A 144,179-nucleotide genomic window follows, 5' to 3' on the forward strand; every position below is an offset into this window, starting at 1 on the left:
CTAACCCTATCCTACCCTAACCCTAACCCTATACCTAACCCTAACCCTAACCCTAAAACCCTAACCTAACCCTAACCCTAACCCTAACCCTAACCCTAACCCTAACCCTAACCCTAACCCTAACCCTACCCTAACCCTAAAACCCTAACCCTAACCCTAACCCTAACCCTAACCCTAACCCTAACCCTAAACCCTAACCCTAACCTAACCCTAAAACCCTAACCCTAAAACCCTAACCCTAACCCTAATAAACCCTACCCTAACCCTAACCCTAACCCTAACCCTAACCCTAACCCTAACCCTAACCCTACAACCCTAACCCTAAAACCCTAACCCTAACCCTAACCCTAACCCTACCCTAACCCTAACCCTAACCCTAACCTAACCCTAACCCTAACCCTAACCCTAACCCTAACCCTAACCCTAACCCTAACCCTAACCCTAACCCTAAAACCCTAACCCTAAACCCTAACCCTAACCCTAACCCTAACCCTAACCCTAACCCTAACCCTAACCCTAACCCTAACCCTAACCCTAACCCTAACCCTAACCCTAACCCTAACCCTAACCCTAAAACCCTAACCCTAACCCTAACCCTAACCCTAACCCCTAACCCTAACCCCAACCCTAACCCTAACCCTAACCCTAACCCTAACCCTAACCCTAACCCTAACCCTAACCCTAACCCTAACCCTAACCCTAACCCTAACCCTAAAACCCTAACCCTAAAACCCTAACCCTAACCCTAACCCTAACCCCAACCCTAACCCTAACCCTAACCCTAACCCTAACCCTAACCCTAACCCCAACCCCCAACCCCAACCCTAACCCTAACCCAAACCCTAACCCTAACCCTACCCTAACCCTAACCCTAACCCCAACCCCAACCCCAACCCCAACCCCAACCCTAACCCTAACCCTAACCCTAACCCTAACCCTAACCCTAAACCCTAAACCCTAACCCTAACCCTAACCCTAACCCTAACCCTAACCCTAACCCTAACCCCACCCGACCCTGACCCTGACCCTGACCCTGACCCTGACCCTGACCCTGACCCTGACCCTAAACCCTAACCCTAAACCCTAAACCCTGACCCTGACCCTGACCCTGACCCTGACCCTTAACCCTGACCCTGACCCTGACCCAGACCCTGACCCTGACCCTGACCCTAACCAAGCCTAAGCCTAACTATACTCCATGGCTCTCACCTTCAACCGCAGTAGTATAGGTTGTCGAGGCACACAGATCATGAGATCTGATGGTTGAGACCAGCCTGGACAACATGATTCACCCCCGTCTAGACTGAAAAAAAAAAAAATTAGCTAGACATGTTGTCACTTACCTGTAATCCTAGCTCCTCAGAAGACTGAGGAAGGGGAATTGCTGGAACCTGAAAGGAGAAAGTTTTTAGTGAGGTTAGATTGCTTCACGGCGCTTCAACCTGGGCAGCAGAGCAAGACTGCATCTCAATAAAGGAAGAAAGAAATAATCAAACAAACAGACGGACCCAAAGAGGGAGACCGAGGACCTTAACTGCAGACAATTCTTTATTGTTACCCTGTGGCTATAAATCTTATGAGATGCCTGTCGTCCCAGACGTTCTGTTTATGGATGTCCTAGCTGACGGTTTTGTATTTACATGGTCAGGACAATGAGTGCTTCTGCTTGATTCCCAGACTCTCCAAAATTCCCGTGGAGCCACACGACCTCCTGTCTTGGCACTTCAGGATTACGATGCTCTTTCCTGAGAGGATTTGTTTGGTAGACCGTGACCTCGATTCCTGCCTCTAAGCCTAAGGCTAGCTGCTGAGAACAGCAGCCACCACCGTTTTTGGTACTACAACAGTGCTTTTTATAGTGCACTCATCGGTGGATGCTGTCATCACAACCTGGCCGTTTGGATGTTCGACTGATGCTTTATGCCGCAGAGTCCCTGCGACTCACCGACCCGTGCCGGAACTCACTGGAGCTCAGATGTGTAGCGCTACCTTGTTTCTCTATGACTGGGAGTGCAAACATGGTTGATGTGTTTATTTCCCATTTTTTACTTTTGGAGGTTTTGTTTTGTGAGACGAGCTCTCACTCTGTCATGCAGCCGGGAGTGAAGTCCTGGCTCACTGCAGCCTTGAGCTCCCGGCTTCGAGCCATCTCGCCTCAGCCTCACAAAGTGCTGGGAATACAACTGTGGCCTACTTTTGAGCTTTGAGTTATTTATGTATTATACAGATGAGTCTCTGGAGATGATTTCTTGGTCTGATAGGTGGTTTGTAAACATATTTCCTGATCTGTAGCTTATCTTTTCATCCTCCGAATTGAGTCTTTCACAGAGCAAACATGTGGTCTCCCTTGCAGATACTCGGCCCCCATAGCGGGAAAGCAGACACACACAGTACATAAATCAACATGTGGATGTGTCCATTGAGTAAGTGTCCGTTTGTGGTAAAGAGATCCTAGACAGATCAGTGCTGAGAGGTTATTTCATTCAGCAATCGTTGACGTGGGGATCATCTCTAATCTCATGCTTACTTTCTGTTACTCCACTGTCTTCTGTTACTGCCGGTGGGAAAGCAATTGTCAACATGTTCTTGCTTCTTTCCACCCTCCTCGGTAGCTTTTAGGACCTTTCCTTTGTCGTTTCTGCAACTGTGTTGAATGGGTCTAGGTACGGATGGATTTATTGTCTTGGGGATTGTGCCTCCTGACTCAAAGGATCCTGGGTCCTCTCTGTTTTTATTTTGGAATTTTTTTTTAAACAGACTCTCACTCTGTCACCAGGCTGGAGTGCGGTGGCAAGATCTTGGCTCGCTGCCACCTCCACCTTCTGGGTTCAAGCGTTTCTCCTGCCTCAGCCTTCTGAGTAGCTGGGATTAAAAGCACACACAACCGCTCCTGGCTGATTTTTGTATTTTTAGTAGAGATGGGTTTTCACCATGTTGGCCACATTGGTCTCAAACTCCTGACCTTAGGTGGTCCGCTCATCTTAGCCTCCCAAGTGCTGGGATTACATGGATGAGCCGCCACACCTGGCCTGTCATTTCTTTGAGACGAGTTGGATCATCTCATTTCATCCTCCCTTTGTTATATTTTCCGATTAAGTTTTAAATGTCTACGGATGGCAGCCACGAATTCTGGCATCTGTAGCCCTTGGAAGTCCACTCCTCTTGTTGATACTGACATTTATGCCCTTTTCATGGGGCTCTGGCTGTGGCGATTGTATGCGGTGCTGGCTGAAGGATCTCAAGGTAGCTAGTGTCAGAACTCAATTAGAGGTCCGCCCTGGTAGTGGAGACGAATCCCCACACGTTTGTTCATAGAAGTCATCTTCTGTGTGGATGATGATTTTTGAAGTAGGAGAGCAGAGGAAAAACGGGGGCTGAGCATTTTCCCTAAACGATAGTGGACATTCAAATCCCTCGTGAGGCTGGGCGTGGTGGCTCACGCCTGTCATCCGGCACTTTGGGAGGCCGAGGGAGGTTGATCGCCAGAGGTCAGAAATTCATGACCGGCCTGGACTACTTAGAAAAACATCATCTCTACAAAAATACCTGCCGGTATTTTTGGGAGGCTGAGGGAGGAGTATTGCTTGAATCTGGGAGGTGAAAGTTGCGGTGAGGTGAGATTGTGCCACTGCGCTCCAGCCTGGGTAGATCATAAATAAGACATATAATTGACTCACAGTTCTACAGGCTGTACAAGCACAGCTCCGGCATCTGCTTGCCTTCTGGTGAGGCCTTGGGAAGCTACGATCGTGGCAGAAATGGGAGTGTGTGCAGAGAGAGAGAGGAGAGGCAAGGCTCTTTATAAACAAACTGCTCTCAGTTGAACAAATAGAGCAAGAACTCACACTTCACCAAACGCAGGATGCTAAACCATCCATGAGGGATGTACACCCTCTAACAATAGTGAGATTTGGAGGAGACACACATCCAGGCTGTATCGGGCCTTAAATGATTTGTTTTGACCCTTAGCCCGCCAGATGGGACACTTTACCGCACTGTGGAGGAGGGTCAGGGACACGAAGCTGCAGGCACAGAGGTGGATATAGGTGGCTGCCAGAGTGCAGGCAGGCTGGAGCTCCCGGGTGCCACAGGAGTCCTGCACACAAAGGCTAAGGAATGGTGCAGGCTCCATCTGAAATCAGAACCCCCCAGTCACTGTCTCTAGCCTAGGCCTCTGCTCCATGCCAATCCCCAGGGTAGATTGGGGAAAGAGCTTGCTGTGCTCCAGGCCACAGGCTCACACTCACCACCCGGAAGCAGTTCCCCAAGCTGGATGCGGGGTCCTGGAAGAAGGCCCGGTGGGCGGGGCTCTTTCCTGGGCAGGTCGGCTCAGGCTTCTCGGTGGCCCTGCAGTCACCATCCACCTGGTGGGACAGACGCAAGACTCATGCATGCAGCTGAACCATGTGGCTCCCCCACATACATTGGCCTTAGCGGGAGACTCCACCCAACCATGGGTCTGCAAAGACCGCTGCAGAGCCGGCAGGCCACCTGCCGCTCCTGGGACTCTGCAGCGAGCGGCCCTCGAGACACTCAGCCGGAGGGAAGAAAAGCAGGTGCACCTGCTCACCTGCCAGGCCGGGCTGAGCTCCTCCAGGCTGTGAGCCACAGAGCCATCTGGCAACATCAGATCAGTGCCTGCTTCGTTGCCGCTGGTGTCCAGAAGGCCAGCGGATATGCCTGTGGGGAGGAGGAAAGATGAGGTGATCCTGAGAGCCCCTGATCCTCCCCCAGGGGTCCTGGATGAGAGATGAGCCTCAGGCACACGAAGGATTGGTAAAATCCCTCCACCCCAGACTCCCAGAGCTCTGGCCCCAAACCCTCATCAGAAGAAGGAGACAAAGCACAGAGACTGAGGACAGCATGTGTCCCCCCATCCCCTCTCCACATCGTCAGCACGAGTGGCCAGAATCCAGGCCTGCCCTTTGTGTTCTTTGGCAGAGGGACCACAGAAAGTCCAACTCCACCTTGGAGCCATATATCCAAGGGATGCGGGAAGAAAGCCTGGGCCTTGGTGCCAGCCTCTCAACCACAGTGGCTGCCTACAGCTCGGGGACCTGTTGCACTGGAAGCTGAGAATGGTGCATCCCGAACAGGATTTTGATGGTGGGCCAACTCTGCCAGGGCCCAGATTAACCGTGGTGCCACAGGTGCACAGTCAGGCTGCAGAGGCCGGTGACCACGTCACAGGACATGGAGACCCCGTCCTCACTGGCCGGCTCAATCCTGGGGACCTCCCTCCTTTTCATGGCAAAAGGCAGCCGGAGGTCTGGACGGCTATCCCGTGGCATGGAGGAGTTGTACAGCCTGTAGGCCTGTGGAACGGAGGAAGTGGGCAGGAGGGATGACCGACAGCCAGGGGACAAGCTTGAAAGTGCCATCCCCCAGGCAACCTGCCACAGGCATAGGTCTCCAGGGGAAGCTCGGGTCTCTCCTCCTCACCTAAAGGCTGGAGTAGATGAGGGTCATATGGTTCAGCTCCAAGGTCAGGGCCATGAGCCCCAAGCCTGTCCGACTCAGCATCCGTGAGAATGTGATGTGAGCAAAGTCTTGGGCCAGGAGGATGCTGCTGCACTGGACGCTGAGGTCCCACACCCGGCCGTCAAAAGTCACCACGTGCTGGGCCCCGGCAACCAGGGCGTGGTCTGGGGAGAAGCAGCCACAAAGGCACGCTGAGTGGAGCCAGCTCCATCCACCGCAGTGGGAGCACGATGCCTGCTGGGTACCCCGATGCCTAGAGCCTTGGCTTAGCCTGCCCTGAGGCCAGGAGTCCCCCTCCCCTGGTGCGGCGGCCAGAGGCCCAGTGATCCCCCACCAGCTTCAGGATGACGTGAGCTGAATGGCTATGGCCCGATTCGGCCCTAACAAGGAATGGAGTCCCCAGACCCGCTACAAAACTGCTGTGCTAAGTAACAAAGCCTGGCTCAGAGGCCACATAGTCATCCTTCTGTTTACATCGGATGTCCAGAGCAGGCACAGCCATGGACATAGCAGGCAGACTGGTAGCTTTTAAAAACAATTGTGGTAAGGCATGCACAACTCTGAATAAACTGGAAGCCACTCAATCGTGCACTTAAAATTCACACATCGGCCGGGCACGGTGGTGCTAAGCCATCCCAGCACTTTGCGAGGCTGAGGAAGGAGGATCACTTGAACCCAGGAGGTCAAGGGTGCGGGGAGCCGAAAGCGCACCGCTGCACTCCAACCATGACAACAGAGTGAGACCTAGTCTCAAAAAAAAAAATTATACAAGTCATCCATTTAATCTCAAGGAAGCTGCTCAGGTGGGGAAAAAACATTGACTGTTTAAGTGGATGGCCAACGGCTCCCTCAAACATGACACTGGTGTCCTGCAGACCAACCCTGTTCAGGGTAGGGAAGAGATGGCCTGTGAAGGAACAGGTCTGACCAGTCCAGCCAGTGTAGCCCCTGAGCTGTGCCTTGGGGGTGTTCGTGCCCATGGTGGGAAAGCACCATCCGTCGTGCACAGCCAGACACCTGTTGGCCAGGGCCAGCATCCCAAAGGAGGCGCTACCAGCCCCGTGATCAGCTGTCAGAACTGAGGGGCACAGAGAAGCCCATGGTCACATGCATAGGACTTCAAGACCAGGCTGTTTTTTTTTTTTTTTTTTTTTTTACAAGATCAGCGTGCTGCTTAGACCTGACTACACCCACGCTTCTAGGGAGCCGTAGACTTCCATGTGAGTCGCACACAGATAAACCGCTACTTGCCAAGCCTGGGTAAGGTGGCTCCCACACGGACATGAGGGGCTCCCTCGTGCATTAAGAACCGTACATGCTCCTTACCCACGTGAGTGAGCCATGTGGTTACCTGCATTTCACAGTAAAGGAAGCTGAGTCCACGGATGTTAGCAGACTCACCTGAGCCACAGGCAAGCTTCTCGGGAGCCCAGAGCTCATCGTCCCAGCACCGCCCTTGGCTGCACTGCTGGGCCAGGTCATATAATCTGGAGAAAAGCAGGATGTGCAGCCTCAGCCCTAGTTCCATAGGACCTTGGGAAGTCCAATAGGCTCTGGGCCTAGCACGGTAATGCCACAGGCCTCTGCAGGCTTCCCTGTGCCCCCACAGTCCCTCCCCATGCATGGCCCTGCTGTTGTGCCCACGGGGTGGGGGGCTCCCAGGGAGTAGGGTGGCACAGCCCGGGGCAGGACTCATTCCTCCAAAGACCATGCAGCAGGCGGCATCTGAGCCGGTAGAACTCGGATGGCATGTTGGCCCTGGACAGCTGTCGGAGTGGCCACGGCAGCTTCTCCTCCATCAGGTAGCCAGTCCCCCACACCACATCGCCCCCAGGCAGCAGCGGCATCACCACCACTGAGTAGTTCCTAGAGGGAACCCGCAGGACAAGCTGCTGAGCCGTGCTTTCTTTGGCTGCAGAGGGGGAGCTCACAGGTCTGCAGGAAGAGCTATACCATGGAGAGAATTGGGGTGCATCTTGGGGAGGGCTGTCCTTGTTCTAGAAAATCCCATAATGAGCTGGAGGAGCACAGAGGCTGGCATGACAGCGGAGGTGGTGGGTGACGCCGGGACAGAAACAAGCTGCCTTATTTTGATGACACAGATATCTTATGTCATGTCTGATCTGCCCCCTGGGTCTTGGGCAGCATGGGGACTCTGTGTGTGGATGCAAAAAATAGGAGCTGGAAGGTGTAGGAAATTGTTTTGTTTTTTTGAGACAGAATCTCATTCTGTTTCCCAAGCTCGAGTATAGTGGTACGATCTCGATTCCCAGCTACCTCTGCCTCCTGGATTTAAGTGATTCTCCTTTCTCAGCCTCCAGAGTAGCTGGAACTACATGCGCTCACTGCCATGCCTGGCTGATTTTTAAATTTTTAGTAGAGTCAGTGTTTCCCCATGTTGGCTACGCTGGTCTCGAACTCCCGACCTCAAGTGATCTGCCCAAAGTGCTGAGATTACAGGCATAAGCCAGTGTGCCTGACCGACAGGTCTAGGCAATTTCTACAGTTGAGGGGAAGACTGGAACTTTCTCAATATGTAGAGTAGGGTCAAGCCTGTGAGATATGAATGATCGGGGAGATCTGGGCTCATGTGGGGTTGGAGTGAGAAGAGAAATATTGCACGCTCTGTTGTTGATGGGCCACTGAGGGGGACGGGCAGGTGGACTCGCTTACCTTTTAGGGAGCCCAGAGGCCCTGCAGCTGGGGGCCGGAAGCAGCTTCGACACCCTCACTGCCATTTAAATCCATTTTTTGGTATCCCCACGAGATTCCACTCACCGGGTAGGCAAATAACCAGGCAGGTGATTGTTCAACCAAGCCAAAGCCCCGCCCTGGGAGCTCTTCCCTTCCTCAGCCTACATTCTGACCGCAAGGCGGCAGGAGCGGGAACTTGTATTACGTGGAGCCTTTTCCCCATGATGTGGGTCCGGTCCCTATTCTACAGCTGGGGAAACTGAGGCACACAGAGCCGATGCAGAGACATCCCAGGAAGAGGCAGAACCAGAATCCAGATGCTCTGCAAGGCCACCGGCATGGAAGAAGGGGCGGCCCCATTGCCTGTAGCCCGGTTCCTGGTGGGCATCATGGCTGTGAGGGAAAAGGATATTTGGTCCCCAGGCCCCTGCTCTAGACTGGGTTCCCCATTTCTATCCACCACCCCCGTGTTCTCAACACAGGGACAAAAGGGGCCTTTTGAAGTGAATGGGTGATCACATCCTTCGTAGGTCAGTGCAGAAGCCAGAGTCCTCCTCTCATCCCCTAGCCTTGGAACCTCCCAGTCGCATCAGCCCCACCACCTTGCTATTCAAACAGGACAGGCACGGTGGCTCATGCCCGTAATCCCTGCACAGAGTCTCTGGAGCCCAGGATTCTAAGACGAGCCTGGAAAATACAGTGAAATCCCATCTCTACTAAAGATACAAAAATTAGCCGGGTAAGGTGGTGAATGCTTGTAATCCCAGCAACTTGGCAGGCTGAGGCAGGACAATCACTTGAATTTGAGAGAGGTTGCAGTGAGCTGAGATCACACCATGGCACTCCAGCCTGGGTGACGGAGAATGAGACTCCATCTCAAAAACAAACAGGACAAGCACATCCCTCTCCCAGTCCTCTGTGCAGTGGAGCCCCCACCTGGAGCTCTCTTTCCACACTGGCCCTGTGGCTCTTGCTTGAACTGTACTTTCTCCTCAAAGCTGGCCATGGCCACACCATAGGATCCCCAGCTCACCGTCTCACCAATGTTCCATCTCAAGCATTTGCCACCTAAGGTATGGCTCAGTGGTGGTAAACGATGAGCGGTGGGCCACACCCAGCCTGTAGCCGGCTTCTGCACAGCCTGCAAGAAAGAAGGGCTTTTATGTGTTTAAAAGATTACGTAACAGGTCGGGAGTAATGGCTCATGCCTGTAATTCCAACACTTTAGAAGGCCGAATGGGTTACATAACTGAAGGTCAGGAGTTTGAGACCAGCCTGGAGTGGCAAAACCCTGTCTACTAAAAACGCAAAAAATTAGCCAGGTGCAGTAGTGCACACACCTGTAGTCCCAGCAACCCGGAGGGCTGAGGCAGGAGAATCACTTGAACATAGGAGGCAGAGGTTGCAATGAGCTGAGATTACACAACTGAGACAGAGCAAGACTCCATTTAAAAAAAAAAGATGATTACAAAGCAAAAGCAAGGAAATGTGACAGAGCAGAATGGCCTGCTTAAGAGGTGATTCTCGGGCTTTCTGCAGGGAGCTGTGCATACTCTGCTGTAGATGATTTCTTGGGCTTCGTGTCTGTCTCTGAGTAAAACTGAGCTTCCTGAAGGCAGGGGTCATCTTTGCCCACTGCACTCTTCCGCAGCAGCTCCTAAAATCCTGCCTGCACTGGGACTGTGCTCACGAGGTCTCTCTGGAGTGAGGAAGAAATCCCAGTTTCCTCTCCTGTGCAATAAGGAGTGAAGAAGCCTCTGTGTAGGGCAGTCAAAGTAGTCAGTGAGTCAGAGCGTGTTGAAGGGTTCAGCAATGCAACTGATACGTGGCAGGAACGCTGGATGCGACACCCCAAACCCAGTGTTACCTGGCTGTGAGGCCATACAGGTCCAGCAGGGCTTTGCAGAGCCTCTTCAGTGCCCATGAGAACGTGGCCTCAGCCCAGGAAAGCATCTGGTGGGCCACCTGGAAAGGGAGGGGACAGTGAGAGCTGTCTCGGTCATCCTCAACTGCCAGCCACATCTCATCCTTGCTCTCACTCACCAGCTCCAGAGTGCCTTTCATGGCCCCCAGGGTCAACCTGATAGGCCTGGGACCCTGGTTGCCTGGCATCCCGGGCACCCAGGCCTGTAGCCACCACATGGCCTCCTCTGCCCACTCCCTCCACACCTCCTCCAGGGGCCGCAGCATCACTTCCAGGTAGGAGTCCTTCAGTGTGGCCAGGGGCCCTGCAACTGGCGGCCAACACCCACCATGAGGCCTCTGGGCAGCTCAGAGGCCCAGCCCAGGCCTCAAAGAGATAGGGCCTCTTCCTGGGATTAAGATGATGGCGGGAGTGGAGGAAAAGGAATAGAGCAGCAGGCACTGGAGATTGCGAGTGAGTTGTCACAGCAGACCCGAGCTGCCTCTGCATGACCTGCTCATAGCTTGTCTGGGAACTTGGACTGGGGGAGGGTTCCCACCAATCCTAGGAGTGATACAAGGTGCTCTGCATCTGAACTGTTTGTACAAACGTGGCTTATTCGAGACCCCTGCTTGCCTCCTAGGAGTCTGACACTGTGCTCTGAGCCAAGCAGCACCTGCCAATTAGGCAGCCACACCAAACACCCTGGGTGACATAGTGCTGGGACAGACAAGTGCGTCCCATGTGAAGGCACAGGGACTGGGAAATGATAGTAGGTGTTGGCCGTGGTGCACTCTAGACTCCACCCCGGCCCCCTTCCCTGTGCCAACACTCCTGCCTCCTCTCACTGTAGTCAATGACAGCTGTGAACAGCATAGTGTGCAGAGTCCTGAGCACTTTTTCAAATTCACTGCCCTGTGGGTGGCCATGGGACTCTGGCACAGCAGAGAGGCTATGGAGGTGACATTCAACAGCCAGCCAGAGGGACGCCAACCCTGACATTGGTCAAGGTCTTAGCCCCAGATGGTGGAGAGGTCAGAAGTTCCTAGTCCTGCCAGGAGGGCAGTTGGAACCAGGCAGCCGCCACTATGACTGCCTAATTTTGGTATTTTATTAGAGGTAGGCTTTCACCATGTTGGCCAGTCTGGTCTTGAATTCCTGACCTCGTGATCCGCCTGCCTCAGCCTCACAAAGTGCTGGAATTACAAGCGTGAGCCACTGTGACTGGCTTTTTTGTAAACTTATTATTTGTTTATTTTAGAGATAAGATCTCACTCTGTTGCCCAGGCTGGAGTACGGTGGCACATTCTTGACTCATTGCAACCTCTGCCTCCAGGGCTGAAGCAATCCTACATGAATAGACATAAGACTGAAGCTGAAGTGCCAGCCCTGGATTCATTCCTATATGGCTATGCTATTGGAAGCAAGTTCATCTCTGGGGATGAGCTCAGGGTACTCAGATCGCCACTTGCCAGACTCAGGTACTCTCTCTGGACATCCCACCTGGCCGGGGCACCAGCCTTGTGACTGAAAGCCAGGATCTGTGTGCAGTGGAGTGTGCGGCCCGGCCCAAGCCTGTAGGCGCTGTCTGAGCCGCTCTCTGTCTGCAGCCTCTGGCCAGTGCTGCACTGGTGCGCTGGCTGCTTTGCCTGAGCTGTGAGGATCGATCAAAGAACCCCTACCCTCCTCTGCCAGGCAGCCCTCCACCAGGGCTCCAAGAGGAGGAGGCCCAAGCCCAGCCTGGCCTCTGCCGTGTTCTCCCAGCCCTGTGGTCTGCTTCGCCCATCACTCCATCAAAACCTGTCCGTGGGGAGGTCTTAAGAGATGAATGAATGTCCCCTAAACAGACACACTTTTTTTTCTTTTTTTCCTAATGAGAAGCTACTAAGTCCTACTCAGAGCCCACAAAATGACTGATGGAAAATCCTGTGGTGACAGCGTATTTTAGCTCACAGAGCCACAGCCACAGGAACCGGGGAAGGCCCTGCCACCTCCACCTTCCCCGCAGCCAGGCATGCAGTGCCTTACCCGGGAGGCCATACGGGATACTCAGGGATTCGGTCCGCAGCCAGCCCCGCTGCTGCAGCAGGCCAAGGGCAAGCAGCCCTGACAGTCCTGACACGAACAGCTTGGCATCCACGGCAGCCACTCATCATCCAGCCTCCTTCCTTTCCATCGGTGCTGCAGGGATAGAGAGCAGGCAAATGAAAGGGTCAGCCCCCAGGGACCGACACCCCCAGCCCCAGGCAAAAAAAGGACTCGGGAATACCCCAGGGTCCTTGGGATTGGGGGATCCTTGAAGAGTCAACACCTGGGCCCTGCACAACAGCCCACAGACAGGCCTGATCGTGGCTCCCTGCAGCCTTGACCTCCAAGACTCAATCGATCCTTTCACCTCAGCCTCCCAAGTAGCTGGTACTACAGACATGTGCCACCACCTTGGCTAACTTTGTGTGTGTGTGTGCACGTGCATATATATATATACACATCATTTTTTTTTTCTGTAGAAACAGGGGTCTCAGTATGTTTCCCAGGCTGGTCTTGAACTCCTGGGCTCAAGCAATTCTCTTGCCTTGGCTTCCCAAAGTTCTGGGATTATAGGTGTGGGACACTGTGCTTGGCCCAAGGATAAAGTAGAATGAGGCCGGGCAGAGTGACTCATTCCTGTAATTCCAGCACTTTGGAAGGCCAAGGCAGACAGATTTCCTGAGGTCAGGAGTTTCAGACCAGCCAGGCCGACATAGTAAAACACCGCCTCAACAAAAATACAAATAAATAAATAAATAACAAAGTATGGCAGGAGGCACCTGTAATCCCAGCTACTTGGGAGGCTGAGGCAGGAGAACCGCTTGAACCCAGGAGGCAGAGGCTGCGGTGAGCCAAGATTGCACCATTGCATCCAGTCCGAGCAACACTGTGAGATTCTGTATAAAAAAAAAAAAAAAAAAAAAAGAAGTAGAATGAAACAAAATCAAATAGGACAGATGACAAAAGAATTAACTACACATCATGGGTCGTTAAATAAATTTCACTTTCTGAAGCTTCTGCGTCTGCAACACTGAAGGTCATCCAGAACAGACAGGTGGAAATGGGCCAGCTGTTATGACTCCCAAACACCCACATGAGGTGGTCAACAGCCACCGCTCCAAGTGCCCCCAGCCCAAGCTCCTGTCCTTACCTTAGAATCTTTCAGAAAACATAAGCGGCACACCCTGGTGTCACCGCCCTGGCTCTGGCACAGTGCCAGCATCTGCTAAGCCTGTGTGTGTGTGTTTTAAATGCCTCGTGTATTTTAGGCCAATGTTTTACATATGTTTCTTATTGTGGGTGAGAATAAGAACAACCCAAAATCTGCTATTTTATGGTTTCTGGGGACAGCCGGAGGTTGTGGGAAGTTCTGGGGGCTCACACTGAGCCTGAGTCTGTCCTTAGATGGGATGTTGATATTGAGAAACTGAAGTGATGAAGATCATCAGGAGGCATTTGGCCCACACCCTAGCCTGGTCACGGAGGAGACAGGACACAGGGAGTTGCATCTCCTACCTGTCACATGGGCCTGCTCACTCAGCAGATGGCTCAGTGATGTGGAGAGGCCAGCTTGCTGCCCACCTGCTGTGTGAGGTTCCCTGTAAAGATGACAGGGCTGCCCCCATCACCAGTTTCATCTCCAGCTGTGCCTAAAACCACTCAGCCTTGCCGACCATGGGTGGCAGCAGGTCTCTCTAGCCCTGAAAAGGCCTTGGTGTCATCTGAAATGACAGGCTTGGACAGAAAGCCCAGCCATGATTACACAAGCTGGGACCAGAGAGAGGGCAGGAGATAGCCAAGCTAATGGCTTTCTATGCCGATTCTTCCGCAATTTTTAATTTTTCTTGAGACGGAGTCTCACTCTGTCACCCAGGCTGGAATGCAGTGGCAGGATCCAGGTACATTGCAATTTTCGCCACCCGGGTTCAAATAATTCTCCTGCATCAGCCTTTCAAGTAGCTGGGATGACAGACGCACACCACAGTGCCCAGCTAATTTTTGTATTTTTAGTAGAGATGGGGTTTTACCGTGTTGGCGAGGCTGATCTCAAACTCCTGATCCCAAGTGATCCGCCCACCTTGGCCACCCAAAGTGCTGAGATTACAGGTGTGAACCACTATGCCCGGGCCTTCCCCAATTTTTTAAACTCCGGATTTCTCAAAATTAGAAACCTGTGTTATAAACACAGAGGACTCCTCTTCTCTCCTTGACAACCCCCTCATTGGATCCATCAGGAACTCAGTCGACCGTCGCTATGGAATGTGACTAGAGTCAACCTCATCTGCCACCTATGCTGCACACCAGCTCCAGCCCTGGTTATTGAACCTGTCTGACTGCAACATCCTCCTGGCTCTTCCAGCTCCCATCCCGCCACTGGCAACGGATCTCCACTTGCAGACCAGACACGTCCGATGATGGCATATAGCGTTTTTTACTGTACGATCCAAAGTCCTTGAGGCCTGCAAAGCCAGAATTTTGTTGGCCACTGGTGCAGACATTGGCAGGCGGGCCACAGGATCAGCTCACTACACTCTAAGCCTCCACATGGGAGATCCTCTAGAAAAGCCACGAGCAACTACAAATACCGCGTTTGATGGCCCTGCCAACCTGCAGACACACCTCACACACCCCTCTGATAGCCACTAGCTAGTCAGTTCACCCAAAAGATGTCAAAACAATACTAGCTATTATCAGACCGTCACTACTTAATGCTGTATTTCCCTGATCCCCACCGACGTATGTGCAGATGTGTGTGGACGAATGTGTATGCATCTGTGTACGGATTTATCTGTACATGGATGTGTGTAGATGTGTATGTATACAGCTATACCAAAATACACAGATAGGTGTGTATGAATGTGTGGATATGGATTGTGTGTACAGTGATGTGTACATGAAGGTGTCTATATGTAGACATGTGTATGAATGTGTGGGTGTACAGACGTGTGTGGATGTAAAGACATGTATATATATGGATGTGTGTATATGAATGTATGTGTACAGATATGTCTACATGTGGATGTAGATGCTTGCAGCTCTTCCTGCTGACAGGCACCTCCTAGCGCTGGCTTTCTCCAGTATGTATCAGAAGCTGTGCAGTGGTGTCAGAGCCTCCTCAGGGTGCGGGTGAACTGGGTGAGCACAGAATTTCTCTCCCAAACCATGACGTTTTGCAGTTAAAGACTGCACAAATGCGTCACAAATGCGTCAGGTCAGCAGGCATAAACTGGGTCTCTGCAGGCAACCCAGGACACAACCCCCACACACCAGGGTAGGGGGTGCCAAACAGAAAGCTTCCAACATCAACCTTTACTCCCACAAACTCTAAGGTTGAACACGAGCCTCGAAACCCTGGGCCCAGGGATTCGAGGTTGAACCCAAGCTCTGGCACTTTGTATTCATGAGCTCATCTGCCTCTGTTTCCTCATCTTAAATGGGGTTACAAAGAGGACTTGAAGAACAGACTTCCTCTCTGCTGGAACAGGATCCAGAAAGTTGGAGTGCTGGCTGTTACTGTAATTTTGATGAGTCTGGGGCAGATGGAAGTAGAATTTCTCCAAAGGCAAATAAAGATTTCGAGGCTTCAGGCAGCTCTACAGAGAGTGGCAGGAAGGTCTCAGGGGAGGTACGGGCAATCTGTGCTTGCATATGTAGCAGATAACAAGACGTTCAAGGTCCCCTTGGAGTTCTGGAAATGAGGCAGAGGTCTCAGCCATCAGACAGGTGGGGCTGTAGGAGGACGACGGCTCTCCCCTGACATGAGTCTTCACCCAGGCTGATGGCACAGGTGGAAGTGGAGAGAGTATTTATGCAGCAAGACATCCAGCTCGGCTTCAGATGCTATACTCCAGGCCCCAGAGAAGACACTGAAAACTGAGGCAGAATCGGTGATCCTATGCTGAACGTGCCCAGTGGTCATGCCTGGCGAGATCAAGTCTAAAGCTGCTATTTGTACCTGGCTGGAGTGCGGCGGCACGATCTCGACTCACTGCAACATCCGCTTTCCGGATTCAAACAATTCGCATGCCTCAGCCTCCTGAGAAGCTGGGCCTACAGGCGTGCACCACCACGCTCATGTAAGTTTTGTATTTTTGGTAGAGGCAGGGTTTCACCTTCCTGGCCAGCCTGGGCCCAAATTCCTGACTTCATGTGATCCTTCCGCCTTGCCTCACAACATTCGTACATTTCTGAAGTCACTGATCTGCCTGAAAAGGGGATAGAAGTTTTAAATCTCCCCGGGATGGAGGAGGCAGACACAAAATTTCAACACAAGGACAAGAGCTTCAAGTGACTAAGTTCTATCCAGGTACCTTTTGGTAAGATCTCTTGAAAAGCACCTACATAGATGAAAACGACCCTGAACAATATAGTAAGACCCATCTCCACTAAAAAGAAAATAAAAATATAGAAAGGCATGGGGGCACAGGTTTTAGTCTCTGCTACTTGGGAGGCTGAGGAAAGAGGATCGCTTGGGCCCAGGGGTTCAAGGCTGCAGTGAATTAGAATTATGCCATTAAATAGAAGACCTTGTAAAAGAAAGAGAAAAGTGGGGGAGAGAAAAAAGAGGAGGATGAGAGGGGGAAAGGGAAGAAAAAAAGTAGGAAGAGGGAATAGTGAGAGGGAAAGAAAGAAAAGAAAAGAAAAAAAAAGAAAGAAAATGGAAAAGAAATGAGAAAAACATATAAACATTCTGGCCAGGGAATTCCACTGTTAAAAATGTACTCTGTGAGAGAATGGTGTTCTCGACAGAATAATTTTAACAGGAAACCTGGGAAAAACTCAAGAGCACTTCATTATGAAACTAGCTGAATACATTCCATTCCATGGTCATTTGCACTACACGGGAGATGCTGATTTTATTAGGTACATATATTAACTCCACGTGCTGATTGTGTGCATAGATCATCTCGGAAAAGAATCACCAAAGGAACCGTAACAGCGGTTCGCTTCGAGGAGGGGTGGGAGAGCGGCTTTAAGGCTGCACCAACACCAACCGATAGAACTTTTTGCAATAAACACCATATTTCCGGGCCATCTGCAGCTGTGGAGTACTTGAAATGTGGCCCACGCAGCCAAAGAACCAAATCTTTCATTTTCTTAAATGTTAATTTATTTAGATTTTTTTTTTTTTTTGAGATGGAGTCTCGCTCCGTTGCCCAGGCTGAAGTAAAGTTGCATGATCTTGGCTAACCGCAACCTCTGTCCCCCAGGTTCAAGCACCTCTTTTGCCTCAGCTTCCAAAGTAGATAGGGTTATATGGGCTCACCGCCGCATCCGGTTGCTTTTTGTGTTTTTAGTATACATGTGGTTTCACCATGTTGGTCAGGCTGCTCTCAAACTCCTGACCTCAGGTGAGCCACCCGACTCGGCCTCCTAAAATGCTGGGATTACAGGCATGAGCCACCGTATCCAGCCTCACGTAGATCTCATAAACACATATGCCATGAGCTGCCATATGGGAGACTCGGTTCTATACTCTTTCATAGTTTTTGAACTTTGAATAATTTAAATGCATGGCCTATTTTTTTTAGTTGTAGCACTTAATAGAATAGTATTTAGATTGTATTAATCTAAATAAAATCTACCATAGAATTTACATTGTACCAGTGAATGCTGATGTATAAAAAAATTGCCAAAGTGTGTGTGTGTGTTCATGTGCACGTTTATATGTATGTATATTTCACTTTTTTTGAGTTAGTCTCGCTCTGCCACCAAGTCTGGAGTGCGGGAGTATGAACCTGGCTCGCTGCAACCTCTGCCTCTAGGGTTCAAGCGGTTCTCCTACCTAAGCTTCCCGAGTAACTGGGATTACAGGTACACACCACCACATCCAGCTCATTTTTGTATTTTTAGTAGAGAAGGCGTTACACCATGTGGGCCAGGCTGGTCTTGAACTCCTGATCTCAAGAGATCCACCTGCCTTGGCCTCCCAAAGTACTGAGGATTACAGGCATGAGCCAGTATGCACAGATAAAAAGGTGTGTTTTTTGAGAAAAATGAACAACGTACCAACAAAAAATTGGGAACAGCTGGGGCTGGTGGCTCATTCCTATAATCCTAGCTCTTTGGGAGGCTGAGGTGGGAAGATCGCTGGAGTCCAGGAGGTTAAGGCTGCGGTGACCTATGATTGCACCACTGCCCTCCAGCATGAGTATTGAAGCAAGACCCTGCCTCAAGAAAAACTAAAATTTTAAAAAACCAAAACCTAAGCATGACAATTGGGTTATCAGGCTATTTTATGATATGTGCCATTCTCAAAACTTTTTGCGGTATCATCACATCACTCATCCGACACGAAAAAATAAAAAATAAAACCCAGAAACTCAAACTAAAAATATTTACAAATCCATAGTGTTATGCGTTGTGCTCTGTCTCCCTGAAAGACGCTGAAGCCCTATGCCGCAGGGTCTGTGGATGCGACCTTATTTGGAAATAGCCTCTTCACATGTAATCGAGCTAAGCTGAGGTAATGAGGGTGAATCCTAATCCAGTGTGCCTGGTGTCCTTATAAAAAGGGGATGTGTGGACAAAGACACCTACAAAGGGAAGACAGTTTCAAGACAGAGACAGAAGACCACCTGCAAGCCAAGGAACTCTGGAGGCTCTGAGAATCCATGAGCGAGACCTGGGACGGACCTCCATCACAGCCTTCAGAGAAAAAACAAACAAACAATAAAAAATCCCTTGATTTCAGACTCCTGGTCTCCAGAACTGTGAGAATAAGTCTCTGTGGTTGAAGCCACACAGTTTAGGGTACTTTGTTAAGGCAGTGCTGGGAAATGAATGCAGAGTTCTTGGGGCACGCATCCACACTTCTGAAGGAAATGTGGCACATGCAATGCTTGAACTTACAATTCATACCTTTCTCTACTCTGAATTCTTTTTTTGAGAGGCAGGGTCTCACTCTGTCACCCAGGCTGGAGTGCAGTGGCACAAGCATGGCTCACTGCAACCTCCAGTTCCTGGGCTGCAGCAATCCTCTTGCCTCAGCCTCCTGAGTAGCTGAGACTATGGGCACATGCCACTGTGCCCAATTTTTAAAAAATGTTTTGTAGAGATGGGGTCATGCTATGTTGCCCGGGTTTACCTGGAACTCCTAGCCTCAAGTGATCTTTCCATCTTGGCCTCCAAAATTCTGGGATTATAGGTTTGTAACTGGCTTGCCTTTAAAAACAAAAACAAAAACAAAACCAGAATCTTCCTATATTGCCCAGGCTGGAGTCCAGGGACATGATCTTGGCTCACTGCAACCTCGACCTCCTGGGTTCAAGCAATTCTTTTGCCTCAGCCTCCAGAGTAAGTCAGCTTATAGGCTCCTACCACCACACCTAGCTAATTAATGTATTTATATTACAGGCGAGGTTTCACCTGTGGGCCAGGCTTGTCTCGAACTGCTGACTTCAGGTGATCCGCCCACTTCAGCCTCCCAAAATGCTATGATTGTGGCTCACTGCAACCTCCGCTCCTTGGTTCAAGCAATGCTCCTGCCTCAGCCTCCCAAGTAGCTGGGATGACAGGTTCTTGCAGCATGCCAGTTTTTGTACCTTTAGCAGAGACGGTGTTTCACCATGTTGGCCAGGCTGGTCTTGAACCCCCGACATCAGGTGATCTGACTGCTTCAGCCTCCCAAAATGATAGGATAACAGGCATGTGCCACTGTGCCCGGCCCACTTCTGTTATTATTACAGTGTAATATATAATGAAATATTTACACAACTCACCGTAACGTAAAATTAGTGGGAGCCCTGAGCTTGTTTCCCTAAAACTAGAGCATCCCTTCTGAAGTTGACGGGAGACATTGACAGATAAACAGGCATTGGATTCTCATAAGGAGCACGCAGTCCAGCTCCCTCGCATGTGCTGCTTACGGTAGGGTTTGCATTCCTATGAGACGCTAACAACGCCACCGATCTGACAGAAGGTGGAGCTCAGGTGGTGATGCCAGAAATAAGGAGCGGCTGTGAACACAGATAAAGCCTCCCTAGCCCGTTCGCTGCTCACCTGCTGTGCTGCCTGCCCAGTTCCCAACAGGTGAGATGGGCACGGTGGCTCGCACCTGTAATCCCAGCACATTGGGAGACTGAGGCACGTGGATCACCTGAGGTTGGGAGTTCGAGACCAACCTGACCAACATAGAGACACCCTGTCTCTACTAGAAATACAAAAATTAGCCTGGCATGGTGGCTCATACCTGTAATCACAGCTACTTGGGAGTCTGAGGCAGGAAAATGGCTTGAATCTGGGAGACAGAGGTTGCAGAGAGTCAAGATCATGCCATTGCATTCCAGCCTGGGCAACAAGAGCAAAACTCCCTGTCAAATTAAAAAAAAAAAAAAAAGCCCGGGTGCAATGGCTCACACTTGCAATCCCAGCACTTTGGGAGAATGAGGAGGGCGAATCACCTGAAGTAAGGCGTTTGGGACCAGCCTGGCCAACATGGTGAAACCCTGTCTCTACTAAAAATACAAAAATTAGCCAGGTGTGGTGGTACCTGAGCCTCGGAGATGGAGGTTACTTGAACCTCGGAGATGGAGGTTACATTTACCTGAGATAGCACCGCTGCACAGACTGAGACTCTGTCTCAAAAAGAAAGAGAGAAAAAAAAAGAAAAACAAAAACAGGCTACTGGTACAGATCCGTGGCCAGGAGGGTTGGGGACCCAAGCTGTAGACAATATGTAATGATCAAATCGGGGTAACTGAGACAGTCATCACCTCAAATATTTATCTTTTGTTTTGGGAACAAGAAAAGTCTTCTCTTCTAGCTATCTAGAAATATTCAAATAAATTCTCATTCACTGTAATTTCCCTTGTGCACTATTGATTACTGGAACATATTCCTTCTATCTAGGCCTTCTGGTCTTTCATTCATTCTTTTTAAAATTATTTTCATTTATTTCTGAGACAGTCTCTCTCTCTCTGCCAGGCTACAGTGCAGTGACATGGTCTGGACTCAATGTAACCTTCACCTCCTGGGTACAGGCAATTCTCCTGTCTCGGCCTCCTAAATAGCTGGGATTACAGGCGTGCATCAGTATTCCTAGCTAACTTTTTTTATTTTTAGTAGAGATGGGGTTTCACCATATTGTCCAGGCAGGTCTCGAATCCCTGACCTCAAGCAATCCACCCACCTCGGTCTCCCAAAGTGCTAGGATTACAGGCGTGAGCCACAGCACCCGGCCATTTATTCATTCTTACATTCATTCATTCTATGAATAACTACTGCCTGGTTATCATATACCTGACAGGGTTCCGGGCTCTGGGCAAACAGCAATGAGCAAAACAAAGTTGCTGCTCTCTTAATGGATCCATCATTCTAATGAGGGGGAAAGAGACAGGCGATCCATAAACAAACCATTAACACAGACAGCTCATCAGGTGGAGAGTGCTATGAAGAATAAAAACTAAAGCAGGTATGGCCAGGTGCGGTGGCTCCCATCTGTAATCCCAGCACTTTGGGAGGCTGAGGAGGATGGATCCCTTGAGGTTAGGAGTTCAAGACCATCCTGGCCAACATGGTGAAATGCCAACTCTACTAAAGGTACAAAAAAGAAAATTACCTAGGCATGGTAGCAACTGCCTGTAATCCTAGCTATTCAGGAGGGTGAGGTGGGAGGATTGTTTGAACTTGGGAGGTGGAGGTTGCAGTGAGCCGACATTGCCTCACTGCACTCCAGCCTGGGGAACAGAGCAAGATTCTGTCTTCAAAAATAAAAAAGTAAAGAGAAATCGGGTGCAGGTTAGAGTGCACTAGCACAAGCAGGGGTGCTCAGATGCTGGTGAAGGTGGTCAGGAAAGGCCTCTCTATGAAGGTGATAGACATGAGGGCTGAGCCTGGGGACTCCTGAAGAGAGCAGCATGGGAGGGCCCTAGGTATTGGTCCCATTTGTGATCCTTTTGTTTTGTTTTGTTTGGTTTTTGACACAAAGTCTTGCTCCGTCACCCAGGCTGGAGTGAAGTGGCACAATCTGGGGACACTGCAACCTCCACCAACTGGGTTCAAGGCACCTCAGCCTCCCAAAGAGCTCGGATGGCAGGCATAAGTCACTGTGCCTTGCCTATGCATCATGTTTAAATTCTTCTGAAAGCTGTGCTTTAGGAAGAGTGTTCTGACAGCAATCAGAAATAAATGACAGAACGGCAGAACAAGAATCACGTCAGTGACAGGGTGGCTATGGACATTTGTTGGCCAGCAGCAAGAAAGCCACTCATACCCTGGATTCTACCTCTGCAGCCTGTCTGCACCTGAACTCTCCTCCCCACGTCAATGGAAGCCTGGAACTCTCAGAAGAGCAGACCTCAACGGCCGCTGTCATCTTCACCAGAATGATGGAATTAATTCATTCACACAGAAGATAGCAGAAACCCGGTGAGAACAGGATCCAGAATGTGTGGGTTTTGATGGACAGGGTGGTAGGATCAGGGAGGCTCCACCTACATCACCTCCTGAGCCCCACACTCCTTCCCCAGTCCTGCTCACCATAGAGACTAGAGTGACATGACCAGAAATGTAGACGCTTGGAAAGACACCAGCGACATAAAGAAGAGGAGGCCAGAGGTCCACAAGGTACGCAGATCCTGGCCTCGGATGCCCAGGACTCTGTCCAGAATGGCTCCCTCCCAGCCATGGAACTTGATGGTCCTCGAGTTCCTGAGGATAGAGCTGGTGAGTCGGGCCCACAAGTCCTTCTGCCTTGTTTGCTCTCCTGGGATTGGAGGGAAGAGAGAGATGAAGACATAGTTGGTCCGGAATTCTCCCCTGCACCCTGAAAGTCACTGTGCAGCAAATCCCGCTGATCCTTCCTACTGCGTCCCAAAGCTGTCTGCCTCTCCGCATCTCTGACCCTCAGTCCTGATCCATCCACCATCATCCTGTGCCTGGATTCCTGCAGGAGCTGACCCAGGACCACTGCCACAGAAAGGAGGCTTCTGGTGCCCAGAGAACAGAGGCTGCCCCTGAGCCCACCTGGGTATGGCACCATCAGGAAGGCTACCTGGAGGTGGGTAATGCCTGAGCTACATCTTTCTTCCTTTTACATTTTTGGTGGAGTTGTGGGGTCTCACTCTGTTGCCCAGGCTGGCCTCAAGCTCTTGGGCTCAAGTGACCCTCTGCCCCTGGCCTCCTAAAGTACTGGGATTACAACCTGAGCTACATGTTAAATGGACAGGAGGTGGGTGCTGGGCAGGCAGAGGATGAGGGGATGGAGCCGGGAAGAGGGATTGAAGGCTCTGAGACAGGGGACAGCAAACACCTAGGCAGAGGGAGCAGCATGACTGAGAGGACACTAGGTGTGGCCAGAGGAGTACATGCGCGGCGTCACTTGGCACTTTAGGGTCAGGCAGGAGTTCGGGGTCTGTGCTTAACCAGGGAGGGGCATCATCAGAAGGCAGCTGCCTGGAGAAGGTATTTTGTTATTTCTTGAGATGGAGTCTTGCTTTGTTACCAGCCTGGAGTGCAGTGGCGCGATCTTGGCTCACTGTAATCTCTGCCTCCTGGGTTCGAGTGATTCTCCTGCCTGACATTCTGGAGTAGCTAAGATTATAGGTGCCTGCCACGATGCTCAGCTAATCTTTGTATTTTTAAGAGGGATGGCATTTTGCCATGTTGACCAGTCTGGTTTAGAACTCCTGAACTCAGGTGATCCACCTGTTTCGAACTCCCAAAGTGCTGGGATTAGAGGCATGAGTCACTGTGCCCGGAGGACGCCATGCAGGAGGCTGGCCAAATGACAGATAATTGGAACAACTGGGCCTAGAGAGAAAATAAGTTCCTTCCCTTTATCCCCCTTCCCTCCCTCCCTCCCACCCTCCCACCTTTCTTTTCTTCCCTACTCCTTTCTTCTGCTCTCCTGCCTTGCTTTCTGCCCTCTTTTTTCACCTCCCTCCTCCCTTTCTTCCTGGCCTCCATCATTCCTTCTCTTCCTCTTTCAACTCTTTCCTTCCCTCCATCTGTCCTCCCCTTTCCTATCTTTCCTTCCCTCCCTCCTTTTCACTCCTCCCCTCCCTCCTTTCTCCCCATCCCTCCCTTCTTCCCTTCCTCTTTCCTACCCTTCTCCCCTCCCTCCCTTCTTCCATAGTTCTCAAACACTGGTCCAGCACCTTCTACATGCCGAGCACTAACTAGATACTGAATCTGACACAAAGATTGTGCTGTGCTGCCGTGGAGCTTCTAGTCTAAGGAGAGCAAGGCCATCGGCCCCTGCCAGGTGCTTCTTGAAGGGCCCTTTAGGAAGTGGGAAGTGCTGGGGAACAGCAAAAATGAACCCAAAACAGGCCAAGGAAGAGAGATGCTGAAAGGAGAGGGATGGGCGGGGTGTGTCCTTGCTGAACGATGGTGAGGAAGGTGGACCTGACTGCAGGGGGTGCTGGAGGGGACAAGGGTCTTCTGGAGTGAGGGTGGTCCAGGCGGAGAGCAGCTAAAGCAGATGCCTGGAGAGATGTGTGAACATCAGTCAGGTGTGAGGATGGGGTAGGTGGGAAAGGGAGGGAGACGGGTGGAAGGTGAGGCTGGAGTCAATGAGGCAGCTCAGGGAGGGCCAGGTGGGCCACTGCGGGGCCTTTGGCTCAGACTGAGGAAAATGGGGCAGCTGTGTGTCTGAGCAGAGAAGGGTGTGATAAATTCAGCTCACACAGGTCTCCTGTGGCTGGAAGTGAAGAGAGGCTGGGGCGGAAGTAAGGAGTGAGCCAGGGCCTTGCTGCTGGATGCATTTTTCAGATGACGTCAAGCAAATCTGCTGACTGATGGGGTGCAGGAGAAAAAGGCATTGATCTGACCCGGGGCCTGGGGTCTGAACACTGGAGGGAAGAGCCGCCGTCCAATGCGATGGGGAAGGAGAGGGGCAGGTCTGCACAATCGGCAGGTCTGCACAATCGGCAACTCGCAGAGACAAGAACAAAGCCAGACCCGCTGGATCCCACTCAGCTCTGCCCTCCCCATCGCCCACACCAGGGTCTGTGTCTTCCTCCCTACTTCCTGCCTGGTCCATCTTTTCCCCCAAAAGCCGAACCTGAAAGTGATTCCTCTTCTTGCTGAAGGAACAACTCAGAGGCAGGTGGCTCAGGAAGACAGCGATGGTAGAGGGACCCAGGAGCTAGGCACGGAGGGGACAGAACCTCAGGAGATCCCGGGGAGCCCAGCTGCCAGAGGCGTGTGAACCACAGCAGCTCCATCTTGAATAGGAGATGCGTAAAAGGAGGCTGAGACCTACTGGGTTTCATTTCCAGGCAGTGAAGGCATTCTGAGTCACAGGATGACACAGGAGGGCAGCACAGGATATAGGTCACAGAGACCTTGTCAGTAAAACAGGCTGCAGTAAAGAAGCCAGTCCAAGACCCACCAAAACCAAGATGATGACCAGAGTGACCTCTGTTCATCCTCACTCCTACATTTGCCACCAGCGCCATGACAGTTTAAAAATGCCATGGCAACATCAGAAAGTTTCCCTATAAGATCTATAAAAGGGGAGTCATGAATAAAAAGGAGTCTAGCCCTCATTTAGCATGTCAGCAAGAAATGACCCTAAAGATGGGCACCAGCGCCCTCTGGGCTGCTCTATGGAGTAGCTATTTCATCTTCATCTTCTTAAAAAACTTGCTTTTTAAGGAAAGAATAAACTTACACTGTGGCTCACATTTGTAATCCCAGCACTTTGGGAGGCTGAGGCAGGTGGATCACCTGGGGTCAAGAGTTCTAGATCAGCCTGGCCAACATGGTGAAATGCTATCTCTACTAGAAATATAAAAATTAGCCAGGTGTGGTGACATGCACCTGTGATCCCAGTTACTCAGGAGGCTGAAGCAGGAAAATCTCTCGAACCCGGGAGGCGTAGGTCGTACTGAGCCAAGATCACACCGCTACTCTCTATCTAGCCTGGGCAACAAAGACTCCATCTCAAAACCAAACCAAAACAAAACAACAAAAAAAGCAAAAAAACAGACAATTGTGCTTTCACTCTACAGACTCATGCTGAATTGCTTCTTACACGAGATCCGAGGACCCTCCCTTGTGGTCTGGATCGGGTCCCCTTTTCTGTAACACAGCTGCAGATCCTGAAGAGGGTCAGACTTGGATCCTAAGATGTGGAGTCAAGGAATGTCATAAGGACAGCCACCGGGTCCCAGGGATCTGGGCTCATGGGGGTCTGCTGGGTCAGGAGGCGCGTGCTGAAGATGGAGTCCATCAATGTCAGGGAGGGGAACCACCCACTTACACGATGGGGAGAGAGTCATATTCAAGAAAGAACATGCACACACACGAGTGGGACTGGGAGCTGTTCCTGGCCACAACAGTGAAGTTGAGACCTCTGGAATCAGGACCGGGTTCAAATCCTGACTCTGAGGATTGTGAGGGTGGCTTTGGGGCAAGTCCCCTCCCTAACGTGCAGTTCCCTTGTCAGCAAAATGGGAAAGAGTTGCCCTCATTTTGCATGTTTGCTTATTACGTTTAAGTATCTTTCTAATCTTTTTACCCTCACGAGGGTTGTAAGACTTAGCAAATCATCATACAGATGCCCAGTTACCTTTGAAGACAAAAAGTAAATAAAGTTTTAGTTTAAGTCTTGTGCATTATTTGAGACATACACTGAGAGTTTGAAACTCTCACTTAACTGGATGTCCTGTGTTTTCTCTGGCAACCCTGCTCCCTACCAACGTGGTGCTTTTGGGATACATATCCCCCTGCCTCTCAGCTTTGGTTTCTATATCTGGAAAATGTGGAAGTGGGAGGTAGAATAAATGATTTTTATGTTGCTCTGACTTTCTGAGAGTCCTTCCTAGGTTACTTGAACCCATTCTCTCACCAAGCCCCACCCCAACTCCAGTCTGCGTGCCTCAATTTCCCATCTCAGTCCTTAGGAACACTCTTTTTTTTGGAGATGGAGTCTCACTCTGTTACCCAGGCTGGAGTGCAGAGTCACGAACTTGGCTCCCTGCAACCTCTGCTTCCCAACCGATTCTGCTGTCTCAGCCTCCTGAGTAGCTAGGATGACAGGTGTGCATCACTATGCCTGGCTAATTTTTGTATTTTTAAAACAGACAGGGTTTCACCATGTTTTCAGGCTGGACTCGAACTCCTGGACTCAAGTGATCTATTCACCTCAGCCTCCCTAAGTGCTGGGATTACAGGTTTGACCCACCCCACTCAGCTCAAAGAAAGTAGAACACCATTTTCTAATGTCGGGTCAGTTTGTTTCATTTATACGGCAATGGCGTCACCTGGTGGCTTCATGGAGGAGTGCCCTGAGGGTAAACCTCCCACAGCAGGGGTTGGCAAAACACTCAAAGGAATCTGACAGAAGATGACCACCTCTCTCTGGGGAAAAATGGTTCATAAAACTGTAGCAACCTCAGTATCCACCCCTCCTTCACCAGGATCTCATGGTGATGTTAGGAACTGTCTACCAAGAGGCAGGAAAAGGGCACAGGGAAAGTGACACGGTGCATTATCTGCGGATATCTCGGTCTTCTTTGATTTTTTTTTTTAAAGAGGAGTCTTGCTCTGTCCCTCAGGCTGGAGTGCAGTGGTGAAATCTCGTCTAACAGCAATTTACACCTCCGGTTCAAGCAATTCTCCTGCCTCAGCCTCCTTAGTAGCTTGGATCACAGGCACACGCAACCATGCCCAGTTCATTTTTGTATTTTTAGCAGAGACAAGATTTCGCCGTGTTAGCCAGGCTGATCTTGAACTCCTGACCTCAAGTGATCTGTCCAGCTCAGCCTCCCAAAGTGCTGGGATTACAGACATGCACCCCCATGCCTGGTTTTCTCACTTTATTTATTTTTTATTTTTTAGATGGAGTCTCACTCTGTCACCCAGGATGGAGTATGATGGTGTGGTCTCGACTCACTGCAACCTCCACCTCCCAGGATTCTCAGCCCATAGTCTCTCGAGTAGCTGGACTACAGGCATATGCCACCACGCCTGGCTAATTTATGTATTTTTAGTAGAGATGGGATTTCACTATGTTGGTCCTGATGGCCTCGAACTCCTGACCTCCAGTGATCCTTTCACCTAGGTTTCCTAAAGTGCTGGGATTACAGGCATGAACCACCATGTCTGGCTGTGGGTTTTCTTGAAAACCCACATGATTCCTTATCATGTTTAACAGAATTGTGCCCCAGCCCTGGACTTCCCTCAATTCATCCTCCTTTGAATAGTGAACCTCTCAAATGCTGTAACAAACATGGAAGAGCCACTGGCAGGGTGGGCTGGTTGGTGGCAGGGGGCCTGGGGTCCCAGCAGTTGGCATCCCCTTTCCCAGGATGTACACATGGCCTCATATACCAGGTCCTTTTATCTCCTAGGTCAGCTGGTCAACACCGTCTGGGTAAAAAAAGGAGACCAGATCTTGTTTTCATCCACATTTGAAGCCAATGTCACCACCCACGACATTGCTGTCAGTGCGTGCCCAAGCCCCCGGTAGCTTAGAAAAATTAAGACCTGGTTTATTAACCATACACCTACCAGACCCAACCCAGCCAAAACATGAAATCGACTGGGCTCAGTGACCCACATCTGTAATTCTAGCACTTGGGGAGGCCAAGGCGGGTGGATGTCCTGAGGTCAGGAGTTTCAGACCAGCCTGGCCAACATGGTGAAACCCCATCTCAACTAAAAATATAAAAATGAGCCTAGGGTAGTGGTGCACACCTGTAATCGCAGCTACTCGGGAGGCTCAGGTTGGAGAATCACTTCAATACAGGAGGTGAAGGTTGTAGTGAGCCGAGATTGAACCATTGCATTCCAGCCTGGGCAGAGCGTGAGACTCCATCTCAAAAAACAACAATAACAACAACAGAAACACAAAATCAAACAACGCCTTTTTTTTTTAGAGAGAGAGAGCGACTTCCTGTGTTGTCCAGGCTACAGTGCAGTGGTACAATCATAGCTCACTGCAGCCTCTTATTCCCATGCTCAAGCAATCCTATCACCTAAGCCTCCTGAGTAGTTGGGATTACAGGTGCATGCCACCGTGCTCAACTAATATTTGTGTGTGTGTGGAGATGGGACCTCACCATGTTGGCCAGGCTGTCCTCAAATTTTGGGCATCAAGGGACCCTCGCTTCTCAGCCTTCCAAAGTGCTGGAATTACAGGCATGAGCCTCTGATCCTGGACAAAACCTAATTACACATTCATGAATGACCAAGGGCATGATGGCTCATGTCTGTAATCCCTTTACTTTGGGGAGGATGAGAGGATATCTTGAGGTAAGGAGTTTGAGACTGGCCAGGCCAATAGGATGAAACCCCATCTCTACTGAAAGAATACAAGGCCGGGAGTGGTGGCTAACACCTGTAATCCTATGACTTTGGGAGGCGGAGGTAGGCAAATCATTATGTCAGGAGTTCGAGACCAGCGTGGTCAACATGGTGAAACCCTCTCTACAAAAAATACAAAAATTAGCTGGGCGTGGTGGTGCGCCTCTGTAATCCTAGGTACTCAGGAGGCTGAGGCAGGAGAAATGCTTGATCCCAGAAGGTGGAGGTTGCAGTAAGCTGAGATCACACCAATTTATTCCAGACTGAGGGACAGAGCAAGAATCTATCTCAGAAAAAAAAATTAGCCAGGCATGGTTGCATGTTCCTGTGATCTCAAGCTACTCTGAAGGCTGAGGTGGGAGGATTTCTTGAACCAGGGAGAATGAGGCTGCAGTGAGCTGAGGTCATGCCACTGCACTCCAGCCTGGGCGACAGAGCGAGACCCTGTTTCAATAAATCAATAAATAAAATAAAAATTTATTGTCTCCCAATTGGGAGGCCGGAAGTGTAGTTGGGTGTCTGCAGGCCAGGCTCTCTCTGGAGGCTCTGGGACAGCAGGCATCCCTTGACTTATAGTGGCCATTGTCCTTCTATGCATGTCTGTTTCTGTGTGAAAATTTATTTTTGGGCAGGCACAGTGGCTCACACTTATAATCCCAGCACTTTGGGAGGCCGAGACAGGATTGCTTGAGCCTAGAAATTCAAGTTTAGCCTGGGAAACATAGTGAGATACCATCTCTACAGAAAATACAGAAAATTAGCTGGGCATGGTGGAACACACCTGTAGTCCCAGCTACTCAGGAAGCTGAGGTGGAAGGATCATTTGAACCCAGGAGATTGATGCTGCATTGAGCTATGATCACATCACTACACTCAAGCCTGGGTAACAGAACAAGACTGTCTCAAAAAAAATATTTTACTCTTTCTTTTTCTTTTACTGGCAACAAATTTCCCTTTTAGTAAGGACACCAGTTATATGGGATCAGGGCCCCACCATCATGACCCATTTTAACTTGATAACCTCTGTAAAGACCCAGTCTCCAGATAAGATCATGCCTGTAATCCCAGCACTTTGGAAGGCTGAGGTGGGAGGATCACTTGAGGCCAAGAATTCAAGACCAGCCCGGGCAACACAGTGAAACTTCACCTCTACAAAAAAATAAAAAAAAATAGCTTGGTGTAGGGGTGTGTACCTGTAGTCCCAGCTCCTTGGGAGGCAGGAGCACAGAGTGAGCCCAGGAGGTCGAGGATGCAGGCATCTGTGATTGTGCCACTGCCCACCAGCTGGGCAATAGCAAGACCTAGTCTGTCTCAAGAGAAAAAAAAAAGTTTGCTGATCCAATGTGGGGTAATTTTTTATAACTTTAACTCTGTATTTTTTCATATTGCTTAGCTTTTCTACATGAACTCTGTGATTATAACAAGAAAATAGCAGTCACATTACATTTTTTTGTTTTTTGAGATGGCGCTCTGATCTTGTTTCCCAGGCGGGAGTGCAGTGGCATGATCTTTGTTCATTGCAACCTCCGCCTCCTGGGTTGGGCGATTCTCCTGCCTCAGCCTCCTGAGTAGATGGAACTACAGGCACATGCCACCCTGCCTTGCTCATTTTTGTATTTTTAGTAGAGAGGAGAATTCACCGTGTTGGTCAGGCTGGTCTCGAACTCCTGGCTTCAAGTGATCTTCCCACCTCAGCCTCTCAAATTGCTGGAATTGCAGGCATCAGTCACTGCATCCGGCCATTCTTATCTTTTTGTCAACAGAAATGACCAGCATTTCAATTTCTGTTTGTCTTGTTTTTCTTAAATGAAAACAAACTAGCAGTTATAATTGGGAGGACAATTTGCATTATGGGAATCTGGGAGTCATGCCAATTTCTGTAATCAAAGTTGGTAAAAAAAAAAACTGGGGTTATGCGATGGGGTGGTGGCACACGCCCATAATCCCAGCACTTTGGGGGACTGGCGTGGGTGGATCACCTGAGATCAGGAGTTTGAAACCAGCCTGGCTAACATGGTGAAAGCCCGTCTCTATGAAAAAAAAAATACAAAAATTAGTCAGGCCTAGTGGTGGGTGCCTGTAATCTCAGTTACTCGTGAGACTGAGCAGGAAAATAACTTGAGCCTTGGAGGGGGAGTGAGACTCTGTCTCAAAAAAAAAAGAAAAGAAAAGGAAAGAAAATTCATCCTGGAATGTAAGGCTGGTTCACCATACACAAGTCTATAAACATAATTCTCCACATAAACAGAACCAAACACAAAAACCACAGGATTATCTCCATAGATGCAGAGAAGGCAAAACTCTCAATAAACTAGGTATTGACAGAACTTATCTCAAAATAATAAAAGCTATTTATGACAAACCCACAGCCAGTATCACAATGAATAGGCAAAAACTGGAAGCATTCCCTTTGAAATCTGGCACTAGACAAGGATGTCCTCTCTCATCACTCCTATTCAATATAGTACTGGAAGTTCTACCCAGAGCAATTAGGCAAGAAAAAAAAAATAAACCGTATTCAAATAGGAAAGGAGGAAGTCAAATTTTCTCTCTTTGCAGACGACATGATTGTATATCTAGAAGACCCCATCGTCTCAGCCCACAATCTCCTGAAACTGATAAGCAACTTCAGCAAAGTCTCAGGATAAAAAATTAATGCACAAAAATCACAAGCATTCCTATACACCAATAACAGACTTAAAGAGAGCCAAATCAAGAATGAACTGCCATTCACAATTGCTACCAAGAGAATAAAATGCCTAGGAATAAAAGTAACAAGGAATTTAAAGACCTCTTCAAGGAGACCTACAAACCACTGCTCAACAAAATAAGAGAGGACACAAACAGATTGAGAAATATTCCATGGTATTCCTTAGGAAGATTTGGTATCATGAAAATGGCCATACTGCCCAAAGTAATCTATAGATTCAACACTATCCCTATCAAGCCACCAAGGGCCTTCTTCGCAGAACAGGAAAAAAACCACCTTAAACTTCATATGGAACCAAAAGAAAGCCCACATAGCCAAGTCAAATCTAGGCAAAAAGAACAAAGCTGGAGGCATCACACTACCTGACTTCAAACTATACTACAAGCCTACAGTAATCAAAAGAGCATGGTACCGGTACCATAACAGAGATATAGACCAATGGAACAGAACAGAGGCCTCAGAGGCAAGGCCACACATCTACAACCATCTGATCTTTGACAAACCTCACAAAAATAACCAATGGGAAATGGATTCCCTGTTTAATGAATGGTGTTGAGAAGACTGGCTAGTCCCGTGCAGAAAGCAGAAACTAGACCTCTTCCTGACACCTTACACTGAAATTAACACCAGATGGATTAAAGACTTAAACATAAGACCTAACACCATAAAAATCCTAGAAGAAACCCAACACAAAACCATTTAGGATATAGGCATAGGCAAGGACTTCATGACTAAAACACCAAAAGCATTGGCAACAAAGGACAAAATAGACAAATGGGACCTAATCAAACTCCACAGCAAAAGAAACCATCATTAGGGTGAACTGGCAACCAACAGAATGGGAAAAAATTTTTGTAATCTACCCATCTGATAAAGGGCTAATAACCAGAATCTTCAAAGAACTAAAACAGATTTACAAGAAAGAAACAAACAAGCCCATTCAAAAGTGAGTGAAAGATATGAACAGACACTTTACAAAAGAAGACATACATGAGGCCAACAAACATATGAAAAATCTTCATCATCATTGGTCATTAGAGAAATGCAAATCAAAACTACATTGAGACACCATCTCATGTCAATTAGAATGGCAATCATTAAAAAACCTGGAGACAACAGATTCTGGAGAAAATGTGGAGAAATAGAAACACTTTTACACTGTTGGTGGGAGTGCAAATTAGTTCAACCATTGTGGAAGACTGGCGATTCCTTAAGGACCGAGAAATAGAAATTCAATTTGACCCAGCAATTCCATCACTGGGTACATATCCAAAGGATTATAAGTCGTTCTACTATAAGGACACATGCACACGAATGTTAATTTTTGCACTCTTTACAATAATGAAGTCTTGGAAACAACCCAAATGCCCATCTATGGTAGACTGGACAGGGAAATTGTGGCACATATACAACATGGAATACTATGCAGGCATAAAAAAGATGTTTGTAGGGACATGGATGAACCTGGAAACCATCATTCTTACCAAACTGACACAAGAACAGAAAATCAAACCCTTCATGTTCTTACTTATAGGTGGGTGTTGAACAATGAGAACACATGGGCACAGGGAGGGAAACATGATACCCTGGGGTATGTGGTGGGAAACTAGTGGAGGGACAGCATGGGGTGGGGAGTTGGGGAGGGATAACATAGGGAGAAATGCCAGATATAGGTGATGGGGAGGAAGGCAGCAAACCACATTGCCACGTATGTACCTATGCAACAATATTGCATGTTCTTCACATGTACCCCAAAACCTAAAATGCAATTATATATATATATGCACATACAAACATATATATGTACATATATATATAAATGTATATGGAAAGTTGCCTCTCCACCTCTTTCTCCCAGACCAAAAAAAAAAAAAAAAAAAAACCAGAAAGAAAAGAAAAAGAAAAATTGGGGTTATTAATCAGTTGGTAAGGAGTAATGGTCTTGTTCACAAACTTCAGATCCTTATTTTGAAGGCTAGAAAGCACTCTAGTTAGTAAAATAATAACAGTAATGACAACAGCCAAAAGGGAAGAGTATTTAAAATGCAGGAGGTGCTTGTCTAGGCTCATTTGTGGGTAACATTATTTAGCCTTGAGCATCACCTTAGGAGAGCATCCTCATATGATTCCTATCTGACAGGTGGGAAAACTGAGGCACAGAGACCTACGCTGTCTGTCCGGACTCAAAGTAGTATTAAGTTGTGGCGCAGGTGTCACCTGACATTGTCTTGTGCACTATGCCTATCTATTATTCTTATTTTTGAGACAGAGTTTCCTTCTTCTTGTCCATGCTGGCGTGCAATCTCAGCTCACTGCAACTTCTGCTTCCCAGGTTGAAGCAGTTCCCCTGACTCAGCCTCCCAAGTAGCTGGGATTACAGGCACGCACCACCATGTTTGCCTAATTTTGTATTTTTAGTAGAAATAGGGTTTCTGCATGTTGGTCAGGCTGCTCTTGAACTACTGACCTCAGGTGATCCATTCACCTCGGCCTCCCAAAGTGCTGAGATTACAGGCATGAGCCACCACACCGGGTTTTGTTTTTGAGATGGAGTCTTGCTCTGTCTTCCAGGCTGGAGTGCAGTGGGATGATCTCGGCACACTACAACCTCCACCTCCTGGGTTCAAGCAATTCTCCTGCCTCAGCTTCCTGAGTAGCTGAGATTGTAGGCACGTGCCACCACGCTGGGCTGATTTTTGTAGTTTTAGTGGAGTCAGGGTTTCACCATGTCGGCCAGGCTGGTCTTGAACTTCTGACCTCAGGTGATTCACCCACCTCGGCCTCCCAAAGTGCTGGGATCACAGGCATGAGCCACCTCACCTGGCCACTATGCCTATCTCATTGTATTCCTAAAAAAAGAGGAAAAAGAAATAATTGTATTTCTATCCTCACAGTAACTCCATGAAGGAGATAGTATCATTTACCTTTTACAAATGCGAAAACAAAAGCTCCAGCTTTGTTTCACTTTGAAACACAAGCTTGAGTGCAATGGCATGATCTTGGCTCACTACAGTCTTGACCTCCGGGACTCCAGTGATCCTCCCGCTTTATCCCCCTGAGTAGCTGGGACTACAGGGGGACACAGCCACACCTGGAAAATTTTTTGAAGTTTTTTTGTAGAGATGGGGTCTTGCTATGTTGCCCAGGCTGCTCTCAAACTCCTGGGCTCAAGCAATCCTCCCACATCAACCTCCCAAAATGCTGGGATTACAGGTGTGGTCGCTCCAGCTTTTTTTCCCCCAAGTCCACATGAAGTTGTTAGTGGCTGAGTCAAAAGAGTCCCGGGGTCTGCTGACTCCTACTTCAGTGTTTTTTCATCTAGACTGTAGCCACAGTAATTTCTGGAAATATTCTAACAGTGGACTGTGATGGATTATTTGGGTGTGTAGCACAAACAGAGGAACATCTCTTAGGAGACTGAACCCTGATGTTCTGATGGGGCCAGCATGTATTCTGTAAAAACGTTCCATAGCTCCCATCCATGACCAGTGAATAAGAATTAGGTACTAGGCATGGTGGCTCACGCCTGGAATCCCAGGACTTTGGGAGGCTGAGGTGGGTGGATTACTAGGTCAGTTCAAGAACAGCCTGGCCAGTATGATGAAACACCATCTTTACTATAAATAAAAAAATTAGCTGGCCGTGGTGGTGGGTGTCTGTAATTCCAGCTACTCAGGAGGCTGAGGCGGCAGAATCGCTTGAACCCAGGAGGTGGAGATTGCAGTGAGCTGAGATTGCGCCACTAAACTCCAGTCTGGGTGACAAAACAACACTCGGTCTAAAAAAAGAAAATGCTGGGCATTGGCCAGGTGCGGTGCGGTGGAACACATCTGTAATCCCAGCACTTGGAGAGGCTGTGGCAGGCAGATCACTTGAGGTCAGGAGTTCCAGACCAGCCTGCCCGACATGGTGAAATCCCATCCCTACTAAAAATATGAAAATTAGCTGGGTGTGGTGACAGGTGCCTACAATTCCACCTACTCAGAATGCTGAGGCAGAATTGCATTAACCTAAAAGGCGCAGCCTGCAATGAGCTGAGATCCCACCACTGTACTCCAGCCTGGGCGACAGAGCGGGACTTCATCTCAAAAAAGAAAAAAAGGTGGGTGTGGAGGTGTGTGGTCTCAGCTACTCATGAGACTGAGGTGTGCGGATCGCTTGAGCCCAGGAATTTGAGGCTTCAGTGAGCTATGGTGGAGTCACTGCACTCCAGCCTGGGTGACTAAATGAGACCCCTATTTTAAAAATTTAAAATAATTTAAAAAATGAACAAAATAAGAGAGACAATAAGATAGTATTCATCATCACTAAGAGATCAATCATATCACCCACTGAATCTTCCCAACATAATCAAACTCTAATCTAATGGGGTGACCATGAATGCAGCTGCAAATATGCCACAAATACAAAAGACAGAGAATGGGTTCACCTTCACCAAGGAAATCCAGACTTTGAGAAAGACCCAACAATGTGGAGTCTTCCAAAATTCATAGAAAGGAAAAGGGATAGGCCAGGCAAGGTGGCTCAGGCCTGTAATCCCAGCACATTGGGAGGCCAAGGTGGGCACATCACAAGGTCAGGAGTTTGAGACCAGCCTGACCAACATGGAGAAACCCCATCTCTACCAAAAATACAAAAATTAGCCAGGTGTGGTAGCACATGCCTGTGATTCCAGGTATTCAGGAGGCTGAAGCAAGAGAATCACTTGAACCCGGAAGTCGGAGGTTGCAGTGTGCTGAGATTTTGCCATTGCACTCTGGCCTGGGTGACAGAGCAAGACTCTCTTTCAAAAAGAAAAAAAGGGAAAAGGGATAGAGAAAAAACTTGTAGATTGCATATTTTTTTAAATTTTAGTTTTTGCTGGGCACTGTTCACACCTGTGATCACAATCATTGTACTTTGAGAGACTGAAGTGGGCAGATCACCTGAGGTCAGGAGTTTGAGGACAGCCAAGCTAACATGGTGAAACCCTGGCTCTATTAAAAGTATAAAAATTAGCTGGGCATGGTCCCATGTGCCTGTAATCTCAGCTACTCAAGAGGATAAGGCAGAAGAATGGCTTGAACCCAGGAGGTGAAGGTTGCCATGAGCTGAGATCACACCACTGCACTGCAGCCTGGCTGGAGTTAAAAAAAAAATTTAGGTTTTGTAGAGACAGGAGTCTCCCTGTGTTGTCCAGTTCAGTCTCAAACCTCTGAATTTAAATGATCCTATCACATCAGGATTACAGGTGTGAGCACTCACCCAGCTAACAAACTTGGAAATTGAAAGAGGCTTAAAAGACATAACAATGCTGGGAAACAATTATGGGTTGGAGATGCATACTAGGGCTGCTCTACTCTAAAGAAACAGAAAGAGGCCAGGTGTTACACCTGTAACACCAAACACTTTGGGAGGCCGAGAAGGGAGGATCGCTTGTGCCCAGGAGTTTGGGATCAGCCTGGCAACATAGTAAGACCCTGTCTCTACAGAAAAAAAAAAGTTTTTTTTTATTAGCCGGGAATGGTGATGCACACCTATAGTCCTGGCTACTCAGGAGGCTGAGGGGAGATGATCACTTGAGCCCAAGAGGTCAAGGCTGCAGTGAGCCATGTTTATACCACTGCACTCCAGCCTGGGTAACTGAGCAAGAACCTTCCTCAAAAAAAAAAAGAGAGAGAGGAACAGAAATCAGCAATTACTGTGAATGTCAGCATTGGGGAATACTTCTGGAGAGAAGGGAGGGGCTGGCATTGTGCCCATCTCCAGCCCTTTCTGGAAGTAGAGTCTAGTAGGGAAGACAGCAACACGAGCGGAGATTCAGGCTGCAGCACCAGGAAGTTCCCTTCCACTTTCCTGCCTTCTTGCCCTTTCCTTTGTGGAACGGGAGCACGATTTTTTTTCTTCTTTGCCTTTCTACCTAGAGTTTCTGACAGAAGAATTTATATACCGGATATATAGCATCAACATGAACAGCCAGCTGGAATTGACGTCTTTGTTGATACCCCAGTCAGGCATATCCCTGATTCCTCTGCTAAGTACATCTGGATGTTGCTACTGTCCAGGATTCTCAGCCACATGCTTGGTGCCCACTCCCAGATTCTGAAAATTTCCTGACATTACCCCCAAAAGGAGGGACACTCACTCACAATTCTGCGTAGAAATCGTCTCGATGTGTCCTTTTTTTTTTTTTTTTTGAGACAGAGTCACTCTGTTGATCAGACTTCAGTCCAATGGTGTGACCTCAGCTCACTGCAACCTCCGTCTCCCAGGCTCAAGCAGTTCTCCTACCTCAGCCTCCCAAGTAACTGGAGTTACAGGCACCTGCAACCATGCCTGGCTAATTTTGTGTTTTGAACGGAGTTGGGGTTTCACCATATTGGTCAGGCTGGTCTTGAATTCCTGGTCTTAAGTGATCCGCTCACCTAGGCCTCCTAAAATGCTGAAATTACAGGCATGAGCCATCATGTCTGGCAATTTCTGTGTCACCCCCCTAGGCCAGCCTCTGCATGTTTGGGTTTGATGAGGCTGTGGCTGTCCAGCTGGCTGCCTCTCATCTTTAGTTTCGTGTCTCCTCGATACTTCTCACCTGCCCATGAATTCATTTTCTTTTCTTTCTTTTGTTTTTTTCTTGAGATGGAGGTTTGCTCTGCCACCAGGCTGGAGGGAAGTGGCATAATCTCAGCTCACTGCAACCTCTGCCTTCCATGTTTGAGCAGTTTTTTTGCCTCCGCCTCCCAAGTAGCTCGGACTACAGACATGTGCAACCATGCATGGCTAATTTTTGTATTTGTAGTAAGATAGGGTTTCCTCATGTTGGGCAGGCTGGTCTCAAACTCCTGACCTCTGATGATCCACCCACTTCGACCTCCCTAAGTGCTGGGATTACAGGCATAAGCCACAGTGCTTGGCCTCAGTTTTTAAACTCAGCCTGAATGGGCTTCTCTTGCTAGCAGCTAAGAGCTCTGACCCTTAAAGCCTTCTCCCACCCAGAAGGAAGTGTTTGGATGTTTCTGGATCTAAAATCCAAGGGTTTAAGCCTACCAGTAGTTGCAAGTGCAGATGGTCACACAATTTTTTGATTTTACAGTGGCACAAAAACGATCACATTAAGTAGAAACTGTCCTTCCAGTACTGATACAACCTTTCTGGTTTTTACTGTTAGTATAGTATTCAATAAACTGCATGAGGGCCAAGTGCAGTGGCTCATGCCCTTAATCCCAGAAACCAACCGAGCCCCCTTTGACCTAACAGAAGGTGAATCAGAGCTAGTTTCAGGCTTTAATATTGAATATGCCGCAGGCTCATTTGCCCTATTCTTTATAGCAGAATACATAAATATTATCATAATAAATGCCCTAACCACCACCATCTTCCTAGCAACATCATTCAACATAACCATATCAGAAACATACACAATCAACTTTATAACTAAAACCCTCCTATTAACCACCCTATTCCTATGAATTCGAACAGCATATCCTCGATTCCACTATGATCAACTAATATACCTCCTATGAAAAAATTTCTCACCTCTTACACTAGCACTATGCATATGATATATTTCAATGTTCATCTTAATATCTGGCATCCCACCACAAACATAAGAAATATGTCTGACAAAAGAGTTACTTTGGTAGAGTAAATTATAGAGGTTTAAAGCCTCTTATTTCTAGGATTTTAGGAATTGAACCCATACCTGAGAACTCAAAACTCTCCGTGCTACCTATTACACCATATCCTAAACAGTAAGGTCAGCTAAATAAGCTATCGGGTCCATACCCTGAAAATGTTGGTTAAATCCTTCCCGTACTAATATCAACCCCCTAGCCCACCTCATTATTTCCTTATCCATCCTAACAGGAACCACAATTACAATTCTAAGCTCACACTGATTTCTAGCCTGAATAGGCCTAGAACTGAATAGATTAGCCATCGTACCAATTTTAGCCAAAAACACAAACCCCCGATCCACAGAAGCTTCTACTAAATGCTTCCTAATCCAAGCAACAGCATCAATAATTCTCCTAATAACCATTTTCCTTAATAACTTAACCTCCGGAAAATGAACAATCAACCCACCCCATAACCAAATTTTATCCACAATAATACTGATTGCCCTAGTAATAAAAACAGGAATAGCCCCCCTCCACTTCTGACTTCCAGAAGTAACCCAAGGAATCCCCAATTCCAGCCATAATTGTTCTCACATGACAAACACTTGCCCCCTTGTCAATCATATTTAAAATCTTCTCATCAATAAATATGAACATTATCCTAATGATCTCAATCCTATCAATTATGGTTGGCAACTATGAAAAATTCTAGCCTACTCCTCAATCACCCACATGGGATGAATAATAGCAGTGCTATACTACAACCCAAGCATCACCATTCTAAACCTTATTATTTATATCTTCCTAACAATCTCCACATTCATAATTTTTTACCTAAACTCAAACGTAACAACCCTATCACCATCGCACACTTGAAATAAACTAACATGAATAATACCCATAATTCCACTAATAATAATATCCTTAGGAGATTTACCCCCACTAACAGGCTTCTCCCCTAAATGAGCTATTATACAAGAACTTACAAAAAACAATAACCTAATTATCCCACTCACAATAGCCATATTAACACTAATAAACCTCTACTTCTATATACGCCTAACATACTCCATCTCAATAACAATATTCCCCACATCCAACAACACAAAAATTAACTGACAACTAAAACACATAAAACCAATGCCACTCCTACCCCCACTCATAACTTTTTCCACATTACTACTACCTTTAACCCCACTAATACTTATAAACTAGAAATTTAGGTTAATAAGACCAAGAGCCTTCAAAGCTCTTAGTAAGCAAACTTTACTTAATTTCTGCACCATTATAAGGACTGCAAAACTTTATTCTGCATCAACTGAACGCAAATCAATTACTTTAATTAAGCTAAGCCCTTCCTAGATTGATGGGACTCTAACCCACAAAAATTTAGTTAACAGCTAAATAACCTAATCAACTGGCTTCAATCTACTTCTCCCGCTGTCAGGGAAAAAAAGGCGGGAGAAGCCCCGGCAGAGTTGAAGCTGCTTCTTTGAATTTGCAATTCAATATGATATATCACCTCGGGGCTGGTAAAAAGAGGGGTTACTCCTCTGTCTTTAGATTTACAGTCTAATGCTTACTCAGCTATTTTACCCCTAACTATGTTCATAAATCGCTGATTATTTTCAACCAATCACAAAGACATCGGAACTCTATACTTATTATTTGGTGCATGAGCAGGAGCAGTAGGAACAGCCCTAAGACTCCTAATCCGAGCAGAATTAGGCCAACCGGGAAGCCTAATAGAAGATGATCACATCTACTATGTTATTGTAACGTCTCACGCATTTATTATAATTTTCTTCCTAGTAATACCAATCATAATTGGAGGCTTTGGGAACTGACTTGTCCCTTTAATAATTGGTGCTCTCAACATAGCATTTCCCCGAATAAACAACATGAGCTTCTGACTTCTACTCCCTTCACTCCTTCTCCTACTCGCATCCTCTAACCTAGAAGCTGGTGCCGGAACTGGCTGAACAGTTTACCCACCCTTAGCAGGTAACATATCACACCCAGGAGCTTCTGTAGACCTAACTATTTTTTCGTTGCATTTAGCAGGTGTCTCCTCCATTCTAGCGGCTATTAACTTTATTACAACAATTATCAACATAAAACCCCCAGCCATGACCCAATATCAAACCCCCCTATTCGTATGATCTGTCCTAATTACAGCGGTCCTTCTTCTACTTTCCCTTCCAGTCCTAGCTGCCGGAATTACTATATTACTAACTGATCGTAATCTCAATACTACTTTCTTCGACCCTGCTGGTGGCGGAGATCCCATTCTATATCAACATCTATTCTGATTTTTTGGTCACCCTGAAGTGTATATTCTCATTCTACCAGGTTTTGGAATAATTTCACACATTGTAACATATTATTCCAATAAAAAATAACCATTTGGCTACATGGGTATGGTCTGAGCTATAATATCCATTGGCTTCCTGGGATTTACTGTATGGGCCCACCATATGTTCACAGTAGGAATAGATGTAGACACTCGCGCATATTTCACATCAGCTACTGTAATCATCGCAATCCCCACCGGAGTAAAAGTATTTAGCTGACTAGCTACACTACACGGTGGTAATATTAAATGATCCCCCGCAATACTATGGGCCTTGGACTTTATTTTTCTTTTCACCGTGGGCGGATTGACAGGAATTGCATTAGCCAACTCATCATTAGACATTGTATTACACGACACATACTATGTAGTAGCACACTTTCATTACGTATTATCTATGGGAGCAGTATTTGCTATTATGGGAGGCTTTATTCACTGATTTCCACTGTTTTCAGGCTACACACTTGACCAAACCTATGCTAAAGTTCATTTTACTATTATGTTTGTAGGAGTAAATCTAACCTTTTTTCCGCAGCACTTCCTTGGCCTATCCGGAATACCTCGACGATACTCAGACTATCCAGATGCATATACCACATGAAACATTGTCTCATCTGTGGGATCTTTCATCTCACTAACAGCAGTTATTCTTATAATTTTCATAATTTGAGAAGCATTCTCCTCAAAGCGAAAAGTTTCTACCATCGAACAACTATCTACCAATCTAGAATGACTATATGGCTGCCCTCCCCCCAGGGAGGCTGAGGTGGGAGGATGGCTAAAACCCAGGAGTTTGAGGCCAGCCTGGGAACATACTGACATCCTCTCTTTATAAAAAAGATAAAAATTAGCCACGTGCAATTGTTTACACTTGTAGTCCCATCTACTTGGGAGGCTGTGGCAGGAGGGGTCACTTGAGCCCAAGAAATTGAGGCTGCAGTGAGCTATAATCAAGCCACTTCAGCCTGGGTAACAGAGCAGAACCTCGTCTCTGACAAAAAAAAAAATGTAGGCCGGGCATGGTGGCTTACGCCTGTAATCCCAACACTTTGGGAGGCTGAGGTGGGTGAATCACGACGAGGTCAGGAATTCGAGACCAGCATGAGAAACACGGTGAAACCCCGTCTCTACTAAAAATACAAAAATTAGCTGGGTGTGGTGTCATGCGCCTATAATCCCAACTCCGGAGGCTGAGGCAGGAAAATTGCTTAGTACCTGGGAGGCAGAAGTAGCAGTGAGCCGAGATTGCGCTATTGTACTCTATCCTGGGAGACAGAGCAAGACTCGGTCTCAAAATAAATAAATACATACATACATACATACATAAAAATTAAAAAGTAGGTAAACTATTGCTTCATGAGGACAGCATTCTATTTGGGATGTTGAGAAAGTTTAGAAACAGATGGTGGCACTGGTTCCACAATACTGTGAATCTACCAAATGCCATTGAATTGTACATTTAAGCGTGGGTACATTAATCCAAGTTTATTACCTATTTCTATAAACATTCATGAAGGCTGGACCCCTGAAATGTCAAAGTCATGATCCAAGGTGGGGAAGGGTGAGTGGGTTTTTTTAAAAGTAGTACCCTCCTTTTACTACTGCTTGCTTGTTCTCTACCCAAAGTCGGCTGGGCTAACCTCCAATACTTGGTAGGGTAGGTGTATCACATGCATTTGCGGGCCGGGTATGGTGGCTCACACATGTAATCCCTGCACTTTGGGAGGCTGAGGTGGGCAGATTGCCTAAGCTCAGGAGTTCAAGAGCAGGCTGGGCAACATGGTGAAATCCTGTCTCTACTGAAAATACAAAAAGTAGCTGGGTGTGATAGCGTGCTTGTAGTCCCAGCTACCTAGTAGGCTGAGGCAGGAGAATCACTTGATCCCGGGAGGCAGAGGTTGCAGGCAGTGAGCCAAGATGGGATCACTGTACTGCAGCCAGGGAAAGGGAGCCAGACTCCACCTTCAAAAATAAAAATAAATAGGCCAGGTACAGTGGTTCATGCCTGTAATCCCAGCACTGGAACCTGATAGGCAGAGGTTGCAGTGAGCCAAGATTGCATCACTGCACTCAAGCCAGGATGACAGTGTGAGACTGTCTCAAAAAATAAATAAATGCATTTGCAACTTAGTATATTTTTACTTTTTTCCCCCACATAGAGATAGAATCTCTCTATGTTGCCCAGGCTAGTCTTGAACTCCTGGGATCAAGCAATCTTGCAGATGTGAGCTATGGACTTGGCTGCTATTACAAATTTATGACAGATTTATGGGGACATGACACCATCATGAGTTAAGGAGCATCTGTATTTATGCTGAAAATGAGGGTGGCTTGTGTGAGAATATGGGGGAGTGTCACAAAACACAACGGGACCAGGGCCTCCAGGGGGACACCACAGGCTAACTCTGGCTCAAACCCAGGGCTCCCTCCTTTGTGTCTCCTGCTGCAGGACAGACCCCAGGCTCACAGCTCTGCAAATCCATGCTGTCTGCACTGCAGGACTTTGAATCCAGGGCTGGGGGTTGGGGGTGATGTTGGAGCATGAGCAGGAGCAGGGAAGGGAGGACACATCAGGGGTTGCACCTGCAGCCATATTTGCAGAGCAAATTCCTTTTCTTTTTTCTTTTTGAAACACACTTTTGCTCTTGTGGCCAGGCTGGAGTGCAATGGCATGATCTCGGCTCACTGCGACCTCAGCGTCCCATATTCAAGAGATTGTCCTGCATCACCCTCCTGAGTATCCAGGATTACAGGCATGCACTAGCATGCCTGGCTAATTTTGTATTTTTAGTAGAGATGGGGTTTCACCATGTTGGCCAGCTTGTCTCAAACTCCTGACCTCAAATGGTCCACCGGCCTTAGCCTCCCAAACTGCTGGAATTACAGGCTTTAGCCACCGCACCTGGCCCTGGTTGCCCTGTCCTGTCTCCTGGCTCTGTACAGCCTCAGCTTCTCTTCCCCTGACCCCTAGCAGATAGAGAGCAACCTCCACTCTGTGGGGTTCTAGGCCACTTTCTATGAGAGCGGTTACAAGTTACATGGGAACACCAAGTACAATCTGGTGAACTATGTCCACACCAAACCTTGCTGCATGTCCCCTGAGGGCCCTCTCTTCCTTCTTTCCTTACCAGCATAAAAAGCTGAGGAATTTATAGACAACACAGCCCCCAGCCCTGCCCTGTGGTGAGAAGATATTCAGGCAGCCATCACCTACACACCAGACTTCACTGAAGTGTCACACGGGAACAGCGTGGTGTGAGCTGGTAATCACAGCACTTTGGGAGGCTGAGGCGGGTGGATCACAAGGTCAAGAGTTTGAGACCCACATGACCAACATGGAGAAACCCGTCTCTACTAAAAATACAAAAATTAGCAGACCGTGGTGGCCTCCTACTCAGTAGGCTGAGGAAGGAGAATCACTTGGACCCTGGAGGCAGAGGTTGCAGTGAGCTGAGATTGTACCACTGCACTCCAGCCTGGGTGATAGAGTAAGATCCTGTCTCAATAAATAAATAAAAAAATAAATAAAGTATCACACGGGAGATTCCCACATGGAGTGACAGCGAGGAGCCTAACCCAGCCTGGGGCAGAGCTATAGATCTGAGTTAGCTGGGTAAACTGAGGCATAAGGAATTAGTAGGGGCAATTTCCACAGGGCAGGGACCTGATCAGCTGCAAGTCAGCAACAGTAAACTTCTTTGACCAGGCTCATCGCATCCAGATGAGTGAGGAAAACAATCACTTCTCACTGTGGGTCCCCAGAACTCCAGGAGCAAGGGAGTGGGAGAAATCATACTGGGGCCATTGTTTCTGTAAGCTCCCAGAGGCCTTTCACAGACAGTTGAATTAGAACGGAGCAGGGCTTGGCTGAGCGCAGTGGCTCACGCCTGGAATCACAGCACTTTGGGAGGCCTAGGTGGGTGGATCGCCTAGGGTCAGAAGTTGGATACCAGCCTGGCCAACAGGGCAAAACCCCAGCTCTACTAAAAATGCAAAAATTAGCCAGGTGTGGTAGCACTCACCTGTAGTCCCAGCTACTCAGGCCGATGAGGCAGGAGAATCTCTTGAACCTGAGAGGTGGAGGTTGCAGTGAGCCAAGATTGCATCACTGCATTCCAGACTGGGTGACAGAGCAAGACACCATCTCAAAAAAAAAAAGTTGGGGCAGGGGACAGAGTGGGGCTAAGTGGCTTCCAGGTTTACCTCTCCTCCAACACCCCATCTCTCCCACAGTCTTGAGTTGGGGGATGCCCATGGTGTTCCATATGTGCACTTGGTATTTCCTCTCCTGAACCCACAGGATATTTACCTAAAACAGAAGCAGCACTGAGGCAGGACTGACCCAACTTCACTTCCAGGTATGCTGTCTCCTGGACAGAGGCAAGGACTGGGCTGCCTACGGGGAGTCCCTTAGCAGGAACAGAGAGAAGCAGGGTTGAGATCATAACCCCAGGTGAAGAACAGTAAAACAGGATGATTAAAACACTTCACAACAGCCAGGGGAGGTAGCTCACACCTGCAATCCCAGCACTCTGGGAGGCCGAGGTGGGCGGGTCACCTGAGGCAAGGAGTTCGAGACCAGTCTGGCCAATATTGTGAAACCCTGTCTCTACTAAAAATACAAAAATGAGCCAGGTGTGGTGGCAGATGCCTGTAATCTCAGCTACTCAGGAGGCTGAGACATGAGAATGGCTTGAACCTGGGAGGAGGTTGCAGTGAGGCCAGATCATGCCACTGCACTCCAGCCTGGGTGACACAGTGAGACTCCATCTCAACAACAACAACAACAACAAAACACTTTATGAATGGTGGTCCCTCAAAACACATCCACACAGCATTACCATTGGCTCTAACAAAGCCATTGCCATCCATCCCAAAAGAATAGAAAGCAGAAACTTCGAGAGGGATTTCCACACCTGTGCTTACAGCAGCACAATTCACAAAAGTCAAAAGACAAAATCAACCAACGGGTCCACCATCAGATGAAAAGATAAACACAGTGTGATCCATCTGCTAAGCAGAATATGACTCAGACTTAAGAAGGAAGGGAGGCCAGGTGAGGTGGCTCAAACCTATAATCCCAGCACTCTAGGAAGCCACGGTGGGTGGAGACTCTGTCTCAACAAAATAAATACATCCAAATAAAGAGAAATAACAAAGAAAGTGAGAATATATCGTGAATGACTCTAATAAGTGAGGACTGAAAGCGTTCTCAGCTGCTGATAGCATTACTTCCAACCAGTTCAGTTTTGTTCCTTTTCCCAGCTGGGAAGACCTGCACTTGTCCCCCGGGACTGACCTTTCTTTACACCAGGCCAGTGATGGCAGACTGCAGCCTTATCTGCAGCACCTTAAGCTGGTACGTGTTCTGCTGCTCAAACAGCATCTGCAGGCAGGTAGAGAGGAACATCAGCATTGCGATGAGGTAGCCCTTCCAGGCCGGAGACTTGGGATCACCAATAAACTCCAGAAAAAGGCTTGCAGGAGAAGGAGGGAGAAGATACAGCTGGTGAGAGTAGGTGCCCATGTGTGTTGCCTTTGCCCAAACCAGGCCAGGTGTGGAGGATCAGTCGGCGTGGTTGACTTTTTCGCAATCGTGATCTCAGTTATTTCCCCCACTGTCCATGCTTCTTTTCAATCTTACTGCAGCTCCTCAAGATCAACAGATGGTGTTTTTCTCTCCCCTTGTTATGAGGTAAATTGTGTCCTCACAAAATTTGTATGTTGAAGCCCCAACCCCCGGTACCTCTGAATGTGACTGTGTTTGGAAATAGGGCCTTTAAAAAGGCAATAAAGTTAAAATGAGGTCATTAGGCTGGGTCTTCACCCATTCTGGACTCCTGATAAGAGGAGAAAATGGAGACACACAGGGAAACACCTGGGTGGTTACAGAGAAAAGACCATATGAGGACACAGGGAGAAAGTGGCCAACTGCACACCAGAGGCAGAAGCCTCAGATGGAACCAACTTGCAGATACCTGATCTGGAACTCACAGCCACCAGAAACAAGAGGAAAATACATTTCTGTTGTTGAAGCTACTCAGTCTGTGATACTCTGTTATGGCAGCTGAGCAGACACAACTTGGACCCGGGCTGGCCACAAAACCACCTTTGACCAAGAGTAGAGTGGAGGTAAAGCTATGCCAGCTGTGAGCCTCAAGAGAAAATGTAGCTTTTGGCCTATTGCTTAGAACCCTCCCTACTAGCCACATGAACATGTCTGAGCTAGCTTCAGACACAACTACACGCACATGAGAAAACCCAGCCAAGAAAAGAAGGCCCACCCAGCTGAGCCCAGTCCACGTTACTGACCCACATTACTATAAACTAAATAAATGAATGCTTATAAATTTAAGCCACTCATTTAGGGGCATTTTACAACAAAAGCTAATTTATACAGTCAGGTAAGAGCTTGCTTATTTGCCCCTGTGGGGGACAGTCACTTTCTCATTAATCATTTTCCTTTTTCAGTATCCTTCCCACCCACCCTCCAGTGTCCCGAGCACCAGGTCTATAGGCAGAGGCATGAGAGATGAAGCCCCCGGACTCTGAATGGATGCCATTAAGAGACCACAAGCCTTAGCGAGATCCTGAAGTCTGGACTCACCTAAGCAGCTTGGGGACAGTGAGCCTGAAGACATCACTGATGAAGAGGCTGTGGGTCCCATGAGGAAGGTAGAATGAAACACTTGCCAGATAACCCTCAGCAGGGGGCCCCACTGCCTCCCTTTTTGCCGCAGGAATGGCTCAGTCTCCGTAGCCTCCATGCCACTGCCTCTTTTCATTTTAAACACCATTGCCTTGGTGTGCCTTACAGGAAGGGAGAGGCTGCCTCTGGGTCCCGTTTTATACTCTCAGCCGCCAGCAGCAGCAGGGCCAGGCACTAAAAGCTTGTTTTCCTAACAATGGGCGTGGCTGGGTGTGGATCCAGCGTGGCTCCCTCACCTGTGCCTCCTTATCACCTTGAGTACCCATTTAAGAGGCAGTCACAGGAGTTGTGGGGGAAGGGCAGGAGGGCAGCCCTGAGGACTCTTAGATGGCCATGGAAAAGCACACACGTTGAGCACCTACTACGTACCAGACACTCCCCAGTCATCCTAAGACCGCCGGCAAGCCAGATGTTGTTCCCATTTCACAGATGAGAAAACTGAAGCTCTGAGAAGCCAACTTGTCCAAGGGCACACAGCTGAGAAGTAAAAGCTGGGATTCAATTCCATCTCTCCACCTCCAGAGCTCATGCACTTTTCTTTCCTTTTTTTTTTTTTGAGACAAAGTATCACTCTGCTACCCAGGCTGCAGTGCAGTGGTGAGATCTCAGCTTACTGCAACCTCTACTTCCTGGATTCAAGTGATTCTTCCACCCCAGCCTCCTGAGTAGTTGGGATTACAGGCAATGTAATCCCACAAATGTCACCACACCCAGCTAATTTTTGTATGTTTAAGAGATGGGTTTCACCATGTTGGCCAGGCTGGTTTTGAAATCCTACCTTAGGTTATCCACCAGCCTCAGCCTCCCAAAGTGCCAAAATTATAGGCCTGAGCCACTGCTCCCAGCATCCCATGTATATTTCATTCTATCATGTCAACCTGGAGGAAGAACAGCACCCCCTCTTCCAAATTCACAACCAACCAGCCCTTAGGTGGTTTTGTGGCCTGATCTGGTGTTTGGTTTGGCATCTATGGAGGGTTGTGGCTCAGCTCTGTTACTGAGTGGGCATGGCCTGCTGCTCACAGGTATTTTAGCATTTGCATCTCAAAGCCAAGAAGATGCCCCTTCCATGCAGAGAGAATCCCTGAACACCCTTCCTGTGTGACCCCACCATTTCATTCGTTGCCTTCACAGCCTTGCCCACAGCACCAACCCTCTCATTGTCTTGTTAGAACCCCAGGGGGGTAGACTTAGCCTGAGATTTTTACCAAGATATCCATAGTATCGAGTCCAGTTTATGCACACAGTAGAAGCTCAAAAAATACTTGTCAAAAGAATGGGAAAAGCAGACTGAGTGATATGTGTAAAAGAGCCTAAGAAGAGTGCCCAGCACATACTGTTATAAACATTTATAGAAGGAAGGATGGAGCCTGGCTGGGTGGACAGAACTTGGCTTTGGAGCCAAAAGACTATTGTCCAGTGCCTACTGTGTCTCCTCCCCTCTGAGCCTTAGTATTTCAATCTGTAAAATGGGGTTAGGGATGAGTTGAATGAGAAGTTTTTTTTTTGGCTGGAGATTTTACTCAGTTCTGTTCTGTTTGCCTGAAAAGTGACTGTGTTCAGCCTGCAGGCTCCATAGCAGGCATTTCCCTCTTGTGGAGGTCTCATCTTTGATCAAGGAAGAGGTCTAGATTGCTGTCTGATGTCTGGTCTCTGGACTGAAGGCTATTTAGTGCAGGACTCAAAAGTGACTGTGGGGAAAGGCAGGGGGTACACATGAGTGGCATGGGCAAGGTGTCAGTTGGGGGATACAAAAGGGAGCGATGGAGGCCAGGTGTGGTGGCTAACACCTGTAATCCCAGCACTTTGGGAGGTCGAGGTGGGCAGATGACCTTAGGTCAGGATTTCTAGGCCAGCCTGATAACCTGAGCAACACAGAGAAACCCAGCCTCTAATAAAAAATACAAAAATCAGCTAGATCTCATGGCAGGCGCTTGTGGTCCCAGCTACTTGGGAGACTAATGAAGGAGAATCATTTGAACATGGGATGTGGAGCTTGCAATGAGGCAAGATGGTGACACTGCACTCCAGCCAGGGTGACAGAAGCAGAGAGAAGGAGGGAGGGAGGGAGGGAGGGAAGGAAGGAGGAGAGGAAGGAAGGAGGTGGGGAAGGAGGAAGGAAGAAAGAAAAAAGAAAAAGAAACAGAAAGAGAAAGCAAGAAAGACAGGAAGGAAGGAAGATAAGAGAGAAAGAAAGAAAGGAAGAGAGAAAGAGAAAGAAAGGAAGAGAGAGAAAAAAGAGGAAGGAAGGAAAGAGGAGGCCAAGAAGAGAGAAAGGGAAGGAGGGAAGGAAGATCATAGAGGAAAGAATAAGATACATGCACGCATATGCTCATTGCAGCATAAATCCCAATAACAAAGACATGAAACCAACTTAAATGCCCATCAATTCTAGACTAATGAAGAAAATGTGGTACATATACACCACAAAATATGATGGAGCCATAAAACAGGTCATGTCCTGTTTTATGTTTTATTTATAAATGAGGTCATGTCCTTTGCAGCAACATGGATGAAGGTAAAAGCCATTATCTTATATAAACTAACAGAGGAACAGAAAACCACATACTAAATGTTCTCACAAGTAAAAGCTCAACATTGAGTACACATGGACACAACAGACACTGGGACTTATTTGAGGATGGAGGGAAGGATGATGGTCAGGACTTAAAAACTACCTATCAGGTACATGGCCTACCACATAAGTGACTAAATAATCTGTGCACAAATCACCAGTGACACCTATATAGTAAACCTGCATAGGTACCTCTGAACCTAAAATAAAAGTTTAAAAAAAAACTGGTAAACTAAATCAAAAGAAAGCATAAGTAAAGAAAAATGTGAGATAAAAACAAAAAAACAATAGATATAATAAATACTTTGGTACCTTAAAAGAAAAGGAATAGACAAATTACTAAGAAGGGAAATAAGCATAAAAGCAAATAAAAGACAAGAAAAAAGTATAAGTTAACTCTATGAGGGACTATTTTGCATAACTCTGTGCAAATACATTTGAAATCTGCATATATTACTATCCAATACAACTTCTAAATCATAAAAATGTCCTACATCTGCACTGTTCAATATGTAGCCACTAGCTACGAGTGTTGAGTGAATACTTGTACACTTAAATGTGACTCATGTGACAGAGAAACTAATTTTTTTCGAATTATTAATTTATTTAATTTTGAATTATAATTTCATTATACTTAGTTTAAATTTGAATGGTCTCATGAAGCTAGTGGCTATTGTATCAGAAAGCATAGAAGATGAAATTTTCTTAAGACAGTGTTATTTACCAGAGTTAAATCCAAAGTGTATTTATTTAAAAAAAAAAAAAAGCTTAAAGAGATCAACTCTATAAAGAAAAAAAGTTATTAAGGATCTCATTCTCTCCCTCTAACACACACACACACACACGTGTTATGAGGAAAAGGAAAGCTCTTCTTTATAACACAGAACAGGACTTTGACAAACTACTACTCATGGGCCAAATGCTTCTGCAGACCATTTTCCTGCAGTCCATGAGGTAATAATTTTTACACAGCTAAAGAAGAACTAGAATAAGTAACAGAGACCATATGTGGCCCGCAAAGCCTAAAATACTTAGAATGTGGCTCTTTACTGGAAAAATTTAGTGGCCCCTGAGCTAGAAAAATGCCTGAATTTTAAAATCACTGTTTTGCAAATACCACCAAGGTAATATGAGATTCTTTCATGAAATTACTCCTAACACTATACACTAACATATTGTTAGGAAAAGGACATTCATTTATCTCTATTATCCATCTAATGTTTATTAAATAAGGAATTTAAAATGAAGAGATGAATCTTAGCTTCACAAATATTGAGATAAAATGGCATTATAAACTTCTCGATGGAATGCAATGGGAAACATAATATTTGCCTAAACATTTTGTCTAATCCAGAAGAACAGTTAGATGAATCCAGTTTGAGAAATAGTCTATGAGACAATTAGTCTGCACTCTTCAAAAATGTCAAGGTTGCAAAAGATGAGGGAAATGGTGGAGGGGAAGCAATATTCAAGACTGATGAAAATAAGAAACATGATAAAAATTCCAATATAAGATCCCTGACTAATATAAAGAATATTTAAGAGCAAGTGGAGACATTTAAATTTAGACTGCATACTACATAATATTAATTATCTGTAGCAAATGTCTTGTTATTGTAGTAATATAAAAGAATGTGCTAACTTTTGGGAAAACTGCCTTAAGTATTCTTGTACAATCTTGATGTCTGAAAATTGCTTTCAGGCAGTTCAGAGCTACACAAAATGTGAGCGTGTACATGTATATGTACGTGTGTGTAAGAGAGAGAAAATGAGTGTGTATGTGAAGAGGAAAAGAGACATAGAGACACACAAAGCCAATCCCAGAAAATGTTAATTTGTGAATCTAAATAAAGGGCACATGTGTCTTTACTGTACTTCTTTTTCAACTTTTCTGTTTGAAGTTAAAAGTTGGAAGAATTTTTTAAAGCCACTTGTTTATTCAGGGTGAACATGATCTTCAAATTTCTTGCTAGATGCTGGTTTCCTGTAGTTGTTAATATTTTTGTGCCACCTGATTGCCTTATGACAAAACAAACTTAGCTATGAAAAAAACTGTGCAGCCAAAAAGCCAAACAATTGCTTCACTGAATAGAAAATAAACTATGTAGTTTATTGCAGGTAATATTGTTATAAACTGTTATTCTCCTAGTACAATATAACCAATTATTACCTTGTAATGTTAGTCAGCATCTACTAATAGGGAGAGACCAACAGGCAGTATTTTTACACAACTACACGAGACCACTTCCTTATAGCCTAAAAAACAATATGGCAAACATAATAGAAGGTACCAGAGGTTTTTTTTTATGATTTACAGGAGAGAAATCACACTACCTTCTACTAGATGATTAACTATTCTGGGAAACATATTTGGGTTTATAGTTATAATAGACAAGAATACAAGGTGCATAAGCAACGCTGTCACCTTTCATTATTACAATCTTGCCAATCAGAAGGGAAGCAAAAAATGTCACAAGTGGATAGGGGCATTGGCCTAAGAGAAAGAAGACCAGAGTTATGGCTTCAGCTCTGCTTCCAAATAGCCCCAATATTTTGTGATAAATCACTTCCCTTCTCTGAGTTTTAGTTTCCTCATCTGTCAAATGTGGCAGCTGAACTGAATTAAGATTGCTGGATCTGCAAGATCAAGGTCCATTTATTCTTCAAGGACTGGGAGACAAGATGGCAATTTAGAACAATTTCATAAGAAATAAAAATTTAATGTGATGTGAATATTATTCATTAGAATTCAACATAGCTAAAAATTAGCATCAGCTTCAGGGAGTCACTCCCTTCTAAGACCTAGGGACTAGACTCAGTGGGGAAAGACACTTCACCAGAGGCCCGGAACGTTTTGGATGAAGAATGGCCACAAGAGGAAGGATAGAAATTACACTGGGCCAAGAAGATTTCCATTGACTCCTTGTGTGATAAAACATTTTTTTTCAAAACACAAAAATCTTTATATTTTTGCTGGATTATACTATTTAAATGAATTCTAGAAAGAAGTAATATTTGGCAGCCAGGTAGCAACAGAAATAGAAAAGTCTCCCAGAACTAGGAGAGGAAACTCTGAGGAAGTAAATCCAGAAATACCCCAAAACTATGAAATTGGGGTGTATCGAGCAACCCTTCATTAAACTCCATCTTAGAATAATACTGCATTCTGTATTTCACATGGGACTTTGCCAACAAGGATATTTTGCTTAACAAACAAATAAAAATGTGGCTATATAAATCTGCATTCCTATCAACAGGTTACAAGTGTTTCCTTTTCTCTACACCCTCACCACTACTTATCTCTTGACTTTTTCACAACAAGCATCTCATCAGATGTTAGTGGATAAATCATTGTGGTTTTGATTTGTATTTCCCTGTTGACTAGTGATGTTGAGCACATTTTCAGGTACTTGTTGGCCATTTTTATGTCTTCTCTGGAGATAAGTCTGTTCAGGTCCTTTACCTATTTTTTAATCAGGTTATTATTTATTTTGCTATTAGGGTTGTTTGAATTTCTTACATATTTTAGATATTAAAATTTTAAGAGAGACTATGTTTGGTAAATCTATTCTCTCAGTATTTAAGTTGTCTTTTCAGCCTCTTTACCATTGTTTCATGATAAAAACAGTGCCGAGACAGGGATAAATCCAACTTGGTCATTACGTGTAATTTTGTTGATGTTTCTTGAGTACATTTTGCTGGTGTTCTAGTGATGATTTTTTCATCTATGTTCATCTTAGGTAGTGGTCTGTAGTTTTCTTATTGTGTCTGACTTTGACACAGGAATGATGCTGGCCTCAAAATGGGTTTGACTGTATTCTCTCTAGTTCTAAACTTTAGAAAACTTTAAGAAGAATTTGAGATATGTTCCATCAATATCTAGTTTACTGTGCATTTTTAACATGAAGGGATGTTAAATTTTATCAAAGGCTTTTACTGCATGTATTGAGATAATCATATGTGGGAGGTCTGAATGGCCAGGTATGTACCACTTTAACATTCTACTATTTTATCTAACACCTGCAAAAGAGGCTGGCAAGAGGAGCCTAGCTGAGTGACTGGGAGGAAGAGAAAATGGTGTGGTGAACAGCCCATTCTTCTTTGTCAGGTTGGCAAAAGAAGCCAATAAATTTTTCCCATAAGAGATGCTAAAAGGAGTTATTCAGGCTGAAATGAAAGAATACCAGCATGAACTCAAGATATAAGAGGAAATAAAGAAGACTGGTAAAAGTAACTTTATATACAAGCCACTCTTATTGTACTTTTTACTTGTACTTTTTTCCCTATATGATTTAAAGGGAAAGTGCGTAAAACAATCATTATAAATCTATGGTAATGAGTTCCCAATATAGAATGACATAATATGTGACAATAACAATATAAAGGGTAGGAAAGGAGATGGATAGAAGCAGAATGTTTCTATGCTATTGAAACTAAGTTGGTTATAAATTGGGTTACTGTTAAAGCTAGATAGTTACAAGTTTAAGACATTAAGTGTAATTTCCCAGAAAACCACTAAGAAAATAACTTTAAACAATACAAAATGAAAAACTGGCAAACTATAAAAAAATCAACAGAATACCAAAAAATGGTGGCGGTAATAGAGAAATTGAAGAACAACAACAACAACAACAAACCTACGGAAAACAAAATTAAATGACAGAAGTAAGTCTTTTCTTATCAGTAATTATTTTCAACGTAACTGGATCAAACCCTGCTACTCATAAGACAGAAATTGGCAGAATAAACAAAAAAAGATCCATCTACATACTGTTCACAAGAGAGTCATTGTAAATACAAAAACACAAAAAGTTTGCATAAAAACAATGGACAAATATATTTCATGCAAATGGCATCCAAAACAGAGCTGGGTGGCTATATTGCTATCATACAAAATAGATTTCAAGTCAAAAATTTTACGAGTGAAATAAAGATGAACACACACACACACACACACACACGTAATGGAGTCTTGCTCTGACACCCAGGCTGCAGTGCAGTGGTTCCATCTTGGCTCACTGGAACCTGTGCCTTCCGGGTTCAAGAAATTTTCCTGCCTAACCTCCCAAGTAGCTGGGACTACAGGTACATGCCACCACGCTGAGCTAATTTTTATATTTTTAGTAGAGACAGGGTTTCACCATATTGGTCAGGCTGGTCTTGAACTGACCTTGTGATCCACCCAAATCAGAGTCCCAAAGTGCTGGGATCATAGGCCTGAGCCACCACACCTGGCCAAAGACATTATATATTGATAAAAGTTGCCCTACATCAAGAAAACATACAAATTATATACCCATCTAATGACAACACTCCCAAAACATGTGAAACTAAAATTAACAGAATTGAAGGCATAGTTTAACAATAATATCTGGAGACTTAATTACTCCATTTTCAATAGTGAATAGAATAACCAGACAGAAGATTAATAGACCAATTGTATCTAATAATTAACACAACAGACCAATTTTATCTAATACTCAGAAAGCACTTCACTCAACAGTAGCAGATTATACAATTTTCTCAAATGCATTTGGAACATTCTTTGAGATAGATCATATGTTAAGTTCACAAAACATCTTAATAAATTTAAAAATATTGAAATCATAATTCTTTTCTGACTACTCTGCAATGTAACTACCATCAATAACAGAAGAAAAAGTTGTGAAAAACTCACAAATATGTGAAAAATTTTCTAAAAATTATGGTCTTAAACAACATTAGATCAGAAAAAGTAATCACAATAGCAACAAGAAATAAATTAAGGTAAAAACAAACCATAAACCACCAAAGCCTACTCTAGAAGAAGTAGGAAATATAAATAGAACTAAAAGAAACACAGAGGTTTAATCAGTGACCTAAAACCTCCTAATGAAGAAAAACCCAAAATCAGAAGGATTCATTGGTGAAGGTGCCAAACAATTAAAGAAAAATTAACACCAGTCCTCAAACTTTTTCAAAAAGAGAAGAGGAGGAAACATGTCCTACCTCCTTCTGTGAATATAGCACTATCCTAATATAGACAAAGACCCAACAAGAAAAGGAAAACTATAGACCACTATTCCTTATCAATATAGATGCAAAAGTCCTCACAATAGTATCAATAAACTTAATTCAGAATACTGAAAGCATTGTACACTATGACCAATTGAGATTTTTTCCCAATAACAAAAGAAGGGTTCAACATATGAAATCAGTCAGTTTAATAAACTACCTAATAGAATAAAAGAAAAGCCTACATGATCATCTCAATTGATACAGAAAAAGCACTTAACAAACTTTAACACTCCTTCATGATAAAATTAATCAATATACTAGGAATATAAGAAAACTTTCTCAACATGCTGTGGCCATGTGAAAAACTCACAACTTTCATACTCAGTGGTGAAAGACTGAAAACCTTTCTCCTAAGATCAAGAGCAAGACAAGGATGCCCATTTTCACTATTCTATTTAACGTAATACTTAAAGTTGTAGTCAGAGCAAATATGCAGGAAAGAGAAATAAAAATATCCAGATTGGAAAAGAAGTCAATCTTATAAGTCAAAAACTATAAAGAATATATATACACACACAAAGCTGTCAATACCAATAAATGAGCTCATAAAATTTCAAGATATTAAATCATTGCATAACTGGTTTATTTGGATTCCTACATACAATCAAGTGAAAGAAGATTAAGAGAACAGTTGTGTTTACAGTAACATAAAAAAAATAAAATACTTAGGAATAAATTTAACAAAGGAGTCACAAGACTTGTATACTGAAAACTATAAACCATTGTTGAAAGATATTTAAAAAGGCCTAAATAACTGGGAAACCTGATTCATTAGTCAGAATCATATATCTGATTTTGTTCATATATCTGAAAAGAAGTTAATATCTTACAGCTTAATAATGTGAAGATGAAAATATTACTCAAATAATTGGCAGATTTAATGCAATCCTTATCTAAATTCCAACAGCATCCTTCACAGAAATAAAGAAAACCATTCTAAAATTTATATAGAATTTCAAGGGATCCTGAATGGGTAAAACAATTTTGTAATAGATCAAATTTGGAGGTCTCAAATTTCTGATTTCAAAACTAAATATAAAGCTATAATTTAAATAAGCAATGGGATATTGGCATAGGGATAGACCTATAAACCAATGGAATAGAATTGAGACCCCAGAAAGAAATTCTCAAATCCATGGCCTATTGATTCATAACAATGATGCTAAGGTCCTACAGAACCGTCTTTTCAAAAAATGGTGCCGAGACAACTGGATTTTAACATGCAAGAAAATAAAGTGGGACGCTTACCTTATACCATACACAGATATTAATTCAATATGGACCAGAGACCTTTATTTGAGACCACACATTATAAACTCAGAACAAAACTGAGGCAAATCTTCATGGCCACCGATTTAGCAATATTTTTTAAATATGATATTATAATCACGGGCAACAACAAAAGATAAATTTCATCAAAATTAAAAATTTTTGTCTATGAAAAGATACTCTAAATATAGTGAAGTACAATCTACACAATGAGAGAAAATAATTGCATATTATGTATCTAAGGGGTTAATATTCAAAACACATATGAACACCTATAACACAACGAATACAAAAAAAAGGTTGCAAAGGGCAAATAACTTGATACAAATGGCAAATGAGTGCATTGAAGGCTCCTCAAAATCTTTAGTCATTAGGGCAATGAAAATACAAACCACAGTAAGTATCACTTCACACCAACTAGCATGGCTCTAATCAAAAACAAAGAAATAACTAGTGTTGATGAGGATATGGAGAACTTGATACTGCTGGTAGGAATGCAAAATAGTGTGGCCACTGTGGAAGACAATTTGCCGGTTTCTAAAATTGCTAAATATAGAATTACTACATAAGCCAATAATCCACTCCTTGATACATACCCAACAAAATTATAAACAAGCACTCAAGTAGTTACTTGCATGCCAGTGTTCCTAATGGCATTATTCACAATAGCCGAAAGTAGAAATATCACATGTCCATCAACAGGTAAATCGATAAACAAAATACACTATATATGAAGTATTTTCAGCCATCAAAAAAAATTAAGTTCTGACATATGCAACAATATGGATGAACCCTGAAAACTGTATGCCAATGATATTTTGGTTTTGTAATTAAACAAGAGATTTCTTCCTCTCTCCCCAAAAAAGTCCTCTTTCAGTTTCTACAAACTTCCTCCTTCCCACCCCTATCCATCCACCCAGAGGAATTTTTATGTGTTCCCACCCAAGCAGATTAGAAGCCTTTGTCTTTTAATTTGAGGCCTGGGATGGAAATTAGAGGTCCAATGTCAAGAAAGAGAGGTGTCCCAGAGCCCTGTTCCATCTGAGCCTCCCACACCCCTAGACTCACTTTACCCCTTAACACACTTCCCTTCCGGTTTACCATCTAAAAGAAAGAATAAACTTATTTCTCTTATTCACCAATAATTTATATAAACCAAAGATTACAAACAAGGGTGTCCTTAGCAACCTGATCTCATTCTCTTCAAATACCAATTGCTCTCCACTAAAGGGATTATCTTTTCAGACATCAATTCACTTGGAAATCTCATTTAAAACAGAAAAGTTAAGGTATTCAAAGGTTTGCTGTGGGCAAAACATTTGCAGGAATGCATGGGGCTGAAGGTCAAAGGCAAAGAAAACAAGGCATAAGTTATTTTGCCCTCATTTCATTTGTCCTTGTACGCCCATGGTCAGTGATTAGTAAGGTCACCTGGCAGTGACAAACATCTGCTTTTGATGGCTTTTTTTTTTTTTTTTTTTTGGAGACAGAGTCTTGTTCTGTAGCCCAGGCAGAAGTGCAGTGGCACAATCTCAGCTCACTGCAATCTCCATCTCGTGGGTTCAAGAGATTTTCCTGCTTCAGCCTCCTGAGTAGCTGGGATTAGAGACACCCATCACCATGCCTGGCTAATTTGTGTGTTTTTAGTTAAGGCGGGGTTTCACCATTTGTCCAAACTGGTCTCAAACTCTCACAAGAGAAATGCCATGTGATCTGCCCACCTCAACCTCCCAAAGTGCTGGGATTGCAGGCGTGAGCCACCTCACCCAGCCAGGTTGATTTTCTCCAATGGAAGTCACAAAACAGGTATAATCCAAAAATCACAGATATATCAAAAATTTTAAAACAGTGTTGGAGTCCAGGGGCAATGACTCATGAATATAATCCCAACACCTTGGGAGGCCAAGGCAGGAGAATCACTCGAGACCAAAAGTTTGAGACCATCCTGTCCAACACAGCGAGACCTCTTATCTATAAAACATTTTTAAATGATACTGGAAAATGCTAACTTGGGTAGGGACAGTTTCAATGCATCATTGCCTGGCCTTCTGGGTTTTGCTCTGAACCTCGTGACAGATGATTAAGTCATGTGTCCAAGCTCAGGGACTTCCTGTTGGACACAGATGATCCTCCCTGGAGCACCCTGCTCCAATCCCCCTCCCTTCAACTTGTCCCAGTGTATTATTTTCAGCCCAGACCAGGACAAGCCCCACTCATGCGTCAGCCATGCCCAGGCCAGCAGCCTAGAAAAAAATCCCCATCAACCCCCACAAAGGGCAGGGTGACTCAGTTCACCCACATGGTTCAGGCCAGCTGCATGCCTTGCACTCTTTCCAGACCTGGCCCAGTGTACAAACTTCACAACCAGGGCCCCGTGCTCAGAAGGGTCCCTAATGCTTGCTTGAAGGCTCTGCTGCTTGAATCATTTTTCTTTTTTTCTGAGAATAGTCTTGCACTGTCACCTAGGCTGGAGTGCAATGGTGTGATCTGAGCTCACTCCAATCTCCACCTCCCGGGTTCAAGCAATTCTCCTGCCTCAGCCTCCCAAGCAGCTGGGATTACAGGCACCCACCACCATCCCAGCTAAGTTTTGTATTTTTAGTAGAGACAGGGTTTCACCGTGTTGGCCAGGCTAGTCTCGAACTCCTGACCTTGTGATCTGCCTGCCTTGGCCTCCCAAAGTGCTGGGATTACAAGCGTGGGCCACTGCACCCAGCCCACCTTCATCTTAATTTCTGAAAATTATTGATTTTCATTTTGTACTGATCCCTGCAAATTAAGTAGCAGTTCCTACTTCAGAGCCATCTTGGATTGCTGGAGCAGGCCAGGATTTAAAGAAGCTGGCCAGGCACAGAGCCCCTACAACAGGGAGACCTTTCCCTTGCTCTAAAGTAACCCTCTAAGAGCCATTTCCTAATGGAGTCTGAAAGAGCCTGGTGACCTGCTCTCAACTATTTTAATCACTGGCTATCCCCTCTTCAAGAGCAGGTGCATTTCACATAAGTGCATAATTAATACTAACAAAAGGGGCTGTGCCCATGGGCTGGGGTCCTGTCAAGGGCATTCTGTGTTTGGAGTCCCTGGGAGGCACAGGACCCAGATCTGTCCTTAGAGTATGACAACAGATCACTCTTCAGTGCCCTGTCCTGAGCAAAACAAGACCTAGCAACCCTTTCGGTCAATGCTGAAGCGTCTCCCAGGCATGAGCAATGGTGGAATTTACAGGATGGTTGGCAGCACTTGGCAGTGGGCCAGCTATGCCTCAGTGGCTCTGGCGGTTCAAACCCACAACTCAGCCAACTCACCCTGGACTCCAATCAGCCTGGCTAACTGGGAACAGCTACTCCCAGCTGGACTCAGGCATCTGAGAGAAACTTCCTTTCCCACGAAGCCTCTTTCACAGTTTCAGGAAGGAAATGGAAACAGTAAGGGGAAACCCCAAACCCATGTAACTCTAATAGCATTACCTCTTGGTCCATGGGGGTAGGGGGAGCATGCTTTCTATGTTGAATTTCATCCTGACGCCAGCCTGGTGGGGGTAGGAGCAATACCATTTGCTCCATCTCACAAACAACATTGCATCAGCCCCCGCAAGACACAAAGCCAGAAACTGAGACTGGCTAGCAAAACCAGGACTGGAAATGACTGGGGCTTTCTGACTTGGGAGCCTTAGGGCAGGCTGCTGGTGTCTGCAGATCCCACCCTAGTGTATCCTGTGTGATCAGCCAGGGCTGAGGTTCTCTCTGCTGACAGAGCTTTCCCTCTTAAGGACACTGGTGGGGCCGTGGCCCCATCAGATCATCTATCCCTGGGAACACTCTTTTCCAGAGACCTTCAATGACAAAGTGAAAGTGGGTCCACTGACCTCCGTGTCTCTGAAAATACCCTTGTAAAAGTACATAAGGACCCAACACTGCACTTATAGTCAGACAGTTCAGGACCCTCCACTCTGAGAGCATCAACATTGGCCATCTCATTCTCCTGTTTGGGTCTGAAACTCTGCCCGTGGAGCCTTGTTTCAAAGGCTAAGTTTCCAGCCAGAAGAAATGCCCATGCTCTTCTCTCCCAACCCCATGCTCCTGCCATAGCCAGGAAGGCTGAGGACAGACATGGTCTTTGCTCCCCTAGACAGAGCTGACCATGACTGAAGGACCCTCAGGGGCAGGCAGAGCCCTTTGTCCTTTTTTGTCACTATGCTGGCCTCCTTGGGAGCTCAGTCTGATCCTTAAACCTTCTGGGAACACTTAAGGTGCCCAGCACTGCAGAAAGGATTAACTCAACTGAGATGAGACATGTTTTTCCAATTAGTTGTAAACTACCGATGTTGGAGGTTTTCCAAAACTGACTAGTTGCTTTCCCATTACCCGAGATTCCTCATTCTTTCTGCATAAATAATTTCACAAGGTTTTCAAGTAAATTTGGTAGTAAGGCCCATGACCATGGAATAAACAGGATGCTCACAGTGAAATGCTAAAGCCCAAATCTTCTCTTCCATGTGCCATGCTATGAGAAAGGAGATGGAAAGTAACTTCCACCTACCAAACTTCCCTACCTCAGGCTTAAGACACACATCAACAGGTGCAACGACATTTGTGTTGGGACATGCACATAGATAGTAAAATGCCTGTAATCCCAGCACTTTAAGAGGCTGAGTCGGGCAGATCACAAGGTCAATAGATCAATGCCATCCTGGCCAACATGGTGAAACCCCATCTCTACTAAAAAATACAAAAATTAGCTGGGTGTGGTGGCACATGCCTGTAGTCCCAGCTACTCAGGAAGCTGAGGCAAAAGAATCGCTTCAACCTGGAAGGCAGAAGTTGCAGTGAGTGGGGATTGTGTCATTGCACTCCAGCCTGGCAACAGAGCTAGACTCCATCTCAAAAAAAGAAAATATTTTTCCACTGACATTTATTTCTTATGCCAAGTCAGGGACCTGCTGCTGCCAAACTGGGGAGACCAAGATCCCACAGCCAATGTGCTCACTCTCCTTAAATGGGTGTGACACCCAGCGAGAGAGGTGGACAATGTGGTAAAGGCAGGGAAAACACTCTCACACTTACGAAGACAGAAGAGGTCTCGCAATGGGCAGGGCAGCCCTGGGAGTGGGTGACTCATAATAACATAAATAGATATTATAGCAAGGGCATCAACACATGGGAGGAATTTAACAAGCCTGTTTCTTTTTTGCGATGAAGTCTTGCTTTGTCACCCAAGCTGAAGGGCAGTGGTGTGACATTGGCTCACTGCAACCTCTGCCTCCTAGGTTCAAGCGATTCTCCTTTCTCAGCCTCCTAAGTAAATGAGATTATAGGCATACACCACTGCGCCTGGCTAATTTTTTGTATTTTTAGTAAATACAGGATTTCTCCATGTTGGTCAGGCTGGTCTGGAACTCCCATCCTCACGTGATCCACCTCCCTTGGCCTCCCAAAGTGCTGGGATTACAGGTGTGAGCCACTGCATCCGACCAATACATTTGTTTTTTTAAGCCCTTAAGTTTGTGGCAATTCATTACACAGCATTACCAGCACTGACCAGAGATCTCAAGCACCAACCCCAGCTGTCATACCTTTGGAAAATGCCAAGTCCTCACATGCCTCTCCAGGCCTCCAAGAGACCTCCTGTGGTCCCATTAGGCTCCTAGAGGCCCCTTAGGGCACTGTCACTACTCTCTGCAGGAGCCAGGTGAGGGCAGTGAGAAGACGAGTGGCTGCAGAATTTGAAGATTCTAAGTCCTGGCCCCCTAGGGCCTCAGGTGTCTTACCCAGGTGTGCTGTTAAAATGGTGTATCGCTTGACATTAAAACCAGCTGGCTGCCACTGTAAAGTTACTCTTATCCCTCTTTCCGTTCTGGAAGAAAGTCACTGTGCACAGCCCACACTGATGGAGGAGGCATCCTCAACTTTTATTTGCTGAGTTTGGCAACCCTGCCTGCCACTCTGGCACATTCCAAGTACTCCATAGATCCATGAGGCTGCTGACAATCACATTAGACAGTGCAGCTCTACTCTAGAACATCAAGGAAAACCAAGTACCCACACATCAGTCTCTCAGGTACTACTGTATTATTGTTTACTTAATAGTTTTCTGTAAAAGGGCTCACTTTTTTTTGAAATAAAATCTCACTCTGACAGCCAGGCTGGAGTGCAATGGAGTGATCTCAGCTCACTACCACCTATGCCTTCTGGGTTCAAGTGACTCTCCTGCCTCAGCCTCCTGAGTAGCTGGGAATATAGGCATACAGCACCACATCTGGTTAATTTTTATATTTTTAGTAGAGACAGGGTTTCACCATGTTGGCCAGGCTGGTCTCGAACACCTGACCTCAGGTGATCCGCCCACTTTGGCCTTCTAAAGTGCTGAGATTACAGGTGTGAGCCACTGCAACCAGTCACAGGGCTTTTTAAAAAGGAAACTTGATATCACTACCTTGCAACGGCCCATATCAAGGATGGCCCTGGACATCCAGGAGGTAGAGAAGCTCTATTCCTAAACATGGGCTTTTCCAGCCTTCCTTTCTTCTCCCCCTCAGAAGCCCGGGGCAGGCAGGGACCCCTTGGTCCTGGTCCCCTGGACTCCAGGGTCCCCACTCAAGGGAGCCTTCACCAGTTCACAACCAGTGTCATGGGCAGCTCTGACCCCTCCTGTGCCCCAGGTGTCTCTGGGCCAGAAAGCTGTAGATCTGTGTCTGCCAAACCTGGTTGATGATGAGAGTCACTGGAGAGCTTTCTAAAAGCTTAGACTTTCTTGAGCCCAAAGCACGTGGCTTCTAATTGAAGATACGGGTAGGGACCAGGTAAAAACAGCCCAGGTGGAGCTGATAATTAGCTACATGCCAGAGTCCTACAAGCAGGACAACCAGGCTTAGCTGTGCTCTGGGAAAATTTTCACCTGTAAGTAATGCGCAGCTGTCCGATGGAAGACCCCAGGGCAGGCCGTGACTCCAACTCTCTTTTTTGTCTCGAGACACAGTCTCACTCTGTGGCCCAAGCTGGAGTGCACAGTCATGATCTTGGCTCACTGCAACCTCTGACTCCTGGATTCAAGCGATTCTCCTGCTGCAGTCTACACAGAAGCTAGGACCTCAGGCGTGTACTACCACGCCTCGCTAATTTTTGTATTTTTAGTAGTGACAGGGTTTTGCCATGTTGGGCAGGCTGGTCATGAACTCCTGGCTTCAGCATATCTGCCCGCCTGGGCCACCCAAAGTGTTGGGATGACATATGTGAGCCACCGCACCTGGCTTGATTCACTTTCTAAAATGAGCAGTACCCACTGAAGAAAAGTGTCTAGGTCAGCCTTCTCCCAAGTTCACAGGACATGGAATGAGGTGCTGACAGACCCTTTGGAGAAACTCCTTTCCCTATCCTCTGTGACCAGGAGGAAAGGAGGCTTAGTGGTCTGGTATTTCTGGGTGTACAGCTTCTTTGTTTCTTCCTTTTCTTGTCCATATCACATATCAGGTCCCTTGGATCAGGGACAGAACTAGATTATACCCCTCTGGGTGGACGCTCACTACACTTTAGGGCCAGGTAACTGGTTTACTAAGTTCCAGGAGCCTCCCCCATGCCAGATTGAGGTGATTTAGGTGACGAGGTTTAGAGCAGATTTTGGACTCCTGAGTTGATGTTATAATGGCATGAGGCCTTGGGGCAGGGTGGATGTATTTTGTATTTGGGATGAGCACACATCTTCAGGGTCTAAAGAGCTGACTAGATAGGCAGACTGTTCCTCCCCACACAATATCCATGTCCTAATCCTGAGAACCTCTGAATATGTCACCCTATGTAGCAAAAGGGACTTTGCAGGTGGGATTAGTAAGGGGTTTGAGACAGGGAGATTGGCCTGAATAACCAGGTGAGCCCAATCTAACCACACACGTTCTTAAAAGCACAGTACTTTCTCGGGCTTAAACAGGAACAATAAAGAGGAATGGGAGGTCCAAGAAGTCACCATGCCGCACAGGGAGCAACCATGCATCTCGTTCACCTCGTGTATCCCCAGAGCCTGGAACCCAGCAGGCGTTTGGCCACAGAAAGACAAATAAAGTGAACTTTTGTGGTTTCCTTTTGTTTTTGAGATGGAGTTTTGCTCTTGTTGCCCAAGTTGTAGTGCAATGGTGCAGTCTTGGCTCACTGCAACCTCTGCCTCCTGGGTTCAGGCGATTCTCCTGTCTCAGCCTCTCGAGTAGCATGTGCCACCACGCACAGATAATTTTTTGTATTTTTCGTAGAAATGGGGTTTCACCATGTTAGCCGGGCTGGTCTCTAACTCCTAACCTCAGCTGATCCACCCGCCTCAGCCTCCCAAAGTGCTGGGATTACAGGCATTAGCCACTAAACTGAACATTTAAGCACTGGATTCCAGCTAGCAGCCATGAATTATTTAACCTCTCTGATCCCCCGTCATCCAGAAGTAAGGGCACTGAAATAACCCACCCAACGTTATCCAATGAATGAACAGTGGGGCTGGCCCCACTGCAAGCTCCTCAGAACCCTTCTGGTTGACAAATCTGACAACTCTCCACCCCCACCTCGGCCTGTCCAAAATGGGCAGAATTCCTGGGTACACAGGAGTGAAGCTTCTCATGGCCCCATTTTGTTTCTTTGCTTCATTCTGTGCCTTTGCTTTCTGGTGACTGGTTGTCATTCTATTTCCCGAGCACAGACCAGAAGAGTGTGCCAGTGCTCGTGCAGAGATCTTCAGCTCCCAGAGCTGCCCTGGGGAAGAGCTGCTGTATGGAAGGGCCTGCTCCTGACCACCCACAAGTGTCCTTAATGATGAGGGGCACCTACTGGTTCATAACCTGGCTCTGTGACTGGAGAGAGCCCCTGGACAAAGGACTTCATCTCCATGGCTGCAGTTTTCATGGCTGTGAAAGGGGACAGGGGAAATGCACCTCTTTGGGGTACAGGGACAGTAAAATGAAGCAACTTATGAGACGGCTTTTTTCACAGTCCCTGGCACTTCATTCTTTATTAAACTTCCATTCTTTTTGTTTTGTTTTGTTTGAGACAAAGCTTTGCTCTGTTGCACAGGCTGGAGTGCAGTAGCAGTCTCAGCTCATTGCAACCTCCACCTCCTGGGTTCAACTGATCCTTCTGTGTCAGCCTCCTGAGTAGCTGGGATTACTGGCACCCCCCCCACACACACACACACCATGTCTGGCTAATTTTTGCATTTTTAGTAGAGACGTGATATCACCACGTTGGCCAGGCTGATCTTGAACTCCTCACTCCAGGTGATCTGCCCACCTCAGCCTCCCAAAGTGCTGAGGTTACAGGTGTGAGCCACTGAGCCCAGCTGAATTTGCATTCTTTATCAAGAGTCAATCTTGAAGGCCTCTCATTTCAGATTGTGAACAAACAACATGAATCATTTTTTGGACTCAGCTGACTATCTCCTTTTCCTCCATGCTTTTATGTCTTTACCAAGTCTTCCCTCTGTACTTAAAGAGCACTCCCCAACAGTCTAGCCATCATCCTCAGGTTAACTATAAACTATACGGGGGCCCAATTCAAAAGGCCCTTCTAAGCAGGGAGCTCCTTTCATTTGAATACTGCTGCAGGCCACGTGTAAATGAAAGGCACTGCCTTTGCTTGTATATTTCCACTGTCTTCCAGCCTAAAACCCAGCCAGTCCTAACACTGAATGACTGCCCATGTATGTTATGTAAGACCCCATGCTGGGCAGGGATACTGAGATAAGTAAGAAACACTCACATATCACTGGAAGCACCTCCAACAGAGACAGAGATAGCAACAGATGATTTCAGAACAGCATATGTGCCTGTCTACAGAGACCCACTCTTAAGAGGGGAACATTAATTCAGTTCCCAAGAACCTACCAGGTACCACCCTTCAAAGGAAGAGATCTCCATTTCACAGACTGACTTTCAAGGCCAAAGTCAAAAACGAACCAACAGGACCAGGACCGGACCCCATGTTTGTCTGACATCACTATCTCCCTTTATGCAAGGAGGCAGAGGCCCCTTGAAGATGTCCTTTTGCACAAGCTCCAAAGTGTCAACTAAATGTAGGTCATTATGGCTGAAAATGCATTTTCTCCTTGTCCTTGCATATGCTCTGTAAGTTTGGGCTTTGGCCTGATGTTCATCTGCCTCAGCCCTAGCCAACTGCTGGCCAACAGATCACAGGGTTGTGACCCTTGGAATTGGAAGCCATTCTACACACAGTGTCTCTTCTAGGTCCTTTTTCTCATCAACCATTAAACCACAAAAAGGCCAAGTGACAAAGCACTCAGTTCCTTCACACGGTCATTCCTTCCCCCTCTTGCTTCACCTGATGCAGAATAATTTGTCAGTCAAATTTGAGCATTACAAGAATATGCAACAGAAAGAAATAGAGAACTCAGCAATCCAAAAGCTGCTAAATGAGGATTTTCTGCATTTTTGGGAGTAATGTAAAGGAGTTCCAAGAAAAGTGAAGTCACAGCCTCTGCAGCTTATTTCCAGTTCTTAGAAAAGAGCCAGTGTCAAAGGGAAAGCGGCTCTGACCCAGCACACAGACTCCATTGTCTGGCAGGGGATGTCTTCTGATAAACCAGCTTGGATTTGGCACCAGAAACCAAAAAATTCTGACATTTTTTTAGTTGGTGATATCAAGGAGGAAACACAAGCCAAAGCAGTGAAAGTTATTAACATTCAGGGAAACCACACAGCTCAGCTAACATTTTGGGGTGACACCCTTCCATCACCAAGGCACCAGCAGTTTTGAGGTGACTGTTAGAAAAAACACAGTGGCCTCCTTTTCCTACCCCATGCCCCCACACATTCCTGAGATGTGTTATCACTCAGGTCACCATGTAGGCCCAACCAGCATTTTTCAATGGATATTATTTACCAAAAGATGGGGGAGGACAAATGGGTCAGGATAAGGTACAGGTGGTTTTCAGCAGCTTGGGTCTGCTTTCTGGCATACAAGCAGGTTTAGCCACAGTAGGGCAGACTTTAGGTTAAGATCTTGGGAGGCTACTACACATCCAGCTCAGGCGCTACAACCAGGTGCCCTATAATAATTTTGTGAATAAGGTTTGCCTTTTATTTATTTATTTATTTGTTTGTTTGTTTATTTGAGACAGAATCTGGCTTCATCTTCCAGGCTGGGATACAGTCGCACAGTCTCAGCTCACTGAAACCTCCACCTCCTGAGTTCAAGAAATTCTCACGCCGCAGCCTCCAGAGTAGCTGAGATTACAGATGTGTGCCACCATGCCTGGCAAACATTTTCTATTTTTAGTAGAGATAGGGTCTCATTATGTTGCCCAAGCTGATCTCAAACTCCTGGCCTCCAGTGATGAGTCCTCCTCGACCTCCCAAAGTGTTGGGATTAGAGACATGTGCCACTGCACCCAGCCATTGTGAGTAAATTTTAACCTAAGAATTCTGTAACAGAGATCTCATTGTCTGCACCAAAATTTAATTTCAATGTAATCAAAAGAAACTCGAGTGACCCAGCCAGGAAGAGTGCCTAAGGAGAAATGATGATGAGATGGAATGTTATGTCCCAGATGAGACACTGGAACAGGAAAGGACATTAGGAATAATCCCAAGAAATCTGAATGAAGTAGAGACTTGGGTTAATAAAAGCATCTCAATATTTGTCCATTAATTTAAACAAATGCACCTTACTAATGTAAGATGTTAATTATAAGGGAAGCTGGGTACAGGTACATGGGAACTTTTTGTATAATCTCTGCAATTTCTCTGTCTCTCTCTCTCTCTCTTTCTGTATGTGTGTGTGTGTATGTGTGTGTGTGTAGACAAGCAAGAATGTACTTATACTCCAAGCAATAATGATTTGGTGCCTACCAAATGTCACATACCATGTAAAAGTGATCTACACATATCTTCATTTATTCCTCACACTAGTGCTATGAGCTGGGCATAGTCTGCATTTTACAGATAAAGAAATTGAAGAACAGAGATGCTAGAATACCTTGCTCATAATCACATGGCAAGGTTACTGGCAGATAAAGGGCTCAAATTCAGGTTGACAGGACAGCTCAGCAATATTGCCTAATATATCCCAAACTGTGAACATAAAACAGTTCAAAACAAGCTGCATGAGGGCTATGAAAACAAGGCACACTTTCAAGTCTACCCCATATTAGAAAAAAAAGAGTTTAAAAGCAGAGCACATGCCGGGCACAGTGGCTCATGCCTATAATCCCAGCACTTGGGGAGGCCGAGGCAGTTGGATCACGAGGTCAAAACATTGACACTATCCTGATCAACATGGTGAAACCCCATCTCTACTAAAAACACTTTTTAAAAACATTAGCTGGGCATTGTGGCAGGTGCCTGTAGTCCCAGCTACTCAGGAGGTTGAGGCAGGAGAATTGCTTGAACCTGGGAGGTGGAGGTTGCAGAGAGAAAAAATTATGCCACTGCACTCCAGCCTGGCAACAGAGTGAGATTCAGTCTCAAAAAAAACAAACAAAAAGCACAGCACACCCAAGACACAACACTGAATGCTGGAGAGGATGTCCATAAGTCCACCAATATCACCATACATTCTGTGCAATCAAGAAACTTACTTGGATGGGGGTGGGGTAGGCTCCTGTGTGTAATTCCAGCACTTTGGGAGGCCAATGCCGGTGGATTACCTCAGGTCAGGGGTCTGAGACCAGCCTGGTCAACAGGGCAAAACCCCATTTCTATCAAAAATACAAACATAGCCTGCTGTGGTGGCACACTCCTGTAATTCCAGCTACTCGAAAGGCTGAGCCGGAGAAATGCCTGAGCCTGAGAGGGGGAGGTTGAAGTGAGCTGAGATTTTACCACTGCACTCCAGCCTGGGAGACACAGTGAAACTCCCTCTCGAAAAAAAAAAAAAGAAAAAAAGGAGAGCCATGTGCGGTGAGTCACACCTGTAATCTCAGTACTTTGGGAGGCCAAAGTGGGTGGATCACCTGAGGTCAGGAGTTTGAGACCAGCCTAATCAACATGAAGAAACCTAGTTTCTACTAAAAATACAAATATATACATATATAAATATATGCATATATATAGATATATACATGTACATACATACATACATATATATATACATATATATATATATATATATATATATATATATATATATATATATATATATTTTAGCCAGGCAGTGGCACCACTACCCTATTCATCACCAATGTTTGTTGATTGATGTCCCTTCCTCTCTCTCTCTCTTTTTTTTTTTTTTTTGGAGTTGGAGTCTGGCTCTGTAAAGCCTCCTAGGCTGGTGTGCCTTGGGGTGATCTCAGCTCACTGCAACCTCCACCTCCTGGGTTTAAGTGATTCTTCTGCCTCAACCTTCCAAGTAGCTGGGACTACAGGCATGCACTACTACGCCTGGTTAATTTTTGTATTTTTAGTAGGGATGGGGTTTCACCATGTTGGCCAGGATGGTCTCAAACTCCTGACCCCTCCAGTGATCCACCTGCCTTGGGCTCCCAAAGTGATAGGATTACAGGAATGAGCCACCATGCCCCCTTTTTACTTTTTTTGAGTTGGGGTCTCCCTATGTTTCCCAGGTGGGCCCTCAAGCGATCCTCCCACCTCAACCTCCTGAGTTGCTGAGATTGCAGGTGAGTGTCACCTTGCCTGCCATGATTTTGTCACCACAGACCCCTCTCATTCCCTTTCATAGGAAATCACTGAGAACCGGAAAGCTTGAGCCAAGAACTAGGGAAACTGATATTTGAACTCATTTCTGTTGGGTGCCAAATTTTTCTGTGCCTCTTTCTGTGAAAATTGGAGGTGGCAAGATCCAGTGGCTCACACATATAATCCCAACATTTGGGAGGCCTAGGTGGGTGGATCACCTGAGGCCATTGCACAGCAGTTTGGACAAGAGTAAAACTGTATCTTGAAAAACAGAAAGAAAGAGAAAGAAAGGAGAGAGGAAGAGAGAATGAGAGAGAGAGAAAGAGAGTTAGAGAGAGAAGAAATAAAGGAAAAAAAAATCAGAGGCTTTGGTCCCTTGATCTGACATTTTGGAGTAATTCTGTTCCTGCTTGAATGTGATCTCCTTGAGGCAAAGTCTGGGTCTCCTTCCTCTTGCGTGCCCACCCTGGCCTGTCTGCCCCACACTAGCTGCTCAATGAAGGCTAGCCCATGTAGAGTATGGGTTTGAGGCATCCCAAGACTTGGAGTTGTAGAAGATGTGAATGAGAAGCCTTGGAATGCTGTGCCCATTAGAAAATGTGTATATCCCACAGTTCATCCAAGAGACTGCTCCCTCCGATGCCAGTGCTCAGAGCTCCCCTACTCAGGGTAAAACCTTGGATGGCCAAGTACATTGGCTCAATATTTGCCTTGAGTAGCTGGGTGCAGTGGCTCCAGCCACTGTTGGATCTGTAATCCTAGCACTTTGAGAGGCTGAGGCGGGTATTCAAAATATGATAAACGTAATATCTGCAATGTTTTGAGTGTAACACAAAATTTGAAAGAAATTTTTAAAATTAGATGTAATTCCTTTACATCAATATAAAAAATCCCCTCATGGCAAAACACGGTAAGCAACATCGAAGGACAAACAACAAACTTAAAAGCAACAGTATAAGTCATATCGCCAAGAGCTAATTTGCTTAATATATCTAAAGCTCCTACATATCATCAATAAAACAGTAACCATATAATAGAGAAATAGGTTGCACATACGAACAGTGAGTCCTCAGAAAAAGAATTACAAATGACTCATTCACATGAAAAGATGTCCAAACTCTGTAATAAGAGATATATAAGTTAAAAATCAGAAGAAAATAACATTTTCGCCAATCAGATAAACTCTAGTAGCACTCTGTATTGTTGAGTGTATAAGGAAAGAGACACACTAAAACCTTGTTGGTGTAAGTACATAACGATAAAATGTTAATGGAGAACAATTTGGAAATGTGAGAGATAATGTATTTGCATGTAAGTATTATGTACTTCAGCATAGATATAACAGGAAAAGTGGCGGGGACAACTAAAACATGTTACATTCAGTCGATGGAGTGAATACTCTACAGCCATCACAAAGAATGAGGCAGTCTCGTAAGTACCAAGATGAAGTGATCTCTTAGATACCCAGAGCAGCAGATCTTCTTCCTTTTTGGCTTCACAACTGGTAGAGTCATCTTTGGTAAGGTAAAGCAGAACATCTAAATCAAGAATATGACTTCCCATAAATACTGAAGAAGAATTCAAAGCTACCAATTGAGGAAAGAGCTTTTTATAAAGCAGTGTAAAAATCTACAAATTACCTAGAAAACAGAACATCCTGCAGAAAATTCTAAAAACATCCAAAATGGAATTCTTTACTGCACTTGCATGCTAACCTGTGTCATCATCCTACCGTATCTGCTTCTATTCCTCCTCAGACAACCCCAGATAACAGCACAGAGAGCCCAGAAATCCTTAAACTGCATGTAAGCTCATGATGTGAAAAACAGCCAGAGGGTGATTAACTCATGTGTGTTCTCAGATCATCCACAGGAACAAGAAAGCAGTCAACTTTTCCAAATGCATAGAAACAGAAGCAGAAAGCAAGTGATTTAATCAAGACACCACAGAGATTAAAGGTAAGCATCTACTTACCACGTGAATGAGTGTTTGTCTCATTTTGATCTCTGTCGTAACCAACTATACAAAATTAGTATGAACTGAGCAAAGGGTTATTATACTCTCTTGTGAAATCAGAGGTACTAGATTAACTGAATCCATAACTGCTAAACTATGAAACACAACTAAAGGCTAAACTATGAAGCTTCAGTTTTATTTTAGGCAACCTCCTGACATAAACACAATCTATATTTTAAAAAAAAAGCTCAACAACATACACACATTCCCAAAAAAATCACACAGAACACAAACACACAGAAAGGGTGGGCCTGCTTCCTATCCACAGCACTGTCAAGCTTGCTCTGGTAAATGAAAGCCAGCAGAAAGCTGATCCCTGAACAGGATGAAGGGGATGAATACAAGAACAAGGAAGCCCTTCTATGAAGAGAGTTTGGAATGTGTCTCTGTGTGTATATGTACTCACATTTTTAGTCTCTTTGGTGTGTGAAAGGAAAATAAATCTTGGGGCCCCTAAATCACTAAGCTAGAGGGAAAAGCCAAGCCTGGAACTGCTTAGGGATAACCTGACTGTCACTGAGATACATGCATAGCTGATTGCCTCCTTTAAAAAGGCTAATCAAAAACTCAAAGAATGCAAGCACTCCTCTCTTTCACCTATCTGTGACCCAGAAGCTCCTTCCAACTTCAAGTCTTTTTTCTGTCTTTGCTTCACGTTGTCCTGCCTTTCTGGACACAACCATTGTACTTCTTACATATGTTGGCTGATGTCTCACGTCTCCCTAAAATGTATAAAACTAAGCTGTGTCCCGACCACCCTGGGCACATGTTATCAGGACTTCCAGAGACTGTCTAAGAAGGGTGCATCCTCAAACTTGGCAAAATAAACTTTCTAAATTAACTGAGACTTGTCTCAAATTTTCAGGATTACAAATAATACCAGCAAATCCTGAGACCCACTGAAGGGAAAAAAGAAGGTAGTCTAACTTCATTATGACTGCAAAAATGCATCTGGTATATACATACAATAGGATATTACTTAGCAAACAGAAGAAAAACAACTACTGACACAAAAAACACCATGGATGAATCTCAAAATAATCACGTTGAATGAAAAAAGCCAGAAAAAAAGAATACCTACTGTATGATTCTATTTATATAAGTTAGAAAATAAAAAGTAATCTACAGTTACAAAAAGCTTATCAGTGGTTGCCTATGGATCAGAGGCAGGAGGGAGACAGTACTGAAGGGTACACGGAAACTGTTGGGATGATAAGTATGTCTATTATCTCTAGTGGTGACAGCTCTATGGCTGAATACCTATGTGAAAACATCTAACTTTACACTTCTAATATGTGCAGCTTGGGTGTCACTTGACTCCTCAATAAAGCTGTTTAAAATGTTTTGATAAAAATAAGTTCATATTGACCACCAATTGGGTTTAACTGAAACCTTACAAAATGAAGATTATTTTCACTTTCAGAAGGATATCTGATCGCAGTTACATATTATGCTTTGTAAACAAGCCATTTCAGAATAAATACAGATTTCCAATACTTAAATGTCTGTATTTCTTCCCATTCATCCTTTTCATTATTTTAAAGCAGCTACAGCATTTTACAAAAAAAATTCCATCACTTCAAGTTTCTTACAGAGACTCTCTGAAATTCAATAAACAGTTAACTTTTTGAAGAAGATGAGACCTTAAACACCATCCTGTCCAACTTTCTCAATTTAAGGAAGTAAACTTAGCCCCTCCCCTTGTAGGGAGTTCATCCTGTCTCATGGCTTTGAAGTCAGCTCTATGTTGCTGACACCTACCTTTGTCATTTTAATCTTGACCTCACCACTGAACTACAGATATTTATTCCACTGCCCACTAAACCACCTCACTTGACTATCTAATAAGTATCTAAAACCAATTGTGGCCAAAAGGTATCTTCTGATTCCCCTCACCACCAACTTCTCCTCGAATTTTCCCCATCTTAGTAATTGAACCATCATACGTTCAGTTGCTCAACTAAAACCTAGGAATCAACTCTTGACTACTCATCTCCTGCCTTCCACATAGAATCCACACTTAAGTTCTTAGCTCTGTCTGCAAAGTACATTGCTAAAGCTGGCCCAGGCTCCATCTACACAGCTACTATGGCTTCTTACCCAGACAACAGCTCTGAAAGGTCACCATTTTCTCTTCTACCTCTACCAGTCATCACTACACAGTAGCCACAGTCATGAGCCCATCAATCCCCAGACCTAGAACACTCTACAGACTTGCTGCCATCATTAAAGTGACATCCTAACTCCTTATTCTACCCTAAAATATCAAGGCCCTTTCCACCTCTCTAGCCTCATCTACTACTATTTCTTCTCTGGATACATTCCAACATTTCCTACTGACAGTCTCAAACACCCTAAACTCATTTCCACCCCAAAACCAATGCTTTGCCACCTCCATACCTGGAATGCATACAGATACTTCATCATTCATATCTCAACTCAAATAACGTCTTCAAAAGCTTCCCAAACCTCGCAATCTTCAGAAGCATCCCCTAGTGAGAAGTTGGTGGTAAGGGGAATCAGGAGCCCTCTGACCACAATAAGTTTGGAAATGTATTAGGTATTCAAGTAAATATTTAATTCACTTATCATAGACCCCATTTTACTGATGTTATGGTACTTATCACTATCTCAAATTATCTTGTAAAGTTCTTTACTTATTTATTATATATGTTAATAAAATTCATTCATTCATTCCTGCTATGCCTATCAGAAGCACTAGCCCAAATAAGAACTGTGATCTTTTCTTATTTCACTTGAAAGCATTAATTTTTGGGTGCCTGGTACTACTGGTTAAAAAGTACCCATGTGCATTTTTTTACGTCTATTTTAGTTCTTTTTTAATTCCTAAGTATGACGATTGGGTTTCCCCACTCAAACCTAAGTGTGAACATTTTTACAACATCAGCACGTTACCAGTCTGACGTTTAAAAATAAAGGTCAATTTCAGGACTGAAATAAAAATAAATAAAGGAATGCACATTCCTTAAAATATCAGTGATAAAATATATATAGTCACAGTAAGATATATAATCACACTAATACATATATGTCGTGTAATATCACCAAAAAGTATGTATTGTACACATTAGGTATGTATTAGGTACATATGTATAGTGCACATATTATGAAAATATGTATGTATCATGATAACACCGTATGTACACGTATACAAATATGTGCCTACTATTTAAACAATGTACACGTGCAGAAATAGGTGCAAACTACATACCTATGAACAGCAGGCTATTACTAAAGTTCTGGTCGTAGCAGCCTCAATGCCCACCCTGGCTGCTTAAATGCCCATAGCTCACTGCAGCCCCAAACTCCTGAGCTCAAGTGACCTTTCTGCCATGGCCTCCTGACAGAAGCTGGGCCAACAGGGCAGCAGGTATGCATCCCCACACCCAGTAATTTTTTTTTGAGAGATGGGGTACCGCTATGTTGCCCAGACTGCTCTCAAATTCCTGGCCTGAAGCAATTTACCCATATTAGCCTCCTAAATTTCTAGGATTACAGGTGTGAGCCACTGTGCCCAACAGGTGTTCTAAATGCAATTTCCACACTGCTATTCTGAAGAAGGGCAAGAAGCAAAGAGACCCTCCTTGAAACATAGAAAATAAAAGCATTCACTATTAAGTGGAGGCAGAGTTGATGATCAGCCAAAACTACTTCAACTGTAATCCGGAAGTCCCATTGATACAGGAGTTCTAAAGGAATTATTTAGTCAGAGATTGAAAATAGGGAAGTCTTTGGTAAGGTTTCCTTTGAATAAAAAGCAGCCCCAAAACCATTTCTAACAAAGAGTTGCCTGTAAAATCGAGCTGCAGATATAGACAAGCAAGCTGGAAGCTTGCACAGGCGAATGCCAGCAGCTGTAACAATAGGAAGCTACTTGGGTGCCAGGCATGCTCAACCCGACGGCTTCATCTTCCTTTTTCTTTATCAACCACAAGTGCAGTAAGGGACAGACCAACATGCACTGGCCAAGTAGAAAACCTATATGCATAAGGAGATTCGGGTGGATAGCCAGCTTCTTCACGAGCTATGTAAAGCTCTCACCTGGTCCAACCCGTATTTGGACACTATGTAAATCAAACACCACCTCCTCAACAAGTCTATAAAACCTTGTGCAGTTCACCAGAAAACCAGAAAACACAGTCTTTATTCAGAATCGGCCGAATACATTCAATGCATTCAGGAGATTGGGAGACATTGTTTAAATTTTCCCCAAAACCCAGAAGAACTCAAAAGTACTCATTGTCTTGGCCTTATTGGTATTTGACTATGAATACAATAGATCCCACAGAAGCAAGTCTAGTAGAGTGGCCTTGGCAAAAGCCTCGGATTTAGGAGCAGGTTTAGGCAACTCAAGCCTTCTCGGCTTCCATTTTCTCATCTGTACTTTCATCATTCTGATTTTTAAGAGCACCTTTGTTGAAAGTAAAGGTTCAGTGAAACAGCACAGATGAAGTCCTTCCTATTTGGTCTGGCAGGTAGTAGTTGCTCAACACGTCTTGTCTATTAATGACGACCACAATGATCATAGTGGACTAATAATGAATTGATAAAATATGATTATGTAAGTTCAAATGAGTTTTGATCTCGCCCCCTCCTCTGTTTCAGAGGCTGTATGGTTTTTATGTTCTACATTGTATGGCTTAACGTTGGCAGGTGGGGGATTTTGATAGACACATGATAAAATCAGAAGCCCCAAGACTTGTATTTTCATCACAGAAATGTATTACTTCCTTGAGTTGTGACCTGGAGAGAGTTACTTTGTCTAAGTTAACCTTACTTGTAAAAATAATCATAAATATACCTGCCCTTTCTCATCATCTCAGCCTCTCCGCAGTCAGTGTGAGGTACCATTGGTATAGTGTATATGAAGGGGTTTGCAAGCTCTGGAGTGCTGTATATATGCTATTTTGCCTCTTCAATTGTGAGTGGTGTTTTCCCATTCTCCTTAAATGACCCAACACTACGCTCTTGGTAAAATAAATGCATTTGTGCATGAACATTTGGCAAATAATAAGAGCTGCATTTGCAAGAATTTTTCCCTTGAACAGCCAAGTGAGGCACTTGGCTGAAAAAATAGATGTTTTTCGATTCGCGTAAAATTTGAATTTCGGTATTTTACATGAGAGAGCATACTGAGTTGGTGTATATACTCCAAAAGAGAGTAGAATAAGGCATTGTATATTTTTTCTAACATACTATATTCCGAGCCATTTTCTTTTAACTTTGGGGCGCCTAGATATTATTTAGATTTTTTTCGATACGCATAAAATTACAATTTCTGCATTTTACATGAGAGAGCCTATTGAGTTGGTGTATATCCTGCAAAACAGAGTAGAAAAGGGCATTGTATATAGAATGCTTAGCGCCTGCTTTCAGCTTTGCTGCAAACTAAAACACTGACTGACTTTGGTTAACCCCCTAACCTCTTTGAGCCTCAGTTTTTTCATCTGAAAAAATCAATGATGGTTTGAATTTCTTCCGAATATGACATTCAGTTATCTCTCTCTCCATTGTGGAAGCACTGGGAGCTATTGTTCTCCTGTGTCTGGTGGCCGTTATGACTTCTGCATTATCAAGGGGCCCTCTCTAACCTAAATAACCCCCCAAAGAAATTAAGTTTGTAATCATTTCTGCCTGGTAAGCGAAATGACAAGAGAAAAGAGCTAGTTGTCAATAGCCCTGTGGATGGCGAATTAATGGGATCTGTGCAAACAGTTGCTTATAGAGCCATAATTTGCCTTTCGTTTTCGTTTGCAACTCAGAAAAAAAGTGAATAATTTTCAAAGAGCCGCTCATTGAACATATTTTTTAAAAACATGTCATTGGCAAAAGGGGCACTTGGTTGCTTGATTGCCATATATCTCTGAGTATGTGGAACAGTTATTTTTAGCTGGGGGTAACTAGCTGAGAAGAAAGCTGCAGCATCTTGGAGGCAGAAGAATCTTTGTATGTCTTATGTTGGCATGGAGAAAGCAAAGCGAAAGGGCAGAGTATAAAAGGTTGTTAACTAGATGAGGGGTCAGCTGCATTTCCTCTGGCTGCTCAGAGGTGAGGCCCTAAAGCAATGGAGACAACATTGTGGGTGGGAATGTGTTTGCAGGGTCTAATTAGTTTACTCAAGAAGAGCAAAAAAGAGAAAGGGCTAAAAATATATAGATTGTAAAATTCATGGCTTCATTTGCTCTTCTTTGCCTTTGAAACCTTTTTAAAACCTTATAGTAGAACAATTTGTAATCCTTGAAGCCTTTTTGCTACCACTCTTGTCAGCTTGTCTAAGGCCACCGTAACTTATCAGCTACTGGGGAAAGTTGTTTAAACTCTCTAAGCCTCCTTTTTTCCCACTGGTTCACTTAGGGGCACTAATTCCTAATGTTTCTGCCTGAGTTATTGTTTTTCAGATCCCATAATTGTTTGCATATGTGCTCTATAAGATGCATCACCTAGCACACGTTGTGGGCAACCTCAGGTGTAGAAGTTAGGACATCTTTGTGCCTGGATTTGGCTGTTACTAACAAGACGGAACGGGGAGGAAGGGCAGAGTAGACTACTGTAGAATTTTTCTGGATTCTTTTGGTTTCTCCAGAAAATGATACTGTTCTTATATTTAAAGATAACTATCTGCCTAGGCATATTGAAATTCTAAGGTTGACACCACTTTGCATTGATCCTAGGGCAGGGTTTCAGGATTGCTGGAGCAGCATCATCCTTTTACAGTATAGATTTCAGTCAGCAGGCTGGTCATGGCCTCCTCAGTGTGCAATCTTCTTACTGATGGTGGGCGTCAGTGGGCTGGACTCACAGTTTCCATCTCTTAGGCTGGGCAGGCCCATGGTGGCAATGGAAAAATTTCATGGGAACATACATCAGAAGTAATAAGAAATCCATCTTCTTAAAGCCTTCATAGGAGATTTCCTGAAGATTTATAAAAGGCACTTCATTGATCAAATGACTCTGATGTTTCCCCTCACTGGAAGAAATTCAGGTCACCAGCCCACTTAAAATCATTGTGTTCTCCTTTTGCAGTAACCTCTGCTCATATCATTTCTTTATGGCATATTATATACTATTAACTTAATATCCTGATTAGTGGAGCTAGCAAACAATCAGTATCACTATAAACTGCAGTATCATAACTGACTTCCTTTAAAAATCATCTAATGTTTCTTTAAAATCACTGGTGCTTTTGTAAAGTAGTTCATATTTAGGAATATGAACATTTTATCATGCTGGAAAATTATTTGAATTCCTTTTCATTTAAAACCTATAGCTTTCTACTTAATCTAGCTTTCACAAATATTTTATTTGCCCACTATAGAAAAATCGAGTTTAGAGATAAATGTAAAGTCACTCATAGCTCCATCCAAAAGTCAACAACTCTTAATATCATTATTTTTGTTCTTGTTCTCAGTATTTTTGCTGAATCTATGTTTCGTAGAGTTTCATCATATGTCAGATAAAACTGCATATATGAGTTTTTAAACAATACATTTTTATTGTCATAAATGAAATACACATTTAATATGGTATGACTAGGACATATAGAGAGATATAACAAAGAAAACTAAAGTCATTTAAAATCTTACCAAATCTAATAACCATAAACCTTTCGATGTATTTTCTCAGAATACTTTTTCCTATGCCTTTTATATTTTCTTGATTATCAAGTACTTCAAGCGTATAGAAAAGACAGAAACTAATATAAGCAGCAATGGAAAATTTTAAAATATGGGTATTTTTCTGCATGTGTTTCAGATTGTTTAGTTTTTGTTGTCCTTTGCCCTCCCCACGTGTCCCTTTATTTTCCTGGCAAAACAAAGCATTACAGATATAGTTGCAGCTTCCTATACTCCATTTTATTTTTCTAAAACTTATTGATATTGAAATGTCTACCTCTGGTCTACTTACTTTCCCTGCCGAATAATACTTTACCATATGGAAATACCACGATGTACAATTACATGCATAGTGCCATATACATTTGTTTACAGGTTTCTTGGGAAGAATCTCTCTTACTGTGTTCCCAGAAGAGGGATTGGTAAATTGTAGGGGAGGCTTGTCTTCATTTTTACTATGAATTTCCAATTGTTTAAAGTAGTTGTAACAATTGGTATTCCCACAGGAAATGTGGGGAAACTTGTTTTGTGTTTGGCTTCACTTGATATTCCTAGGCTTTTACTTTTTGTTTGTCAATCTTATGAATGTAAAATGGTATGTTTTAATTTACATTGTGCACAGACTTATTATTCGGGACACATGTAACCTTTCTCATGCACCACTGTCATGGATTTGTTTTCAATTTAACTCATTTATTAAGCAAGGAAAATTTTGAGGTTTCTCAAAGATGGCGATGAGAACTGCTGATGGATTTGCTGCATTAGATCCACCCTCTCCAGCTCTGGCCCTCTAGTGTCAGTATTTCTGCCTTCCATTTCTAGTGCTTCCTCTTTTCAGGTTCTGGGAACATTCTGGCTGTAGAAATCAGTTGCAGTAATTGGAAGAACTTTTACTAAAGTGACTTACTTGTCTTCTTACCTAGTAATTATGCAGACTGTAAAATATATTTATGAAAAATTCAAGTTATATACAAAACCAGACACTACCAAAGCATATACAAGTTCATGATCTCTTTTATTTTTCTCTTCTTCCTCTTCCAATATATAACCACTTGTAGAGAGCCCCTACTATTTCCTTTGTATTTATGTTTATGTCCAAATGCAATAGATATTCTCTAACATATCTCCTTGGATCCATAAGAAGAAGGTGAATGTAATTTTTAAAAATGAATATGATATCTCTACATCAGCACAGTATTGCATTATATGGAAATAAGAGAAAGAATCTAACTCTTCCATGGACATTTAGGTTGCTTGTAGTTTTCTATTATTTTAAACAGTGTTGTGGAAAACGTTCTTGTAAATGTCTTTGGACATCGATGTGAAAATTGTCTTAGGAGATATTTGTAGAAATGCTATTTACATGGTCTTTTTTGCCTACTTTATTCATTTTTATTTAGAACATTTTATAGAACTTTAGGAATTGGTGACTTCTAAGTAGGTGTAAAACACAGTACCGGGCCAGGCATGGTGGCTCACACCTGTAATCCCAGCACTTCGGGAGGCCGAGGCGGGTGGATCACGAGGTCAAGAGATCGAGACCATCCTGGTCAACATGGTGAAACCCCATCTCTACTAAAGATACAAAAAATTAGCTGGGCATGGTGGTGCGTTCCTGTAGTCCCAGCTACTTGGGAGGCTGAGGCACGAGAATTGCCTGAACCCAGAAGGCGGAGCTTGCAGTGAGCCGAGATCACGCCATTGCACTTCAGCCTGGGTGGCATGAGCAAAACTCCATCTCAAAAACAAAACAAACAAAAAAAAAAACACAGTACCTGGATTCTCTGAGCTTTATGTTCTGTTTGAAGCAGGGGAAGTGACAGTAACTACCTGTTAGGGTGATTTTGAGGATTAAATGAGATACTGTGTACAAAGTTTATAGCATGGGTTTTGGATCACAGCAGAGAGTAAAAAGTTCAGTTTTGCCTCCTCTTAGTCGGTCCCGAACCCAAATATACTTTTAAATATTCTTTCAGCACAGATTTTAAAGTTTGATAGAAATAGAATTATATTGTGATCACTCCATATGTAAGGTTTCTTTTAGTCAAGAAAATGTTTTTGATATTCAGCCATGTTGTTTCACATGTCAATAATTCTTTCCTTTTTTATCCTCCTATCTCAGGTCTTAAAAAAGGAATACTGCAAAAAAAATGAAACAATATTTCCACTTGTATTCGGTTTTGGTCTACAGTTGACATTGTTCTCAAGTATTACTAACAGGTTCCCATGGAGAGAAAAATTTATTTTCTGTCCACAACATAACAGGAATTATAACAGATGCAGAAGGCCTACTAGCCCTGTGTGAAAATCATCATGTTGACTATATTTCTCAAAAGTTAAACTCACGTGTATGGGCAGCTGTCAGTCTTTGTTTCCTCACTATCAATCCCACCACTTTTATTTTTTCATTTGGGGAAAAATAATAATGACTGTAAGAACAATGAAAAATAATAAAAGGACAGTAAAAAGGTTGAATGCACTGACTGTGGCAGGGAGCAATCAGAAATGGTTTGTTATTTCCCTTCACTTTATCAAAGTTGCTACGTGGACTCATTCTTACCCACCTGTTGGGTAGAATCTTTGATATTTTCTATTTCACTGAGCAATTTAAGATATTAAGAAATTCTGTCTAGTTCAAAACAGGAGCAGAAAACCAAGCACCACACTTTCTCACTCATAATTGGGAGTCGAACAGTGAGAACACATGGACACAGGGAGAAAACAACACACATTGGGGCCAGTTGGGGGTCAGAGGAGTGTGAGACGGGGAGACCATTAGGACAAATAGCTAGTGCATGTGAAGCTTAAAACCTAGATGAACGGTTGATAGGTGCAGCAAAGCACCATGGTACACATATACCTATATAATAAACCTACACATTCTGCACCTGTATCCTGGAACTTAAGAAAAATCCTGTTTAGTTTAATTTCCAAACTCAAAAATCTCATTCAGCTGAAAACTTAACCCTTTTTTTACATATTTTAACACATAAAATAATCAACAATGAAAACAGGTAGAGGTTGAGCATCTCTGATCCATAAACCCCAAAATCCAAAATATTCCAAGATCTGAAATTCATCCACATCGATGGCTGAGGTAGCGATATGTGTGCTTTCTGATGGTTCAATGTATACAAACTTTGATTCGTGCACAAAATTGCTAAAAATATGTAAAATTTTATTTGCGTTATGTGTATGAGGTGTACGTAAACATAGGTGAATTTTGTGTTTAGACTTCAGTTATATCTTTAAGAGATCTCTTTATGTATATGTAAATGTTCCAAAATATGAAAAACGTTTAAAATCCAAAACTCTTCTAGTCCCAAGGAATTCAGATAAGGAATATTCAACCACTACATCTAATAAGTCATGGATACTTTAAAATGAAATTTTAAAAGTATTTAAAGAGTCCAAAAGACATCAGGAGAAAAGGGACAGGACAAAAAGTGGGGAAGGGGATGCAAACGAAAACAAACAAAATAATGAAACAAACCATTAAATTGTAAGCTTGAATCCAATTACATCATTCGACCACTAATAAATCTATATTTAATAACGTTAAATGTTATTGAATCATACCACATACTCCAATTAAAGTGCAGAGATTGCCAGAATTGATTTAAAATACCCACAAGACCCAGTGCTATATATTAAATACACACTTTGAATAGAAAAAAAGAAGACAAATATACGTAGGTCTAAATAAGTACATTTGAATTTTTTTAAGACAGTGTCCTACTCTATCCCCTAGGCTGGAGTACAGTGGTGCAATCTCTGCTCACTGTAAACTCCGCCTCCTGGGTTCGAGCAATTCTCCTGCCTCAGCCTTTTGAGTAGCCGGGAATACAGAAACCTGCCACCACGCCTAGCTAAATGTTGGGGTATTTTTAAGAAAGCTGGGGTTTCACTGCATGGGATAGGCTTGTCCTAAACTTTTGAACTCAAGTGATCTACCTGCCTCAGCATCCCAAAGTGCTGGGATTGCAGGTGTGAGCCACTGTATCTGACCCTAAATGAGTACATTTAAAATGATATACTATGCAAACAGTCAGCAATGGAAGTGTGAAGAAGCTATATTAATACCAAATAAAATGTGCTTAAGTCAAAACAGTATTTCCAAAGATAAAGAGGGATAGTTCATGATTACAGAAGAGTCATTTCATCAAAAAAATGGATTAAAAATAATTTGTGCGTCAATTTGCACAAAACAAAATTGAACTAAAGGAATAAACAAACAATCCACAATTTTGATTGGTGATTTTAATACCCATCTCCCAAGCAGTTGATAGATAAACTAGACAAAATCTTAGTCAAGATGCAGATGACCTGAACCACACTCTCCACCATCTTAAACAAACCAATGGAAGACGACACCCAATAACCACAGAATACTGTATGTTTCAAGTACATGTAGTGTTCACTAGGATAGGTCACATGCTAGGTCGTAAAACAAGACTGAATAGATTAAATCAAATTGAATTCATGCAGTGTATGTTACCTGACCACAATAGGATTAAAACAGAAATTAACAATAAGAGAACTAGGAAAGCTCCAAGTACTTGGAGATTAAATATAATACACAAGCCCAAGAAGAAATCAAAAGGTAGAATATAAAATATTTTATTCTAAGGGATAATCAAAATACAACATGCCAACACTTATGAATTACAGCTATGGGAGTTCCCAGAGGGAAGTATAGCCGTACATGATTATACTGCAATAGAAGAAAAAGAGAAAGGTCTAAAATCAATGACGTAAATGTTCACCTAAAGAAGATTGAAAACACACACACACACACACACACACACACACACACACACACACACAGCAAAGAAAACTCCAACGAAGTAGTAAGAAGGAAACAATAAAGGTAAAAGTGCAGAGATAAACCAAATTGAAGACAGACAAAATAATAGAGAAAACTAACAAAGCAAAGAAGCTGGTTGTTTTAAAATATCAACATTAATAAACCTTAAGCTACTCTGATCATGAAAAAAAGAGAGGAAACACAAATGGTCAGTATCAATATCAGAAGTGAAAGCGAAGTGAAACTATCACTACAGATCCTGCAGACGTGAAAAGGATAATAAGAGACTATCATAAACAACGTCATGGTGACAAATTCTGCAACTTAGATGAAATGAACAAAGTATCTGAAAAATACAACAAAAACTAACACGAATTTTGCAGAAAATGTGTCCGGGAAAATTAAAAGATACATTAAACAAAAGAATATGCAAGCCACAGCCTGACAGAAAATGGTCATAAATCTATTTTCAGTAAAGAGCCTGATTTCCAGAATATAGAAAGCAGTTTTATAACCTGAAAATAAGGCTGGGCACAGTGGCTCACACCTGTAGTGCCAGTACTTTGGGAGGCCGAGGAGGATGAATGGCTTAAGGCCAGGAGTTTGAGACTAGTCTGGGCAACATGGTGAGACACTGATACCTAGTATAAGTACAAAAAATTAGCCTTGTATGTGGGCTAATATCAATACAAAAAGTTAGCCTGGTATCAGCTAATTGGGAGACTGAGGTGGGAGGATCGCTTGAGCCCAGGAAGCAGAGGCTGTAGTGAGCCAACATTGCACCATTGCCTTCCAGCCTGGATGACAGAACAACTAAAAGAAAAAAAGAAAACAATTACTGTTTAGAAGGGGAAAAAATTGGGGGAGCCACTTTGCAAAGATAATATACAAGTGGGACAAAATGGTTAACATCAAGGAAATGCAGATTAAAACCACAGTGAGATACTACTACACACCCCACAAAATAACTAGGTTGGGAAAGACTAAACACCAAATGTTGGCAAGAATACAGCACAACTATAACTATTGCTAATGGGACTATAAAACAGTACAACTACTTTGTCAAATTTCTGGAATTTTCTTATAGAACGAATATACATCTCATCTATAATAAATTTCCGAGTTAGGAATCTACCCCAATTAGTGAAAATACATGTTAATATAAATACTTACAGAAGACCACAATAGCTTTACTCATAATAATCAAAAGTTGAAAATATTTCTGGTGACCACAAATAGAGGATCAGGTAGCGAACTACGTTATTTCATAGCATGAAATACTACTCAGCAATAAAAATGAAAGAGATACTGATATGTGTAACCTGACTGATAAATATAAAAATTATTTTGTGGACTGAAGGGAGCCTTATATATAGGGTTATCACAACATGATTCAAGTTACGTGGAATTTCTAAAGTTGGCAAACTTAGTCTACAATGAAAAAAATCCAAGGGTACAGAGCTGGAGACTGAGACAAGTCATGAGGAAACTTTCTGGGATTGTATTAGTCCGTTTTTTCACTGCTGATAAAGACATACCTGATACTGGGTACTTTATTCAAAAAAGGTTTAAGGGACTCACAGTTGCACCTGGCTGGGGAGGCCTCATCATCACGGCAGAAAGTCAAAGGGACATCTTACATGGTGGCAGACAGGAGAGAAATGAGAAACAAGCAAAAGGGCTTTCCTCTTATAGAAGCATCAGCTCTTGTGAGACTTATTCACTATCACAAGAACAGTATGGGGGAAACTGTCACCATGATTAAATTCTCTCCCACCAGGTCCCTCCCACAACACATGGGAATTCTGGGAGCTACAATTCAAGAAGAGATTTGGGTGAGGACACAGCCAAACCATATCAGGGATTATAGTAATGTTCTTTATTTGATAGAGTTTTGGGTTACACATATGTATACTTTTGTCAAAATTCGGTAAATACATACTTAAAATTTTTGCATTTCATCATTTGTAAACTTTACACCAAAAGGAAAAAAAAAGGTACCAAATTCTAGTTAATGCACGTTGAGTTACTGATGTCTGCAATTTACTTTAAAATGCCTAAAAACTATAATGGATTACTGGATGGATAGAAAGATGGATCTATGGATGGACATGAGATAAAACAAGACTCCAAGTTGGTGAAGATACAGTTAAAGTGTTCACTGTAAAGTTTTTTCAACTTTGTTGTACGTTCATAAATGTTCATCATAAAATATCAACGAAAACAATTTTCATCCCTCCTCCTCTGTGACAGCCTCAGCCTGAGAAAGCCACACTGGGAAGGGAAAAGAGGACAGTGTGTTTGTTTATGACCACCCACCCTCACTTCTTAGCAGTGCTTTCTGGCTCTTCTAGGGTTGGATAGGGGCAGGGAGAAAGGAGAGACAGAGGAACAGATAGGGCTTTATTGAATAGTTCAGCTGTATTATGGTGTCACATTTTAGGAGCAGTCATGAAGTTTTGGGCCCTTTCTCATGCGTTCCTGAGAAATTCTCCTGGTAGGGATCTCTGACAGCAGTTCACTACCTCAGGTAATACAGTTTCTAGGAAGCCACTAAGAGCCCTCCTACCACCTGCCTCTGGGGGTCCTGGGCAGCCTCTTCCTTACCCCTGGCAGGAAGCTTTTCAGGGCAGCGTCCTCCTTAAAATCAATGGTTTTCTCTATTATGGAATTCCTATTTGGCCCATATAAAACATGCAAACACCTTTGTTTGGCTTAACTTGAAGTACGGGCCACTCCCAGCTCCAGTCTTTATCGCTTCTATCTGCCCCATTATTTCAACTTGGCCACAGCCTTTTGCCTTTGGATTGTATTCAGATGGGATAGCAGTTCCCGTGTTCTCCAGCCTTCAGGGACAGGAGCTAATCAGTTTGAATTGTTAATTAGAAGTTCCTGTTCATGCAGCTCGTTAGCTTTAAAATGAAGCAGCAGCATTTTCCCATCCATGAGAATTGGGTGAGGAGGGAGTTCATACAACACACAACCCTTTCAAAAGTCTTCAGTGTAATTAAAAAAAAATGCCCAGTGTGGTGGCTCACATCTGTAATCCCAGTACTTTGGGCAGCTCAGGTAGGCAGATCATAAGGTCAGGCTTTGGAGACTACCCTGGCAAACATGGGGAGACATTCATTCCCAAAGCAAAATTTTGGAATTGTAATTCCAAAAGCAAAAATCCAACCACAAAAGATAAAGTCTTAATCAGTAGAGCTTTACAGAAGGAAGTAATGTAGGTAGTAAGGGCACTTTCGGAAATGTCTGGAATCAGAGGAGTCGATGTATCACCTGTTAGAAATTGTACTCCCTTGGTAGCAAAATTTTCCTTGTGTTCACTTAAAATAATAGTCTTGTTGTTTTAAAACCAACGCACAGTCAGAGGGTGACTTGGATGTTTATTTTTTATTCTCTTTGCCTTCTTGTTTTAAGAATGGATTTTTCCTAAATTCTAATTATTATTGTAACTTACATAAGTGCAGCCGATTTTGCTTTTAAGGATAAAACTACATTTAAGTAGCTTTGTCTGGATTATCAAAACCAGGCCCTGAAGAAGTGAGTTCCTAAAGGGTAGGAACTTTGCTTATGTCTATATCTCAGTTGTGTTAAACAGAATAACTGGCGCAAATTAGCAAATGATGCACTGAGGAATCATAGAACAAAAGACTTTATGAAGAACTAAGTTTCAGATTCAGGGTGACGCTAAGGAGCTAGTGTACCAGAGGATGGTATGCCTTCTGCAATCACAAAAGCAGCATTCAGTCTGATCTGGGCTCTAAGAAGTGCTCCTTGAGACCTGAAATTTTATCCTAACACTGCCACTAACAGGTTAAGTCAGAAAGAGTTCACTTCCCAGAGCTTTCGATTTCTGGTTTCCAAATCAGCACAATGAGAAACTGAAAAGAAGGAAAGAGGAAAAAAAGAGAGGGTCAGAGATCCCTCCTGCTTGTACAATGCCATGATTTGGACACAGGGTTTGGGCAACCATGGCCCATCCACCAATTCCTGCCTGTCGTCTCTTGTCAGACAGCTCATGAGCCACGAATGTGAAAGAATTCAAAAAAGTAGCAATATCTTGGGACATGTCAACAATTATATAAAATGCAATTTTCAGTTCTCATAAAAGTACTTTGGAACTCAGCCCCACTCCTTTATTACCCATTTCTATGGCTGCTTTCACACCACAACCGCAGAGATAAGTAGCTGTGACAGAGACCATATGGGCTGCCAAGCCTAAAATATTTACTGCCTAGACCTTTCCAGAAAAAAAAAAGGATTGCTGATCTTTTACACAGACAATCAAGCAAGCGATCACCTGAGAACATTAAAATCTGTGTCTAGGACAAATGGGGCCTATATAAACTAGGGAATAATCTTCCCCACTACTTATGCAAGAACATTCACCGTTGAGAGAGCAGGCTACATGGCTTGGCAGCACTACTGCCACCAGTCCAGACTTCCCCTCACCTGTGCCCTATAAGTGACCAGCATTTCTAGGCATCCGTGGGGCAGCGGGGTGCATTCTCATGGCTGGCCCCACACCTTCCCTTCCTCCTGCTTCCTCACATTCTATTTTCTGAGTGGTTGTCAAAGGAACGCTGAATTTTGCTGTCACTTTTTCAGACCCCAATTCCACTTATGACAGTCTTGGTACCAGGAAGCATTCCAAGCTCCTATCTCATCACCACAACCGCCTGCTTCTCACTTAGTCCAGACGAGCTTGCCACAGTGCACTTGCTTTTTAATCGCTCTCTCTCTTCTTGCCTTCACCTCCTCTCCCTCCCTCTCTCCCTGGGTCTTTCTGTCACACGGGTGTGTGCACATACACAAGTTCCGATTAGATAAAAGAAGAAACACTTTTTAAGTTTCTTTCTAGGCCTAATAGAAAATTCTTTTTTTTTTTTTTTTTTACAAAAACAGAGCTGTTTTTTCCATTGCAAAAAATAATAAAATAGATTTATGAGGTACATAGGCGTGCAGAAAAGTATTTTAGAAGTGGAGTCAGAACTCTACTGTGGAAAGGGGGCTTTCTTTGTGCCCCTCGCACTCATGGACGCCATCTCTAATGCACCGTTCACGCCTAGACCCACGCCTCAGCCTTTCCGGGGGTCGTTCAGAGCCACCTGCCAGGCAGGCACTACCACGCCGGCCTCTCCGGAGCACAGACTTCTGCTCCGTCTACATCCCAGCCTGTGCACCCGAAGGGACCCAACAGCTGAGTCCCAGCCCCACTGCGGCAGAGGGCAGGGACCAGCACGCACACCCTCAAGTCTACATGAAGACCCTCGCCGAGACTGTCGCCAGCACCGACCCCTGGATCACCCCGGCCCTGGGCGACGGATGGGGGTCTGGGGCGCATGCCCCAGAGGCATGGAGGCAGAGAGGAGGCCAGCGGAAGTTAGAGGTCACTGGGACAGGCTTGTCTTCCCCTCCCTTCCAGCAGTGGCAGGCCCCAGTCCCCACCCCTCTCCCAGGCCCCCGGTCTGGTGGCACCATGGCCACAAAGGGCAGCGAGGGTGCGTGCCCGACGCCTCGGTGCCTCGTGGTACCTGAACCCACTTGGTCGAGTGGCAGCTGCACCGCATCGCCGAGGGGCCGCAGCAGGGTGGAGTCCGTGGTACTGGCGGTGCCGGAGGGCGATGGAAAGTCTTAGACTAGGGACTGCTCTCCACCTTGCGCCCAGTGCCGCCCGCGCTCATTGCGAGTGACCGCTCCCTCGCCTCCAACTTCCAGCAACTCCCAACGCTGGTTCTCCACGTTGTGCACTCAGGCGCGGACAGCTGCCCACAGCACAATCCCGGCGTGGAACCCTGACGCGGCAGGCAATCAGAGAGCGCCGGCTGCACAGCGCCCCTCCCCCGTGCTGAAAGGCGGGGCAAAGGGAGGAGGCTCACGGGAAGGTTGTAGCCTGAGGGCGCCTCCTGGGCCGAGTGGGATGGCTTTCTGGGGTGAAACTTTAGAAGGGTGTCGTTGCCCCTTCGCCCCTCCCTTTTTGCTCCCTGGAATGTCATGGCCATCCACCTCTCTCTAGGAGGGACAGCACGCAACCTAGGGGTGGGCAGTGGCCCCCCAAAAAAACAGCAAAGTGAGGGACGTCCAAAGCATTGCTGGGGACATTGGGGACCAAGCTTGGGCCTGGGAGGAGGGGAACGGTGAACCAAACCTAGCTGAAAAGCCCTTTTGTCTTCAAAACTGCTGTGTAAAAGCCCAAAGTGGAAAACAATCCCTTGGTCTGACCCTTTCAGTCCCCCTCCAGCTGCACCTCAGCCATCCAGGCGGAGCCAGGTGTTCCTGGGTTGGATGCCTGTGGTTGCGGGGAGATGGACTCACCTTTGTTGCGTTAAAATTTAGTTCTTTGGTAGCCACCCGCTCTTATTGAACGTCCTGCCTTCCTCCTCAAAGAGGTGGTTTCTAAGCATCCCTTCACCCCCTGAGCACAGTCACCCTCAGACTTTTGAATTCTGCATGTCTGCATACCTTCTGGGTGTTGAGGGAGGGTTATATACATGTGTAATTCATTTGCCCCAAACTTCATAAAAGTAATCCATTTGGGCTCTTTGAAAATGCAACATCAAGTTTTGTTCAGCAGACGTTTAGAAGAGGAATGCCACAGGAGGGTTCCTAATTCCCCTTGGGAGCTCAAGACTTAAGGGATTGTCAGTTTGTGATTTGGGTAAAAATAGTGTTTACTGGGAGTTTAACTACATGTTTTAATACTTTTGGTAGAATAGGTCAATAATAAAAAAGATTTTATTACATTCAGGACTGAATAAAGACTGTTAGAAAAAATACACAATGCCTTATTCTACTTAGTTTTGGATTATATACACCAACTCAGTATGCTCTCTCAGGGAAAATACCGAAATTTTAATTTTATGCGAATCGAAAAAAATCTAAATATTATCTAGGCACCCCAATGTTAAAAGCAAAATTGCTGTGAATATAATCTGTCAGAAAAAATATACAATGCCCTTTTGTACTCTGTTTTGGAGTATATACACCAATTCAATATGCTCTCTCATGTAAACTACCAAAATTCTAACTTTATGCGAATCGAAAAAAATCTAAATATTATCTAGGCACCCCAATGTTAAAAGGAAAATTGCTCTGAATATAATCTGTCATAAAAAATATACAATGCCCTTTTCTACTGTGTTTTGCAGTATATACACCAACTAAATATGCCCTCTCATGTAAAATACCGAAATTTTAATTTTACGCAAATCGAAACAAATCTAAATAATATCTAGGCCTCCCACAGCTAAAAGAAAATGGCTCTGAATATAGTCTGTTAGTTAAAATATACAATACCTTATTCTACTCTGTTTTGGAGTATATACAGCAACTCCGTATGCTCTCTCATGTAAAATACAGAAATTCTAATTTTACCCGAATCGAAAAAATCTAAATACGATCTAGGCAACCCAATATTAAAAACAAAATTGCTCTGAATCAAATCTGTCAGAATAAATATACAATGCCTTACTCTACTCTGTTTTGGAGTATATACACCAACTCAATATGCTCTCTCATGTCAAATACCGAAATTCGAATTTTACGCGAATTGAAAAAAATCTAAATAATATGTAGGCATCCGAAAGCTAAAAGAAAATGGCTCTGGAAATTTTCTGTAAGAAAAAATATACAATGCCCTATTCTACCCTCTTGGAGTATATACACCAACTCAGTATGCTCTCTCATGTAAAATAGCGTATTTCTAATTTTACGTGAATCAAAAATAATCTAAATTTTTTCAGGCACCCCAAAGATAAAAGCAAAATTACTCTGAATATAATCTGTCAAAAAAAATATACAACGCCCTATTCTACTCTGTTTTGGAATATATGCACCAACTTTGTATGCTCCCTCATGTAAAATACAGAAATTCTATATTTAAGCGAATCGAAAAATATCTAAATATTATCTAGGCACCTCAATGTTAAAAGCAAAATTGCTCTAAATATAATCTGTCAAAAAAAATATACAATGCCTTATTCTACCCTGTTTTGGAGTATATACACCAACTCAGTGTGCTCTCTCATGTAAAATACCAAAATTCTAATTTTACGTGAATTGAAAAAAATCTAAATATTATCTAGGCACCTGAATGTTAAAAGCAAAATTGCTCTGAATATAATATGTTCAGAAAAAATATACAATGCCCTTTTCTACTCTGTTTTGGATTATATACACCAACTCAATATGCTCTCTCATGTAACAAAACGAAATTCTAATTTTACGTTAATCGAAAAAAATCTAAATAATATCTAGGTGCCGCAAAGTTAATAGAAACTGGCTCTGAATATAGTCTGTTAGAGAAAGTATACAATGCCTTATTCTACTCTGTTTTGCAGTATATACACCAACTCCATAAGCTCTCTCACGTAAAAAACCGAAATTCTAAATTTACACGAATCGAAAGGAATCTAAATAATATCTAGGCGTCCCAAAGTTAAAGGAAACTGGCTCTGAATATAGTGTGTTAGAGAACATATACAATGCCTTATAATACTCTGTTTTGGAGTATATACACCAACTCAGTATGCTCCCTCATGTAAAATACAGAAATTCTAATTTTACCCGAATCGAAAAAATCTAAATATTATCTAGGCACCCCAATGGTAAAAAGAAAATTTCTCTGAATATAATTTGTCAGAATAAATATAAAATTCCCTATTCTCTTCTGTTTTGGAGTATATACACCAACTCCATATGCTCTCTCATGTAAAATACAAAAATTCTATATTTAAGGGAATCGACATAAACCTAAATATGATCTAGGAACCCCAATGTTAAAAGCAAAATTGCTCTGAATATAATCTGTCAGAAAAAATATACAATGCCTTATTCTACTCGGTTTTGGAGTATATACACCAACTCAGTATGCTCTCTCATGCAAAATACCAAAATTCTAATTTTACGTGAATCAAAAAAAATCTAAATAATATCTAGGCACACCAATGATAAAAACAAAATTGCTCTGAATATAATCTGTCAGAAAAAATATACAATGCCCTATTCTACTCTGTTTTGGAGTATATACACCAACTCCATATGCTCTCTAATGTAAAATACAGAAATTCTATATTTAAGCGAATCGAAATAAATCTAAAAAATATCTAGGCACCCCAATGTATTAACCAAAATTGCTCTGAATATAATCTGTCAGAAAAAATATACAATGCCCTTTTGAACTCTGGTTTGAAGTATATAAACCAACTCAATATGCTCTCTCATGTAAAATACCGAAATTCTAATTTTACGTGAATCGAAAAAAATCTAAATATTTTCTAGGCACCTGAATGTTAAAAGCAAAATTGCTCTGAATATATTCTGTCAGAAAAAATATACAATGCTTTATTCTACACTGTTTTGTAGTATATACACCAACTCAGTATGCTCTCTCATGTAAAATACCGAAATTCTAATTTTACGTGAATCGAAAAAAATCTAAATAACATCTAGGTGCCACAAAGTTAAAATAAACTGGCTCTGAATATAGTCTGTTAGAAATAATATACAATGCCTTTTTCTACTCTATTTTGGAGTATATAAAACAACTCAGTATGCTCTCTCATGTAAAATACAGAAATCCTAATTTTACCCAAATCGAATAAATCTAAATGATTTCTAGGCACCCCAAGTTTAAAAACAAAATTGCTCTGAATATAATCTGTCAGAGAAAATATACAATGCCCTATTCTACTGTGTTTTGGAGTATATATACCAACTCCATATGCTCTCTCATGTTAAATACAGAAATTATATATTTAAGCGAATCGAAAAAAATCTAAATATAATCTAGGCACCCAATATTAAAAGCAAAATTTCTACTAATATAATCTGTGAAAAAAATATACAATGCTTATTCTACTTGGTTTTGGAGTATATACGCCAACTCAGTATGCTCTCTCATGTAAAATACTGAAATTCTAATTTTACGGAAATCGAAGAAAATCTAAATAATATCTAGGCGCCCCAATGTTAAAAGAAAATGGTTCTCAATATAGTGTGTTAGAAAAAATATACAATGCCTCATTCTACTCTATTTTGGAGTATATACGCCAACTCAATATGCTCTCTCATGTAAAATATCGTATTTCTAATTTTACGTGAATCAAAAATAATCTAAATTTTTTCAGGCACCCCAATGATAAAAGCAAAATTACTCTGAATATAATCTGTGAAAAAAAAATTTACAATGCCCTTTTCTACTATGTTTTGGTGTATGTACACCAACTCAATATGCTCTCTCATGTAAAATACCGAAATTCTAATTTTATGCGAATCGAAAAAAATCTAAAAAATGACTAGGCGCCCCAAAGTTAAAATAAAATGGCTCTGAATATAGTCTGTAAGAAAAATTATACAATGCCTTATTCTACTCTGTTTTGGAGTATATACACCAACTCCTTATGCTCTCTCAGGTAAAATAGAGAAATTCTATATTTAAGCGAATCGAAAAAAATCTAAATAATATCTAGGCACCCCAATGTTATAAGCAAAACTTCTCTGAATATAATCTGTCAGAAAAAATATACAATGCTGTTTTCTACTCTGTTTTGTTGTATATACACCAACTCAATATGCTCTCTCATGTAAAATAGCGAAATTCTAATTTTATGAGAATCAAAAAAAATCTAAATAATATCTAGGTGCCCCAAAGTTAAAAGAAAATGGCTCTGAGTATAGTCTGTTAGAAAAAAATATACAATGCCGTATTCTACTCCGTTTTGGAGTATATACACCAACTCAGTATGCTCTCTCATGTAAAATACCGAAATTCTATTTTAACGTGAATCGAAAAAAATCTAAATAACATCTAGGTGCCCCAAAGTTAAAAGAAAATGGCTCTGTATGTAGACTGTTAGAAAAAATATACAATGCCTTATTCTACTTAGTTTTGGATTATATACACCAACTCAGTATGCTCGCTCAGGGAAAATACCGAAATTTTAATTTTATGCAAATCGAAAAAAATCTAAATATTATCTAGGCACCCCAATGTTAAAAGCTAAATTACTGTGAATATAATCTGTCAGAAAAAATATACAATGCCCTTTTGTACTCTGTTTTGGAGTATATACACCAATTCAATATGCTCTCTCATGTAAACTACCAAAATTCTAACTTTATGCGAATCGAAAAAAATCTAAATATTATCTAGGCACCCCAATGTTAAAAGGAAAATTGCTCTGAATATAATCTGTCATAAAAAATATACAATGCCCTTTTCTACTGTGTTTTGCAGTATATACACCAACTAAATATGCCCTCTCATGTAAAATACCGAAATTCTAATTTTACGCGAATCGAAAAAATCTAAATAATATCTAGGCCTCCCACAGCTAAAAGAAAATGGCTCTGAATATAGTCTGTTAGTTAAAATATACAATACCTTATTCTACTCTGTTTTGGAGTATATACAGCAACTCCGTATGCTCTCTCATGTAAAATACAGAAATTCTAATTTTACCCGAATCGAAAAAATCTAAATACGATCTAGGCAACCCAATATTAAAAACAAAATTGCTCTGAATCAAATCTGTCAGAAAAAATATACAATGCCCTATTCTGCTCTGTGTTGGAGTATATACACCACCTCCATATGCTCTCTCATGTAAAATACAGAAATTCTATATTTAAGCGAATCAAAAAAAATCTACATTTTATCTAGGAACCTTAATGTTAATAGCAAAATTGCTCTGAATATAATCTGTCAGAATAAATATACAATGCCTTACTCTACTCTGTTTTGGAGTATATACACCAACTCAATATGCTCTCTCATGTAAAATACCGAAATTCTAATTTTACGTGAATTGAAAAAAATCTAAATATTATCTAGGCAACCGAATAATAAAAGAAAAATTGCTCTGAATATAATCTGTCAGAAAAAATATACAATGTCCTTTTCTACTCTGTTTTGGAGTATATACACCAACTCAATATGTTCTCTCATGTAAAATACGGAAATTCTAATTTTACGTGAATTGAAAAAATCTAAGTGTTATCTAGGTGCCCCAAAATTAAAAGAAACCGTCTCTGAATATAGTCTCTAAGAAAAAATATACAATGCCTATTTCTACTCTTTTTTGGAGTATATACCCCAACTCAGTATGCTGTCGCATGTAAACTACCAAAATTCTAATTTTACGTGAATCGAAAAAAATCTAAATATTATCTAGGCACCCCAATGTTAAAAGGAAAATTGCTCTGAATAAAATCTGTCATAAAAAATATAAATTGCCCTTTTCTACTCTGTTTTGCAGTATATACACCAACTAAATATGCTCTCTCATGTAAAATACCAAAATTCTAATTTTACGCGAATCGAAAAAAATCTAAATAATATCTAGGCCTCCCACAGCTAAAAGAAAATGGCTCAGAATATAGTCTGTTAGGTAAAATATACAATACCTTATTCTACTCTGTTCTGGAGTAGATAAAGCAACTCCGTATGCTCTCTCATGTAAAATACAGAAATTCTAATTTTACCCGAAACAAAAAAATCTAAATATGATCTAGGCACCTGAATATTAAAAACAAAATTGCTCTGAACAAAATCTGTCAGAAAAAATATACAATGACTTATTCTACTCTGTGTTCGAGTATATACACCACCTCCACATGCTCTCTCATGTAAAATACAGTAATTCTATATTTAAGCGAATTGAAAAAAATCTAAATATTATCTAGGCACCTTAATGTTAAAAGCAAAATTGCTCTGAATATACGCTGTCAGAAAAAATATACAATGCCTTATTCTACTCTGTTTTGGAGTATATATACCAACTCAATATGCTCTCTGATGTAAAATACCGAAATTCGAAATTTACGTGAATCGAAAAATATCTAATTAATATCTAGGCACCCCAAAGTGAAAAGAAAATGGCTCTGAATATAGTTTGTTAGAAAAAATATACAATGCCTTATTCTACTCTGTTTTGGAGTATATACACCAACTCAGTATGCTCTCTCATGTAAAATACAGATTCTAATGCTACCCAAATCGAAAAAATCTAAATATACTCTAGGCACCCCAATGTTAAAAACAAAATTGCTCTGAATATAATCTGTAAGAAAAAATATGCAGTGCCCTATTCTACTCTGTTTTGGAGTATAGACACCAACTCTATATGCTCTCTCATGTAAAATACCAAAATTCTAATTTTACGTGAATCGAAAAAAAAATTTAAATATTATCTAGGCACCCCAATGTTAAAAGCAAAATTGCTCTGAATATAATCTGTCAGAAAAAATATACAATGCCATTTTCTACTCTGTTTTGTAGTATATACACCAACTCAATATGCTCTCTCATGTAAAATTCCGAAATTCTAATTTGGCGCGAATTGAAAAAAATCTAAATAATATCTAGGTGCCCAAAGTTTAAAGAAAATGGCTCTGAATATAGTCTGTTAGAAAAAACATACAACGCCTTATTCTACTCTGTTTTGGAGTATATACACCAACTCCCTATGTTCTCTCATGTAAAATATAGAAATTCTAATTTTACCCGAATCGAAAAAATCTAAATATGATCTAGGCACCCCAATGTTAAAAACAAAATTGCTCTGAATATAATCTGTAAAAAAAAATATACAATGCCCTATTCTACTCTGTTTTGGAGTATATACGCCAACTCCATATTCTCTCTCATGTAAAATACGGAAATTCTATATTTAACAGAATCGAAAAAAATCTAAATATTATCTAGGCACCCCAATGTTAAAATAAAAATTGCGCTGAATATAATCTGTCAGGGAAAATATACAATTACCTATTCTACTCTGTTTTGGAGTATATACAACTACATATGCTCTCTCATGTAAAATACCGAAATTCTAATTTTACGTGAATCGAAAAAAATCTAAATAATATCTAGGCGCCCCAAAGTTAAAAGAAAATGGCTCTGAATATAGTCTGTTAGACAAAATTTACAATGGTATATACACCAACACACTTTGCTCTCTCATGTAAAATACAAAAATTCTACATTTACCCGAATCGAAAACATCTAAATATTATCTAGGCAACCCAATGTTAAAAACAAAATTGCTCTGAATATAATCTGTCAGAACAAATATACAATGCCCTATTCTAATCTATTTTGAATAGGGCATATACACCAACTCCATGTGCTCTCCCATGTAAAATAAAAAAATTCTATAATGAAGCGAATCGAAAAAAATCTAAATACTATCTAGGCACCGCAATGTTAAAAGCAAAATTACTCTGAATATGGTCTGTCAGAAAAAATATACAACGCCCATTTTTACTCTGGTTTGGAGTATATACACCAACTCTATATGCTCTCTCATGAAAAATAATGGAATTCTACATTTACGTAAATCGAAAAATAACTAAATAATATCTAGGCGCCCCAAAATTAAAATAACTTGGCTCTGAATATAGTCTCTTAGAAAAAATATACAATGCCTTATTCTACTCTGTTTTGGAGTATATACACCAACTCAGTATGCTCTCTCATGTAAAATACAGAAATTTTTATTTTACCCAAATTTAAAAAATCTAAATATTATCTAGCCACCCCAATGTTAAAAACAAAATTGCTCTGAATATAAACTGTCTGAAAAAATATACAATGGCCTATTCTACTCTTTCTTAGAGTATATAAAAAAACACCATATGCTCTCTCATATAAAATACAGAAATTCTATATTTAAGCGAATCGAAAAAAATCTAAATATTATCCAGGTACTCCAATGTTAAAAGCAAAATTGCTCTGAATATAATCTGTGAAAGAAAAATTTACAATGCCCTTTTAAACTATGTTTTGGTGTATATACACAAACTCAGTATGCTCTGTCATGTAAAATACCGAAATTCTAATTTTATGTGAATCGAAAAAAATCTAAATATTATCTAGGCAACTGAATAATAAAAGTAAAATTGCTCTGAATATAATCTGTCAGAAAAAATATACAATGTCCTTTTCTACTCTGTTTTGGAGTATATACACCAACTCAATATGTTCTCTCATGTAAAATACGGAAATTATAATTTTACATGAATCGAAAAAATGTAAGTATTATCTAGGTGCCCCAAAATTAAAAGAAACCGTCTCTGAATATAGTCCCTAAGAAAAAATATACAATGCCTATTTCTACTCTTTTTTGGAGTATATACCCCAACTCAGTATGCTCTCTCATGTAAAATACCGAAATTTTAATTTTACCCTAATCGAAAAAATCTAAATATGATCTAGGCACCCCAATGTTAAAAACAAAATTGCTGTGAATATCATCTGTCATAAAAAATATACAATACGCTATTCTACTCTGCTTTGGACTATATACACCAACTCCATATGCTCTCTCATGTAAAATACTGAAATTCTATATTTAAGCGAATCGAAAAAAATCTAAATATTATATAGGCACCTTAATGTTAAAAGCAAAATTTCTCTGAATATACGCTGTCATAAAAAATATACAATGCCTTATTCTACTCTGTTTTGGAGTATATACACCAACTCAGTGTGCTCTCTGATGTAAAATACCGAAATTCTAATTTTACGCTAATCGAAAAAAATCTAAATAATATCTAGGCACCCAAAAGTAAAAAGAAAATGGCTATGAATATAGTCTGTTAGAAAAAATATACACTGCCTTATTCTACTCTGTTTTGGAGTATATACACCAACTCAGTGTGCTCTCTCATGTAAAATGCAGAAATTCTAATTTTACCCGAGTCAAAAAAATCTAAATATAATCTAGGCACCCCAATGATAAAAACAATATTGCTCTGTATATAGTCTGTAAGAAAAATTATACCATGCCATATTTTACTTTGTTTTGGAGTATATACACCAACTTGATATGTTCTCTCATGTAATATACAAAAACTCTATATTTAAGCGAATCGAAAAAAATCTAAATATTATCTAGGCACCCCAACGTTAAAAGCAAAATAGCTCTGAATATAATCTGTCAGAAAAAATATACAATGCTTTTTTCTACTATGTTTTGTAGTATATACACCAACTCAAAATGCTCTCTCATGTAAAGTATCAAAATTCTAATTTTACGTGAATCGAAAAAAATCTAAGTAATATCTAGGCACCCCAAAGTTAAACAAAAATGGCTCTGAATATAGCCTGTTAGAAAAAATATACAATGCCTTATTCTACTCTGTTTTGGATTACATACACCAACTCCATATGCTCTCTCATGTAAAATAACGAAATTCTTATTTCACGTGAATCGAAAAAAATCTAAATATTATCTAGGCAACCCAGTGTTAAAAGCAAATTTGCTCTGAATATAGTCTGTCAGAAAAAATATACAATGCCCTTTTCTACTCTGTTTTGGAGTACATACACCAACTTTATATGCTCTCTCATGTAAAATACAGAAATTCTATATTTAAGCGAGTCGAAAATAATCTAAATATTATCTAGGCACCCCAATGTTAAAAACAAAATTGCTCTGAATACAATCTGTCAGAGAAAATATACAATGCCCTATTCTACTCTGTCTTGGAGTATATACACCAACTCAATATGCTCTCTCATGTAAAATATCGAAATTCTAATTTTACGTGAATCGAAATAAATCTAAATAATATCTAGGCACCCCAACGTTAAAAGAAAATTTCTCTGAATATAGTCTGTTAAAGAAATATACATTGCCTTATTCTACTCTGTTTTGGAGTATATACACCTTCTCAGTATGCTCTCTCATGTTAAATAACAAAATTCTAATTTTTCGCAAAACGAAAACAATCTAAGTAATATCTAGGCGCCCCGAAGATAAAAGAATATGGCTCTGAATATAATCTGTTAGAAAAAATACACAATGCCTTATTCTACTCTGTTTTGGAGTATATAAACCAACAAAGTATGCTCTCTCATGTAAAATACAGAAATTCTAATTTTACCCAAATTGAAAAAATCTAAATATTATCTAGGCACCCCATTGTTAAAAAAAAAATTGCTCTGAATATAATCTGTCAGAAAATATATACAATGCCCTATTCTACTTTTCTTTGGAATATGTACACCAACACCATATGCTCTCTCATATAAAATATAGAAATTCTAGATTTAAGTCAATCGAAAAAAATCTAAATATTATCCAGGTACTCCAATGTTAAGAGCAAAATTGCTCTGAATATAATCTCTAAGAAAAAATATACAATGCCCTATTCTACTCTGTGTTGGAGTATATACACCAACTCAATATGCTCTCTCATGTAAAATACCGAAATTCTAATTTTATGCGAATCGAAAAAAATCTAAATAATGTCTAGGCGCCCGAAAGTTAAAGAAAATGGCTCTGAATATAGTCTGTTAGAAAAAATATACAATGCCTTATTCTACTTTTTTTTGGAGAATACAAACCAACTCAGTATGCTCTCTCATGTAAAATACCGAAATTCTAATTTTACCCAAATCAAAAAAATCTGAATATTATCTAGGCACCCCGATACTAAAAACAAAATTTCTCTGAATATAATCTGTGAGAAAAAATATACAATGCCCTATTCTACTCTATTTTGGAGTATATACACCAACTCCATATGCTCTCTCATGTAAAATACAGAAATTCTCTATTTAAGCAAATCGAAAAAATCCTAAATATTATCTAGGCACTTCAATGTTAAAAGAAAAATTTCTCTGAATATAATCTTTCAGAAAAGATATACAATGCCCTATTCTACTCTGTTTTGGAGTATATACCCCAACGCCATATGCTCTCTCATGTAAAATAGAGAAATTCTATATTTCCCCGAATCGAAAAAATCTAAATATTATCTAGGCACCCCAATGTTAAAAACAAAATTTATCTGAATATAATTTGTCAGAAAAAATATAAAATTCCCTATTCTCTTCTGTTTTGGAGTATATACACCAACTCCATATGCTCTCTCATGTAAAATACGGAAATTCTATATTTAAGCGAATCGAAATAAATCTAAAAAATATCTAGGCACCCCAATGTATTAACCAAAATTGCTCTGAATATAATCTGTCAGAAAAAATATACAATGCCCTTTTGAACTCTGGTTTGAAGTATATAAACCAACTCAATATGCTCTCTCATGTAAAATACTGAAATTCTAACTTTACGTGAATCGAAAAAATCTAAATATTTTCTAGGCACTCGAATGTTAAAAGCAAAATTGCTCTGAATATAATCTGTCAGAAAAAATATACAATGCTTTTTTCTACACTGTTTTGTAGTATATACACCAACTCAGTATGCTCTCTCATATAAAATACCGAAATTCTAATTTTACGTGAATCGAAATAATCGAAATATTAACTAGGCAACCGAATGTTAAAAGCAAAATTTCTCTGAATATAATCTGTCAGAAAAAATATACAATGCTTTATTCTACTCTGTTTTGAAGTATATATACCAACTCAGTATGCTCTCTCATGTAAAAAACCGAAATTCTAATTTTACACGAATTGAAAGAAATCTAAATAATATCTAGGCGCCCCAAAGCTAAAAGAAACTGGCCCTGAATATAGTCTGTTAGAGAAAATATACAATGCCTTATTCTACTCTGTTTTGCAGAATATACACCAACTCAATATGCTCTCTCACCTAAAAAACCGAAATTCTACTTTTAGGCGAACCGAAAAAAATCTAAATAATATCTAGGCACACCAAAGTTAAAAGAAACTGGCTCTGAATATAGTCTGTTAGAGAAAATATACAATGCCGTATTCTACTCTGTTTTGCAGTATATACACCAATTCAATATGCTCTCTCACCTAAAAAACCAAAATTCTACTTTTAGGCGAACCGAAAAAAATCTAAATAATATCTAGGCACACCAAAGTTAAAAGAAACTGGCTCTGAATATAGTCTGTTAGAGAAAATATACAATGCCGTATTCTACTCTGTTTGGGAGTATATACACCAACTCAGTATGCTCTCTCATGTAAAATACAGAAATTCTAATTTTACCACAATCTAATAAATCTAAATGTTTTCTAGGCACCAAAATGTTAAAAACAAAATTGCTCTGAATATAATCTGTCAGAAAAAATATACAATGCCCTATTCTACTCTGTTTTGGAGTATACACACCAACTCCATATGCTCTCTCATGTAAAATACAGAAATTCTATATTTAAGGGAATCGAAAAAAATCTAAATATTATCTAGGCACCCCAAAGTTAATAGAAAATGGCTCTCAATATAGTCTGTTAGAAAAAATATACAATGCCTTATTCTACTCTGTTTTGCAGTATATACACCAACTCAGTATGCTCTCTCATGTAAAATACAGAAATAATAATTTTACGCGAATCGAAAAAATCTAAATATAATCTACGCACTTCAATGTTAAAAACAAAATTGCTCTGAATATAGTCTATCAGAAAAAATATACAATGCCATATTCTACTGTGTTTTGGAGTATATACACCAACTCCATATGCTCTCGCATGTAAAATACCGAAATTCGAATTTTACGCGAATCGAAAAAAATCTAAATAATATCTAGGCACCCGAAAGCTAAAAGAAAATGGCTCTGAAATTAGACTGTTAGAAAAAATATACAATGCCCTATTCTACTCTCTTGGAGTATATACACCAACTCAGTATGCTCTCTCATGTAAAATATTGTATTTCTAATTTTACGTGCATCAAAAATAATCTAAATTTTTTAGGCACCCCAATGTTAAAAGCAAAATTACTCTGAATATAATTTGTCAGAAAAAATATACAATGCCCTATTCTACTCTTTTTTGGAGTATATACACCAAGTCCATATGCTCTCTCATGTAAAATACAGAAATTCTATACTTAAGCGAATCGAAAAAAATCTACATATAATCTATGCACCCCAATGTTAAAAACAAAATTGCTCTGAATAGAATCTGTCAGAAAAAATATTCAATGCCCAATTCTACTCTGTTTTGGAGAATATACACCAACTCCATATGCTCTCTCATGTAAAATACAGAAATTCTAATTTTACTCGAATCGAAAAAATGTAAATATGATCTAGGCACCCCAATGTTAAAAGCAAAATTGCTCTGAATATAATCTGTCAGAAAAATTATACAACGCCCTATTCTACTCTGTTTTGGAATATATGCACCAACTCCATATGCTCTCTCATGTAAAATACAGGAATTCTATATTTAAGCGAATCGAAAAAAATCTAAATATTATCTAGGCACCCCAATGTTAAAAGGAAAATTGCTCTGAATATAATCGGTCAGAAAAAATATACAATGCCTTATTCTACCCTGTTTTGGAGTATATACACTAACTCAGTGTGCTCTCTCATGTAAAATACCAAAATTCTAATTTTACGTGAATTGAAAAAAATCTAAATATTATCTAGGCACCCGAATGTTAAAAGCAAAATTGCTCTGAATATAATCTGTTCAGACAAAAATATACAATGCCCATTTCTACTCTTTTTTGGATTATATTCACCAACTCAATATGCTCTCTAATGTAAAGAACCGAAATTCTAATTTTACACGTATTGAAAAAAATCTAAATAATATCTAGGCGAAAAATTTTAAATATTATCTAGGCATCCGAATGTTAAAAGCAAAATTGCTCTGAACATAATCTCTTCAGAAAAAATATACAATGCCCTTTTCTACTCTGTTTTGGAATATATACACCAGCTCAATATGCTCTCTCATGTAAAAAAACGAAATTCTAATTTTACGCGAATCAAAAAAAATCTAAATAATATCTAGGTGCCCCAAAGTTAAAAGAAACTGGCTCTGAATATAGTCTGTTAGAGAAAATATACAATGCCTTATTCTACTCTGTTTTGCAGTATATACACCAACTCCATATGCTCTCTCACATAAAAAACCGAAATTCTAATTTTACACGAATCGAAAAAAATCTAAATAATATCTAGGCGTCTCAAAGTTAAAAGAAACCGGCTCTGAATATAGTGTGTTAGGGAACATATACAATGCCTTATTCTACTCTGTTTTGGAGTATATACACCAACTCATTATGCTCGTTCATGTAAAATACATAAATTCTAATTTTACCCGAATCGAAAAAATCTAAATATTATCTAGGCACACCAATGTTAAAAACAAAATTTCTCTGAATATAATTTGTCAGAAAAAATATAAAATTCCCTATTCTCTTCTATTTTGGAGTATATACACCAACTCCATATGCTCTCTCATACAAAATACAGAAATTCTATATTTAACGGAATCGACACAAATCTAAATATGATCTAGGCACCCCAATGTTAAAAGCAAAATTGCTCTGAATATAATCTGTCAGAAAAAATATACAATGCCTTATTCTACTCGGTTTTGGAGTATATACACCAACTCAGTATGCACTCTCATGTAAAATACCAAAATTCTAATTTTACGTGAATCGAAAAAAAATCTAAGTAATATCTAGGCACACCAACGATAAAAAAAAAATTGCTCTGAATATAATCTGTCAGAGAAAATATACAATGCCCTATTCTACTCTGTTTTAAAGTATATACACCAACTCCATATGCTCTCTCATGTAAAATACAAAAATTCTACATTTAAGCGAATCGAAATAAATCTAAATATTATCTAGGCACCCGAATGTATTAACCAAAATTGCTCTGAATATTATCTGTCAGAAAAAATATATAAAGCCCCGTTCTACTCTGTTTTGGAGTATATACACCAACTCAATATGCTCTCTCATGTAAAATACCGAAATTCTAATTTTACGTGAATCGAAAAAAATCTAAATAATATCTAGGCGCCCCAAAGTAAAAGAAACTGGTTCTTAATATAGTCTGTTAGAAATAATATACAATGCCTTTTTCTCCTCTGTTTTGGAGTATATAAACCAACTCAGGATGCTCTCTCATGTAGAATACAGAAATTCTAATTTTACCCGAATCGAATACATCTAAATGTTTTCTAGGCACCCCAATTTTAAAAACAAAATTTCTCTGAATATAATCTGTCAGAGAAAATATACAATGCCCTATTCTACTATGTTTTGGAGTATATACACCAACTCCATATGCTCTCTAATGTAAAATACTGAAATTCTATATTTAATCGAATCGAAAAAATCTAAATATAATCTAGGCACCCCAATATTAAAAGCAAAATTTCTATTAATATAATCTGTCAAAAAATATACAATGCCCTTTTCTACTTTGTTTTGGATTATATACACCAACTCAATATGCTCTCTCATATAAAATACTGAAATTCTAATTTTCCAGAAATCGAAGGAAATCTAAATAATATCTAGGCACCCCAATGTTAAAAGAAAATGGTTCTGAATATAGTCCGTTAGAAAAAATATACAATACCTTATTCTACTCTGTTTTGGAGTATATACACCAACTCAGTATGTTCTCTCATGTAAAATACCGAAATTCAAATTTTACGTTAATCGAAAAATTTTAAATATTATCTAGGCATCCAAATGTTAAAAGCAAAATTGCTCTGAATATAATCTGTCATAAAAAATATAAAATGCCCTTTTCTACTCTGTTTTGGAGTATATACACCAACTCAAAATGCTCTCTCATGTAAAATACCGAAATTCGAATTTTACGTGAATCGAAAAAAATCTAAATAATATCGAGGCGCCCAAAAGCAAAAAGCAAATGGCTGTGAATATAGTCTGTTATGAAAAATATACAATGCCTTATTCTACTCTGTTTTGAAGTATATACACCAACTCAGTTTGCACTCTCATGTAAAATACCTAAATTCTAATTTTACGTGAATCAAAAAAAATCTAAATATTATCCAGGCACCATAATGGTAAAAGCAAAATTGCTCTGAATATACACTGTCAGAGAAAATATACAATGCCTTATTCTACTCTGTTGTGGAGTATATACAACAACTCAGTATGCTCTCTCATGTAAACTACCGAAATTCTAATTATATGTGAATCGAAAAAAATCTAAATATTATTTAGGCACACTAATGGTATCAGCAATATTGCTCTGAATATACACTGTCAGAAAAAATATACAATGCCCTTTTCTACCCTTTTTTGGGGTATATACACCAACTGAATATGCTCTCTAAAGTGAAATACCGAAATTCTAAATTTACGTGAATCGAAAAAAATCTAAATATAATCTAGGCAACCCAATGTTAAAAACAAAATTTCTCTGAATATACTCTGTCAGAAAAAATATACAATGCCCTATTCTACTCTGTTTTGGAGTATATACACCAACTCCATATGCTCTCTCATGTAAAATACAGAAATTCTATATTTAAGCAAATTGAAAAAAAATCTAAATATAATCTAGGAACCCCAATATTAAAAACAAAATTGCTCTGAATATAATCTGTCAGAAAAAATATACAATGCCTTATTCTACTCTGTTTTAAAGTATATACACCAACTCAGGATGCTCTCTCATGTAAAATAACAAAATTCTAATTTTACGTGAATCGAAAAAATCTAAATATTATCTAGGCAACCGAACGTTAAAAGCAAAATTGCTCTGAATATAATCTGTCAGTAAAAATATATAATGCCCTTTTCTACTCTGTTTTGGAGTATACACACGAACTCAATATGCTCTCCCATGTAAAAAAGAGAAATTCTAATTTTACGTGAATCGATAATAATCTAAATATATCTAGGCACCCCAAAGCTAAAAGAAAATGGCTCTGAAAATAGTCGGTTAGAGAAAATATACAATGCCCTATTCTACTCTCTTGGAGTATATACACCAACTCAGTATGCTCTCTCATGTAAAATAACTTAATTCTAAATTAAGTGAATCAAAAATAATCTAAATATTATCCAGGCACCCCAATGTTAAAAGCAAAATTACTCTGAATATAATCTGTTCAGAGAAATATACAATGTTCTTTTCTACTTTGTTTTGGAGTATATGCACCAACTCCATATGCTCTCTCATGTAAAATACACAAATTCTATATTTAAGCGAATCGAAAAATATCTAAATATTATCCAGGCGCCCCAATGTGAAAAGCAAAATTGCTCTGAATATAATCTGTTCATAAAAAATATACAATGTTCTTTTCTACTCTGTTTTAAATTATATACACCAAGTCAATATGCTCTCTCATGTAAAAAACCGAAATTCTAATTTTACGCAAAACGAAAAAAATCTAAATAATATCTAGGCTCCACAAAGTTAAAAGAAACTGGCTCTGAATATAGTCTGTTAGAGAAAATATACAATGCCTTATTCTACTCTGTTTTGCAGTATATACACCAACTCAATGCTCTCGCACGTAAAAAACCGAACTACTAATTCTACGCGAATCGAAAAAAATCTAAATAATATCTAGCAGCCCCAAAGTTAAAAAAAACTGGCTCTGAATATAGTCTGTTAGAGAAAAAACAATGCCTTATTCTACTCTGTTTTGCAGTATATACACCAAGTCAGTATGCTCTCTCATGTAAAATACAGAAATTCAAATTTTACCAGAATCTAATAAATCTAAATGTTTTCTAGGCAACCCAATGTTAAAAAAAAATTGCTCTGAATATAATCTGTCAGAAAAAATATACAATGCCCTTTTCTACTTTGTTTTGGAGTATATACACCAACTCAATATGCCCTCTCATGTAAAATAACAAAATTCTAATTTTACCTGAATCGAAATAATCTAAATATATTCTAGGCTACCCAATGTTAAAAGCAATATTTCTCTGAATATAATCTGACATAAAAAATACAAAATGCCCTTTTCTACTCTCTTTTTTTGTATATACACCACCTCAATATGCTCTATCATGTAAAATACAGAAATTCAAAATTTACGTGAATCCAAAAAAATCTAAATAATATCTAGGCGCCCCAAAGTTAAAAGAAAATTGCTCTGAATATAGTCTGTTAGAAAAAATATACAATGCCTTATTCTTCTCTGTTTTACAGTATATACACCAACTCAGTATGCTCTCTCATGTAAAATACCGAAATTATAATATTACCGGAATCGAAAAAACCTAAATATTCTCTAGGCACCCAAATGTTAAAAACAAAATTGCTCTGCATATAATCTCTCAGAAAAAATATACAATGCCCTTTTCTACACTGTTTTAAAGTATATACAACAACTCAATATGCTCTCTCATGTAAAATACCGAAAATCAAATTTTAAATGAGTCGAAAATAAACTAAATAATATATAGGCGCCCCAAAGGTAAAAGAAAATGGCTCTGAGTATAGTCTCTTAAAAAAAATACACAATGCCTGATTCTATTCTGTTTTGGAGTATATAAACAAACTCAGTATGCTCTCCCTCATAAAATACAGAAATTCTAATTTTACCCTAATAGAAATAATCTAAATATTATCTAGGCACCCCAATGTTAAAAACAAAACTGCTCTGAATATAATCTGTCTGACAAAATATAAAATGCCCTATTCTACTCTGTTTTGGAGTATATTCACCAACTTCATATGCTCTGTCCTGTAAAATACAGAAATTCTATATTTAGCGAATCGAAAAAAATCTAAATATTATCTAGGCACCCCAATGTTAAAAACAAATTGCGCTAAATATAATTTTTGAGAAAAAATATACAATGCCCTAATCTAATCGGTTTTTACGTATATACACCAACTCCATATGTTCTCTCAGGTAAAATACAGAAATTGTATATTTAAGCGAATCGAAAAAAATCTAAATATTATCTAGGCAACACAATGTTAAAAAAAAATATTTCTCTGTGTATAAACTGTCAGAGAAAATATACAATGCCCTTTTCTACTCTGTTTTGGAGTATATACACCAACTCCATATGCTCTCTCATGTAAAATACAAAAATTCTGTATTTAAGCGAATGGAAAAAAATATAAAAATTATCTAGGCACCCCAATGTTAAAAGCAAAATTGCTCTGAATATAATCTCTCATAAAAAATAGAAAATGCCTTTTACGACTCTGTTTTGTAGTATATACACCAAGTAAATATGCTCTCTCATGTAAAATACCAAAATTCTGATTTTACGCGAATCAAAAAAAATCTAAATAATATCTAGGCGCCCCAAAGTTAAAAGAAAATGGCTCTGAATATAGTCTGTTAGAAAAAATATACAATGCCTTATTCTACTCTGTTTTGGAGTATATACACCAACTCAGTATGCTCTCTCATGTAAAATACAGAAATTCTAATTTTACGCGAATCGAAAAAAATCTAAATATTATCTAGGCACCCTAATGTTAAAAACAAAACTGCTCTGAATATAATCTGTCAGAAAAATTATACAATGCCCTATTCTACTTTGTTTTGGAGTATATACACCAACTCAGTATGCTCTCTCATATAAAATACAGAAATTCTATATTTAAGTGAATCGAAAAAAATATAAATATTATCTAGGCACCCCAATGTTAAAAACAAAATTTCTCTGAATATAATCTGTCAGAGAAAATATACAATGCCCTATTCTACTCTGTTTTGGAGTATATACAACAACTCTGTATGCTCTCTCATGTAAAATACCGAAATTCTTATTTTAAGTGAATCCATAAGTTTCTAAATATTATCTAGGCACCGCAATGTTAAAATCAAAATTGACCTTAATAAAATCTGTCAGAAAAAATGTACAATGCCCTTTTCTACTCTGTTTTGTAGGATATACACCAACTCCATATGCTCTCTCATGTAAAATACAGAAATTCTAATTTTCCTAGAATCGAGAAAAATCTAAATATTATCTAGGCCATCCAATGTTAAAAAAAAATTGCTCTGAATATAATATGTCCGAAAAATATACAATGCCCTTTTCTACTCTGTTTTGTAGTTTATACACGAACACAATATGCTCTGTCATGTAAAATACAGAAATTCTAATTCTACCCAAATGAAAAAAATCTAAATATTATTTAGTCTACCCAATGTTAAAAACAAAATTTCTCTGAATATAATCTGTAAGAAAAAATATACAATTCCTTATTCTACACTGTTTTGGAGTATATACACAAACTCAATATGCTCTCTCATGTAAAATACCGAAATTCTATATTTAAGCGAATTGAAAGAAATCTAAATATTATCTAGGCACCCCAATGTTAAAAGCAAAATTGCTCTGAATATAAACTGTCAGAAAAAATATACAATGCCCTATTCTACTCTGTTTTGGAGTATATACACCAACTCCATATGCTCTCTCATGTAAAATACAAAAATTCTGTATTTAAGCGAATTGAAAAAAATCTAAAAATTATCTAGGCACCCCAATGTTAAAAGCAAAATTTCTCTGATTATAATCTGTCAGAAAAAATATACAATGCCTTTTACGACTCTGTTTTGTAGTATATACACCAAGTAAATATGCTCTCTCATGTAAAATACCGAAATTCAGATTTTACGCGAATCAAAAAAAATCTAAATAATATCTAGGCGCCCCAAAGTTAAAAGAAAATGGCTCTGAATATAGTGTGTTAGAGAAAATATACAATGCCTTATTCTACTCTGTTTTGGAGTATATACACCAACTCAGTATGCTCTCTCATGTAAAATACAGAAATTGTAATTTTACGTGAATCGAAGGAAATCTAAATATTATCTAGGCACCCGAATGTTAAAACCAAAATTGCTCTGAATATAATCTGTCAGAAAAAATATACAATGCCCATTTCTACTCTGTTTTAAAGTATAAAAACCAACTTAATATGCTCTCTCTTATAAAATACAGAAATTCTATATTGAAGCGAATCGAAAAGATCTAAATATTATCTAGGCACCCCAATGTTAAAAACAAAATTGCTCTGAATATCATCTGTCAGAAAAAATATACAATGCCCTTTTCTACTTTGTTTTGGAGTATATACACCAACTCAGTATGCTCTCTCATGTAAAATACAGAAATTCTAATTTTACGTGAATCGAAAAAAATCTAAATATTATATAGGCACACCAATGTTTAAAGAAAAATTGCTCTGAATATAATCTGTCTTACCAAATATACAATGTCCTTTTCTAGTCTGTTTTGGAGTGTATACACCAACTCTATATGCTCTCTCATGTAAAATACCGAAATTCTTATTTTATGCGAATCTAAAGAAATCTAAATAATATCTAGGCACCCCAATGATAAAAACAAAACTACTCTGAATATTATCTGTCAGAAACATTATACAATGCCCTATTTTACTCTGTTTTGGGGTATATAAAACAACTCCATATGCTCTCTCATGTAAAATACCGAAATTCTAATTTTACGTGAATCGAAAAAAATCTAAATATTATCTAGGCGCCCCAAAGTTAAAAGAAAATGGCTCTGAATATAGTCTGTTAGAAAAATATACAATGCCCTATTCTACTCTGTTTTGGAGTATATACACCAACTCAGTGTGCTCCCTCATGTAAAATACTGAAATTCTAAATTTTCCCGAAACGAAAAAATCTAAATATTATCTAGGGAACCCAATGTTAAAAAAAAAAATGCTCGAAATATAATCAGTCAGAAAAAATATACAATGCCCTATTCTACTCTGTTTTCGAGTATCTACACCAACTCAGTATGCTCTCTCATGTAAAATACAGAAATTCTATATTTAAGCAAATCGAAAAAAATCTAAATATCATCTAGGCACCACAATGTTAAAAGCAAAATTGCTCTAAATATAGTTTGTCAGAAAAAATATACACTGCGATTTTCTACTCTGCTTTGTAGTATATTCATCAACTCAATATGCTCTCTCATGTAAAATACAGAAATTCTAATTTTAAACAAATCGAAAAAATCTAAATATAATCGAGGCAACCCTATGTGAAAAACAAAATTGCATTGAATATAATCTGTCGGAAAAAATATAGAATGCCCTATTCTACTCTGTTTTGAAGTATATACACCAACTCCATATTCTCTCTCATGTAAAATACAGAAAGTCTATATTTAAGCGAATCGAAAGAAATCTAAATATTATCTAGGCACCCCAATGTTAAAAACAAAATTGCTCTGAATATAAACTGTCAGAAAACATATACAATGCCCTATTCTACTCTGTTTTGGAGTATATACACCAACTCCATATGCTCTGTCATGTAACATACAAAAATTCTGTATTTAAGCGAATGGAAAAAAATCTATAAATTATCTAGGCACCCCAATGTTAAAAGCAAAATTGCTCTGAATGTAATCTGTCAGAAAAAATATACAATGCCTTTTTCGACTTTGTATCATAGTATATAAACCAAGTTAATATACTCTCTCATGTAAAATACCGAAATTCTGATTTTATGTGAATCAAAAAAAGTCTAAATAATACCTAGGCGCCCCAAAGTTAAAAGAAAATGGCTCTGAATATAGTGTGTTAGAGAAAATATACAATGCCTTATTCTACTCTATTTTGGAGTATATACACCAACTCAGTATGCTCTATCATGTAAAATACAGAAATTCTAATTTTACCCGAATCTAAAAAATCTAAATATTATCTAGGCACCCCAATGTTGAAAACAAAATTGCTCTGAATATGATCTGTTAGAAAAAATATACAATACCCTATTCTACTCTGTTTTGGAGTACATACACCAACTCCATATATTCTCTCATGTAAAATACAAACATTCTATATTTAAGCGAATCGAAAATAATCTACATATAATCTAGGCACCCCAATGTTAAAAGCAAAATTGCTCTGAATACAATGTGTCAGAAAAAATATACAATGCCCTTTTCTACTCTGTTTTCAAATATATACACCAACTCAATATGCTCTCTCATGTAAAATACCGAAATTCTAATTTTACGCAAATCGAAGTAAATCTAAATAATATCTAGGCACCTGAAAGTTAAAAGAAAATGGCTCTGAATATAGTCAGTTAGAAAAAATATACAATGCTTTATTCTACTTTATTTTGGAGTATATACACCAACTCAGTATACTCTCTCATGTGAAATACCGAAATTCAAACTTAACCGAATTGCAGAAATCTAAATATTATCTAGGCACCCCAATGTTAAAAACAAAATTGCTCTGAATATAATCTGTCAGAAAAAATATACAATGCCCTATTCTACTCTGTTTTGGAGTATATACACCAACTCCATATACTTTCTTATGTAAAATACAGACATTCTATCTTTCAGAGAATCGAAAATATCTAATTATTATCTAGGCACCCCAATGTTAAAAACAAAATTCCTCTGAATATAATATGTAAGAAAAAATATACAATGCCCTTTTCGACTCTGTTTTGGAGAATATACACCAACTGCATATGCTCGCTCATGTAAAATAGAGAAATTCTGTATTTAAGCGAATCGATAAAAGTCTAAATATTATCGAGGCACCCCAATGTTAAAAGAAAAATTTCTCTGAATATAAACTGTCAGAAAAAACATACAATGCCATTTTCTACTCTGTTTTTTAGTATATACACCAAATCAATATGCTCTCATATAAAATACCGAAATTCTAATTTCACGTGAATCGAATAAAATCTAAATATTATCTAGACACCCCTATGTTAAAAGCAAAATTGCTCTGAATATAATGTGTCAGAAAAAATATACAATGCCCTTTTCTACTCTGTTTTGGATTATATACAGCAATTCAATATGCTCTCTCATGTAAAATACAGATATTCTATATTTAAGCGAATCGAAAAATATCTAAATAATATCTAGGAGCCTCAAAGTTAAAAGAAAATGGCTCTGAATATAGTCTGTTTGAGAAAATTTACAATGCCTTCTTCTACTCTGTTTTGGAGTATATACACCAACTCAGTATGCTCTCTCGTGTACAATACAGAAATTCTGATTTTACCCGAATCGAAAAAATCTAAATATTATCAAGGCACCCCAATGTTAAAAACAAAACTGCTCTGAATATAAACTCTCAGAAAAAATATACAATGCCCTATTCTACTCTTATTTGGAGAATATACACCAACTCCATATGCTCACTCATGTAAAATACAGAAATTCTAATTTTACCCGAATCAAAAAAATCTAAATATTATCAAGGCACCCCAGTGTTAAAAACAATATTGCTCTGAATATAATCTGTCAGAAATAATATACAATGCCCTATTCTACCTTTTTTTGGAGTATACACACCAACTCCATATGCTATCTAATAGAAAATATATAAATTCAATATATAAGCGAATCGAAAAAAATCTAAATATTATCTAGGCACCCCAATGTAAAAAGCAAAATTTCTCAGAATATAATCTGTCATAAAAAATATACAATGCCCTTTTCCACTCTGTTTTGGAGTATATACACCAACTCAATATGCTCTCTCATGTAAAATACCGAAATTCTAATTTTAAGTGAATTGAAAATAATCTAAATAATATCTAGGCGCCCAAAAGTTAAAAGAAAATGGCTCTGAATATAGTCTGTAAGAAAAAATATACAATGCCTTATTCTACTCTGTTTTGGAGTATATACACCAACTCAGTATGCTCTCTCATGTAAAATACCGAAATTCTACTTTTACCCGAATTGAAAAAATCTAAATATGATCTAGGCACCCCAATGTTAAAAACAAAATTGCTCTGAATATAATCTGTCCGAAAAAATATACAATGCCCTATTCTACTCTTTTTTGGTGTATATAAACCGACTCAGTATGCTCTCTCATGTAAAAGAGAGAAATTCTAAATTCACGTGGATCTAAAAAAATCTAAAAATTATCTAGACACCCCAAAGTTAAAAGCAAAATTGCTCTGAATATAATCTGTCAGAAAAAATATACAATGCCCTATTCTACTGTGTTTTGGAGTATATACACCAACTCCATATGCTCTCTCATGTAAAATACAGAAATTCTATATTTAAGCGAATAGAGAAAATCTAAATATAATCTAGGCAATCCAATGTTAAAAGCAAAATTGTTCCGAATATAATCTGTCAGAAAAAATATCCATTGGCCTTTTCTACTCTGTTATAATGTATATACACCAACTCAATATGCTCTCTAATGTAAAATACCGAAATTCTAAGTCTACGTGAATCGAAATAAACTAAATAATATCTATGCACCCCAAAGTTAAAAGAAAATGGCTCTGAATATAGTCTGTTAAAAAAAATATACAATACCTTATTCTACTGTGTTTTACAGTATATACACAAACTCAGTATGCTCCCTCATGTAAAATACCGAAATTCTAAATTTACGCAAATCGAAAAAAATGTAAATAACATTTAGACGCACCAAGTTAAAAGAAAATGGCTCTGAATATAGTCTGTTAGAAAAAACATACAATGACTTATTCTACTTTGTTTTGGAGTATATACACCAACTCCATATGCTCTCTCATGTAAAATACAGAAATTCTATATTTAAGCGAATCGAAACAAATATAAATATTATCTAGGCACCCCAAAGTTAAACACAAAATTTCTCCGAATATAGTCTGTCAGAAAAAATATACAATGCCCTATTCTATTCTGTTTTGGTGTATATACACCAACTCAGTATGCTCTCTCATGTAAAATAGAGAAATTCTAAATTTACGTGAACCTAAATAAATCTAAATATTATCTAGGTACCCCAAAGTTAATAGAAAAATTGCTCTGAATATAATCTGTCAGAAAAAATATACAATGCCCTTTTCTACTCCGTTTTGGAGTATATGCAGCAACTCAATAAGCGCTCTCCTGTAAAATACCGAAATTCCAATTTTACGTGAATTAAGAAAAATATAAATAATATCTAGGCACCCCAAAGTTAAAAGAAAATGGCTCTGAATATAGTCTGTTAGAAAAAATATACAATGCCTTATTCTAATCTGTTTTGGAGTATATACACCAACTCAGTATGCTCTCTCATGTAAAATACCGAAATTCCAATTTTACATGAATCGAAAAAATCCTAATATGATCTAGGCACCCCAATGTTAAAAACAAAATTTCTCTGGATATACTCTGTCACAAAAAATATTCAATCCCCTATTCTACTCTGTTTTGGTGTATATACACCAACTCAGTATGCTCTCTCATGTAAAATAGAGAAATTCTAATTTTACGTGAATCTAAAAAAATCTAAATATTATCTAGGCAGCCCAAGTTAAAAGCAAAATTGCTCTTAATACAATCTGTCAGAAAAAATATACAATGCCCTATTCTACTCTGTTTTGGAGTACATACACCAACTAAATATGCTCTCTCATGAAAAATACAGAAATTCTATATTTAAGCGAATCAAAAAAATCTAAATATTATCTAGGCACCCGAAGGTTAAAAGCAAAATTTCTCTGAATATAATCTGTCAGAAATAATATATAATGCCTTATTCTTCTCTGTTTTGGAGTATATACACTAACTCCATATGCTCTCTCACGTAAAATACTGAAATTCTAATTTTACGTGCATGGAAAAAAACCTAAAGAATATCTAGGTGCCCCAATGTTAAAAGAAAATGGCTCTGAATATAGTCTGTAAGAAAAAATATACAATGATTTATTCTACTCTGTTTTGCAGTATATACACCAACTCAGTATGCTCTCTCATGTAAAATACCGAAATTCTAATTTTACCCGAATCGAAAAAATCTAAATATAATCTAGGCACCCCAATGTTAAAAACAAAATTACTCTGAATATAATCAGTCAGAAAAAATATACAATGCCCTATTCTACTCTTTTTTGGTGTATATAAACCAACTCAGTATGCTCTCTCATGTGAAATAGAGAAATTCTAAATTTACGTGGATCTAAACAAATCTAAATATTATCTAGGCACCCCAAAGTTAAAAGCAAAATTGCTCTGAATATAATTGTCTAAAAAAATATACAATGCCCTTCTCTATTCTGTTTTGGAGTATATGCAGCAACTCAATATGCGCTCTCATGTAAAATACCGAAATTCTAATTTTACGCGAATTGAGAAAAATATAAATAATATCTACGCACCCCAAAGTTAAAAGAAAATGGCTCTGAATACAGTCTGTTAGAAAAAATATACAATGCCTCATTCTAATCTGTTTTGAAGTATATACACCAACTCAGTACGCTCTCTCATGTAAAATACCGAAATTCTCATTTTACCCGAATCGAAAAATCTAAATATTATCTATGCACCCCAATGATAAAAACAAAATTGCTCTGAATATAATCTGTCAGAAAAAATATACCATGCCCTTTTCTACTCTGTTTTGGAGTATATACACCAACTCCATATGCTCTCTAATGTAAAATACAGAAATTCAATATTTAAGCGATTCAAAGAAAATATAAGTATTATCTAGGCACCCCAATGTTAAAAACAAAATTGCTCTGAATATAATCTGTCACAAAAAATATTCAATCCCCTATACTACTCCGTTTTGGTGTATATACACCAACTCAGTATGCTCTCCCATGTAAAATAGAGAAATTCTAATTCTACGTGAATCTAAAAAAATCTAAATATTATCTAGGCACTCCAAAGTTAAAAGCAAAATTGCTCTGAATATAATCTGTCAGAAAAAATATACAATGCCCTATTCTACTCTGTTTTGGAGTATATACACCAACTCCATATGCTCTCTCATGTAAAACACAGGAATTCTATATTTAAGTGAATCAAAAACAATTTAAATATTATCTAAGCACCCCAATATTAAAAACAAAATTGCGCTGAATATAATCTGTGAGAAAAAATATACAATGCTCTATTCTACTCTGTTTTGGAGTATATACACCAACTCCATATGGTCTCTCATGTAAAATACAGAAATTCAAATTCAACCCGAATCGAAATAATAAAAATATAGTCTTGGCATTCCAATGTTAAAAACAAAATTGCTCTGAATATAATCTGTCAGAAAAAATATACAATGCCCTTTTCTACTCTGTTTTGTAGTATATACACCAACTCAATATGGTCTCTCATGTAAACTACAGAAATTCGAATTTTATCCGAATCAAAAAAATCTAAATATTATGTAGGTACGCCAATGTTAAAGAAAAATTGCTTTGAATATAATCTGACAGAAAAAATATACAATGCTTTATTCTACTGTGTTTTAAAGTATATACACCAAGTCAGTATGCTCTCTTATGTAAAATAGCGAAATTCTAATTTTACCCGAATCAAAAAATCAAAATATTATGTAGGCACCCCAATATTAAAAACAAAACTGCTATGAATATAATCTGTCAGAAAAAATATACAATGCCCTATTCTACTTTGTTTTGGAGTATATACAGCAACTCTATATGCTCTCTCATGTAAAATACAGAAATTGTAATTTTACGCGAATCGAAATAAATCTAAATAATATCTAGGCGCCCCAACGTTCAACAAAAATGGCTCTGAATATAGTCTGTTAGAAAAAATGTACAATGCCTTACTCGACTTTGTTTTGGAGTATATACACAAACTCCATATGCTCTCTCATGTAAAATACAAAAATTCTAATTCTACCAGAATCGAATAAATATAAATATTGTCTAGACACCCCAATGTTAAAAGCAAAATTGCTCTGAATATAATATGTCAGAGAAAATATACAATGCCCTATTCTACTCTGTTTTGTAGTTTATACACCAACTCAATATGCTCTCTCATGTAAAATACAGAAATTCTAATTTTACCCGAAACGAAAAAATCTAAATATTATTTAGGCAATCCAATGTTAAAAACAAAATTGCTGTAAATATAATCAGTCAGGAAAAATATAAAATGCACTATTCTACTCTGTTTTAAAGTATATAAACCAGCTCCGTATGCTCTATCATGTAAAATACAGAAATTCTATATTTAAGTGAATCGAAAAATATCTAAATATTACCTAGGCACCCCCAAAGTTAAAAGGGAAATTGCTCCGAATATAATCTGTCAGAAAAAATACACAATGCCATATTCTACTCTGTTTTGGAGTATATACACCAACTCCGTCTGCTCTCTGATGGAAAATACATAAATTCTGTATTTACGCGAATCGAAAAAAATCTAAGTATTATCTAGGCACCGCAATGTTAAAAACAAAATCGCTCTGAATATAATCTGTCAGAAAAAATATACAATGCCCTATTCTACTCTGTTTCGAAGTACATACACCAACTCCATATGCTCTCTCATGTAAAATACAGAAATTCTTTATTTATGCGAATCTAAAAAAATGTAAATATTATCTAGGCACCCCAATGTTAACAGAAAACTTGCTCTGAATATAATCTGTCAGAAAAAATATACAATGCCCTCTTCTATTCTGTTTTGTAGTATAAACACCAACTCAATATGCTCTGTCATGTAAAATACAGAAATTCTAATTCTACCCGAATCGAAAAAATCTAAATATTTTCTAGGCAACCCAATGTTAAAAGCAATATTGCTCTGAATATAATCTGACAGAAAAAATATAAAATGCCCTTTTCTACTCTCTTTTGTAGTATATACACCAACTCAATATGCTCTCTCAGGTAAAATACAGAAATTCGAAATTTACGTGAATCGAAAAAAATCTAAATAATATCTATGCACCCCAAAGTTAAAAGAAAATGGCCCTGAATATAGTCTGTTAAAAAAATACGCAATACCTTATTCTACTGTGTTTTACAGTATATAAACTAACTCAGTATGCTCCCTCATGTAAAATACCGAAATTCTAAATTTACACGAATAGAAAAAAATGTAAATAACATCTAGACGCCCAAAGTTAAAAGAAAATGGCTCTGAATATATTCTGTTAGAAAAAATATGCAATGACTTATTCTACTTTGTTTTGGAGTATATACACCAACGCAGTATGCTCTCTCATGTAAAATACAGAAATTCTAATTTCACCCGAATGAAAAAAAATCTAATTATTATCTAGGCACCGCAATGTGAATATCATCTGTCAGAAAAAATATACAATGCCCTATTCTACTCTTTTTTGGAGCGTATACACCAACTCCATATGCTCTCTCATGTAAAATACAGAAATTCTATATTTAAGCAAATTGAAACAAATATAAATATTATCTAGGCACCCCAAAGTTAAAAACAAAATTGCTCCGAATATAATCTGTCAGAAAAAATATACAATGCCCTATTCTATTCTGTTTCGGTGTATATACACCAACTCAGTATGCTCTCTCATGTAAAATAGAGAAATTCTAATTTTACGTGAATCTAAAAAAATCTAAATATTATCTAGGCACCTCAAAGTTCAAAGCAAAATTGCTCTAAATATAATCTATCAGAAAAAATATACCATGCCCTTTTGTACTCTGTTTTGGAGTATATGCAGCAACTCAATATGCGCTCTCATGTAAAATACCAAAATTCTAATTTTACGCAAATTGAAAAAAATAGAAATAATATCTAGGCACCCCAAAGTTAAAGAAAATGGCTCTGAATATAGTCTGTTACAAAAAATATACAATGCCTTATTCTAATCTGTTTTGGAGTATATACACCAACTAAGGAAGCTCTCTCTCGTAAAATACCGAAATTCTAATTTTACACGAATCGAAAAAATCTAAATATTATCTGGCACCCCAATGTTAGAAACAAAATTTCTCTGAATATAATCTGTCACAAAAAATATTCAATCCCCTATTCTACTCTGTATTGGTGTATATACACCAACTCAGTATGCTCTCCCATGTAAAATAGAGAAATTCTAAGTTTACGTGAATCTTTACAAATCTAATTATCTAGGCACCCCAAAGTTAAAAGCAAAATTGCTCTGAATATAGTCTGTCAGAAAAAATATACAATGCCCTATTCTACTCTGTTTTAGAGTATATACACCAACTCCATATGCTCTCTCATGTAAAATACAGGAATTCTATATTTAAGCGAATAGAGAAAACTCTAAATATTATCTAGGCACTCCAATGTTAAAAGCAAAATTGCTCTGAATATAATCTGTCAGAAAAAATATACAATGCCCTATTCTACTCTGTTTTGCAGTATATACAGACTCCATGTGCTCTCTCATGTAAAATACAGAAATTCTGTATTTAAGCGAATCGAAAAAAATCTAAATATTTTCTAGGCAACACAATGTTAAATGGAAAACTGCTCTGCATATATTCTGTCATAAAAAATATACAATATCCTTTTCTACTCTGTTTTGGAGTATATACACCAACTCAATAGGCTCTCTCAGGTAAAATACCGAAATTCTATATTTAGCGAATTGAAAAAAATCTAAATATTATCTAGGCTCCCGAATGTTAAAAACAAAATTGCTCTGAGTATAATATGTCAGAAAATATACACAATGCCCTATTCTACTCTGCTTTGGAATATATACACCAACTCCATATGCTCTCTCATGTAAAATACCGAAATTCTACTTTTACGTGAATCGAAAAAAATCTAAATAATATCTAGGGCCCACAAAGTTAAAATAAAATGGCTGTGAATTTAGTCTGTTAGAAAAAATACACAATGCCTTATTCTACTCTGTTTTTGAGTATATACACCAACTCAGTATGCTCTCTCATGTAAAATACCGAAATTCTAATTTTACGTGAATCGAAAAAAATCTAAATAGTATCTAGGTACCCCAATGTTAAAAGCAACATGGCTCTGAATATAATCTGTCAGAGAAAATATACAATGTCCTTTTCTACTCTGTTTTGGAATATATACTCCAACTCAATATGCTCTCTCATGTAAAATACCGAAATTTTAATTTTACGCGAATCGAAAAAAATCTAAATAATAACTAGGCGTCCCAAAGTTGAAGGAAAATGGCTCTGAATATAATCTGTTAGAAAAAATATACAATGCCTTATTCTACTCTGTTTTGGAGTATATACACAAGTCAGTATGCTCTCTCATGTAAAATACTGGAATTCTAATTTTACGTGAATAGAAAAAAATCTAAATAATATCTAGGCACCCCAATGTTAAAAGCAAAATTGCTCTGAATATAATCTGTCTGAAAAAATGTACAATGCTTTTCTCTACTCTGTTTGGAGTACATACACCAACTCAATATGCTATCTCATATAAAATAAAGAAATTCTAATTTTACGTGAATCAAAAAAATCTAAATATTATCTAGGCACCCCAATGCTAAAAACAAAATTGCTCTGAATATAATCTGTCAGATAAAATATACAATGCCCTATTCTACTCTGTTTTGGAGTAAATACACCAACTCAGTACGCTCGATCATGTAAAATACAGAAATTCTATATTTAAGCAATTTGAAACAAATCTATATATTATCTAGGCACCCCAATGGTAAAAGCAAAATTTCTCTGAATATAATCTGTCTGAATAAATGTACAATGCCCTTTTCTACTCTGTTTTGGTGTATATACACCAACTCAATATGCTCTCTCATGTAAAATACCGAAATTTTAATTTTACATGAATCGAAAAAATCTAAATATTATCTAGGCTCCCCAATGTTAAAAAAAAAATTGCTCTGAATACAATCTGTCAGAAGAAATATACAATGCCCTATTCTACTCTGTTTTGTAGTATATATACCAACTCAGTATGCTCTCTCATGTAAAATACCGAAATTCTATTTTTATGCGAATTGAACAAAATCTAAATAATATCTAGGTGCCCCAAAGTTAAAAGAAAATGGCTCTGAATATAGTCTGTTAAAAAAAACATTCAATGACTTATTCTACTCTTTTTTGGAGTGTATACACCAACTCAGTATGCTCTCTAATGAAATAAACAGAAATTCTAATTTTACGTAAATTAAAAAAAATCTAAATATTATCTAGGCACCCCAATGTTAAAAACAAAATTGCTCTGAATATAATCTGTCAAAAAATATACAATGCCCTATTCTACTCTCTTTTGGAGTATATACACAAACTTTATATTCTCTCTTATGTAAAATACCGAAATTCTAAATTTACGTGAATGGAAAAAAATCTAAATATTATCTAGCCACCCCAATGTTAAAAGCAAAATTTCTCTGAATATCATCTGTCAAAAAATATATACAATGCCCTTTTTACTCTGTTTTGTACTATATACACCAACTAAATATGCTCTCTCATGTAAAATAGAGAGATTCTAATTTTACCCGAATCAAAAAAATCTAAATATTATCTAGGCACCTTAATGTTAAAAACAAAATTTCTCTAAATATAATCTGTCAGAAAAAATATACAATGCCATATTGTACTCTGTTTTGTAGTATATACACCAACTCAGTATGCTCTCTTTTGTAAAGTACTGAAATTCTGAATTTACCTAAAGAGAAAAGAATCTAAATATTAGCTAGGAACCCCAATGTTAAAAACAAAATTGCTCTGAATATAATCTGTCAGAAAAAATATACAATGCCCTATTCTACTCTGTTTTGGAGTATATACACCAACTTTATATGCTCTCTCATGTAAAATACAGAAATTCTAATTTTACGTGAATCGAAAATAATCTAAATAGTATCTAGGCACCGCAATGTTAAAAGCAAAATTGCTTTGAATATAATCTGTCAGAGAAAATATACAATGCCTTTTCTACTGTGTTTTGTAGTATATACACCAACTCAATATGCTCTCTCATGTAAAATACAGAAATTCTAATTTTACCCGATTTGAAAAAACCTTAAAATTATCTAGGCACCCCAATGTTAAAAACAAAATTTCTCTGAATATAATCTGTCATAATAAATATGCAATGCCCTATTCTACTCTGTTTTGGAGTATATACACAAACTCAGTATGCTCTCTAATATAAAATACCGAAATCCTAATTTTACGTGAATCGAAAAAAATATAAATATTATCGAGGCGCCCTCAAGTTAAAAGAAAAAGGCTCTGAATATAGTCTGTTAGAAAAAATATACAATGCCTTATTGTACTCTGTTTTGGAGTATATACACCAACTCAGTAGGCTCTCTCATGTAAAAAACAGAAATTCAAATTTGACGTGAATCGAAAAAATTCTAAATATTATCTAGGCACCCCAATGTTAAAAACAAAATTGTTCTGAATATAATCTGTCAGAAAAAATATAAAATGCTTTATTCTACTTTGTTTTGGAATATATACATTAACTCCATATGCTCTCTCATGGAAAATACAGAAATTGTATATTTACATGAATCCAAAAAAATCTAAATATCATCTAGACACCCCAATGTTAAAAACACTATTGCTCTGAATATATTCTTTTAGAGAAAATATACAATGACCTATGCTACACTGTTTTGGAGTATATACACCAACACAGTATGCTCTCCCATGTAAAATACAGAAATTCTGTATTTAAGCGAATCGAAAAACATCTAAATATTATCTGGGCACCCCAATGTTAGAAGCCAAATTTTTATGAATATAATCTGTCAGAAAAAATATACAATGACCTTTTCTACTCTGTTTTGTAGTATATACACCAACTCAGTATTTTCTTTCATGTAAAGTACCGAAATTGTAATTCTACATGAATCGAAATAAACCTAAATATTATCTAGGCACCCCAATGTTAAAAACAAAATTGCTCTGATTATAATCTGTCAGATAAAATATACAATGCCGTTTTCTACTCTGTTTTGGAGTATATACAACAACTGAGAATGCTCCCTCATGTAAAATAACGAAATTCTAATTTTACGTGAATCGAAAAAAATCTAAATAATCTATAGGCACCTAAAATTTAAAAGAAAAAGGCTCTGAATATAGTCTGTTAGAAAAAATATACAATGCCTTATTCGACTCTGTTTTGGAGTATATTCACCAACTCAGTATACTCTCTAATGTAAAATACCGAAATTTTAATTCTACATGAATCGAAAAAAATCTAAATATTATCTAGTCACCCCAATGTTAAAAGCAAAATTGCTCTGAATATAATCTGTCGGAAAAATATACAAGGCCCTTTTCTACTTTTTTTTGGAGTATATACACCAACTCCATATGCTCTCTCATGTAAAATACAGAAATTCGATATCTAAGCGAATCGAAAAATATCTAAATATTATCTAGGCAACCCAATGTTAAAAAAAAATTGCTCTGAATATAATTTGTCAGAAAAAATATACATTGCTATTTTTTACTGTTTTGTAGTATATACACCAATTCAATACTGTGTCCAATGTAAAATACCGAAATACTAATTTTACGCGAATCGAAGAAGATCTAAATATTATCGAGGCACCCCAATATTAAAAGCAAATTTTCTCTGAATATAATCTGTCAGAAAAAATATACAATGCCCTATTCTACTGTGTTTCGGAGTATGTAAACCAACTAGATATCCTTTCTCACGTAAAATACCGAAATTCAAATTTTATGCGAATCAAAATAAATCTAAATAATATCTAGGTATCCCAAATTTAAAAGAAAATGGCTCTAAAAATAGTCTCTTAGAAAAAATATACAATGCCATATTCTACTCTGTTTTGGAGTATATACACCAACTAAGTTTGCTCTCTCATGTAAAATAACGAAATTCTAATTTTACCCGAATCAAAAAAATCTAAATATTATCTAGGCACCACAATGTTAAAAACAAAATTGCTCTGAATATAATCTGTCAGAAAAAATATACAATGTTTTATTCTACTCTTTTTTGGATTATATACACCAACTCAGTCTACTCTCTCATGTAAAATACCGAAATTCTAATTTTACATGAATAAAAAAAATTTAAATATTATCTAGGCACCCCAATGTTAAAAGCAAAATTGCTCTGAATATAATCTGTTAGAAAAAATATACAATGCCCTTTTCTACTCTGTTTGGAGTATATACACCAACTCAATATACTCTCTCATGTAAAATACCGAAATTCTAATTTTTCACGAATCGAAAAAAATCTAAACAATATCTAGGCGCCCCAAAATTAAAAGAAAATGGCTCTGAATAAAGTCAGTTCGAAAAAATAGGTAATGCCTTATTCGACTATGTTTTGGAGTATATACACCCACTCAGTATGCTCCCTCATGTTAAAACCGAAATTCTAATTTTATGTGAATCAAAAAAATCTAAATATTATCTGGGCACCCCAATGTTAAAAGCAAAATTTCTCTGAATATAATCTGTCCGAAAAAATATACAATGACCTTTTCTACTCTGTTTTGGAGTATATACAAAACTCAATATGCTCTCTCATGTAAAATACAGAAATTATATATTTAAGCAAATCGAAAAAGATCTAAATATTATCTAGGCAACCCAATGTTAAAGCAAAATTGCTCTGAATATAATCTGTCAGAAAAATTACACAATGCTTTTTTCTACTCTGTTTTGTAGTAAATACACCAATTCAATATGCTCTCTCTTGTAAAATACAGAAATTCTAATTTTACGTGAACCAAAAAAATCTAAATATTATCTAGGCACCCCAATGTTTAAAGCAAAATGGCTCTGAATATAATATGTCAGTAAAAATATACAATGTTCATTTATACTCTGTTTTCGAAAATATACACTAACTCCATTTGCTCTCTCATGTAAAATATTGAAATTCTTATTTTACGTGAATTGAAAAAAACCTAAATAATATCTAGGCGCCCCAAAGTTAAAAGAAAATGGCTCTGAATATAGTCCGTTAGAAAAAATATACAATGCCTTATTCTACTCTGTTTTGGAGTATATACACCAATTCAATATACTCTCTCATGTAAAATACAGAAATTCTAATTTTACCCAAATCGAAAAAATCTAAATATTATCTAGGCACCCCAATGTTAAAAACAAAATTGCTCTGAATATGATCAGTCAGATAAAATATACAATGCCCTATTCTACTTTGTTTTGGAGTATATATACCAACTCCGTATACTCTCTCATGTAAAATAGAGAAATTCTATATTTAAGCGAATCGAAATAATCTAAATATTATCTAGGTGCCCCAAAGTTAAAAGAAAATGGCTCTGAATATAGTCCATTAGAAGAAATATACAATGCTTTATTCTACTCTGTTTTGGAGTATATACACCAACTCAGTATGCTCTCTCATATAAAATACCGAAATTCTAATTTTATGTGAATCGAAAAATATCTAAATATTATCTAGGCACCCCAATGTAAAAAAAGAAATTGCTCTGAATATAATCTGTCAGAAAAAATATACAATGCCCTATTCTACTCTGTTTTGTAGTATATACACCAACTCCATATGCTCTCTCATGTAAAATACAGAAATTCTATATTTAAGCAAATCGAAAGAAATCTAAATATTATCTAGGCATTCCAATGTTAAAAGCAAAATTTCTCTGAATATAATATGTCAGAAAAAATATACAATACCCGATTGTACTCTTTATTCGAATATATACACAAACGCCATATGCTCTCTCATGTAAAATAAAAAAATTCAATATTTAAGTTAATCGAAAAAAACCTAAATATTATCTAGGCACCCCAATGTTAAAGCAAATTTGTTCTGAATATAATCTGTCAGAAAAAATATACAATGCCCTTTTCTACTCTTTTACTGAGTATATACACCAACTCAATATGCTCTCTCATGTAAAATACCGAAATTCTAAATTTACGCGAATCGAGAGAAATCTAAATATTATCTAGGCACCCGAATGTTTGAAGCAAAATTACTCTGAATATAATCAGTCAGAAAATATATACACTGTTCTATTCTACTCTGTTTTGGAGTATATACACCAACTCAGTATGGTTTCTCATGTAAAATACCGAAATTCTAATTATACGTCAATCTAAATAAATCTAAATATTATCTAGGCACCCGAATGTTAAAAGCAAAATTGCTCTGAATATAATCTGTCAGAAAAAATATACAATGCCCTTTTCTACTCTGTTTTAAAGTATATACACAAACTCAATATGCTCTCTCATGTAAAATACCGAAATTATAATTTTACGTGAATCGATAAAAATTGAAATAATATCTAGGTGCCTCAAAGTTAAAAGACAATGGCTCATAATATAGTCTGTTAAAAAAAGTATACAATGCCTAATTCTACTCTGTTTTGGAGTATATAAACCAACTCAGTATGTTCTCTCATGTAAAATATCGAAATTCTAATTTTACGTGAATCGAAAAAAATCTAAATATTATCTAGGAACCCCAATGTTAAAAACAAACTTGCTCTGAATATAATTTGTCAGAAAAAATATACAATGCCCTATTCTACTCTGTTTTGGATTATATACACCAACTCAGAATGCTCTCTCATGTAAAATACAGAAATTATAATTTTACCCGTATCGAAAAAATCTAAATATTATCTAGGCACCCGAATGTTAAAAGCAAAATAAATCTGAATATAATCTGCCAGAGAAAATACACAATGCCCTATTCTACTCTGTTTTGGAGTATATACATCAACACACTATGCTCTCTCATGTAAAGTACTGAAATTCTAATTTTACACAAATCGATAAAAATCTAAAGATTATCTAGGTGCCCCAAGTTACAAGAAAATGGCTCTGAATATAGTCGGTTAGAAAAACTATACAATGCCTATTCCTACTTTGTTTTGGAGTATATACACCAACTCATTATGCTCTCTCATGTAAAATACCGAAATTCTAATTTTACGTGAATCGAAAAAAATTTAATATTATTTAGACACCCAAATGTTAAAAACAAAATTTATCTGAATATCATCTGTCAGAGAAAATATACAATGACCTATGCTACTTTGTTTTTGAGTATATACACCAACTCCATAAGCTCTCTCCTGTAAAATACAGAAACTATATATTTAAGTGAATCGAAAAATATCTAAATATTATCTAGGCACCCAAATGATAAAAGCAAAATTGCTCTGAATATAATCTGTCAGACAAAACATACAAGGCCCTTTTCTACTCCGTTTTGTAGTATATACACCAACTCAGTATGCTCTCTCATGTAAAATACAGAAATTATAATTTTACCCGAATCGAAATAATCTAAATATTATCTCGGCACCCGAATGTTAGAAGCAAAATTACTCTGAATATCATCTGTCAGAAAATATAAACACTGTTCTATTCTACTCTGTTTTGGAGTATATACACCAACTCAGTATGCTTTCTCATGTAAAGTACCGAAATTCTAATTTTACGTCAATCTAAATAAATCTAAATATTATCTAGACACCCGAATGTTAAAAGCAAAATTTCTCTGAATATAATCTGTCAGAAAAAATATACAATGCCCTTTTCTACTATGTTTTAAAGTATATACACAAACTCAATATGCTCTCTCATGTAAAATACCGAAATTCAAATTTTACGTGAATCAATAAAAATCTAAATAATATCTAGGTGCCTCAAAGTTAAAAGACAATTGCTCTGAATATAGTCTGTTAAAAAAAGTATACAATACCTTATTCTACTCTGTTTTGGAGTATATAAACCAACTCAGTGTGCTCTCTCATGTAAAATACCGAAATTCTAATTTTACGTGAATCGAAAAAAATCTAAATATTATCTAGGCACCCCAATGTTAAAAAAAAACTTGCTCTGAATATTATCTGTCAGAAAAAATATACAATGTTCTATTCTACTCTGTTTTGGATTATATACACCAACTCAGAATGCTCTCTCATGTAAAATACAGAAATTATAATTTTACCCGTATCGAAAAAATCTAAATATTATCTAGGCACCCGAATGTTAAAAGCAAAATAAATCTGAATATAATCTGCCAGAGAAAATACACAGTACCCTATTCTACTCTGTTTTGGAGTATATACACCAACTCACTATGCTCTCTCATATAAAATACTGAAATTCTAATTTTACACGAATCGAATAAATCTAAATATTATCTAGGCACCCCAATGTTAAAAACAAAAATGCTCTGAATATATTCTGTCAGAAAAAATATACAATGCCCTATTTTACTCTGTTTTACAATATACACCAACTCAGTATGCTCTCTCATGTAAAATACCGAAATTTTAATTTTACCTGAATCGGAATAATTCTAAATATAATCTAGGCACCCCAATGTTAAAAACAAAATTGCTCTAAATATAATGTGTCAGAAAAAATATACAATGACCTATTATACTCTGTTTTGAAGTATATACACCAACTCAATATGCTCTCTCATGTAAAATACCGAAATTCTAATTTTACATGAATTGGTAAAAATTCTTAATAATATCTAGGCACCCCAAAGTTAAAAGAAAATGACTCTGAATATAGTCTGTTATAAAAAATACACAATGCCTTATTCTACTCTGTTTTCGAGTATATACACCAACTCAGTATGCTCTCTCATGTAAAATACCGAAATTTTAATTTTACGTGAACCGAAAAAAATCTAAATATTATCTAGGCACCCCAATGTTTAAAACAAATTGCTCTGAATATAATCTGTCAGAAAAAATATACAATGCACTATTGTACTATGTTTTGGAGTATATACACCAAATCAGTATGCTCTCTCATGTAAATTTCAGAAATTCTAATTTTACGTGAAAAGAAAAGAATCTAAATATTATCTAGGCACGCCAGTGTTAGAAGAAAAATTTCTCTGAATATAATCTGTCAGAAAAAATATACAATGCCCTATTCTACTCTGTTTTGGAGTATATACACCAACTCAATATACTCTCTCATGTAAAATACAGAAATTAAAATTTTATGCGAATAGTTAAAAACCTAAATAATATCTAGGCGCCTGAAATGTAAAATAAAATGGCTCTGAATATAGTCTGTTAGAAAAAATATACAATGACTTATTCTATTTCGTTTTGGTGTATATACACCAACTCAGTATGCTCTCTCATGTAAAATAAAGAAATTCTAATTTTACCTGAATCAAAAAAATCTAAATATTATCTAGGCACCCCAGTGTTAAAAACAAAATTTCTCTGAATATATTCTGTCAGAAATAATATACAATGCCCTATTCTATTCTGTTTTGGAGTCTATACACCAAATTCATATGCTCTCTAATTTAAAATACCGAAATTCTAATTTTACGCGAATCGATAAAAATCTAAATAATATCTAGGCGTTCGAAAGCTAAACGAAAATGTCTCTGAGTATATTATGTTAGAAAAAATATACAATGCTTTTTTCTACTCTATTTTGTAGTATATACACCAACTCCCTATGCTCTCTCATTTAAAATGCCGAAATTCTAATTTTACGCCAATCGATAAAAATCTAAATAATATCTAGGTGCCTCAAAGTTAAAAGAAAATGTCTCTGAATATAGTCTGTTAGAAAATATATATAATGCCTTTTTCTACTCTGTTTTGCAGGAAATACATTAACTCAGTATGCTCTCTCATTTAAAATACCGAAATTTAATTTTACGTGAAATGAAAAATATCTAAATATTATCTAGGCACCCGAATGTTAAAAGTAAAATTTCTATGAATATAATCTGTCAGAAAAAATATATAATGCCCTATTCTACTTTGTTTTGGAGTATATACACGAACTGCATATGCTCTCTCATGTAAAATACAGAAATTACATATTTAAGCGAATTGAAAGAAATCTAAATATTATCTAAGCACGCCAATGTTAAAAGCAAAATTTCTCTGAATATAATCTGTCAGTAGAAATATACAATGCTCTTTTCTCCTCTGTTTTGCAGTATATACACCAACTCAATATGCTATCTCATGTAAAATACCGAAATTCTAATTTTATGCGAATCGAAGAAATCTAAATAATATCAAGGCACCCAAAGTTAAAAGAAAATGCCTCTAAATATAATCTGCTAGAAAAAATATACAATACCTTATTCTACTCTGTTTTGGAGTATATACACCAACTCAGTATGCTCTCTCATGTAAAATAAAGAAATTATAATTTTACCCAAATCGAAAAAATCTAAATATTATCTATGAACCCGAATGTTAAAAGCAAATTTTCTCTGAATATAATCTTTCAGAAAAAATATACAATGCCCTATTCTACTCTGTTTTGGAGTATATACACCAACTCCATATTCTCTCTCATGTAAAATACAGAAATTCTGTATTTAAGCAAATCGAAAAAAATCTATATATTATCTAGGCACCACAATGTTAATAGCAAAATTGCTCTGAATATAATCTATCAGAGAAAATATACAATGCCCTCTTCTACTCTTTTGTAGTATATACACCAACTCAATATGCTCTCTCATATAAAATACAGTAATTCCAATTTTTCCCGAATCGAAAATATCTAAATATTATCTAGGCACACCAATGTAAAAAACTAAATTGTTCTGAATATAATCTGTAAGAAAAAACATACAATGAACTATTCTACTCTGTTTGGGAGTATATACACCAACTCAGTTTGCTCTCATGTAAAATACTCAAATTCTAATTTTACGTGAATTGAAAAAAATCTAAATATTATCTAGGCACCCCAATGTTAAAAACAAAATTGCACTTAATATAATCTGTCAGAATAAATATACAATGCCCTTTTCTACTTTTTTTTGGAGTATATACACCAACTCAATATGCTCTCATGTAAAATACCGAAATTCTAATTTTACGCAAATCAAAAAAATCTAAATACTATCTAGGCGCCCCAAAGTTAAAAGAAAATGTCTCTGAATATAGTCTGTTAGAAAAAATATACAATGTCTTATTCTACTCTGTTTTGGAGTATATACACCAACTCAGTATGCTCTCTCATGTAAAATACCAAAATTCTAATATTACGTGAATTGAAAAAAATCTAAATATTATCTAGGCACCCCAATGTTAAAAGCAAAATTGCTCTGAATATAATCTGTCAGAAATAATATACAATGAACTGTTCTACTCTGTTTTGGAGTATATACACCAACTCAATATGCTCTCTCATGTAAAATACAGAAATTCTAATCTTACGCGAATCCAAAAAAATCTTAAAAATACGTAGTTGCCCCAAAGTTAAAAGAAAATGGCTCTGAATATAGTCTGTTAGAGAAAATAAACAATTCCTTATTCTACTCTGTTTTGGAGTATATACACCAACTCAGTATGCTCTCTCAAGTAAAATACCGAAATTATAATTTAACGTGAATCCAGAAAAATCTAAATATTATTTAGGCACCTGATTGTTGATAGCAAAATTGCTCTGAATATAAACTGTCAGAAAAAATTTACAATGCCCTTTTCAACTTTGTTTTGTAGTATATACACCAACTCAATCTGCTCTCTCATGTAAAATACCGAAATTCTAATTTTACACGAATTGAAAAAAATCTAAATAATATCTAGGCGCCCCAAAGTTAAAAGAAAATGGCTCTGAGGCGGGAGGACTTAAGATGGCGCTGTGAGAACAACCCAGGTTTGGAGCTCGCGTTGAATCCGCAAACGGTGAGTCCGAGCTGCATTTCCAGACTGATCGTTGTTGCCCACAGTACGGGGAAACTCCCAAGTATAAAAAAGACACGGGACGCCAGGCAGTACGTCTGCCTGGCGAACCTGGCAGCCGGGGCGGCGGCGGCCGGCCCTACCTAGCAATCCCCATGGGGTGCGCTTGTCCGGGTGCCCTGTTGAACCGGCAACCTGAGACTTGAGAGGGCTGGACTTGAGACTGGATGAGACTTGGACAGTAGGCCAGCCCAGGGGATTGCAGGATCATATCGTTTGGGATATGCAGTGGGACGAACAAAACCGCGATTTCAAACTATTCCGAGCAGACAGTCCGAGACGCTCTGTGGGGGAGGGGCGTCCACCACTACGGAGGCAACCCACCTCAACTGAGATACACGCCCACTGCTGACGCAGCCAGCCATTGCCGAGGCAACCCGTCCCTACTGAGATACACGCCCACTGCTGACGCAGCCTGCCGTTGCCGAGGCAACACGCTACAACAAAAAGACTCCTCCACAGGGCATGGCGGAGAACACAGTAGAGCCTGCAGGAACAGGGTGAATCACACAACAGCAGGGCGGAGCCTCGGCAGCCAAACAGTGGCTAGTCTGCCTTCTAGCTGGGCAGGACACCTCATTGAACATCCAAAAGTAAAGCCCAAACCCCTCAACACAGAGCATTTGAGAAAAAAAGGGTTTTTTAATGAGCTCTGTTGCAGCAGAATCAAACATAGCAGCCTAACAGCCCTGAATGAACAACAGAGCTCACAGCTCAGCAATTAAGCCCATATAAAGTACAAACTGTCTCCTCAAGCAGTTACCTGACCCCTCTATATCCAAAAGACTGACATTAGGCAGGCATCATCCTGGGACAAAGATAGCAGAAAAAGAAACTGGTAGCATCCCTTGCTGTGCCACAGCTGCTAGAGGTGCACCCCAGACAAGCAGGTCTGGAGCGGACCTCAGCAGTCATACAGCGAAGGGGCTAGACTGGTAGAAGGGAAACCAAGCAACAGAAATACTTCATCATCAACATTCTGGGTGTCCACTCAGAGACCCAATCGAAAAGTCAGCAACTACGCAGACGACCAGCGGACAAATCCACAAAGATGGGAAGAAACCAGCGCAAAAAGGAGGAAAACACCCGAAACCAGAACACCTTGCCTCCTAGAAAGGACCAAAACTCCTCACCAGCAAGGCAACAAAGCTGGATGGAGAATGAATGTGACGAAATGACGGAATTAGACTTCAGAAGATGGATAATGAGAAACTTTTGTGAGCTAAAAAATTATGTATTAAATCAATGCAAAGAAACTAAGAACCTTGAAAAAAGATTCGAGGAAATGATAAGAATGGATAACTTAGAGAGGAATATGAATGAATTAAAGGAGCTGAAAAACACCATACGAGAACTTCGTGAATCAAACACAAGTTTCAATAGCCGAATTGACCAAGCAGAAGAAAGGATATCTGAAGTCGAAGACCAACTCAATGAAATAAAACGAGAAACAAAGATTAGAGAAAAAAGCGCAAAAAGTAATGAACAAAGTCTCCAAGAAATGTGGGACTATGTGAAAAGACCTAACCTACGTTTGATAGGTGTACCAGAAGGGGACGAAGAGAATGAATCCAAGCTGGAAAATACTCTTCAGGACATCATCCAGGAAAATTTCCCCCACCTAGCAAGACAGGCCAACACTCAATTGCAGGAAATACAGAGAACACCACAAAGATATTCCGCAAGAAGAGCAACCCCAAGGCACATAATCGTCAGATTCAACAGAGTTGAAATAAAGGAGAGAATACTAAGGGCAGCCAGAGAGAAAGGTCGGGTCACCCACAAAGGGAAGCCCATCAGACTCACAGCAGATCTCTCGGCAGAAACACTACAAGCCAGAAGAGAGTGGGGGCCAATATTCAACATTCTTAAAGAAAAGAACTTTCAACCCAGAATTTCATATCCAGCCAAACTGAGCTTCAGAAGTGAAGGAAGAATAAAATCCTTTGCGAACAAGCAAGTACTCAGAGATTTTGTCACCACCAGGCCTGCTTTACAAGAGCTCCTAAAAGAGGCACTACACATAGAAAGGATCAACCAGTACCAGCCATTCCAAAATCACACTGAATGCTAAAGAGCTTCAACATAATGAAGAATCTACAACAACTAACAGGCAAAACGGCCACTTAGCATCAAAATGGCAGTATCAAATTCACACATAACAATATTAACCCTAAATGTAAATGGACTAAATGCACCAATCAAAAGACACAGACTGGCAAATTGGATAAAAATCCAAAACCCATCAGTGTGCTGTATCCAGAAAACCCATCTCACATGCAAGGATACACAAAGGCTCAAAATAAAGGGATGGAGGAAGATTTACCAAGCTAATGGAAAGCAAAAAAAAGCAGGAGCTGCAATTCTCATCTCTGATAAAATAGACTTTAAAGCAACAAAGATCAAAAGAGACAAAGAAGGCCATTACATAATGGTAAAAGGATCAATACAACAAGAAGAGCTAACAATCCTAAACGTATATGGACCCAATACAGGAGCACCCAGATACATAAGGCAAGTTCTTAATGACTTACAAAAGGACTTAGACTCCCACACAATAATAGTGGGAGACTTTAACACTCCACTGTCAATACTAGACAGATCAACCAGACAGAAAATCAACAAGGATATCCAGGGCTTGAACTCAGACCTGGAGCAAGCAAACCTGATAGACATTTACAGAACTCTCCACCCCAAATCCACAGAATACACATTCTTCTCAGCACCACATCACACCTACTCTAAAATTGACCACATAATTGGAAGTAAAGCACTGCTCAACAAATGCAAAACAACTGAAATCATAACAAACAGCCTCTCAGACCATAGTGCAATCAAGTTAGAACTCAGAATTCAGAAACCGACCCAGAACCGCACAGCTTCATGGAAACTGAACAACTGGCTCTTGAATGTTGACTGGGTAAACAACGAAATGAAGGCAGAAATAAAGAAGTTCTTCGAAACCAATGAGAACGAAGACACAACATGCCAGAACCTCTGGGACACATTTAAAGCAGTCTCTCTCATGTAAAATACAGAAATTCTAATTCTACCCAAATCGACAAAATCTAAATATCATCGAGGCACCCCAATGTTTAAAACAAAATTGCTCTGAATATAATCTGTCATAAAAAGTATACAATGCCCTATTCTACTCTGTTTTGGAGTATATACACCAACTCCATATGCTCTCTCATGTAAAATATTGAAATTCTAATTTTACGCGAATCAAAAAAAACCTAAATAATATCTAGCCGCCCCAAAGTTTAAAGAAAATGGGTCTGAATATAGTCTGTTAGAAAAAATATACAATGCCTTATTCTACTCTGTTTTGGAGTATATACACCAACTCTGTATGCTCTCTCATGTAAAATATAGAAATCCTAATTTTACGTGAATTGAAAAAAATCTAAATATTATCTAGGCAACCCAATGTTAAAAACAAAATTGCTCTGAATATACTCTGTCACAATAATTATACAATGCCCTATTCTACTCGGTTTTTGGGTATATACACCAACTCAGTATGCTCTCTCATGTAAAATACAGAAATTCTATATTTAAGCAAATCGAGAAAAATCTAAATATTATCTAGGCACCCCAATGTTAAAAACAAAATTTCTCTGAATATAATCTGTCAGATAAAATATACAATACCCTTTTCTACTCTTTTTTAAAGTATATACACCAACTCCATATGCTCTCTCATGTAAAATACAGAAATTCTATATTTAAGCGAATAGAGAAAATCTAAATATTATCTAGGAAATCCAATGTTAAAAGCAAAATTTCTCCGAAAATAATCTGTCATAAAAAATATCCAATGGCCTCTTCTACTCTGCTATGGTGTATATACACCAACTCAATATGCTCGCTAATGTAAAATACCGAAATTCTAATTTTACGCGAATTGAAAAAAATCTAAATAATATCTACGTGCCCCAAAGTTAAAAGAAAATGGCTCTGAATATAGTCTGTTAAAAAAAATATACAATACCTTATTCTACTGTGTTTTACAGTATATACACAAACTCAATAAGCTCCCTCATGTGAAATACAGAAATTCTAAATTTACGCGAATCGAAAAAAATGTAAATAACATCTAGATGCACCAAGTTAAAAGAAAATGGCTGTGAATATAGTCTGTTAGAAAAAATATACAATGAAATATTTTCCTTTTTTTGGAGTATATACACAAACGCAGTATGCTCTCTGATGTAAAATACAGAAATCCTAATTTCACCCGAATCGAAAAAATCTAAATATTATCTAGGCATCGCAGTGTTAAAAACAAAATTGCTCTGAATATCATCTGTCAGAAAAAATATACAATGCCCTATTCTACTCTTTTTTGGAGCGTAGACACCAACTCCATATGCTCTCTCATGTAAAATAAGGAAATTCTATATTTAAGCGAATCGAAACAAATATAAATATTATCTAGGCACCCCAAAGTTAAAAACAAAATTGCTCCGAATATAATCTGTCAGAAAAAATATACAATGCCCTATTCTATTCTGTTTTGGTGTATATACACCAACTCAGTATTCTCTCTCATGTAAAATACAGAAATTCTAAATTTACGAGAATCTAAAAAAGTCTAAATATTATCTAGGCACTCCAAAGTTAAAAGCAAAATTTCTCTGAATATAATCTGTCATAAAAAATATACAATGCCCTATTCTACTCTGTTTTGAAGTATATGCAGCAACTCAATAAGCGCTCTCATGTAAAATACTAATTTTACGTGAATTTAAAAAAATATAAATAATATCTAGGCACCCCAAAGTTAAAACAAAATGGCTCTGAATATAGTCTGTTAGAAAAAATATACAATCCCTTATTCTAATCTGTTTTGGAGTATATAAACCAATTCAGTATGCTCTCTTATGTAAAATACCAAAATTCTAATTTTACACGAATCGAAAAAATCTTAATATTATCTTGGCACCCCAATGTTAAAAACAAAATTCCTCGGAATATAATCTGTCACAAAAAATATTCAATCCCCTATTCTGCTCTGTTTTGGTGTATATACACCAACTCAGTATGCTCTCTCATGAAAAATACAGAAATTCTAATTTTACGTTTACCTAAAAAAGTCTAAATATTATCTAGGCAGCCCAAAGGTAAAAGCAAAATTGCTCTGAATATAATCTGTCAGAAAAAATATACAATGCCCTATTCTACTCTGTTTTGGAGTACATACACCAACTGCATATGCTCTCTCATGAAAAATACAGAAATTCTATATTTAAGCGATTAAAAGAAAATATAAGTATTATCTAGGCACCCCAATGTTAAAAACAAAATTTCTCTGAATATAATCTGTCACAAAAAATATTCAATCCCCTATTCTACTCTGTTTTGGTGTATATACACCAACTCAGTATGCTCTCCCATGTAAAATAGAGAAATTCAAATTCTACTTGAATCTAAAAAAATCTAAATATTATCTAGGCACACCAAAGTTAAGAGCAAAATTGCTCTGAATATAATCTGTCAGAAAAAATATACAATGCCCTATTCTACTCTGTTTTGGAGTATATACACCAACTCCATATGCTCTCTCATGTAAAATACAGGAATTCTATATTTAAGCGAATCGAAAACAATTTAAATATTATATAAGCACCCCAATGTTAAAAACAAAATTGCTCTGAATATAGTCTGTGAGAAAAAATATACAATGACCTATTCTACTCTGTTTCGGAGTATATACACCAACTCCATATGCTCTCTCATGTAAAATACAGAAATTCAAATTCTACGCGAATCGAAAAGATACAAATATAGTCTTGGCATTCCAATGTTAAAAACAAAATTTCTCTGAATATAATCTGTCAGAAAAAATATACAATGCCCTTTTCTACTCTGTTTTTTAGTATATACAGCAACTCAATATGGTCTCTCATGTAAAATACAGGAATTCGAATTTTATCTGAATCGAAAAAATCTAAATATTATGTAGGCATGCCAATGTTAAAGAAAAATTGCTCTGAATATAATCTGACAGAAAAAATATGCAATGCCCTATTCTACTGTGTTTTAAAGTATATACACCAAGTCAGTATGCTCTCTCATGTAAATTACCGATATTCTAATTTTACCCGAATCAAAAAATCAAAATATTAAGTAGGCACCCCATTGTAATAAACAAAATTGCTCTGAATATAATCTGTCAGAAAAAATATACAATGCACTATTCTACTCTTTTTTGGAGTATATACAGAAACTCTATATGCTCTCTCATGTAAAATACAGAAATTCTAATTTTACGCAAATCGAAATAAAACTAAATAATATCTAGGCGCCCCAACGTTCAACAAAAATGGCTCTGAATATAGTCTGTTAGAAAAAATATACAATGCCTTATTCGACTTTGTTTTGGAGTATATACACCAACTCCATATGCTCTCTCACGTAAAATACAAAAATTCTAATTCTACCAGAATCGAATAAATATAAATAGTGTCTAGGCACCCCAATGTTAAAAGCAAAATTGCCCTGAATATAATATTTCAGAGAAAATATACAATGCCCTATTCTACTCTGTTTTGTAGTTTATACACCAACTCAATATGCTCTCTCATGTAAAATACAGAAATTCTAATTTTACCCGAATCGAAAAAATCTAAATATTATTTAGGCAACCCAATGTTAAAAACAAAATTGCTCTGAATATAATCAGTCATAAAAAATATACAATGCACTATTCTACTCTGTTTTAAAGTATATAAACCAGCTCCGTATGCTCTATCATGTAAAATACAGAAATTCTATATTTAAGTGAATTGAAAACAATTAAAATATTATCTCGGCACGCCAATGTTAAAAGAAAAATTGCTCTGAATATAATCTGTCAGAAAAAATATAGAATGCCCTATTCTACTCTTTTTTGGAGTATATACACCGACTCCATATGCTCTCTCATCTAAAATACAGAAATTCTATATTTAAGTGAATCGAAAAATATCTAAATATTACCTAGGCACCCCCAAAGTTAAAAGCAAAATTGCTCTGAATATAATATGACAGAAAAAATATACAATGCCCTATTCTACTCTGTTTTGGAGTATATACACCAACTCCATATGCTCTCTCATGTAAAATACAGAAATTCTTTATTTATGCAAATCGAAAAAAATGTAAATATTATCTAGGCACCCCAATGTTAACAGCAAACTTGCTCTGAATATAATCTGTCAGAAAAAATATACAATGCCCTATTCTACTCTCTTTTGTAGTATATACACCAACTCAATATGCTCTCTCATGTAAAATACAGAAATTCTAATTCTACCCAAATTGAAAAAATCTAAATATTATCTAGGCACCCCAATGTTTAAAACAAAATTGTTCTGAATATAATCAGTCAGA

The 144,179-nt window shown here is 39.8% G+C and overlaps 1 long non-coding RNA gene and 1 pseudogene across 3 annotated transcripts; one reads left to right on the forward strand and one right to left on the reverse strand.

Moving 5' to 3' along the window:
* Positions 1-6,217: 6,217 nt before the first annotated feature.
* LOC144577952 (uncharacterized) lies at positions 6,218-92,524 on the reverse strand. 3 transcript variants are annotated; one of them, XR_013522788.1, is made up of 4 exons: positions 92,256-92,524; positions 12,107-12,259; positions 10,043-10,140; positions 6,218-9,316 (listed from the first exon to the last, which is right to left on the reverse strand). It is a non-coding gene; the product is annotated as an uncharacterized LOC144577952 (long non-coding RNA). The 3 variants fall into 3 exon arrangements; XR_013522789.1 differs by having other exon boundaries at positions 92,246-92,524; XR_013522790.1 differs by lacking the exon at positions 92,256-92,524 and adding an exon at positions 12,886-13,004.
* LOC144578214 (small nucleolar RNA U13) lies at positions 18,303-18,400 on the forward strand (annotated as a pseudogene).
* Positions 92,525-144,179: the final 51,655 nt, after the last annotated feature.

The sequence above is a fragment of the Callithrix jacchus genome, chromosome 10 (assembly GCF_049354715.1).
Source record: "Callithrix jacchus isolate 240 chromosome 10, calJac240_pri, whole genome shotgun sequence".
NCBI lineage: Eukaryota > Metazoa > Chordata > Mammalia > Primates > Cebidae > Callithrix > Callithrix jacchus.